The sequence below is a fragment of the Chelmon rostratus genome, chromosome 1, assembly GCF_017976325.1.
Source record: "Chelmon rostratus isolate fCheRos1 chromosome 1, fCheRos1.pri, whole genome shotgun sequence".
Taxonomy (NCBI): Eukaryota; Metazoa; Chordata; class Actinopteri; order Chaetodontiformes; family Chaetodontidae; genus Chelmon; species Chelmon rostratus.
Window position 1 is genome coordinate 16,314,147 of NC_055658.1, and position 144,179 is coordinate 16,458,325.

At 43.2% G+C, this 144,179-nt stretch overlaps 1 protein-coding gene across 2 annotated transcripts; it reads right to left on the reverse strand.

The window, feature by feature from the left end:
- Window positions 1–23,778: 23,778 nt before the first annotated feature.
- Window positions 23,779–117,930, reverse strand: zfhx3 (zinc finger homeobox 3). Of its 2 annotated transcripts, none has more exons than XM_041943289.1 (10): window positions 115,450–117,930; window positions 114,724–115,303; window positions 111,423–111,919; window positions 86,763–86,994; window positions 54,667–54,774; window positions 43,647–43,780; window positions 42,881–43,081; window positions 37,096–37,219; window positions 30,960–36,506; window positions 23,779–30,472 (listed from the first exon to the last, which is right to left on the reverse strand). In XM_041943289.1, the coding sequence occupies exons 1-10, from the start codon at window positions 117,928–117,930 to the stop codon at window positions 28,725–28,727; spliced, it is 11,652 nt and encodes a 3,883-aa protein (XP_041799223.1). In that variant the 3' UTR covers window positions 23,779–28,724. The 2 variants fall into 2 exon arrangements, with proteins under 2 accessions (XP_041799223.1, XP_041799213.1); XM_041943279.1 differs by having other exon boundaries at window positions 43,647–43,783.
- Between the last annotated feature and the right edge of the window lie 26,249 nt (window positions 117,931–144,179).

Genomic DNA, 144,179 nt, shown 5'->3' on the forward strand with positions numbered 1-144,179 from the left:
ATTCAGCATCAGACGTTTGCAATGGAACATCTAAACATGTCTGATGCATTTCGCAAACAAGTCCTGTGGACTGATGACCTTAAAATTGACTTTTTTGGCCACAATGAGCAAAGTTATGTTTGGAGAAAAAAGGGTGCAGAATTTCATGAAAACAACACCTCTCCAACTGTCAAGCATGGGGGTGGATCGATCATGCTTTGGGCTTGTGTTGCAGCCAGTGGCATGAGGAACGTATTAGTGGTAGAGGGAAGAATGAATTCAATTAAATACGAGTAAATTCTGGAAGTAAACATCACACTGTAAAAAAGCTAAAGAGGATGGCCTCTATAACAGGGCAACAATTCTAAAACACACCTTAAAATCCACAATGGACTACCTCAAAAGGCACAAGCTGAAGGTTTTGCAGCAGCCCTCACAGACCTAAACATCATCAAAAATCTGTGGATAGACCTCAAAAGTGCAGTGCATGAAAGACAACCCATACGTCTCACAGAACTAGACGGCTTTTGTAAGGAAAAATGGGGAAAATCCCACAAACAAGAACTGAAATAACCCTTGCTGGCTATAAAAAGCCTTTAGAAGCTCTGATATTTGCCAAACGGTGTGCTACTAAGTACTGTTGATGCAGGATGCCCAAACTTTTGCTTCAGGCCCTTTTCCATTTTTGTTATTTCAAATCTGTAAAAAAGTGAAATAAAAAAAGTAATCTTGCTTGAAATATTAAAGAAATGCTTTTAGAAATCAGGTCATCTTTTACTTTAGCTATTTACAGTAAAAGAAATTTCGGCCCAAACTTTTGCATGCCACTGTAATTGTATTTGGAAGGCCAATGTGGATTAATTCATTTTTCTTGCCACAAACTACACCATGAGGTCAAAGGAACATTAGAAGCAACTATGTGACAAATTTACTGAAAAGCACTAATTGGGGAAACGATAAGCAAAATAAGAAAAGAGGCCACTGTCAATACAACACAAAATCCTACATATGCAGACTAACACAGGCTAGGGACCTGCTCATCCTCGTCATTTGTTATTCTCTGGTGGAGATGATTATGATAAAACATCATATTGTGAAATGTTGAAGAGAAAAAAATGAATTAGTAATAAACTAAAAGAGACTAAGAGCACATGTGGGAAACTGAAATGAGTTTTTATGCCATCATGACCCTTTTTTTTTTTTTTTCAGATAAGCACTTGGTAATAGACATTCTCCTTACAGCTAAAATATTTAACACATTCTCTTTACTGGTAAAAAGCTTTTTGATTTCATGAAACAACACTGATGAAACGGTCATGCTTTCAAGATACACTACCTTTTAGTAACCATGTGCTAGGTTAATAAAGTTTCACATCTGAAAGCAAGCATCTCCTTCCATGCTCATACCCCCATGAAGGTAGTCAGCAATACCTCAGAAACAAAATCAGAGCTGGCCCAGTCACACTGGCAAAAGAACAACTGTTCACATTATCCTCATTGAGATCGGACCTCTGTCCTCCAGAGCTTGAGTAATATGAAGTGGCAGCAAATCAGCCGCAGACTGCCTTAAAAACTCATGAAGTCTTGTGAGTGTGGAACTTTATAAACTTTGTGAAACCCTGTCTATGACAAATTCTTCTCTTATTTGTCACTCTTGTAAATTTAGCAAATGTAAAACACTAAGTTATTTCTTTTTTATGTATAAAAATATTGTCAGTTTGTGCTAGCGTGCATGCTACTCTGCGACTAGATAAATTATACTTCTACTTTTTATCCATTTTCATTTATTTTTCGTTGGTTTTTTAATATAAACCATGGGTGAAGTAATGCAATGTACCTATGTGAGGTTACCTGTGAAACCTGGTGGACCATCCCTGTGGTTACCACATAATGGGCAACATCCTAAAGACCCTCCTGGCAGACCATCTGGAGCTCCTCCAAGATGTTTCACATCTTTTCTGGTCACTGGTGAGTGAGTATCAGGGCATCACTGATTTCCTATCAATGCAAACAAATGTTACCATTAACAACCCACACATCTGAACATGAGGACATGAACAAACACCACAAAAAAATCACATTAATAAAAGATCTTAAAAAAAAAAACATGTATACACATATATTCAAATGTCAACAGATGCAATATTGTGAGATGGCCATGTAATGCTTAAGAATATCTCTGTGGGACTCTTGACTGTCCAGAGAAGCTGAATCCACTACAATAAATGGCTTTAATAACACACCTGAATCCTCCTCAGCCTCTGTTCTATACACATCATTGTTTTTAATTATGTGTTGGGACCTACCAAGAGCTGCTTAACTCATATTATGTCCTCTTTACCAGCAATAATTAATCTTCAGTGTGGCAGTTTCTCTTAAAAGACCATAAACAAATCCCCAAACCTACAAACTGAAATTCAGAGAGTGAATTAAGGTCCGCTTATGGGCATTTCTGACTGTGTGGGTATTAGGCCGTCTACACATGATAAGCAGACTGATCCGCACTGGCCGCTGGGTTGGGCACAGAGTCAGTCCCAAGACCTAATGTAAACCTAAAAATTTGCTTTGTGTATATATATATATATATATATATATATATATATATATATATACCTCACATAGGTACATACACACACACACACGCGCACACACACACACACACAAGCTGTAATTCGGCAGTAATTTGATTAGACATGCTTTTAAAAAGGTCAACAGTGAATTTGGTTAAAGTTCAAATCACAAGAATCAGCATCACAGATCACTTCCTAGGAAAACAGTAGACAACAAAGGTGGGGGTGTTTTATTCCTTCAGTGTCGGTCACTGGTAATAACTCAGGGTGGCGTAAAGGAGAGGCTGGTGTTTGGCTACATCATATCTTCTTGCAGAGTAGCCTTGACCTGCAGGATGATCATGATAGAGGTGCTGTCCTATTCATATGGATACACTAACATCCCCCACTATGCCTTATCTCAGTGAGGGCCAAGTAATATATTTGGGATTGGATTAGAGTGATCCCATTGAGAGAGAGGAGGGATAGTACTGACAGATAGACAGGAAGGCTTGCAGGCCAACAGAATTGGTACTACGAACAGCATCAGTTCATCAGTTTTAAACCTTGAAAAGTCTAGAACCATCATAAAGAAGCCTAAAAGTTTAGCACACTAACTTAATTGAACTCCAATTTTGTGATATGATCAAATCGCTGAATTTTAGAAACAAGGCTGTAATGACAGTGGGTGTAGCAGATGAAGGCATTAATGATGGCTGAATTCCATTCATATGCTTCGGTTTAACTGTCCTGGTCATTGCAGAAAAGGCACAGGTGAAACGGATTTATTTAAGTATAGTGAAGTGTCCCAGTAAATCATGCTAACAAGCATGTACCAAAGCCATGGAACTAGCTCATTATTTATTTTATAAACATGCCAAAAGTGAAGAAGGTCAACTGTGCAAACTGGCTCACTGTCATACTGTCATGGTTTATTGGGACACCTGTATAGAACTGAGCCGTTGTTGTATTTAGTGAACCAACTTACCACAGCAAATTGTGCAAGTTAAATGGATCACAATACAAACATCCCTTAGGTAAATATAAAATGCCAACTTTACATTGCCTACTTTTGTTGAAGGTGAGTAAGTTAATGCAGTGGACAGTGAGAGGGTATATAGTTATATATCCTATCATCATACAGAAGTGTGAGCAGGCTGATGTGAATTATCCCTTGCTACACACTCATCACAAATTATGTCTAAAAGAGATGTTCAATTAGTCCTTACCTTTCATGCTGCCCATACTGTTAGTGATGTGTTCAATGTTACTCATACCGGCCTCCTGTCAGACTGCACTTCTAAAAGCACCTTTGCGCCCGATTCTGATCTGTAAGAGTCCCTACAGAGAGGTTGCTCCTTGGGGGAGCAGCACGGATGTCCAGTGTGGATTTCCTCTCCACAGTCGATCACAGATCCTTCGCAGTCTCCTGCACTTGCATGTAACTGTCTTAACGTTAGCGGTGTGTGACGGCATCGCCTAACTTAGCAAACAGTAACTTGTAAAACAAACAAACAAACAAAAAAAAAACAGTTAGCTCACCACTTGTGGTATTGACCGAGAGCTGGCGGGGGCGCAAGTGAGAGTTAGGCTAGCCCTACTTAGTATTTTTCAGAAGAATAAACATTTTCAAAAACGTTTTTACATTTGAGACTTCTGCATTTCGTTCTGGCGCTACCGTCGAGTCACCGAGAGCTAGCTAGCTATCGCTTGCTAACATGTAGCTTACTGCTAGTTAAACACTGTGAAACTCTAAGCAGACAGTAAAACAAACCTATGTCCTTTGACAATATTTAACGGAAGTAATGCTGGACTTGGGGAACTAACGTTACCGCAAGTAACGCTAAGAGTGCATCTCATTTCTCAAAATATGTTGTGCTGGCCTAACCAGTTGCCCACCGCTTGAGTACCGTTTCTGATTAATCACCCACCGCACAGCTGTTGGAAACGCAGTTACATTGAGGGTGTGTTCGATTTTAGTCACAAGTGACCTTGCAGGGTGGTGCTTAAAATCCGCATTTAATTAAGTTAAGGTAGATGCAACCTTTTTCAAACCTATATTGGAGTATAGTGATGCAAGACCTTACAGTTACACACAATTTAGTCTATAGGCCTACTTTACCTACTTCCTGCACTGTTCACTTACTTCTAAAGGTGGCCCACCCACCCAGTTGGTTCTATGGCATGATCGCCACTGGCATCCCCTAAAATGTAATTTGCTTTCAGATGCTTTCACGTTTACATTGTACTAAAAGTTTTTTTGTGGAGGAAAGATTACATAAACCACCCAATGATGTCATTTTAGGAACTTTTTCTGTTCACCATCAGCACAGACCAAAATGCCCATAAAATATTGATTTTGATAACAATAATCCTTTATTGCTTAGATTTGCTCTGAGCGGCACAATGTGAGAGATATTTATGAGATTTGCTGTTGGGGGGGAAACTAGTTAGCCTGTTATTTAAACCTTTCTGCATGGCTGTGAAATTTATTTTGGTAATTCACAAGGTTACGTCATAATGCATCTTTATAATATGTATATTTACAGTACAAAGACTTGTTCAAGGCTGAATCATTTTTTAGCATTTATTCAAATTTTACTTATAAGCATTAAATACAAATACATATGACAGCTGGTGGAAAAGAGAATGTGGGCGGTAGCAGAGCTCTTCAGGAGGAATTTGTTGAGCTGACAGTTGGTCTGGGTCAGGGTGAGTTGTAATCATTACTCAGAGGACAGTTTTTGGAACAGATGGTTTTCTACATGTGTCCATTTGGTTGCAACCCTTTTCTTTGCCCTGACGTCATACACTGCCTGCCCGAATTTTGGGGACTTTGGCCCATTTCTCAGATCTCACCAATATATGATGAGAGGATTGGCACCAATCTCATATTTCACCCCAACATATATAGTAGATCTGGTTTGTTGGCACGCTAATGAATTAACATACATTATTTTAAATAACAGTAGGTAACTCTGACATCACAGTCTATATCCGAAAGTCTCATAAGAGAATCCATAAAATAACAAAACAGAGCATATTATGAGGAAATTCTTTCATTGGCAATTATATCATTAAATGCTGGGTGAGGTGGCCATGTGGGCTTAGCAGCATGGACAACATCCTATTTATAGTAGACAGAGGAGAGAGCACAAACAAACTAGATGGCACTTTAATGGAGTATCGAACTTCAATACTTTTTTGAGAGTATCAAAAGTGTCAAATACCAAAAGTGGACACCTAACACTTGTGCAGATTCACAGTCTTAGTTGTTTATTTTCTGGTCTGATCATTTCTGGCTTACATAATAGTTTCATGAATTTTATACTTTAGCATGTATGGCTATTTACCTGAACACTTCTTTGGGGAGAAGAAAATGGTTTTTTTTTTGTACGTCTGGAGTGAATGTAATAAGTATTTGGTTTATGATAACACTACTGAATTTATGAAGCTTTACTTTAACAGTGGTCTCTGAAGCACAAGTGTGGAAAGAAGGGATAAATATAGTTGGGGGGGCGCGTTCTAGTATGATATACCAATGATAATGACAGTTTGCTTTTAATTTTTTTAAGTTTCTTGATATTAATTAATACTGATGGGTCAAATGACATCATCGTTTAGTCAGAGGATCTTGTGCAAAGGAGTGCACTCCTTGGGGCCGGTGTGAATTATCTGGCCAGTAAAAGTGGTCATGCAAGCCTCATAATGAGACTATGACTTGGCAACATCTTTGTTACAAACTAAGATTATTAAAAAGATGTCCCTTGGCAACTCATTATAGCATCAGCTTAGGCCATTTTCTCCTTAAGCCTTTAATTAAATTTGAATGATTAGAAAAGTACAGAACAGTCAACAGCTACATGACTGCCAGCTAGAACTGCATTATGCCAGCAGGCAGATGACTTTTTTTTCTACTTGCTCACAACTCCCTGGCATGCTTCACAATGTTGACATTTGTTACTGTCACTATTCACCATATTGTCCCATTTGTCTGTACCTTTGGGATGGGTCTATAAGTGAGATCACCCAAAATGCTTTTTTTTTTGGTGACATTTATGAGGGTGGAAGTCTTTTGAAAAATACAAGAGTAGATCCGGACCATTCTTAGGATATACTAAGACCAGACCTGCTTTCATTTCAGCATATTCATTGCATACAATTATGTTGACTTATTAACACAAAAGTAAGCAAAAAGTAAAGTAAAAAGTCTAATTTGAAGAGTGTGTGTGAACTCCACTACCGAATAGGTCATAAGAAATGTCACAAAGGATCAAGTAAGGGATTGTTCCTCTATGTTCTTGTCTCTGATTTGCTTTCAGTGGATTCTTATGCTGAAACGTGCAGTAATTGTGGTATTGGTTAGGTGGGCAGACATGCTAAAAGCAAACAATGTCAAGGTAACATTTGAATGGTCGTGCTTATCTTTTGTGCATGTGAGCGCTGGTAACTAAATGACCAGGGTACAAACAATGCAATGTGACATACAATACAAACACGTAGCGTCTTCTTAAGAGGCCGCACAGTAAACATCACCCAAAGTAATCAGGTTTTATTAGACATTTTTTGGAGTAATAGTCTTTTGAAAATCATATTGGATTGAAATGCCTTGTCTAGATTTACAGATATGGGCCATACTTGGAATACAACAGAAACAGGCCTGCGTGTCATCCAGTGTTGTTCCTAAGTCAGTATGTCACCTCCACTACCCCAGCAAGGAGTGGAATGCCATAAATCTAGCACAGACATTATTCTGCTTTTCTCACCACCAACTTGCTCTTAATGGACTCTGAAAAATGCGGTAATTGTGGCATTAGTTAAGTGGATAGACATGCTGAAAGCAAGCAATGTCGAGGTAACTTATTTGAATGGTTGTTGTTAATCCTCTTGTGGTTTTGAGAGCTTGAAATTTAAGCATCAGGGCATAAACAGCACACAAGTGCAACATGCAGTGTGAGACACAACACAATCACAGGAAAAATAGCAATACAGAATTGAAATGGGGACCCACGTCTGTAATGGGGACAAAACCCTGTACGAGCGGGCAACCCTATATTCTTTGCCAAAAAAATATATAGTGTAGCCAAGAGAATGTTAACAAAAAGGCGATGGCCCTGCACGTGTGGAAAGGCCTCAAAGACACAACCTGCTACAGGAACCTTCCCACTGCTCTGTGGAGAACTAACAAACCTTAACAGCTGGTTTGAGAAGCCCGGACTTATGCCTCAACCCTGCTCTATATCAAGAATGACCAAGAAAGACCCAGGCCACGCTGGCTTCTCATTGTCCTGTCTGCAACCCTGTGCTGACCAATGTGTTCCTGTCACATACAGATCTGCAACAGAGCGGCAGGTGAGGTTGGGGAAACTTTTATCCAGTACCCATACAGTCAGTAAGGCTCTTGCCCTGGATGTGGGCTCCCTCTCTTCTCCCTCTACAACAACCACTGCACCTCCTACCTGTCTGTCATGGGATGAAATACTGTATATAAACAAGACAGAAACAATTCTAACACACGAACTGGAATTCATAAAAAAACACAACAACATGTGAGTGTGTGCAACTCATGCATACTTGAAATCATTTCATGTTAGCATACATGGCCCTTGGGTTTTGCAAATGATGCAATGTTCATCGACTTCATGTGAGACAGAGAGAAGTGTGCATGACACCATGATGTTGAACACCCCTCTGCTGCAGTAGCAATTACAATAATAACAGTAATAATGAACACACTAAAAGCTGTGGAGATTATGGTGTGCTGGTGAGGAGTGCTGGGACACTTACCATACCCAACACTGCTGGTCAGGGAAATTTTGTGTGCTGTCAATCCCCTGGGAAAATAAATGGGACTGCAACAAAGACTTCATCACAAAATATGCCATGCAGAGGATGTTTCCCCATGCCGGCGGACAAACTTCATCCTACCACGGAGGTGTACTGTAGCAATTACAATCCATGTTCGGATTGCCCACCAAACAGGACAAGGGCAGGTTACAATGGCAAATCAGGACTGCCCATGCAGCCCCCAGGCCTTGCACGCCTTTTGAATTAAGAAATGAGCAGAGAAAATCATCACAGGCTCCCCATATCCTGGCCACAAATTGATTGACCTTCTCCTTCTGGCAGGCACTGCAGACCACCGCACAACAAAGCGAACAGTTTGTTCTCACAGGCCATCAAAATCACGAGCAGTTAACTCAGCAATGTAAAGTCTGAACTCGGACACTGTTTTCAAAAAATCCTGCTATTACTGTGCAATTTCCATCATATTGTGCTTGTGCTATACTTATGGACACTTGTACATAAAATGCATAGTAAAATCACTTTGACATACAGTATAGACTGCATGTCTGTTTATCTCCCTGCAGAGGAACTGACAACTAGAGTTAAATTACTTGCATGTGTGAACATACAGGGCCATTAAAATTGATTGATTCTGATCTTATTTATTAATGAAAGTATGAATGCCCATGTCGTCGACAGTGTTTCAGGAACTGGCAGAAGTCAAAACATCAAGGCTTTGTGTCATTAATGGTGGAAATGAGGAGGCAAATGGTTTTTCTCTGTGGCTGGGGAACAACAAATAAGATGGAAGGATAAGGCAGGTGACTTGGTGAGTCGATTACAAGATGCGTGAAACCAAAGCTCTTGTTTTGTACCTAATTTGTTCACACAACTCCTTACAGCCACAGTCTGTAACTGCCCTCTGTTGGTGCCCTGTGTTGAAACAGTTTTTCCACCTCTTGCTTTGTTTACACTGTGATTTATTGGTTTGAGATTGAAGATTGGTTTGAACATCTCTCTTCAGTCCACAATACTTTTAAAATACAGTTGTCTCCCATCCACCTCCCTGGTCTCAACCCAGTCTTCGGGGAGTTAAATAGTGTCAAGTGAAAAAAAAGAGAAGCACACATTAATATATGGGTGCCAGCATTCTTGAAGTTCAGGTTTAGGATCTGTTTGCCGCATTGCAAGTTTGAATAACTGTATAGTGGCAGCACATGGTTTGAACTATTGTCCCTCGTATACCACGCAGTCACTCTGGCCATTCATAGCAGTCACGGAAAAACGAAAGCTGAGGATCTGAATTTGCATTTTGAAGAAATATCTGCTCCATGCATAGCTGTTGAGGCTGTGTGCTTTGTTGTGTGTTATAGCAGGAGAACAGTGTGAATGTGGTTGCAACTTTGGCAACATTTTGGTATCAATATTGTAGCATAAAAATAGAAAATTATGGACTGAAGCACTGTTAACAGCATCTATAGGTTTCTGAAGCCGCTTGTAGCCTTTAGATTTTTTTTTCTGTCTTCTCAGTTACTGCAGGCATAAAATTAGCTACATTTTGTTAAGGGGGATGGAGCCTGAGTAGAGCTGAGGTGAGATGCGCAGGTACACTACAGCTGATGGATGTAATTGGGAGATAAACTCCTGCAAATCAAGCAAACACACCCCAAAAGTTTTATTTCATCCTTGTTATCTTCCAGAAGGAACTGTGGCTCTCAAATCTGGCACAGACACACGCAACAGAAGTCAAGTTTTGAGAGCTGAACCTCTGGAGGAAAAAATACTGTTTTCTTGTTTAAAGAGAAAAGAGGCTTCCCCCCTCTGCCTGCAACACAGTCACTCTTTTCAGAGACAGCATCTAGCTGCCATTAGAGGAACTGCATGCTCACTAGAAAGCAGCAGCTGTGCTGGATGTGGCTTCAGCTCTTACAAGTATGAATGTGGCTGCAACTGCCATAGTTATAGTGGATCTGAGTGTTCATGACTGTGTGCTTTGTAGACAGTTTGATTTGAGAGAGAGCTGATTTAGCAATGCATACTTCAGTGCATGAATAAATAGATGTTGTGCTGTTCATATTTTATATTTATTTCGATAATAATGCCCCGATCTGTGAGCACCCTTTCTGGACAGCTCTGGCCTCTTCTTCCTAAATTTCCTTATTGGACGTTCACAGTTCTTCTGTTATTTGATACTAGTAATGCTAAATGGAGGCAAAGTCAGATGAGGACAAGGAGAACCTTTCTGCTGACTTTTGTAGGTTATCGTCTACATCTGCTCAGAGTTAGCTGGAATTCATAGATTTTAAGTCTGTGTGTATGTGTGTGAAAGAAGGGTGGATTATCAATCTGCTTTATATTTGAAAGTAATTAGAATTCTTCATTTCTCTTTGAAGCCCCGCAGAAAGACGCAGGGTGGTGGTGGTGGGGGTGACAGGTTAATTGAGGAATAATACCCTTCAGAATGATGGATTTTGGTGACTTGAGATGTCAGAATCCATTATAGGAAATTTAAATTTGCAATTAAAGTGGGAGGTTGGGTGCAGAATTCTTTCATTTTAATTCCCCCTTGCTTCCTCCCCTGTTATTATTAATGTTCTGCATTAAATGGCCAGGCCCTCCGTTCTCTGATTTGGCACTCACCCACCATCCAACACAGTTTGCCAGAATGAGGCTTAATTAATGAACTCATACATACTGCAAATCAAACAGGTTTTTTTTTATTCCAGAATAGGGACAGCAGACTAGAGGGACATTTTGTGAGGTAACTGAATATAAGCAACTCACCATGTTGAGAAAAAGAAATGAAAAAACATTCAAGCTTCAACATATCTGCCCCCACATTTGAGATACAGCTTAATCTTTCTTTTTATTTCCTGTGCTGAGGACTTTTTGAAATGTGATATTTAATCTTAGTCAAGTCAAACCTTGTAATCTTTGGCTTGTGGCCCATGTAAACTCACTTTCACAAGACAGATTCACTGGTGAAGGACAAAGACTCTAATGTGAGGCCGATAAGCAGTTGACTATCGGTGATAACACTTCTGTAACACTTCACCTGTTTACACAGCTCATATCCGAGGAATTTTAAGCATTGTATGTCAACACTTGTGTCAAGGAATTTCTAATGTCAAAACTTTATCACCTGCTACTGACTAAATAGTGAGTATATATCCTGTTGCGCATCTGATTCTACTCCACAAATTACATTTCCAATTCAAATCGTTCAATGTACACTTCAAGGTGTTATTCGTTATGCACAGCTTTATTTTTAGACACTGGTGAGAAGTCACAGCAAGATTTGGTCATTTGTCAGAAGTTAATTCAAGAAATCAAATGTTTGTCAGTGCAGCAGATGAATCTTGTCTCTTTATGTTCACTTTGTGAACATAATGTTTTGTGAAATATCAAACTATACCATATTTGAAGCTGCAACACCAAGTGGCTGAAGAAAATAAAAAATGACATAGAATACAGATGGAGGTTGTTTAACATAAAGACCTTCGCTGTGTGAACAATGAAGACAGTTAACTTTGAGTAAGAATAAATAAACAAAATAAAAACATGGGCTTCACATTCACAGTAAGGCATTAACTGGTGCAGGGAGTATTGTCTTTGTGCTTTAACAGCCCGGAAAGAAAAAGGACTGATGTACAATATTTGGTAAGCATTGTCAAAATTGAGGCGGTGGGTGAATAAATTCAGCATCTCTGTTTCCCTGTGAGGACTATCAGCAGCAGCAGCACATTAACGCCACTATCAGCTACTATATCACCAGTCAAAGTGACAAATGGCGGACAAGCGCCTCTCAAATATTCAGGGAGGGTGGAGTAGTGCAGGGGTGGTAATGGGTGATAGTGTTTTTCTCTATTTGGCAGGAGGACTTGGTGTAAAATTTGGGGAGAGAGACGGTGGGAGTGAAAAAAGAGCAGCTTTTAGAGTCTGTATGTTTGCACGACTACATGACATGCATCTACATGTTTTAGAGCCGAGAACGAATTATTGTCTTATTGTCCTTTCTCTGCACTCCCCTCTCCCTCTCACCCCCCCACACACCCCCTCATCTCCCCCATCATTCGGACAGCTGGAAACAGAATTCATCCGATTCGTTCTGCTGCTTTTCTCTCTCCCAACTGCCCCATTCCCCCCACCATTCCCCAGTCCCCCTCACTGTCGTAATAGGATCTGCAGGAATCATTCAAAGGCTAGATATAATTTACTGCTTGCCGTGCACAATACCCCCTCCCACTCTCACCCCCTTTCACAATCGCACAAGGTGCCCTGCGGATGAACTAATCATACTTGAAATATTATTTCTGCTTCTTATTCCTCCATTTTATGAACAGCTCCCTTTTATGGTGCAATGGATTTAACCCCTGCCTGGTCACACTCACGCCAGTCTGTGCAGGAAGAAAGAGGGTGGGTGGGTGGTGTGGGCGGAGAGAGAAAGACAGAAAAACCTTTTATATTTCTTTGTTTATGTTTCAGCCTTCTTGTTTGTTTTGATAAATTCATATTTTACCCAAACCTTGATTTCCCCAGGTGACGACTCACAAAAAAAAAAAAAAAAAACCACTACACAGCCAGGAGCTTCACCAACAAAACCATAAAAACTATTCCACTGGGCTCTTTTACCCATAATCCCCTTGCTCTCTTTATGCAATCCACATATTTGGACAAGTAACTCCTCTTCATTCATAATATATACACCACTGTAAATTCTCTCATGCAGAACAACTAGTATTAGCATACGGGCTGTGTGGCATATCAGAAATATAAATTTGAAACCACTGAAAAAATGTTCTTCCTCGTGTAAACTGTGACGGACCTTATAGCTTCCCTTTGAAAAATGCCACAGGCTCAGTATGCAAGCGTTCAGTCTAGTAGTTTTTATTTGAGTCATTTAGCAATATGATATGGTTGAATGCCAGACAGAGAGAGACAGATCATGGGCCGGCACAGTTTGGTGAACAGTGGAAAACTGATAGACTTTTCTGAAATTCTATTGATTTGGCACTTCGTCCATTGATCTCTTGTGGGACGAGAGGTCTGGATTAGAATTAATGTCCTCTGAACATGTTGAGGACCTGACACCATGAAATAATTGCCTGAGACTTGTTTTTTTCTTCAAACTTGGTTAATTGAAGAGAACTGATTCATGGCGAACACATAATTATGAACACTAAAAAATCCTCATGCAAATGTATTTTGTCAGTGACTTCAGAATTAGAGCCAGGAGAGCATAGTCGAACCTTTGCTAGTAAAGGGATATGTAGTAAAAAACATGGTTCCCTTAAAAACCCAAACTGTTAAATGCAATCAAAGGAATCAAATTAGTCTAGATGATCCAAAACATATTTTTCCCTTAGCTGACATATTTAACTGCATAGTTTGTCCACCAGGGAGCACTGACAAGTTTTTTTGTTTTTTTTTTTGTAAATTGTAGTGTTCTCCTCAGTAAAAAGTAATTGGATTTAAAAAAAATCTTAAATATCGATATTGATATTGGCTTCAAACACCCAGTATCTGTCGGGCTATGCTACCTTACCTTATTGAAAATCTGAGACCTGTGTAGCTGACATACAGAGCATCATAAGGCTTTTGTGCCTGTTGAATAGCCCAAGTATTTAATCTTCCTTTGAATGGAGTGACACCAGGTTTTTCATTGTAGTTTCAGTGATTCATAAGTAGCAAACAGACCATGTTGATTACAGATTTAATGAGGCAGCTGGACACCTGGCGACTTAATCCATTAGTGACTTTAAGCCAGAAACCATCAGGATGTTGTCATGATACCCTCTGTTCATTTTTTGGTCCTATTTTCTCTCTGCATTAAAGGTATCCTGTGGAGGTAAACAAACACATTTTTTTTTTATCATTCAGCACATTACTGCCACCAACTGCCAACCGTCAAAAGCTCAAATGGTGTTAAAATATTTCCACAGAGTGCTGTTAAGCACAGTTTCCTTTTGCTTCATTCTGTATGTGATCACTGTTGATGAAATCAGCGCTGTGGACTGATTGTAGATCGGTGTCCGTCCATGACTGCGGTCATTTGTCTGTCCATTGTGGATTTGTCTCTGATTCTGAGAATGATGCATCTCACCAATGCATTTCCATGTCTTTATCGACTTTTCAAGTGTCTGTCCATGTGTTCCTATACAAAGAATATGCAGATCTAATACTTTTGATGTCTGACTGTGGCAGATGATGAATTGCTCCATTGTCTTTCAGCATTTTCTGCTGTGTCTAAATGGAAATACTGCAATCACAGGGCAAAATAATAATTGGCTATGAGGTGAGCTGCAGCATTGTTGTCTTTTTCGTTAATAATTTTTTTCTTCACAATTAACCTGCTTGACTAGATGGAGTCCATAAGTAATTAGCCTAACTGCACATTTTCACAAAATGGCTTGCACAACCTTTTCAAGGGGTTGTCAAGAGGAAGAAAAGTGCAACAACCCTTGAAATGTTCTCTTACCACTACTGACTGCATTTTTTACACAGACCTCGCATCTGCTGTAGTAGACAGAAGCAACAGATTGTCTGCACTCCTTCATTTGGATGCACACAGACATGCAATCACAAACATATCAAATCATGTATTCTGTGCTGAGTACTGGCTCAGCAGACAGAGAGATGTAGACAAGGTGATGGTGAGTGAAAGGAGAGACAGAAGGTAAAGGAGTAGAATAAGTACAGGGAAAGAGAGCTAGAAAGGCAAAGAGGGAGAGAGGCAGACAGAAGGCAGCTATCAGCTGTTCACTTGTACTTAGGGAGCACATTTACTTTCCATTGATTTCCAATGCTTTAGTCAATTTCCTGTCACTTTTCATTGCAAGCACATGTGATCTCAGTTTAGCTGCTTGCAGGAAAAAGGACAAAGTCCAAAATGGATATTTTAGAGCGTCTATAACACAACTGCTACAGGCTCTGGGTTTCTTGTCTGCAAAATCTAATATTACTCTTGGCAGGTGAAAAAGAGGTATTTAGCAACAAGTTGTTGTTGTTTAGTAGTCAACCACTTTATAAAACAACCAGTGTAAAACTGTTACTGTGTAACCCGCAAACTGTTCACTGTAGGAAAGTGGATACAGTAAAAGTAAAAACAGTAAAACTCCTTAAAGCATATCGCACCAGATGAAACTCATATATCTCCATACAAAAAGTGACCAGTCAACAGACTGCTCAATAACAGATGTGGTGCCAAGCAGATCCCATGAATCACGAATCTACGGAAGCTTTTTTTTTTTTTTTGGTAAAGTTCACTGCTTTTTTCTTTATCTTCGTCTCTGCATCTTTTTTTTTTTTCTTCTGAGTAGCAGTTTCTTTTGTGACTATTTTCTGTGCATGTAGCGTACAGGTTTGATCTGTATTCCATTAGTTTTTTCAATCTCCCACATCTTTTGCTGTTTTTCTTTAATGCAAATACTCATTCACCTAGTTTTTATTTTGGTCTTCTTTTTTTTTCTTCCTGCCGTCTGCCCTCAGAGAGCATTGCCAACTTAATATTCAGTTTGAAATAGCACAACTCCAAACAAAGGGCATTTTTTCCCCCAGCACATCTGCTTGTGAGGGAGACAGGCCTTAACACCTGGAAGTAATAAAAGACCAACACTGAGAGAGAAAATAAGGTAGGATTATTGTTCTGTGTGAGGAAGAGATTATGTTCAGAGAAAAGACAGTGAGGCATGCGGCTACACTTTCACCTCAAACAACGGGACTAGAAAGCAGCCGCTGATTAAAACTGAAATGAGCGGAGAAAGAACATTTGAAAATGACGCAGACTTTCATGGCGAGACAACAAGTAGAAAGCTTTATCTTTAATGGAAATAAAATAGACTGGAATATTCCAAAGCTCCTGCAGTACTATTACTCAGTTACAATGTCATTATCTTAAACAAAATGATACTAGCTGAGAGAAAACTGCGTAGCATTTTCCCAGTTTTGATGAGACTCATTTGTTGCACTCTTTTTTCTCTGCTCTGCATTGAAGATGTTGTGCATTTGTCAGCTTTCTTTTCCTTCAAACTCAATCAGCCTGTAATTTCATCAGAGTTGTACAGAAAAATGAGAGGCACAGGATGTTATCTTACTTTCCATCAAAACTATCCTAATGAACTTCCTTTCAGACAGATATTTACTATAAACACCTTACTAAAAACGAACCACATTTCTTATTTCGCATTCTAAAGCACAGTCAAATGAATCCAAACGATAGAAAATGCATTTCTAATCATCTGAGAGCCAAGGCATTGGAGAGGACAAAACAAGTAGAAGGAATGCTTTAGACAGGTAATTTCTCTGTGACATCCAGACACCTATTTCCATTTGCAGGCCTACATCAAAGCACTGGGCTGCGAGAAACATACAAAGACAACAGCAAATGTGCCTCTCCCCAGGTATATGACCTAACAATGCCCCTGCACAGAGTATGTTGGCCCATAACATCCAGCACAATCCAAATAATCCACACAAAAACCAATTCAAACTGTGGAAAGGGAGTAAGGGATCCAGCGCAGTCTCTCCCTTTCTCATCGCTCTCCCTCATGTTGACTGGAATGACATTAGATGCCAGTGCTTGTTTGTGCTCTAATGACAAGTAAGAGGGGACTGCTGTCTCCATGGCAACAGTCAAGGCTCAATACATCATACCTCGTTACAGTAGTCATGCGGGGACGTTTGGTCAAAAATTAATATATCCAGTGAGGGGGAGAGGGAAAGAGTGTGTTGTGGGAAGATTGCCCAGCATTTGTTATATGAGTTTGATAACTGTAGCATTTAAATGGTGGCCTTATTAATTTCAAGCTGCCGCAGCAGGCGGCAGTTTGAGCAGTGACCTTGGCTCGATTCGTTGAGAGTGTCATGTCTGCACGAGGAAGATGGTGAGAAGGATAGAGAGGCAGGCCAAAGGATAGTGTGTGTGAGCATTAGTGTGAGTGAGTGTGTGTTGGGGGTAGGGCCGGGCTCAGGGCAATATGCTGCAGGTTAATTGCATATGATTCACAATTGTAGGAACTGTAGCACAGCAGATACAAATTCAAACTGTTCCAGTGTTTGTCTGTCTCCTGCCACAGTGTAGGTCCTGTTATATGAGCTTTGAAGAATGATGAGGAGAGAAGACAAATATGTGTTGGTCAGAATGAGACACAGCGAAGACACAGTTCGGGTCAGATGCACGACTCCAGCCTCCCCTAAAGCAAACCCATGCATTTTAATTCCACAGACCTTTAACATATATTCTGTCCAGACAGGTAAGGTGCAGCGCCGGCTCTGGAGGAACAAACCCAAATGAAACATCGGCAGCTGGCAAATAGAATAGCTGAATTTTCATGCAAAGAACAACCTGTTCACAAAGTAAAAGGTGTCCGTCTCTGAGCTCCCGTTTGGCTGTGTTCAACCTGACAGGAGAGCTTGCATCTGCCAAAAAAAAAGTGTTTTTGTTGTCTTTCACACATTTTCATTGCCTTTTTATTTTGCATTTGAAGTTTTCAATCACTTTGAGCAGGCCTTTGTGCTTCCCCTAAAATTATCTGGTAAACATAATGACTGTTTGATTTACACAATATGAAAAGCTACAATCCAAAATGTGCTCACGAGATAAGGCATGCTGAGTGACAGCCCTTTGAATAGCCAGACAGGGTAAATCAAACAGGGATCTGCCTTCCTGCAATATTCTCTTGTGGACTGACTACCTTTGCATGCTTGTTCATCTGGCAGACACTGTGATTGCCCCTTATTCATGTGGGAATAATTAGTAATGCACTCACTTGACAAAAAGGCCTCAGTAGGGCCCTGTTAGATTTAATTATGCGATAATCTCAGAAAGACAATAGTCGGTGATGATAAGAGAGTCATTCCTATTTGTATGTAATCAATGTTTAATATTTATCATTCAACAAGCTCTTATGGAGAAGGCCTTAATGAGGACTTATCTTCACTTGAGTCCCTCTTCAACATTTTCAGCTCTCTTTCCAATTGACATTTACTGACCTCCTGCAGAAGACAGAAGTGGGGCACTGCTGTTTCTCCCACAGGATCCGCTCGAATCTTTGAAATGTGTTCTTAGAGTGTTCTTGTTAAGGGTTAAATTGTTGATGTTAAATGGAATGTTGGATTCTGCTAGCTGCCTGCTAATTAGATTGTAATTACAGTAGTGCTTTGCGAGCCTGTCTGTTCCAATTAGAAACACTTTTGCGGCCAGTCTGCCTGACCTTTCTTTAAAAACTTCTCTACTTTAAATTAAAGGCAGATAGAAGGGGGTAAATGCTCCAAAAAAAAAAAAAAAAAAAAAAGGTTGTTCTGAATGGTCAAATTATCATGTCATGAATACCACGGAGACGCAGAAACACACATTACTCAAACAAAATATTGATTTTCTGCTCACATTCTCATTTTAGGAATACAAGTCACAATGTAGCATTTATGAGGGGAAAAAGGCAGCAGAGCACCAGTTTAAATGCAGGTGCACCATTTGGTAGGTGTCCAATGCTACCAATTCAAGCATATATGCTGAAATAATTACTATATATATTTTAATATATATATCATACAGCAGATATGTGTGTGCGTGATATGGAGTGAGGAATTGGACTGTGGCCCAGTGCGTTTTCAGCAGTGGTAGTGTGCCCTCCCTCTCACTGAGAGGAGCTCTCAGACTGACTGAGGAGTGTCTCAGGCATCCACAGCACACCTGGTCTCCATTATCTCTCCATTTCACAGGCTTGCACCCCCTAACAGGGCAGCCTGGGAATGGGCCTGGCTCTTTCATCTTCCCATCATTATAGCAGCCAGCCCAGGGTCAGGGCCCAGTCTGACAGGCATTCCAGCAGCAATACACTACAACTGATTTTGGTTAAGGTTTAAAAAAATACAAAACCTAAGTCAGTGAAATATTAATAAGAACAAGTCTCAAAGCAATTATTGTATTAAGAATTCTTCTCAGAGTTGACATTCTCCCCAAAGCTATGTGAAATATGACGCTGCACCTCAAAGCTGTGCCTCCCGCTTCCTCAACAGCATCACCTTCCCTCACCCATGCCTTAAACCCAAGCCTCCTTTGTGTACTCTGTCTCGCTGGAACATACATAGATACACAGTTATTCTACTGTTTCCTGACAAACACACAGGAAAGATTACGAGAAATTTTTATTTCTTATTTTTACAAACCTTCCAATATGAAAGTAGTGTTTACAAGTGTGTGGAGATATCATGCTGAGTGTGAGGTTTATTCTGTTGGTTTATCACTCTTAAATCTTGTCTGCAGAGGGACATTTGAAGACAGATCAAGGAGAGGCAAATTCTTTCCCTTCAGCTTTTTAACCGTTAAAGGGATTTAACAGACCCCTTCAGACAATCTGTGAAACACATTTGCGGAGGAAAGGATACACCACCTGATGGTTCAGGTCTGACATGGTCCACCCATTATCATTTTGCATATGAGAACAAAATGAGGTGTGATAATTGATCTCTCATGTACTTCAGCTCACTCTCTCACGACACTATCTGCGCAGCTTCATTTAAAGGCGAAAACACTCTCAGGCAGAGCTCACCCGAAGCCTTTTTAATGCATCATCACTTTGAGGTTACAGAAATGACACCACGAGAAGCACTTTGAAGTGAAGTAAAATTATCCCTTATTTCTGCCCCCACAAATGATTTATTAAGGGGTAAAAAAAAAAAAAAAGGGGGGGGGGGGGGGGGCAGACGAAGGATAGAGAAGGACAAACACATTCCCAGCACATATTCTCTTCATTACGAGTGAGGGGGGGAGCCGATCATTCAATTACTGACTGCCGTCACAGGCTAATATTCCTGCCTGTCAGGGCCCATTCTGGCTCAGTTTTGGTCAGAGTCCTTCTGATGGACCTCATTTCCTGTTAAACAGAACCAGAAGGTGCTGTGAAAATGGCGACACCTGATCCTGTGTTCGGGAGAAGGGAAATGCTTCGGCAAGGCCCGGAGCCTGCCAAGACACCCTCCGCACCTTCTCCAGCACAAATCCCATGCGGCTGGGAAGCCGGCGAGGTGGAGTTTAGGCAGAGGAGTTTCATAGGCCACTCACTGACGCAACACAGGTGGGGGCTAACTCCAATATGTACGTTGTGGAGTTTTTTTCCTCTCTCTAGGCATGCAGTATGAAGCGATGTGAAGATGGGTCAACCCCTTTTGGATCAGGAAACTTTAGGCTATATTTCAAAAGAAACTCCCTTTTAATTTTTTCATCCCATTCAATTTCTCTTTGATCCCCACTCACCCATCATTTCATCTGACAGATTAGATTGAATTAGCTTGACCTGTCCTCAAGGCTGTAGCGTTATTTGCCTTTGACGTCAATAGGGGGAAGAAGACGATGTAGCGAGGCAAAAAGGAACATGTGGGGGTGACGAGCGGGGAGGCGCAGTATGTATGAGATGTGGAAAGAAGAAGTACGTTGCTTTCAGGCTTGGCGGTGAAATTCCTGTTCTTCACAGCCATCTATGTTATTCCACCAGACTGTCTGTCAGGGGTTAGCCCTTGGCCGTTGCAGTGCGAGCTGCTCATGTGCAAAGCAGCCCAGCTTAGCTAGGTCTTTCATTGGCTTAGTCCCAAACGTAACCAGTCTGTCCACAGGATCTTGTGGTGACACACTCCAATTTGTTACTTCAATGCAGTTTAGGACAGTCTACACACAATTCTACATTGGACATTTTCCTAAAGCATTCAAGAGGTTTGGTGTTAGTGACACCAGTTGGCTTAAAGTCAGCATACTTTTGATGACTTCTCATCAAATTCCTCCTCATATTGTGCGATGCTGCAAGACAATTTGAGGTAGTTTCAGTGCATAACATTTTTGGGTGTTGGTGGACACTGTGGGACAGGCAAGTTGGCGGAGGTGACCCCCCTCTCTTGGCTAAGATGGAGGCGGATGTTCTGACCATAGTGGTGTGGAATTGGATGCTTGGATGTGTGCTGGCGTGGTTTCCCTAACAGCTTCTGCTCCTCATTTCTGCCTGTGTGGTGTCAAGTGTAACACCAACCTCAAGCCAAGCAACCATAAGACAGCCATGTTTTTTACTTAAGACAAGGGCCAAGATGACACAGCAAAGCCATGGCTTTTGTAGTCGTTTTGAATCATCCAACGTGTGTACCATTTGTTCCCTGCAATGGCTGAAAGCTGACACTGAAGAACTTTGGAAACCCCAACAAGCCATTATTCCAACAAAGCAAGGACTCAGACCTCAGCGTGGTAACACCACCCAGCTCGGGTCAGAGTGTACAAACAGAGTCTGTGATATTCTATCCAACAGAGCTGTGCTTGTCTTCTCTGCTACAAAAGAGAATATTCTGTGGTATGTCAGGGGGCTGTTTGGGATATGAAAAAGGTTGACTGGTCTAAAGAGACAGATGACTCTAGGAAGCTGTCAGCTCCACCTCTGACTGAAATGACTGAGTTAGTGGGGTGCATTGAGAATGGTAATTAAATATGGGGCCAAAGATTGGCAAGGTGGGCCCTGTACCTTGAGGCCAGGGGAGAATGGGTTTGGGAGCTCACATTGCCCAGGGCCTATGTTAGACTCAGGCACTAACCCAATTTCACACTATGTGACTGGGCCTGGGCTGTTTCAATGCAGCATCTGAGTGTGGGTGCCATCTGGTCCAGGCCTGTGAAGGAAATGGCCTTGCTTTTCACACTGATCGGATTAGGGTGTTTTTAATTCATTCGGGATGTGCCCTTGCGTGTTAATTGGCTCAACATGGCCAATGAATCTCGCCTGTTGCTTGACACAGGATGGCCTCTTCCTTAAACTCTCTTTAGTGGTTTGGTGCTCCTCAGGCTTTAGCTGTTTTCATATTACCCTTACAGAATGGCATCATTTTGACAAAGTTTATGAGAATGTGTTCAATGTTTAAAGAATATGGAGCAATTCAGCCATATCACATGGCCAATACACCACTTCAAAAGTCACATTAGAATAGTAGCAGGTCACTCCTTCAGGAAACATGTAACAAAAATGAGATGTCAGGTCAGTATATCGAACTAAAACCTGTCTGGACTGACAAAACAGGCTACATTTTAAATTACAAACAAAACTTTTTTAAAAGCTTATATAAAAAAGCTAAATAATGGTATGTAGGTATAAATTAGGCCTGCCTTAAATGAACATAGACCACATCGGTTTAACTGTATTCCCATGCAGTATTTGCTCTAAGAACTCGTAGGTGACAACAATGCACTTCAGCTTGCCAAAATGCTGATTCCAATGCAAAACATCACCAACAGGACTATAACGAGTAGTCATTATAGTCTTTCCCACCTCTGAGATGAGGTAAAACACCTATAAGTGACGCTATTTTAGGATCACAGTTTTCATCAACTTTTAACGGAAGCATTTCTTCTCTTGTTAAATCTTAGTCGGTATAATGCATCTCACTTTGGGTTACATTTCTCCAAGCTTCGCTCTCACTGCTTCTGATTACATTAGTTACACACAGCCACCTCTAATTAAGACGACGTTTACAACTGTTGCTTAAATTAGGCAAGGCCGCCCTAAAAATAGGCCTAACACATGGGCTGAATTTCAGAGGCTGAAGCAATCTGACAAGGTCACTCTGCATATTAATTAAAACAGTGTTATGTCATTGCAGTTTTAACAACACAGAAGATTTGAAGGTACATTTACATGCAGTAATGTCTTCCTGACTCTTGGTACAAATTGACTGTAAGAAATCAACGGGGGCTCACAAGTGTTGCTGAACAATGCCGGCCCCTCTTTTACTGTACCTGAATGTCTGCTGAAAATTCAATCTTGCTTAATAGGCAGAGCTGGACGTACTCTGTTTTCATTGGGAATGGTCCAAACTCCCAGGCCCCCTGAACTACACACTGCTTACTGTGCACTTTGTATCATTTTTCCAGAGTGAGCATTGGTGCATTTGAAAGGCAGAGGAAGGTTCAGACTCTGTAAAATATACTTGCCACTGAATCTGTCAGACAGGTAAACAACCTATGATGTAGCGAATGTTAGCCACCTAGGCTAAATTTGGTTGTTTATGTGACATAGCAACTGTCAGCACACTCACACGTCTCATGTGGTAATGTTTTACAAATATCCAGCAGTATTCTCTTTTGGTCTCGTCTCTTGGCGCAATCAGTGATCTTAAAGTAAACAAAGTTGTAAAGGTTTAGACTGTGTAAGCATTCTGAAAGCAAAAACACGTAGAACAAGCCATTATGGAATTATGTAAAGAGAAAAAAATGTACTTAGGTTAACTGTTAAGTATAAAAATTGAACTCATTTTAAAAAACAGGTTTTTGCAATGTGTGTGAATGTATCTACAATACAATGTCTACAAAATAGGCTTTAAGAATCACAGAAAAACTTTTCAGTTAACAGTAGAAATGCATTTCTTCAATTTTTTGCCAATGTCGACTGTAAGCGATCAAATCCCACAACACTCAAAGAGGAGTCCAAAGCAGTGCAACTTATGCTCATACTTTTTTAATGTATCACAATGAGCAAGAAACATACTTGATGAAATATTTTCAAAGGAGTATATTCAATTACCATCTACAATCAACTTAACTAGGACAACAAGGTTTTGTGACAAAAGTTTCTTTAAAAGTCTGAAGTTCCATGTGGTTGTGTATGTATGTTAGTTTCCATGTAATTTGGTACAGTTTGGAAATCTTCATCATATAATTACAGTAACAAAAAAGCTAACAAGACTACAGTATAGAAAAGACATCAAGAACAACATTTTTGGTTTAACTTGCTCTTTTTTGTACATTGCAAGGCTGTTTTTTTCTACCCTCGGATGGGCTGCCTGGAGCCACAGAGCCATGCTTATGAGGCTCGAAGGAGGAGTAATTCAAGGAAACAAAAAGAAAAAACTAAAAGCATAAAAAAACATTGTGGCACCAGAAGTCACAAAAGGAACAGAGAGCTCCAAGGAACAGTTCATCTTTGAAGTTGGAGCAAATGGTTGTTTGGTTGTTAGTTTGGTTGTTAATTTTGGTTAATACGCTTTTTTAGTGTAACTGCCTCTTTAAAAATGACAGCTTTGAGAACCCGTCCCCTCTCTCTGTTATTAATTTCTCTTTTTAGATTATGTAATGAACAGAGAGAGGGGTGAGCCGCCATTTGACTGGAGAGCTTAACTTGTCAACCAGAGACAAGCACAAGGAAATGAAACGGGTAGCAACATGAACTGGGAGAAATGAAGCAAGCATCTCTGTCCATCCTGTCCTGAAATTTGGAAAATGTCCATCAAAGAGCAGAAGCAGAGGCAGAGCTGGAGAAAGAAAGAGACAGACAGAAAGGAGAAAGAGGCAGCTGGAGCCACTTAAGTTCAGTTTCATCTAAGGACTTTCCTCTCTGTGTCACACATGTCCATTGGTTCCAGAGTCCATTCCCATTACAGAGTTGTCAGTAATCAAATAAGGAGGTGGTTTTAAAGCTGTTTTGAGCCTGCCTTTGGCTCCCATGCCCAGTTTTGGTGTGCCCACAGCCTCTCATGTCCTCCTAACGAGATCTCCAAAGCTCCCCAGAGTCCTTTTTTCTTTTCATTCCTTCTTCATCAAAAACAAACAAAAAAAAGGTTGATGTCTTGTTTTAAATATATCTATTTCTGTATACAGGTACACGTTCGTTTTCACAGTGGGCAAAAGATGACCTCTACAGCAAAACCTTGTCTTTATCGCTCTCTTTGTAAATGTCCATTAAAATCAAGTATCCCAATGTAAGTCAGTGGATCCAATTATCCACGATAGCGTTTTGTGCCACAATAAAATATACACTTATCTGGGACACAACTTGTAATTTCACTTCTTTTTGTTTCAACTGCATAAAGCTTTGGCCACATTCATATATTCAATCAAAGTAAAAACTGCTCAGTGCTTCGGTTTCATTATTCTCATTTCTGATCATTATTTCTAAAATTTGATTTTCTAAGTTTCAGTTACTCATTATCCAGCTTTGTGGTTCAGTTTGTTTTGGTGTGTAACATATAAAAAACACAAGGCAAACAAGAAAAAATTGAATTGATGCTGGCTCTTATGAAACAATCACTCATTCACTCACTCACTCACTTCATGCTGGCTGAATCTGATGTAGAGACCTCAACTTTGTCTTCCACAAAAGAGCCAAAAAGATTACACTTTGGAAATAAGAGAGCAAACAGTATCATTGAGACAATGAGTATAAAGAACATCATCACACCATAAAGTGGCCAGGTCATATTTTTTGTTTTCGTTTCTCAATTTTAGCAATTCAACTTAAAGCTAGTGTTAATTTATGATAAAAAGTAATATACAGAAACTGAAATAAAATACACTTAGAAGAAAATAACAATACATGTCTGACATTGTCTGAAATTAAAATAAAGCAAACATATTTGAGAAAAACTGTACAACTTAAGAATTTTCCAAAATAAGAAAGCACATAACAGTATTTCAGGGAACTGGACTTTAGAGAAATAGTAAGCTTGCAGACCAAATCTCCTGACTTTCAACAGCATGCTGCAGTATCAACACTAAATCACACCGCTCTGTAAGATGAAGCACTTTAAATACACTCTTGAGATTGTGCCGTGTAATCATTGGGGCAAATATGTTGGCTATACAAGAGTGGCCAAAAAGTAGTTCTTCACAAATTTAAATATGTCTTGGTTTTGGTTTAAAAAATAAAAGATTTTGTTCATTGGATCATCAGTGAGAGGGTGGGGGTACCTATGCACATCCATTTCCATTGCAATAAAATTAAGTGGGTGACTTCTTTGGGCATGAAAGCATCCTAGCAATCTGAAATCAAGGGACATCTTCAAAAAACCTCCTACTTTTTCCAGAAATAACGCTTTGGAATGAAGATGTCCCTCAAAAACCTGTAATCTATGTGTGGAAGTGGCACCCTGCAGACACGTGGGACAAGTCATTGGTGGATTTCCCAGGAAGAGGGCAACGACACCTCAGCAAAACAGCCATCATTTCCCTCTGAGACTAGTTGTATGTTGACTGGCATAAATGTTACTAAACCTATGAGACGCATCAGTACCAGATGTATTATATACATTTTTTGGTAACCACTATTACTTGCTTAACAAGTGAGCAACAACCTTGACTGGATGGAGGGATTTTCAGCAATGTTCCATGCCAGCACAAAATGACATATGGAGGTCACTTTGTTCAGTAACCAATGATGCAAAAAATTTACACAACAGTTTACAGTCACTTTAAAAATGAGAAAAAAAATAGATTGTGACAATTAAAAGCAACTAAATGAAATATGATCAGTCCTTGCTTAAGAAAATCCATTGTGATATTTGGAATGCACTGTTCTTTACAAACGTTATAGATCATTGGCTTTAAACATTGGTCTGTTCAAAAAGAAAATCGGCAAAATGTCCTTTGGAACATATATTCACAGTCTTCAAAGTTCCGTTTTTGCAACAAGAAAAAAAAAAGGTGTTGCAGAGGCAAGAAATTGGTTTATTGTTTGTTTTAGTTAAAGCTTAGCCAAAAGCAAAATGAGCATGCATCTAGTTACTCTTTTTTTCTTTCAAAATTCTACATTAGCAGCAAAACGTATGTCCTTGAAGACCAGACCTTATACATTTTCTTAAAAAAATGGACATTTGAATGTGACAAAAGAGTCAAACAAAGATTAATAACCTCTATCTTACAAACTGCAATGGCTCTGTAACGGTGCTACTCCACAATGCAAGGACAAGGGCCCTTTTTGGTTTTTGGTATTTACGTAAAAAAGCCACCTGTTTGCTTGCAAAGAAGCAGAAACGGCAACTCTGATGCGTACTCCTTTATCTTTTAAAACTTTGTTTTCTTTCCTCTAAAAACAGCAACAAATTCTCAAGTATAAAGAAGCCTCTTTTCTCATATTTATGCACCAATGGTGAAAGTGTTTAGTCTTTGGATTTTCTTTTTGTCTTAAAGCGTGAGAATTATTATTAGTATTCTTTTTTCATTTTCATTTATGACAACAAAAATGTCAAAATGAAATAAAGACTGTAGCCACACTACATGAAGAACAAAAGACCTGCTTTGTAGTGTACATATCTACAAACACAGGAGAGCAGAGAAAAATAAGTGCGAAGAGAGGAACAAGTAGAGTGAGAAATAGGAGTCAGACAGTGATAAGTGCACAAAGGTAACACAAAAATTAAATAAAATAAAACTTTCAATATTTCACCCAGGATCTTTTCTGTTTTGGTTGGCGCAATACCAACCAAACCATAAAATTTAAATAATTCTAAGAGGATCCTGCCTTGTCAGGAGGGGCATTTGGGTGAATGTTTCCCAAGAAGTTAAGAATAAGAAATAAAGTTGAGATAAATTACCTGTCCATAATCTAGTCTATCGGAATGACCAAGACAACATCAAATGAAGCGTCTTAAAGTTGGACAATACAAAAGCTAAATGTACACAAAGTTTTTTTCAACCTACCATACTGTTTAAATTCATTTCCAATGCAACAATCTACTTAACACCAAAAATGTTCATATCTATCATAAATACAGAAGGTTGTTTTTTTTTTTTTTAATCAAAACTCTTTATCGCCCGTTATTATGTCTGCAATGCTCTCCTTGTCTGGGTATACTGGGATTATGATCCTCCCCCCGCCCCCCTTTAACAGGATTTCTAATGTTACAATCAGCAAATCATTTACCCTTTTTGAATGCCCAGAATCAATGCCTTATTCAAATTTTATTCAACTTAAAACTATCTGTTATTAAATCAAGTTCTAAAAGAAAAAAAGCTCATCTCCTGTTGGAAACAAAAGGTGTAAAACATGGACTTCTGTAACAGAAAAACATCTGTGAGCTGTTGACCTGAGAATAAAATAGACATTACATTATTCTTTTTCTTTTGCAAGCCATTGGTATCTGAATGCTTAAATAGCAAGAAAACTGATAGACTATTCTCCCATACAGTACATACTGGCTTTTTGTGACTGTGCTATTAAGTAGAAATTATTACAAAACAAAGGGACAGCTTGTTGACGCATATTTCTTCAAAAGGGTTCTTGGGCCATTTGTCAACTTTGAGGCAGTCCATTGCCATACAGTACAGCATTCCTCTACCATTACCCCAAACGTAACTGCAGCGGTCTTTTCTATTCTCATATATTAGTATGCATGTATTTCAGTCGAGTAAAACAAAAACAAACAAAAAAAGAAAGTAAGAAAAAAAAAAAACGAAAACCAGCATGTTGATATGGGAAAACAATCCACTAACATTTAAATTTTTGGTTACAAGCTTTGGAATTGCAGTTAGTCTTTACACATCTTTTTCTGAAATTGGTTTGTATACTTTTAATGTATTTTTAACATTGCTGCTTTTTATGTTTTTTCCATTTGTGATTTTTTTTTTGTCTTTTTTTGGTGTTTTTTAAATATTGTCCATCACTGAAAGCTCTTTTACAATCTGATGGAGTCTGTTCCTACACTAGCAAGATTACTACAACTACTACTGTCTTTGACAAAGCCAGGCTGTTGCGGCTCCTCCGCCGTCCTGCCCAGCCTGTCTGCTGACTTCTGACTGCTGTCAGAGTCAGACTCGTCGGTAAAGACGTCTGTTGGTATCGAGGTCTGAACTCCTGAGGTGCTCAATGAACTTGAGGTAACCGTTGAAGGTGAGGACATTGGAGGAAAAGAGGAGGAAGAAGAGGAGGGACTGGCATTGGGCTTCCCAGCTAAAGCTCTGGAGAAAGGGGCCTGGGGCCATGGTTTGCCGGCAGCTGTGGTGTTGAGTGGGGTAGTAGAGGAGGAGCACAGGGATGAGGAGACAGCAGAGGATGGCATGGTGGCTGATGTTGTTGGCGGGGGAGGGGGGCTGCTGATGGGATGAGTGGCAGACTGCGAGGTAGATGCGGTGTTAGGATTGGGGAAGCAGGCTGAAGAGTGAGGTAATAAACTAGTAGCGTGCTCTTTGGCATTTCTGGCTGATCGTTTGATTGTTCTGTGTTTGTGCAATGCCGATTCCAGGTGTTGACTGAGTGCTTTTTCCCCATCCAACGTAGTGTCACAAGCCAGGCAGTCATAGAGACTTCCAGCCCCTGCACCTACGCCACCGGGGACACGCAGCAACATCTCTTGCAGGTTTGCCACAGACTGACCGAAAAAACAGTTAGATTTAAGGTGGGTAATAGCCGCTTCTTCCTTGGTGAAAACTGCTTGACACTTGCGGCATGCCAGTTTATACTGCACCTTGGGGACGATGTACTGGTCTAGATGGGGGTCCACAGCTTTGCCATCCATCTCATTCTGCTCAGAAGATACTTTATTATGAGAGGAGGAGGAGGAGGAGGAGGAAGAGGAGGAGGAAGTGGGGGGTTCACTATGGGGGTTGCCCTTTTGCTCCTCCGTTTTCACTGAATCTTTGGCAGACTCTTTACGATCCCCCAAGGTTTGTGGGGGAACTGGAGTTTGGCTCGCCTTGGGCTGCTGGATCTGTTGAAGCTGCCGCTGCTGCTGCTGTAGTGCCTCCTGCAAGCTCTGCTGATATTGCTGGTAATGCTGCAGCAGGGACCCTGGAGACAGGCCCATCAGTGCTTGTGACAATGCTGGGTTGTAAGGGAAGAGACTTTCCATACCATACATTGGCTGCAGGTAGCCCCCCTGGAGAGCCCCAGGGATCTGTGGGGTGTAATATGGGGAAAAGCCAGGCATGAAGTAGGGCAAGAACTGGTTTGTGAGGAGAGCTGTGGGGTCTGATGCCAAAGCAGCCTGCAGGGCCTGAAGTTGGGCAGGGTCTACCACGTACTCCATGCCAGGTGTGGGCATAGAGGTGGCAGGTACAGCTGTGTCTGGTTTCTCCTTCTTGGCGCTGGCAGCAGAAGTAGAAGGAGCAGGGGTGCTTCCAGTCGATGATGGGTTTGGGGGTTTCTCCGTCTTTTCCTTGAGCTTCTCCTTCTCTCGTACCCTCTCAGGATCACATTCTTTAGGGGGTTCAGGCCGGGAGCTGGACTGGGTGGTTGAGGATGTGGAGTTGGATGTGGAGGTGGGGCTTGAGTGGGAAGCAGACGTGTTGGTCTGGGCTGGGCTGGATGCGGCAAGAGACGATGAGGAGGGAGGCTTGTTGGGCAATCCGGATGTGGGGAGGCTCGGTGAGGGAACACTGGCACCAGGCATGTTCAGGAGGTTTGAAGGTTTTGGAGGAGTTAAAGCTGGAAATTTGTTAAATACAGACAAAAATGTAAGAATTAGTAGGTATATTTCTTTGGTGGATTTATAATTGTTTATGATTTTTTCAGCTACAACAAAATCAAATTGTTTCATTAGATCATATACACACAGAAAAGCAAAATGAAAGTTGGTATGTGAATGAAAAGCTCATGTGATCTTCACAAAGCCACAGTGAGTAATTTGTTCTCTCTATTGTGGCATTTGTGGGTCTAAAAATTAAGTGTTGGCAGTGTTGGTCATTACATTATGTTACACCTTTTACAATATGTGAGGCAGTGTAAATGATTAGATGACAGACTGATAGCAGAAATATTGTGCTTTTGTGCTGTACTGTTATGATTACTAGGTTTTACACTTCAGTACAATAACTGATTACTGAAGTTATTTACAGTCCAGTTGAAAAACCCATCTGCAGCTCTGCACCTCAGATCTTAACTGTCAGTGAATGAATGCCAAATACTGACGTACCTGAATTAGAAGAGTTAAAGCTGGAAAGAGAGGGGCTGCCAACCCCTGGCAAAAGGACAGGTGGGATGCCTTGCAGATTTGGATAGGCTGACTGGAGATTCAGAGCCTGCATTGCAGGGTTATCAAACATCCCCTGCTGTTGCATGGCCTGCTGCTGCGCCAGTCCTAAAACTTCATTGGCCTTCTTAATGCGGTCCATCTCCTGCTGGGCCATGAGTTGGCGGACAGTGGCTGGGTCAAAGTATTCTTTTTCCTTATCGATCTGGCTGCCAATGGTATCCTTCACCTTAGAGATGTGTTGCTGGGAGAAAATGTGATCACGAACAGAGAGGCGAGCACTGTACTTGACACCACACAAAGTGCATTCAGTCTTCGGCCCCTCATAGGATGTTTGATTTATTCCGAAGTGCTTGGCCATGTTGAGCTTTGCCTTTTTCTCCTTGGCACGGGCATTTTGAAACCACACCTGAACCACTCTCTTGGGAAGTCCGATATCATTGCCAAGTACCTCACATTCCAGCATGGTGGGAGTCCTGTAGTCGTTGAAACAGGATTTCAGCACTTTCAGCTGGAGGTTAGTCATCTGGGTTCGGAAGCGCTTTTGGCCAGGTCGATCTCCGCTGTCAATGCTCCTGTTACCTGAGGCTCCAGGACTTGGTGAGCAGGGGTCAGCAAGGCTGGATGTCTCACTGTGGTCAATCATATGTTCATTTTCATAGTCCTTAGCATAATAGCTTGTTGCAGGGCTTACCAGCCCTGAGGACATCTGCTCATCATTTTCAAGGATGGGGGCTGAGCCCCCAGACTTAGACAGGTAGTCACCACTATTTTGGCTGTGCTTTGCATCAGCACTGTCATTATCAGCAATGGCCTCATCACCTGTGGTTGTGTCTGTGATGGCAGTATTCACAGAAGAACAGTCGTCATTATCCAGTTTGCTCTGATCAAAGCTGAGGTTCACAGAGGACATGCTTGCCATGGCGCTCTCAAAATCTTCCATTCCCTCAACTTTAATGGATGAAGGGCTCAGTAGGGCCCTGGGAGACAAATCCATGCTTTTATTCACTGGTGACATGGAGGAGCTTTGACCATCACTGTTTGAAGGGGCCAGTTGGGAATAATTTGATGTATCTAGAGCATCCATTTTAATTTGCATACCCTCCTGTTCAGGTAACATACCAGCAAGAGATAAATTATATCCAGCACGTTTGGCTTCATGCCAGTGACGAGAGCGAATGTGCGCCTCAAGGGCAGTTTTTGCTTTAAAAAGAGCACGACAAAAAGGGCACCTACGATGAGCTTGAGCTGGCCCTACTGCTCTAAATTGACCTTTTCTCTCTCTAGCTCTGGTATTTTGGAACCAGACCTGGACCACTCTCTTTTTTAATCCCACCTCATGAGCTATGTGATCAAGCATTTTTCGTGTAGGATTTGAATCTAATAAATACTTCTGATAAAGGATCTCTAGCTGCTCAGGTGTGATGGTGGTTCTGAGCCGCTTATCTCTCTGTGGCTCTTCTCCGCTATTTGTGCTGTCGTTCTCACCTGGGCTAGTGCCAGCTTTCTCCTCTAACTTCCTCTTCAGGGAGTTCATGGTGGAGGTGGGGGTGGACGGAGAGGTGGCAGAGCTGCTGGGAATCTGTGGCATTGCCCCAGAGAGTAGCTGACTAGCCAGGAGAGGATTGCTGGGATCAAACAGCATGAAAGGCATGTCAATTGGACGGTCAAGGAACTGAGGGTGGATGAATTGATTTTGCACAGAAAGGAAGTGTAATTGCTGGTGTTCCTGCCAGTGCTCAAAGGAGGGGAAGCCAATCTTGCACTGCTCACACTGGTATGGGATCAACTGTTGTGCCAGTTGTTGTGTGGCAGAAGTCAGGTGTGCATTGAGGCTCATGTGAGAGCCTTGCGATGAGGCCTGGCTTGTCTGAGAGGCTGAGGGACCACACTGCTGTTGTTGCTGAGAGAAAGAAGGAGATGAATGTTTGATGGGCTTGGGAATAGTTTGAATCTTCTCTTCTCTTTGAGGTCTATGGTGTTGTGCCTCAGACTGGGGTTGATGAACAATTTCCTGCTTAATAGAAGTTTGGTTTTCTCTTGAATCTGCAGAAATTTCTGGTAACTGCTTGGGCTTCTCATCATAGAGGTTTGAGGTGGTTGCTGGTGATGCCTCCTCTTTCTCAGTGGATGGGAGGTGTGAGAATGCTGAAGTGGAGGGTGGGAGCGGGCAGAGACTTGAAGAGGAGGGCATTGGGGTGTGACAGGAAGACCCAGAGGGAGTATAACATTCATTGGCAAGATCCAATGAATCCTCATTTTGGCTGTCATATTGTCCATCCTCATCTTCATCTTTGTAACACAGCTTCTTTTGGTGTTTTATTAGATCAAATATACGCTGGAAAACCAGACTGCATTTCTTGCACTGGTAGTTCAGATTTGCAGTGCGAATATAGCGGTCATTTGACAATTCTCGTCTTTCACCATCTTTTCCTCCCTCACCCTGGTTTTCATAATTCTTCCTTGCCTTCTGGCGAGCATTTTGGAACCACACAACAATAACACGTGTGGGGAGGCTCAGAAGGTTGGACAGCTGTTCAAATTCGTCATCTTTAGGATAAGCGTTGGCATCAAAGAAGTCTTGTAGCACTCTTAGCTGGTAATCAGTAAACCTTGTTCTGGATGATCTCTTACTTCCACATAAATCATGTCTCTGAGGCTCAGGGGAAGGAGGTTTAGAGTCAACTTTTGTTTCTTCTAGAGTTGTTGTTGGTGGATTATTGAAATTGTATGGCGAGTCTTTGTTGCGCTGCCGCTCCTTAAAAAGGGTGTTTCTGAACCAGTGCTTTATGACTTTTTGTGGTAGCCCTGATTTGTCTGCCATCTCTTTAATCTGCTCCTCATTTGGTGAATTGTTGATGTCAAAGTACTGTCGCAGGACCCTAAGCTGGTCATCTGTAATGCGTGTCCGTGGCCTCTTGTTCTGCTGCTGCTGGAGCATGGCTGGTGTGAGCTGTTGCTGATAGAGCTGGGCCAGATCTGAGGCCAGGCTTGGCTCAACAGATGGTAACTGGGGAGGCAACTGAGTGGGCAAGGACTGAAGAGACATGGGCTGCATCATGAGCGGTGAGAAGAGGGGCAAATCCATTGGCATGGGAATTTGGGCCATTGGAACTTGCGACTGTGGTGGAGTTACAGTTGGAGGTGTGAGTGAGGCAGCAGAGACAGGAATGTTTGGTGTGGGAGCTCTTTGGGGTGGAGGAGGAGGTGGAGGTGGAGGAGGAGGTGGTGGAGGAGCCGGAGCAGCCTCTGGTGTAGGGGGTCTCAGTGGATAGAGTTTATCATAATGCTCTCTGTATTCCTTGGCAAATCTCTCAAGGGATCGAAATGGAAAGAAAGCCTGGTGGATATGCTCCTGGTGACTCTTTAGAATCAGTATGTTTGAAAACAGCTTCCCACAGGCTTCACATTCCAGTTTCTCTAATCCCTCAATGGGGTCCACCACTCTTGTTATCCCACCTGGACCACTTGATCCTGTAGGTCCAGCTGTCTTTTTCTGAGCTTTCTGTTTATTTTCATTGTACTGAATTACCAACTCAAACCCAAAATTTTCCAGCAGGGCTTTGGTTGCATTTCCTCGAGCATCTGAGGCAATCCTTGGTGGCGGCAAGCCAGTATCGTGGTTCATGTTTATTGAAATATGCTGAATGTCCTTCTTTTCTTTTGACTTGTTATCTGTAGAATCTTTGTTAACATACTCCTCATTTTTCTCAGTTGTGTCCTTCTCTCTTTGTATTTCTCTGTCTTTCTCATTCTGAGAAGAGGAATGTCTCTGCTTTTTTTCAGCATGCTGGAGGAGTGATGCACTCTGCTGCAGTAATGCCATCTGGCCCTGAGCCTGTGAGTGAGACTGTTGCTGCTGTTGTTGCTGCTGTTGTTGTAGTTGTTGCTGCTGTTGTTGTTGTTGTTGTTGATGTTGCTGCTGAAGGTGGTGGTGCATCAACTGCTGCTGTAAGCAACTCTGCTGGGCCGAGTTTTTTAGATCTTCCAGCACAGAGGAGGTGGAGGATCCTGCTAGGCCAAGTGAGTTACTGATGCTAATCTCTGGGTTCAGCTGAAATTCTGCTCCAGGGATGTAGAAAGGGAATAACAACTGTTGCTGTTGCAGGGGGAGAAGTGCATCAGTTGCCATTGGGAAGTGCTGCAGAAGTGCTGGGTTGAATAGCTGTGATTGTAAAAGAGCAGCCTGCTGCTGGAGCTCTTGCTGAAGCTGGGCTTGAGCTTGGGCTTGAGCCTGGGCCAACTGCTGTTGTTGCTGAAGCTGTTGTTGTTGCCCCCTAGCAGACAACATGTCTGCAAATTTAGACTTTTTTACTTCATGATTCTCAGATGGTGAGGAATGGCAGCTCACTAACGAATTTCCAAGGCTCTCAATGCTATGAGTCTGGCTCATATGGTTTCCGCCAAGAATACTCTGGGCTGTTTGAGATCCAGAAGAACTGTGGTTGGTAGAGCTAGTAGTTGAGTTGCTGGCTGGGCTTGGACTAGATGTTGAAGTGCTGACGCTGGACCCTCCGGCACTTAAACCAGTCGCACTTGCAGAGCTAGTGATCCCTCCTGCTGCTTCAAGTTTGGCTGCCCTTGCTTTGGTTTGGTGTAGAACAGAGCGCATGTGGATCTCCAGAGTAGAGCTCTGGCTATATGCCACGTTACAAGTGCTGCACTTGAATGGCTTGTTGTCAGGGCTGCTGGTAGGCTCAGGCTGGCCAGTAGTGGACTCCTGAAGAGCCCTCTTCACCTTGTGCAGGTGGGAAACAGAGTTATAGTGAACCAGAAGAATATTCTTCTGTGTAAAAGACTCCTTGCAGACAGTGCACTTGAAAGGACGAGATGGATCCAAGAACTTCTCCATAGTAAAGTTGGGGCCCTTTCTGAATGGCAAAGCACGTTTAGGTTCAGATCCAGAATCTTCCTGCAGTGAGCCAGTGTCGCTGCCTGTTGGGCTTTGCTTTTCCTCTGGGTCACTTTCATCTCCTTCTTTGTCATCTTCTCCCAGACTTCCAGGATCCTCACCAAGGGATGGGTCAGCCATTACCATAATATCACCATTCATTAATAATCCCCCATAAAGCTGCTGGATATCAGCTTCACTCAGCTCCAGGTGGCTGGTTTCTAAATGTTTCTTCAAAGCCTGTAGTGTTCTGAAGCTTCGCTGGCAGAGGCAGCACATGGTGGCTGCCCTGATCACATGGTACTGTGAATGGAGCTGCAGTTTCTCTACAGTCTTGAAGGCCAGGCTGCATTGGTTACAGCGGTACTTGTAGACATGGCGATCTGAAACAGGCAACTGGGGCCTTTTGTTGTGAACTTCATTGAAGTGCATCTGGAGGGAGTTGGAGGACTTGAACACTTGATTACAGCCTTTCTTCCAGCACAGGAATCCTGTGGCATCATCCCTCTCTGATTGCTGATCTTCCAGAGGTGACTTGCGAGTTTCAGCTATTTCTGTGGGGAGTGACACCCCCTTCTCCGGATCAGCATCTGACGAATCTGTGAATAAATAAGCCAAAATAAGAGAGCAACTTCATTAGGTGGCTAAGTTTAAAGTTTAAAATTTGCAACATTTAAAATTTCCACAGCAATGTAAGTAAACACCAAAGCACTCATTGTGGTAGCACACTTGGAAGGTGGAAAAAAAAAAAGAAAAGACAGTGACAAGGCCTGTGAATAACAACTATCATTCTTATTGTGTTGTTGTGAATGCAGGCCTTAGCATGAAAAAGTGCATTGTGTTTCATTACACAGTCTGTAAAAAGTGTAATGAAACCATTAACCACATAATTCTGTTGTAAAACAATAAAAGACACAAATAATGATACTTTATTTCGAGTCTATATACTGTACTGTACTGTATGTTACTACTGACTTAATATCGCGTAAGTGTGTGCACACAGTTATAAAGCGATACATCTTTGTTCAGTCTCATTTATTGCACACTCAGCAATGATGCCCAGTGTGATCATGTGCTCATTATAGAAAAGGTGACACAAATGATAAGTTTCTAGAAAAAACAGTATCAGGTTTTCATATGTGGAAAAAGGTGACATAATTTAACCTCAAAACAGAGTCAGATACTAACCAGCTTGCTTCTTTGTTTCTTCAGAGTTAGAGTTGGCTGTGGCATGAGTGGTGGCCTGGGACTCTCTGTCTGGACTAGGTACAGGTATGAACATGCTTGCTGGCAGAACTTCACTTGCTGTTACCTGGAAAAACAAAGCACAAAGGAATTCTACCGTGAATAATCTTGCTGAGTGATAATGTAATTTTTTTATTTTAGTTTAAATGATTAAAGGAAAACTGCAGACACAAACAAGGCTGCGCAAAGTATTTACGAAGAAGGAGGTTAGACAGATTAATAATGTATACTGGAACTGTTACGTTTTTATGTAGCACTGAGGGTCATTGACAAACAAAAAACCAAGAGAGTCAGTGCTGAGAAGGGCATATTTTTATGTTATTTTTATATGAATCATTCAACAAGGACATATGAGCATGTGGATACATACAATCATAACTATTTTTGCACAGAACATGACCATTCAGTCCTATGCTTTGGCATGAGCCGAACTAGGATGATGCACGTTTGTCATACAGCAAAACATTTATTAGGGAGACCGGATGACTGTTATGCCCCACCCTTAGGCCTACTTTGGAGCGAATAACACTCCACCACTGACCAAAATCACGACAGATACCTTTAAAAAAAAAAAAACCCAGAACATCGGATTTATTAACATGAAGCCATACAAACAGTAAATAAAGGCTGCTGAAAGACACAAAGTCAAAAACACAACAGCTGTACAAGATCCCAGGCTGAGAGGCAGCAAGACCAGTCGTCTCCACGCCAGAAGCCTCTCTTCTAATGCAACAGGAGCTTTTACGCACTTCATTCTCAGGTCAGGTGCACCTCCTTGAGCAATAAGGTGTAGTGCACCTGAGCGGAGCTACAGGGGACAGGAGAGGAAAAGGGACAAACTGCACAGGAAACACATATGGCCGTAACACCCCCACCCCTAAAACAACAAATAAATAGTTTGTCACACAAGTACAAAAACATTTAAAGTCTAACACTGCCCTAACATAGCACACTAGAGTTTCCCAAGGCCGTACGTTAAAGATAAAACATAGCTAATTCACAGATCAAAAGCATTCAGTCCACAAAACTTCTTACTACCTCTGAGAATGTGAACTTCAATAACAATGTTCCTCAGAGCGCCAAGCCTCAATATGAATCAAACAATATGCAATTAAATCACAGAACAAATGGGCTAATTTTACTGCTGACCAACGGCGTCAACTTGGGTCAAATGTGGAACAAACAAGCTTGTGTCGTTCACACAAAAAGGCCAACTAAAGTGCCACTGAATTTAACAATGAGCAGCAAGCACACAAGAAGCTAAATCAGTAGGTGTCACTCCCACTAAAATGGCTACCAGCATGAGGTGAAAAAAAGAAAACACCATAAAACAAAACATAAGAAAGTTACTATGTACCAACACAAAAACAGTGCCGCAAAAGTGGAGCGCAAATGCCACAAACCTAAGGTTCACAACTTACTGCACACAAAAGTATTTATCACAGCTAAACAAGACAAAGGGACCAAGAGTAGAGTCATCTCACATAAAAAGATCTCAACCAAGTTGCTGTGCGAGGTGCACCGTGATTCCAAAGAAGTTAGGATGCTGTGTGAAACATAAATCAAAACTCAATGCAATCATGCAATTTGCTGATGAACCATTTACTGACAACAGTTTTACAGTGTTCCTGAGCTCATGTATTAACATCCTTTAAACAGTCCTTTGTTCACAAAGTGGTGAAACTCGCTCCATTCTCGAACGACTGAGCCTTTCCAGGATGCTCCTTTCATACCCAATCATGATACTATCACCTGTCACCAATCAACCTGTTTACCTGCGGAATGTTGTAAACAGGTGTTTTTGGAGCGTTCCACAACTTTCCCAGTCTTTTGTTGCTCCTGTCCCAACTTGTTTGAAACATGTTGCTGCATCAAATCCAATTTGCAAATGATTGCATTTGTTTTATTTATGTTTTACATAGTGTCCCAACTTTCAACAGCAACACAAAATCCCAGGCTGAGAGGAAGCAGGACCAGCAGTCCCCACAGCAGAGGCCTCTCTTCTGATGCTGGCACAAAGGCTTTTAAGGACTTTAGTCCCAGCTCAGGTGCACCTCATTGAGCAATTGGATGTGGTACACGTGGGCAGAGCTACAAGGGACGGGAGAGGAAACGGAACAAGCAGCACAGGGAACACATACAGCCATAACACTACTGTAATAAAGGGAGGAAAGTGGGTAAACTGTAACCTCAGATTCGTCAGTCGTACAGTTATAAGTACCAATGAAATTAGAAATGGTTTCATTAAGGAAGAATTGCTAAATCAGGCTTCATGCTCCTTAATAAAACAGTAAAATCAAAGGAAAAACAATTTAATTGCTGACAAAAGGGAAAGCATTTGAAATTTGAAAATAAAGTTCTTTTCTTTTTACTTTTCTAATTGGAACATTTCAAGGACGAATAAGTATTGATTGCAAAAGTACAGAGAGGAACCCAGTTTCCCCTTGCTCTCAAAAGGTTGGAGTCAATCATGTGTGAACGGCAGCAGCCTCTGTTTATTCCTGCTGCTCTGCCCCATCTTTCTTCCCTTTTCTCCCTCTGATCGCCGCTTTTCAACCCTAAAATCCTGATAATTCATCGCTATCACTAATTAACAGTTCCCTATTTAACCACAGTCATTGGCAAACTGGGAGAGGCTGGAAGATGAGGCCCCGTCTTTTTCACCTTTCCTTCAATTAACTTCACAAACAAAGTAATCAGCTTCACTCTACACGTTGCATTTCAATTCCCACCCCTCCGTGTCCCTCCCCTTTATGTGTTTTGCTGCCGAATCTCCAATTTAAGAAACTTTTCACCTTTCAGTCGAAGCCTAAAGACTTATAGGTTGTCCTTTCAAGTAATATCAAAAAACGAAGTCACTTTCACTGTAAATGCGATGTCCCTGGTTTGATTGTGGATGGGGACCTTTATCACCCCAGCCTCTCCTCTCTATACTTCCTTTCAGTCTTCACTTTAAATTGTCTAAGAAAGAAAAAATTCAATCAAAGACAGCAAGTACATAATAGGTACTGTACATACAGTCAGGGGCACGGGAAGATGTTTTAAGTTAGGGGGCTGCCAACTGAATATACCAGTGTGATGACATGTATTGCTAGTGCAGAATAGGGGCTCTGTGGCAATGTCAGTCGTGACAGTAACAGCGACGTGCTCCTATTATAGGCATATTCAATGAAACGCACAATGATAAATGATAAATTTAAGTTAGCCTGCCTGCTTTAATAATGAGCAAAAATGATCAAATTTGACCAATAATTCCTATTTCAGTTATTGAAGTATGGTCGATACTTCGGTTGGTTTACCATATGTACCACATGCTTTCTAATTACTCCTCTAATAGGCACAGTGAGAACACAGCGTACTGTGTCATGTCATATAGCCTACAGGCCAGATCCAAATAGAACAGATTCATCCTCAAGCAACAGGAGTTTCAAGGTTAAGCAGAACAGTTAACACTTTCCGTCACAAAGTACAGCACTATACGGTCGGTTGGTTTAGCAGAAAACATGCAGTCGTTTCCTTTTTTATTCTTGTCACCTCTCTATTTGTTCAAAATGAAAAGCGGAAAATGAATGCAACCAGCATGGAAAGTCGCAAAACAACAACAACAAAAAAAGCAATCATTTAAATTACAAAGTGGACTGTCTCTAGACAACTGCTTCATTAGGCGATTAGGGGAAAGAGCAGAGTATCCCAAGGTCACTTTTAATTTGGACTGCCAAATTGGCAAACATAGTTCAAAATGGCTATCATCCAGTCTGACTCAGAATTAATGAAGCACAGTTATTTTCATTACCCCTATCTTACACAGACAGAAAATCAGACAGAGTGAGGAGTGTGCGTATACTATATGATAGACAGATAGACAGACAGACTGCACTGTATATATATACTGTATATGAAACAGAGAGTCATGAGGTGGCGGTGGAAATGAAAGGAGGGAGTGCAGAGAAGATAGGTAGATGAAGGGATGAAGGGTGGAAAAATGAACACATCATTATGCATGCTTGGCAAGAAATAAAAGTCACCTATTTCAGAATTAATTAGGCTCTTCTCCTTAGACATGTGAAAAGGATAAAGTACCTTTCCATCTGCATTCAGCAGTTATAAAAAGGTGCTAGCTTTAATGTGTGTTATATTACCTCTGTTCTATCACAGCCCTCTTGTAGTGGTTCAGCACATTACTACCTCTATAAAAGAAATAAATATTGCTGTCTACCATACTAATGTGCTTGCCATTTACTTTCTAGATGGAAGATGAAGATGGCGAGGCAGCAGACAGAGCAATGTTTTACTCTGTGATTGTCCAGCAAGCTATTTAGCTTCACAGGATAGAACAGCAACTAAGATTTGCTCAGTGATTTGTAAGAAAACAGGGCAAATAAAATTTTATTTCCCCTTGATGAGCATTAAAGGGAGCAAAGAAAGTATTGTCTCTGGGTAGAAAAGGGTGCATCAGAGCACTGCAGCTGCCATAAATCTAACTTCAGGACTCCAGAGTCAAAGATCGCATGACTCAAGCTACAAACAGTGCAAATTTTGCATCATATTTCCTGTGGAAGTGAACCTGAACAAGTGTTTTGTTTTCTGCACCGTCTATACATATTTGCATTTTTTATATGAGACTTGATTACGGCCTGATTTGCACTGCGTAATAACATTTCCATTGCTTTTACTTGAATTTCATGAAGCGGTAAAACTGTTCATTAAATTTTGATTAATCTGTGTCACAATTATTTTAACATATTCATAATGAAAGGCTTTGTTTTGACTCGCACACAGGTGATCATAGACGTGGCAAGAATGTCAGCGTAGTAATAAATGAACTGGGAGCTAAGAGACCCGCTCGTCTTGAAATCATTAAAAAAAATACAAAAACAGATTATGAGTTCCCCCTCCCCAAATGACTGTGATTAGAGGAGAGCTGTAAAAAGGGCTCTCTGATGATGGGCACATTAAGACAATGAAAAAGAGGAGAAAAATATGCATCTTAAAAAGGCCCAATCATTCCCAATGAGCCAATGGGATTGCCTGCAGCCATTTCACAATTAACAGCATTCTTTGTGTTTGATAAAGGACTGAATGTCGGCAATTTAGAGGAGGGAAGACAGGAATGACAATTGTTCTCACGGCGAGGCAGCCACTCCAGGGTTAGGGATTGATTAAGAGCAAGTGACTCATCTTCTTGGCATGGCTGAATCCTTACACTGGTCCTTGACCTGACCCACAACCTGCAATTTGACTGAACATATTGTGTGTAAATAGCTATATGTTGGGCCTATACAGCACAGCTTCGAATGGCTGTGGTTTCCTTGCCTCTAACACAAAGTATAAATGACTGTGGAGATAATGGCAGACACAACATGTTGCAGAATGGATGGAGAAATTGGAATCAAAAACTCAGATTGGTGCCGTGTACACAATACAGGCAGCAAGGCCATACATTTGTTTATCTATTGTGCCTTTCCTCCGATACAATTCCCTGACTTATATAAACTTTGGATAATGCATTACCTAAAGTACTTATGCATTCCATTTGCTTTAGCGCTGGATGACCAGAATAAAGAATGTGTATTTGCCGTGCCAAGGTAATACATACTGATCTAACAAAAAACAAGCCAACTTCAGGTTACCTTGAAATATGCAGGTTGGTTAAGAAAAGGATTCAAAAGCATTGCTGCTGGAGAAATATAAAAAAAAATGAAACCTAATCACACAACACAGGACTTACTGTGGAAATAAGCTTATCAACACAGTCAGGAGCCACGCTGTGGAGGTGGGTGAGGTGGAACTGCAGGTGGATCTTGTTGTTGAGCATGTCCTGGCATAACGGGCATCGTAACATGGGCTGGACAGAGTGCTGCGTCATCACGTGCATTCTGAGGCGATTCAGGTCCGTGTTGGTGAACTTGCAGTAGGGGCACTGGTACATCTGGTTAAAAGGCAGAGACGGGAGCAGAGGGAGATAGAGGAGGGGGGGGACAGATCCACGGAGGGTTAATAGAGTGAAATGGGTGCTGTGAGCATGGTGGGCCTGCTTGAAGAGGAGCTGCAGATCAGGCGGAAGATTGGGGCCCCCTTCCCTCAAGCAGGCAGATCCCTCTGATCACAGACAACTGTGTAATACAGAGCACCACTGAGTCTTGGCACCCACTTCAAAGTGCTCTCATCTGTCAAATGCTATATCGATTTTCCACCTTATACACAATTAGCAGTCCAACTGCAGCAGAGAGGTTAAAATAATTTTGAGTAAATTTGAAAAAGAAGCCTGCATGATATGAAAAGGGCCGGTGAGATAACTAACTAAATAACTGAAAAAATTATCAGAAGAATATTTTAAATTTCTTCTTTTAATTGATGTGTAAGTTTCAAGCTTTTAATGAGGGCTTGGTAATTGAGGAAGAAATGACCTTTAGCGTGAATCCCCTAATTCAAAGAGTTTTATGAACATCTGAAGACATCGGTGTTATCAGAATCCTGTGGTTTGGAACTCTTACCTGCTCCGCAGCGCTCTTCTCAGCCGTCCTGGGACGTTTTGAGGAGAGTGGGCTCTCGGAGGTCTCCGACCGCGAAGAGGGCCTTTTGGAGGGGACTGGGGAATCCGTCTGGTGCCGCTCCAAGTGGCTGGACACTGCTGAACATCCGCACGTTCACAGAGACGCACACACACACAGGGAGGGATAAAGAGAGGAGAGCAGACATGTCAAGACAAGGTGAGGACTTGGCAGCCTGGGAGCAGGGTCAATCAATAACACTGTGGATAAAGGGCTTTGGAATGTCTTTCTTTAATGTGATATAACTGCACTTAATGGGAATTGGGCAGAGAAAGTGTTGTTATGCAACACATGTCCACTGATAAAAAATACCAGACACTTTTTACTTGTCTTTCCATGCTGCTGCAGAGAAACTCATAGCCAGTGTGCTCTGATTGGCTGCCTCTTTCAACGCTGGATATCACACAACACCACAAACAGCTAATAAAAATATTAATTTGCCACAGGGTGCAACTTTAGGTTTCACACCACCCATATTTGCAGTTCACATGAGTTTCTAAACTTGAGACATGGTAAACAAACATACAGTGAGAATGGTAAAGAGATTCACATCAGTCTTAGGCTTTAAACACAACTCGTTTCTGTAATTGCTTTTCCTCAAATACCTCTTACAGTTGATGGCTGTTCATGTTTCACGTATGTGTGATGCTCAAATGTCAGCTAATGTAGAGTGTTTCACAGTTACAGTCTTGTGTACATTCTACAGTGACAACTTTATGTTTTATTAAGATGATATTGTAATCCAGGCATACTGTATTTGAGAGCAAAGCTTGGCACTGTTACAAAAGGTCTTCAGCCACATCGTGGGTTGTTAACTGCTTTTTGTCCTCGTTGTTACAGAAAGGATCCACAAGGAAGAGCGGAGGAAGATTCTTGATATCTTGACCAATAGTCACAGTTCTGCTTCGCCAAAATTTGTATTAATTCTAAAGGCCATTTTTAAAGGATCAAGAAAGTTTTATTTATTTATTTATTTATTTTTTAAATCAAGCAGTGCCTACAGTTTGACTAAGCTTAGAAAATTCCTCAGCTCTTTGTTTCTGTGAGCAGGGGAATGCCAGTGAAATTCTCTGTTAGACTGGCATTTCTGTAACCAGCTAAGCCTTCTCCAGTGTGTTATAGTTCTGAGGAAGTGGACTGTGACAAAGAGAAAAAAAGGACAGTAAGTAAGAAAACCTCTTTTCAAACCCCTGAGCAAATCTTGATATTTCCTCAAAGCTAGGCTGCATAATACAACAAGCTTTCATTTAACTTGAAGATTTTCAAGACATAAAAATATGCCATTGGGCTCAAAGATGGCATCAGACCGATGATTAGTCATACCGGAGCATATTCACAGGATACAGCCATGCTTTGCTGCTCAGTGTGTGGAAATGTGACAAAAAGGCTTCAGCCATTGTCTGCTGACTGCCAGTTTTTAGAAGGATTTCGATTGTGGTCATCTACAGTGTGTTGTTATCTCAAGTGTTTCACTGGCTCACAAGCTAAAGCTGCATTTCCATCCAGAACGTTTAGCTCCAGGAACTACTTTTCAAGTAACTAAAAGGTTCCTTCAGCCTCCCGCTACCTGCATTTCCACTGTGGTCTACAGACCCCCAAAGGTTAGGTAAATCAGTATAATGTGAAAAGCTGTTGTATGTTGTATTTTTGTTTGTTACTCTACAACAACTACTCAACCAATCAGAAATGTTCAGCACTACAAGTGCCATCCTCAAAGTTCCCGTACTTTTGGAGAGACTTTCTGGGGGAACTTACTTTAGACCACTGCAGTGGAAACATTCCTACAAAGGTTTCTAGTCTCTTGTGAAAGTTCCTGTAGTGGAAATGCAGCTTTTATCACTAATCAGCTCATCCTTTCGATGCAAACAACACAGATATCAACAAAAATATTTTTTCTTTCCATGTCTGCAGAGCAACGCCTCACACTGCAAACCACAATAAAACTACTACAATTCATATAGAAAAAGAGAAACTTAAGGTGGCGCACAGAACACCATCACACTGGAGCATTCAGGTAAGCACGGGCTCACAGAGGAGCTGAATCCACATGGAGCCAGCAGGGGGGAGCTGCAGTAGCACCAGTGGAAAGAGCTCACTGTGAAACTTAAGGAGGTATCTTGCGAACCCCTAACAAACCCATAAAGAGTTAAATTTGGCCTGATTTGTACAGTCCTAGAAGGGCAAATTGAGAACAGAGGGCATTGGTTGGGGAGGGATGGTTTGGCGGGGGGTCAGGTTAAGCAGGGCTGACCACGCTCCTGTTCCAGACATTAAAATGTCAGCTCCAATCAGGACGAGGGCAGCTGAGCTGATTACCCAGTGGGGGACCTGGCTTTGGACAGAGCAGCCTGCAAGATCTCCCAGAGACACCGGGATCAGCCAGGGAGGCCCTATTAGGGTCCAGTCACAGTCAATCCTATTAAACACATCCGCCAATAAACAAAGGGAATGTTAAACAAAAGGAACCTCCCATTCCCTGACATTAACCTCTCAGTCATGGTACTGTCCTCACCAGTTCCTCCTCCTCCTCCTCCTCAACTCCCCTTCACTCTGCTCTGACTTCCCCTGAACTCATCTCTCTAGGAAAACAAGGACGTTAATCCATGATCACCTTCACATTTCGACAACCTGGTTGCTCACACTTAACAGGACAATCATGCCAGTATATATATAAATATTGTCTAAGTTTGGGGATCCTAATTCCATTAAAAGATGATCATATAATTTCCTTCAAAACTTATTTCTCTTTCAGTTGGCATATTGAATTAGTTAGGAAACACTGATCTCTTCATCTTGGCTTTTGTCTCTGCATCAGCAGCTCAGTAATATCATCAGCAATGTTCAACTGTCCACCAGAAGCCTCAAAGATACAAGGCAGGGAAGGAAAACTAACCGTTCTTTAAGTCTTGGGACAAGCAAGGAGGCAAGTAAAGGAGCCAGACAGCAGCCTAAACCCATCAGCAGCTGTTACTATTATATCAGATTGCAACAGTTTTAACCACCTGGTCCTTATTGTTAAAAAAAAAAAAAAAAGGTCAGCTGTGCATGGGACGGAAAGAAACAAGTATAGCATCTCATACAACGTAGTGTCTAATTTCCATTCACTGGAAGCAACTTCAAGTGTAAAAAGAAATTCTAACAGCGGGAAACGCGGGGCTTGTGCCACAGCTATAAAGTGCATACATACAGAACAGAAAGTAAGCATGGATTAAGTAGACACAAGTATCCTCTCAGCCTCATGATTAAGAGGATAAACATAATTGATTATAAGTACAGTCCACTTTCACAATTACTCAATAAGCATGAGAGAGGTGAAACAAGTGGCTGTTTATGATAAGGCACTGGAGAGCTGCCGTAGAAGGGCCCAAACCGGCTCTCTGGCTCAGGGTGTTTTATGTTTATGTGTGTGTGAGAGCGACTGAGAGGGAGAGGGGGACAGTTGGAGGGTTGGGGAAGCTCACTCAGACGCAGTCTCTCTCGTCACGGCCAATTAGGACTCCATAAATCTGATCAATCGTCCTCTCTTAAGAATCCTACACCCTCACACCATCAGCGGCACCGTGACTAACATCCGACTACTGTATCCTGTTTTTCCTTGTCGAGGCTGATGAAAAAAACGACCGAAACATTGAAAAGCTGGGAATGAAATAGAGATAACTTTTTTCTTCCTCCTTTTTTGTCATTACATACAGTCTAAAATGGTCGATTGGACACTGCTGTCCAAGAGATGGGCTCCCGTGAGACGCACACGGGTGTACAACGTGAGTGGGCGATCAGAACCAATGACCACAACATCGGGTCAATGAACAAGGAAGAATGTACTGTTGAGAAACAAGAGAAAAGGACAGCCCCTGGTGAGATATGCTTTGGATGTCAAAAATAGTTGACAACAACTGGAGGTGAGGTCTAGTTTTACTCTCTGATGTTCTACTGGTGGGGCAATTGAGAGAACAGAAAAAAGACACAGTCACATAAAGTAGTGGAAATATGTTAAAGAATAATTTCTGACGTTTTCTCTAAAGTTGCTGTTCTTAAAGAACTTTTGAGAGCTTCCTGAACATAATGCTTTTAAAAGATCTAAAACTAAAGTTTATTTCTGAATTTAAACCTCTGCGGCTGGTTAGATTAACAATTCTTATCGAGCTAGCAAGTAGTACCCCACAGGGACCACTACAGGCTCCCCCTCTGTCAGTGACCTTAATGTCAGTCAGGAGTCTGCCTGTACCCTGACCTCTTATGCCTGGTCATTAGACACAGAGCCCCCATCCACACCAAACCTCCTCTGACAGGTACACAGGGTGGGCTTTTGTTTGAAAGCACAAAAGGCAGAGCAGGAGCGGAGAAAAAAAACCCCTAAGAGTCAATTAGGTGATTATTAATTCATGCCCCTTTTCCGTAAACCAGAGGCTTTTGTGCTGTCGAGTCCCGTAAGTGAATTGGACTTTGGCACCTTGTCTCACCTCCCATAGATGGACTGTATTATTCCAGCAGCAAAGGGGCTGTCAGCATGCTGCCTCTGTGTCTCTGGAGCAATCACAGCCTTGTTGTGCTTTTAAGGGGAAAAGATGTGGCTGCTGGACAGAGTGACTGACACAGCACAGACTGAATTAACCACCACAGGTCATCTGCCATTGAAATCTTCCAGGAGGGCAGTCACCGCTGCCATTAATCTGCTTTGTCCTTGGGAGAGGTCATCCATATTCTAAAGTGCGAGTTACAGTAAACAATATGTGAGGAAGTGGAGGATGGGAAAAAGATGGCTGGTGTTTTGGAGGGGAATTCCCCTCCTACTGACTGACATGGGGTCGTCATCATCTCCGGATCCTCTGCCCCCTCATTACCGCAGTTCCTGTCTCGCCGTGGCAGCTTCAGGCCTCCGGTTGTAAAAATCGCAACCTATCATCCAGTCCGTCCACGCCAGCGAGGCTGCATAACTTCACTGTCACTTCGCCCAGAACAGCCACAGCCTGCCAATCACTTTAAACTTCAGCCCACGATTCCTCTGCGTGGTGAAGCTCAAGGATCCTCAGTGGGACACTTTTTTGAAAAGTGTGTCCTCTGATCCCCCACTCCCCAAAACCTTTCACCTGTACAGCGCTTCTGATGCCCCTCTGCCGCTTGCTGTGTAGAAAATCCTCACCTCTTTTCTCTCTGCAAGTTGGCCATTAATATGGAGATGATTCAACCCTCCCAGTGTTACAACTTTCTCTTTTAGTGCTATGCCAACAATACATGAATGGTGTCTTTTCTTTTTCCTATTTCTTTCCAGGTTTCTAATCTACAGCCTGTGTCAGAGACCAGAGCAATAAAGGGGCAATGTTCCATTTCATCCAATATTTCTCAGGTAATTATTCTGCATTAATTTAAAAAAAAAGAAATCTGAGAAAAATGAATCCTTGAACTAAAAACCTGATACTGAAGCTATGTATGAAACCACTTCTTATTATGTATGAAGGCCAAATCTGCTGAATTGTGACAGTGTTATGCAGCCTAATGACATGGTTGTGAGAAAGGCAAATCCAAGATGAAGAAATTGAGGAGATATTAATTAGCAGAAGTGTTATTAATCTTCAGGCCACTGAACAACAGGATGACACAGCGTTCACCTTTACAGGACACTCGGAGACACCTCACTGGTGCTCGGCCATTAGACACCCCGTGGTAAAACTCATAAACACTGAGCTTTCAGGGAGCTGGCTCACAAACAAGGACAATTTATGGCCTATTATCTTCAAAGACAAAAGGAATTACAATTTGAGGGATGACAAGCACTCAAAGGACGTGATATGAATATGTAAACATTTTCGCAGCTCTGTCTCCTGATTTCTCATACTACTTAGGGTTTAAAAGCAATAACAAATCACCGCTGTACTGAATGTCGGCCAGTTTAGAGTAACAATAACATAAACTTGAATAATTTGATTGTAACTAACCATAAGCATGTAATTTCAACTTCAGCCACAGCTAATATTAAATCTACATATCTGCACTGTTATATGGAGAACAATCCATAACATTTGCTATGTCTGTTCCTGAATGAGCAACACCACAAGACTAACAGCACAATATACTAGAGCACAGTAAAAAGGGAGCAGACTGCAATGCCACAGTGCTGGGTCTAGGGGATGCTAATCATCATGTTCGTTATACAGGCTAAATGCAGCATCTACAGTGTGCGGCACGACGTCTGCTTCTCCGACACACACAGCACACCTGAATGTGCACATGTGCATGCCGAAGCATATTTTACAGACGCACAGGTGGACGTGGATGCCAAAAACCCACACAGGCGCGCACACACACACACACAGGATTGTACAAGCACACCCAGCTGCTCAGTCCTCATCTAAACAGCTTCTCAGTTATAATGTCAACATTTAAGTGAAAACAGTTTGGAGCAGTTTTTTTTTAAAAGCTGGTCTGTGTGGGAAACGTACTGTAGGAGCCTCATGAGAAACACAACACAGGTTTGGAAAAACCTGTTGAGAAAGCTGCAAACTAATCTGTACAGTCAAGTAAGTCTGTTCAAACATCTCATTACATGCTTTAAACCTCATCGCATTCATCAAAACAACACATGTGCTGTAGCTGTTCAGTCTAAAAAGCATAAAGCTTTAATTATGCATAAATATAGATTTCACCTATTTTGATTTTATTCATCAAGCCCAATATGTGAGAGTTAAAAGCAATGTTTTTGGGCATAATGAAGAAGAAAATTCAATAATGAGCACTATTTGTGCACAGGCAGTGTGAAATCAGCGTGCAGCAGCTAATCGAATGCTAAATTGGAACCTGCACATCACCTTTAATTGGTGCTCCACAAAACTACGTCAAAAATACTCCTACACACTTGCACCTTAACAACACTAGCATTCAAGCCCGAGCTAACACAGACAAGCCCAGTATGGCAGGCGATGCTACAAAGGGATTCACTGCATACAAACATGTGCTGTGTGCACAAAATATTTTATTCCACGTGTCTTGATGGCATCTAGAAAACAAAATAATTTACATCCTGATTCTAAATACAATTATTCCCAGTTACTCAAAGCATACAGTAGCTATACCAAAATAATCTCCCTTTTTGCAGTCTTACTTTCTGTTAATTTAACTAGCTTTACATATAGATCCACAACCTAATTGACTTAAATTGGGTTAAATACAGAATTGCTAAATGACAAATAACTTTAAGGACTGTGTACATGGCTAACCAAGGAACTGGGCATGTTAGAGTGAAATATAAAATATTAAAAACCTTAAATAATTATATCATCTAATGTAGATACTGTGGGTTACAGAATATGCAACGTTCACAATATATATCCATATATCATATCATACTGTCTCTGTGTTTTCGGTGTGTCTGATCTCCATAGGTGTTGCTGGGCTCAGAGTGTGCATGGCTCAGGCTGGAAAATCACTTCTCACCCCTCTTGCTTCAGCTCCCATAAATTGAATGTAAGGAAAGAGGTATGAAAAGAATTATTTATCAAGCTCAATTTCAGAGGACTACCATCTCCCCAGCCCAAGAATGGACTACTTCTCTCTCTCTCTCTCTCCTTCCTGCCTCCCATATAGCAACACCCCCAACTGTCAATACAACCTTTCCCATACATTTATGTTAAATATGTCAAATCGCATTGTGTCTGCAGGTGTATTAACAATTCCCCTCCTCCCCCCTCCTTCTGCTCTCTTCACCTTCCAATCTCCCCTACACTCGCAACCTTGCCCTTCTCTTAGCTGCATTCCCATACGTTCAGCTGCTGCATAAATACACCACCTGCTTTAATGAAGGTAAGAAACCCGCTCCTATGCAGAAGCTCCTGCCTTTTCCCTCTTCTTCACCAGGCTGTTTGAGCTTGGTGAAGAAGGTGCGAGGAGAGAGGAAAGAGGCTCATGGCCATCCATTTATACATATTTCATATCTAGCATTAAAAATGACCCTTTGAATTTCTAATCATGCAGGATGATTAAATTGCAGCTACTGCCAACATGAACATCATTGTCCAAATACATTAAGATTTTAGTATTCCACTTATAATTACTTTTACTGTTAATCTGTATTTCTTCTCTCAGGATATATGCATATAAGAACATACCGTATAATCACAAAAAAGTTGCACCACATATTACCTGCATTGTTGGGAGTATATGACATTAACATATGTCTGAAAGCCTAGACATGTATATATGTGTATTATCTTTGAGATAAATAAAAAACAACAGAATAATGAAGGCATCTTTCAAGAGATGACATGCTGAATACATATGCATTTTACAAAGGCTTCTGATGTACCTCTAAATGATTTTAATGAATACTGAGGAGCTGCGCAACAAGAAAGAGAAAATAAGATTGACAGTGGCTTTAAAAAGGAGGAAGCCTTTTTTCTGTGTTCGCTAAGGCTGTCTGTCTGACAGTGACTGTCATTTGTAAAGGAACAATGTTGTGCTCTGTTCCAACAGCTACATGACAACGATAAGAAGAAATACTTCAGTAGTTCTAATGATGGACCTTAGAAACAGCTCAGCTTCCGACAGTGGGAGACTGAGCACCTTTCAGATAAATAACAGGTTGGCCAAGATGCTCATACACCATATTCTAACATACACGCCATCTGTGCGCCGACTGTACAAACATCTTCAGAAAATCACCAGCCAAACAAGTGCTCATCTGTTTACCAAATGCATTGTGAGGTCTTCCTCGCTTTTTTCCCTTACAACATTTTCTGCACTCGCTTTGAATGGGCATTGTGTTCATCAATCTCAAAAAGTTTGAAGTACAAAAAGGGACCCTTCCATTAAACTACAGCTGTCTGCCTTTCGCTGACAACACAGCCTTGAACCCACCACCCCAACCTACCCACCCACCTTTTCACTGACATCAAACAGAACCTCAGACCTGGTTCCCTAATGCACATGCTATTTTTAACTAAGCGTTTCTAATAAGCTGCTGGGAAGCTGTAAATTTTTCATATGCAAGCACATATTTCCTTTGTGAAAACACAGAAACACACTTATTTGGTGATTAGCGACTGACAGAGGGGAGGAAAGGAACTGAATATGCTTGTATCAAATTGCATGCCTTTCAAAAAGGAGGAATCCTAATGCGAGGAGTCGTCTTCCTGTGCACCACAGGTATGAGTGAATTATTAATCGGCCAGCTCATTTTAATGCTTTTTAAAGTGCTTTATTTTGATGTGCTAAAACATACTTTTAGCCATATTCAGTCAGGCATGCATATCATTATTTCTTCCATCAAAGAAGAGTGTCGCCCTTTCAAAGAGCACAAACAACTCAGCCTCATTTAAAATAGAAGTTCGAATATCAAAGACATTTTACAAAGGCTGGGCTTCAAACACAGTGATGAAGTTTTTTTTTGCTACACTTTATAAAAAAAACTAAGGTATGCAAAAGGTCTGAATTGTTTTCCAGCTTTTAACCTGACTAGTGTAAATCAAAACATCCTGCAGTAGCACAAGAAGTTAGACAAGTGAGAAGCATCTATCCAGGCCTGTTACTGTTCAGTGTCATCATTATCAGAAATCGCTTCTATTGAATAAGACATGTCTTAACTGCCAACATTGTTTTTCTAACACAGGCGTACAAAGTAAATTGTGCATAAAAAGGAAAAATGAAACTATATTTCATTTGCACTGACGTCTCAGAAGTCTGAATACAATCAGTAAACAAAAGCTTTATATATAATTAGACGCAGTGATGCACGTACACTGTACTGTATGTGGGATGAAATCTAAAGTTTCAGACTCTTTAAACTTGTCTTTGGGACCGTGTTTCATTCACGTCAGGGAGATAAAGCTGGGTATTTGATAGGTGACCATGCAGTGTCTGTGTTAATACTTCAAGTGTCAACATCTTTTACATGTCTGATGATCTATAGAAAACCCACAGAAAAACAAGTTGTTTTTTTTTCAGCACTTGCTGCACACTGAGCTATTAAATTAGCACGTATACTTTTAACGCTAGGACAAAAACTGTTCTTGCTTAAGTACTTCTAGTAGCTACAGCACCACCAACAACAGAACTACAACTGTTTTATGAACGTCAAGTGATGTGTACATCTACTACTATCAGTGCTCTCACCTTTCACTCTGAACGGTATCTCATACAACAATATAAGGCCTTTCAGACAGACCTCAATAATACCAAAACTCAAACATATGATGGTTAAAACTGTGCATTTCCCATCACGTGTTGTTAAAACTGGCCCAACAAATGAAAAAAGAAAGCCCACACATGCATTGTTCCATGAAAGGTTCAGCTCAGTGCTGCACCATTCAACCTGAAAACATCCCGTCTTAAAAACATTTGTTAGATCAGAACCTAAGATGCTTCCAAAAATGCTCCAAGTGCTTTGTTTAAATTTTTTTTGGGAAATGCAGCCTTCCCTTGACCAGACACTGCAGACGCTACAGCTCCTCCCCTCACGCTAAGCCCAACCCCCTGCTTAGGATTCACCACCTACACCTGTCCAGAGAGACACCCACAGATAAAACCAGTGTGAGCTGCAAAACATGGTTAAGTGTTAGTCTGTGCAGCAAAGTCGAGGAGGGGGCAGTGCTATCACATGTGTGTACACGCATGGCTCAGCTGGAATTACTCGTACAGGCCCCTCTCTTCACATCACCTATTGAGCAAAGACAAAACATGGGTCACATGTCCTCTGAACATATTACCTAAATTGACAGTTTATCCAAAGTGTATCTGATGGGACTGAATGGCTGGAAACCTGCAGCACAAAAGTGCAGCCTTCAAAAATTCAAAGTGGATTTTGGGAGTTTTGAGAGTGAGTGTTTGATGCTTAAGAAAGCTCTCAATATTTTGTTAAAATATGTTTCATTTAATTAGACAAAAGGCCTGTTGTTCAGCACCATTCAGGTGCAGGGCCATGTGTTCCCTCTGAATAGTATTCCCTAAATGTGTGTGGTGTGAATATTGGCCTTACCTGTCCCTTTGGTGAGCTCCTTCTCCCCCCCACTTTCTCTGTCTTTGGTTTGGTCCTCCTGGTCTGTGGTGGTCTCACTAGCAGCCTCCACATCCTCACTCAGCTCTCCTGAAGGGGGAGGGAGGACGGGATATGTAAATTACCACGCCATCAGAATTGGTGGAAGCACTTAAAGGGACGGCAGCGTTTTTTTCTATAGGAGCTTGCAACAATTACATATGCTGACACACAGTTGCAAGGCTAGCAGACAAAGAGGGCAGAATCTGCTTTCTGTCCTATGCTGTCTGATCATCACTGTGATATTTATTTTGACAAGAAGTATAAAATCAGAGTTAAATTAGCGGGGAAGTTGAGAGGCAATTATTATTATTATTATTATTATTAATATTATTATTATTATTATTATTATTAGATTTGCATTGTATTTTGTATTGAGAGCTAATTTATTATATTTCTCCATGTATTCAAGACCATGACACAAATATGGTTTCCTCTGTTTAATGTGGACATAAAACTGCGGAAAAAAAGCACATATGTGGTCTGAAGCTGCAGATGGAAAAAATAATTGTGTGAGCAGAATCCTTCAAGAGAAAGCCCTTATACTAGTCAAGCCCCCTTTCTTTTTCTCCTGCACACACACATACATTACTGTCCCCTGCTGCAATCTGCTAGGTTACTTACCAATACAAGTCACATGCCACTTCTATCCTACTATTGCAAAAAAAAAAAGGGAAAAAAATCATAAATATTTAAAACTTTCAGAGCCACAATTCATTTTATTTTTATGCCAAGTCAAAGGCAGAAATCCCCTGTAACCACCTTAAAAGCCTCAGCTCGATATATCAGGCCATTTAGGAGCATCGAAGTCCAAACAATGGATATCCGATAACGCCATTTGTAAGTAACACACAGAGGAAAAGATAGCAAAAACAGATAATAAAAAGGGCATCAATCTTGTTTATTTCCCTCCAGTGCCCCCTGAACATCCCCTTCGCCTGTTAAGTTTGTTTAAAAGTAGTGGGACTTGCATGCAATAGCATTGATTTGACAACAGTAAACTAGGCCGCAGTCAATAGGCCCTATCAGTTATTACACAAGTCAGCTAATTCTCAGCAAATGTACTTAAATGCTCTTTTGAAAATGCTTTCATGCTCGGGTCTCTACTCTATGAGCTATTGATATATTGACAATGCTACAACAGCCACTGAAATATCCTGTTCAAGTATTCAGCCCCGCAGTCATCACACATCCAATCTTAGCTCACCACATGACTACCCACAGCCAAAACCACTTTTATGATGTTACATTATCCCCAACACTCCCTGTTTATCCTGTCAGTTATGAAACATTGCATACACGGTATACAGAGTTGACATCGTGTTCTCAAGCTCTGGTATGTGTCATTATCACAGACACATCTCTGAACCACGGGGCCATTCCCACAATCCCTTTCCTGATGACAGGTCTTCCTCACAGATCGAATATTTAGAAACATCTAATTTATTCCTCCTGAATAGGTAAACAGAGGTGCCTTATCCAAAAAAGTCATGTTTATGAGTGAAAAATACATTACAGAAAATTTTATTTGACATCCATTCTCTGCTGTGCATGTGATGAAATTCTTGTTCTCTATATGCTTAAAAAAAGTATCTACAACCCAATTTTGCTACTTTAAAAGGTGCACATATAACTGTCTTCCTTGTTAAATTGTTAAATTGTAAATTGTAACAACTACAAAATCATAGGAGCTGATTAACATAATAACTATTATTCTAGACACTACTTCATGCTTGCATACATGCAGGGTTATTCAGTTTATAAAAATCAAAGTCAGTGGAAAACACCTTTGTATTACTGGCAGGACAGAAGCAATATCTTCCATTTCCTGCTTGCTGATATAAACGCTGTAGGAAACAGCTGTCTGAGCAGAGTGATTGGTGTATGGATTGTGTTGTTACACATTATTGCTAAAAGCTGATCCTGTGATCCAATGATCCCGTGTTTAAAGAAAGATCTTTAAAAGGGATGACTGGCTCCTAGTAAAAAGCATATTTAAGTGTTCCCTAGATCCCACACACATGAATACATTTTATTCTTTTATTTTTAACCATGTTTCTATTATGTTTCCAAGGCAACCCATGAATTCCATCCAGTGCGGCCCATCCCGCGCTGGTGAGGCGGATCTTAAACATTCCCAGAAAAACCAAAGAACTCCTGCCGAGTCCCGAAATCCCATCTAACTCCTGCCTGCATAAATCTCCACAACTCTGCGAGAATTAGGAGACTGTACAGTTGCACAGGTGCTCAGATTACAAAATAATCCCCAGGTAAATTTCTTCACCTTTAAAAACGGGGCAAGGTGTCATTTCTTAGCTATGTGACACTTGTAGGGGGACTAATTCCCCACCTACACATGAATACACATTTTGTGCTTAAACATTACTGTGATGGGCAGCAGCCAACATTCTAATGCTATTCAGCTTCCCTGTACGCACCCCCAACTTCCTGCACACACACTGCACGTGCTCACATGTGCACTGATATTTTTTTTCCTCCTCCAGTTTTTAATACTTCTTTATTTAGATGTTTAATCAACGTATATGACACTTTTAGCACACGCAACACATAGCCCTGTCCATAATTTATGCAGAAATGCAGACATTTAATTTCAGGAGCAGCGTTACATCTTGAAGTGGCAAATGGCTTTGCCTATTCCTCGTCTCATCTCCAACGGTATTACAGAATGATTAAAGCCAGGCCGACCATAATTAATGAAAGGTCATGAGTGGCCTAAGAGTAGGATGCAAATGGAAGAGACACTAAAACTGTAGCCATAGATTAACTCTGAAAATAGATGAGGAGAAACACTCAAAGCTATGGCAGCAGGCCATTTCTAACCCAAATCTGAGAGATGTAAAGGACAATAGCCTGAAGGTTGTCTTCTAATTAATTGTCTTCATTAACAATCCTAATACAATGATATGAAACAGTTCCATTAATCTAATCATGCAAGCTGAATAAGCCCATTGCCGACACAGAGATTACACTCATTTGTTCTGAGCATATAAATATCAGCTTTGCTCTGCCAGTCACTCATGGGGACAGTCCATGGGCTCTATGTGCTCAGCGTCTCGCAGACAGAGAAGCACACGCACACACACGCACACACACACACACACACACACACACACACACACACACACACACACACACACACACACTCTATATCTGTGCTCAGCAGCCTTCCCCTCTTGTGTTTTGCCAGTGAGTGCAGAGGCTTAATCAGGCCCATAGGTGTCACTCTATACAAGCTAGGAGAGAGCAACTTGCTCACGCACATTAATGAGGTGCAGGGGGGCGGGAGGGCGAGCAGCAAAAGACAGAAACACACGGGGAAGGGGAAAAGGGAAGAAATATGTGGAGATGACAAAAGCAGATGCTATGCAAGAGGCGTCCGGTGAAGATGAGACACTGAAAATGGCAAGATTACCTTCAGATGAGAGAGAGCAGCCTTCCTTTCCCCTGAAGAGCAGTGATTACACTAATGCTAATCAGACTGACAAGCACAAACGGCCTAATAAATAATTGATGGTAACCACTGCACTTTCCAGTATTCCTTCCCAGACTGTAGAGAAGAGCAGCAGCAAGTAATAATAGTCACTCTAGATATCTTTCACTAGGTCAGGCTCCTCCTCCATCCTCGGCCTCAGCAGAATACACTGCTATGATGATAACTGCCTTCCTTTAAGTACAGAATTACAGTCCTACCTGAGAATGGCTTCAGTGTTCCTCAAACAGCAGTGACAGTCTGCTCTTTTTTGTTCCATATACAGTACCTCGACAACACCGTCTTATCTATCTCTCCTGGTTTTTGTAAGTTCTGGAGAACCAGCGCGGGGGCTGAGCTGAGCTTCTCCCTCTCCCCGGCTCTCAGGCACTGGGAGCGAGGGTTGAGCTCTGCTTCTCTCTGGGCTCTTGTGCGGAGCTGCGTTCTCTAAGCTCTCATTACTCTCATTATGATTATTGAGGCTGTTGTTATCATTTTAACCAGGTGTCACAGGATCGCACTGTATATCAGAGAGGTGTTCTTCACCCGCTTTATCCAGGGCCAGACAGCTTCCTTTTCTTTAACGCTGCACTGTCGGATAAAAAGCAATCTTATTTCACACTTCACAGACTCTATCTTTCTCCCCTACCTTTTCTTTTAAAAATCCCCCTCTTGCTCCCCCTGTCATCCCTCGGACCCCTTCCTTATATCAAAGTTGGCCTGACTCTGGACTAGAGGGTGCAAAATGAAAGTGACAGGAGGGTACCATGGGACAATGAGACACAGGACCCATGCTGAGGGCTTTCATGCATTGTCCGCTCCTCATATCAGCACCTCTGTGCCCCATACGCAAGACCCCCTTTTAAAGCACAACACACAGGAAAACACTCCCACCCCTTGTAACTGCCCCCCCGCCTCCGACGCACACACTCACAGAAGCTCCCTCCTCACGAGCTACCTCTCATAAAACCGCAACAGAGCAAAACATGCCCACAATCTAGTCAGAGACAAGAGGGGCTTTTGCTTATGAACGACCAATAAACCACAACATGGCAACATAACCATTCCGGCCACTGCACTACAAGGCACAGAGCCATGTGTTATGCTGAGCAAAAAAAAGACTTGCAAAGCATTGACACTGATATTAACCTAATCTGTATTCATTTATATGGACTTTAACTTTAAATATGAGATACATTCAAAAATGCAAACAGTAACTTTAAAAAATGAATGAAAATGTAGTAAAATACAAATAATTGCACATCAGAATCAACAAAGTAAAATGTCAGAAAATGCACTAGAAAAACTAGACCTGACACACACACACACACACACATACACACACACAAATGAAAGTGTATCTGTCTCTGTACTCTTCTTTTCTCACTCGTGCTCTCACTCCCTCTCTCCCACACACTTTCACATTTTGAAAGGAAAGAAGAGCAAGCTACCTCAGCGCTGCCGGTCGGAGTTACGTGTTAGATTCCTGACCTGTCTACGGGGGGATTCGCTGGCCTCTCCCTGCTGGCCCTGCTGTGACCTCAGGATCTAAATGTGAATGAATACTTTGTGTCTCCATGGGGCTGAGGGCAGGAGGGGAGTGGATGGGGTAGCAGAGGAGGAGGTGCAGGAGATGGAGGAGGGGTACGGGGTTAGGGCAGCTAATAACTAAAAAAACTTTAAACGGCGAGTTAATCACAAACAGCAGTGATAGCTCACACTGCCTTAGAACAATATCGCGGAAACCCCCCTCCTCCACCGCTCCACTGTTTTCCTGGTGGTGCCTGCTCATCAAACCGGACCCATAGGTCTTCCACACAGCACTTAATTTGATCCCCTTAGCCTTTCAAAGTCACTGGCCATTTTAAAGGGCGCTCAGTGCATTCAGGTCACAAAAAGTCACACACAGAAGTGTTGTTTTTCAGCAGTGTTACATGTAAAAAAATGACATGTAAAAAAAACATGTAAAAACACTAAATGTGGCTAATCTGACTGTGTTTTTGTGCTCTTGGTACTTAGTGAGAACTATTATTGAGCACCATGTAATGTATTAAATATTTTCCCTAAAGTGTTATCTCTTGGGAAATTCTACTAATTAGAAACATTCCTGGTGATAATGGCATGTTTAGATACATTACAAATAAAGTGGATAAAGTGAGTGCCGCTCTAGTTCTTTTCTCTTTGTGTTTTACTTGAGTGATGAAGGAGAGGAGGATCTAGGTTAATGTGGCTACACAGGGAGTGAGCATTCAGGGACTGCTCACTCTTCTGCCCCAGCTGACACACACACACACACACACACACACACACACACACACACACACACACACACACACACACACACCACACTGAGACTTCCCTGAATGTCCAAGATGATGGCCGCTCACTAACACATATTATGCCTACAATGGAAGATGCAGGCTGTACTTTTCCCTGCTAGGATGATGGGCTAAAAGCCTGGATAGGGGGCAAAAACATCACTGGGCAGTGCTCTTCCATCTACTCTGCCTGAGGGACATTGTCCTGCACAAAGAGTCACTGTGCCTCTCTGCCACCCCCACCATGCATTTATGCTTGTCGTCTTCCGCCGCTGCCTCCTCTTAAATCAACCTCTTTTTATTAATGCATCTTTTTCTTTTTCCCCGAGCTCTGCACCACAATGCCTTCACCTATTTGCAGCTATTCAAAAAGGACCAAACAGATTTGGGGTGGGTTGACTGAGTGTGGGGGTGTCTGAAAAAAAAAAAAAAAGCGTCACCGCTGTCATGAAGGGCAATCACATCAACTCTGAAATATTCACCAGTGGGTTGGAAAATGCGATGGTACAGTTATGACAGACGAACAGGCGACTCCCCCCACTCTAGCCCACAGTCCCCCGCCCCTCTCTCCATCAGGGCGGAAGCACGGTGGACACTCTGAATATGTATAACCCGGAAAATGTATTGATTTTTCATTTGGCAAAAAAGGGACACAAAAATCACATAACCTGAAACTGTCACAGCTCTTTTGTTCATAGCTCATCTCTCCTGATGTTTGGCTTTTGCCACAAACTCTCTTTAATTACCAGGTACAGCGAGCTTCAGAGCCTTTCTCCACAGAGACACAGCCACATGCAGCCTGCTGGGCTTAACAAGACAGCCCACATCTATTATATATGACATACACCCAGCAGCTTTTGTTTCATATCTGACTAATAAGCGCAGTGAGTATGACTGTACCCACAGTTTGTTTTGTTATTATACACAAGATACAGTGCAAAAAGCTTTCCTGAGGAAAACCTTGAAAATTAAAAATACAGTATGCCACATTAAAAATAGCACTTTTCATATTAAAAACTAATGCTGGCTAGTCCAAGCTTTTATTTGATGTGCTTTTCTGAAGCGGTTCTGCTTAACATGAAATTCTATTATCGATCTAAGTTTTCCCAGGTAGCAGGCAGGTGCTTGTATGTTTGTCTGAGTGTGCACACTTGTGTATGTGTGTGTCCATTAACAGGTACTTATCTGTTTATCTCTCCTTTTAGGCACTGCAGACCAGTACAGTGGACTGTCTGAAAAAGATCTCTGCCTGTCGATTTATTGAATGCACCATTTGCATATCTTTGTAGTGCATCCATCTGCCTGTGGACTGTTCTGTGGAGGTATTAGCTCAGAAAATCAATGTTGCCATGGTTGGATGTATGTAGCGCCTACTTCGGCGCGTGTTAGGAGTCCGGCTCACCGCTCCCACATGGGTCCTATTTACATGAGTCCTGCCGGCAGAGGCTTTCCTGCCGATCCTTCAATCTTTGTAAACTTAAAGTACACAAACACATTTCTCAGCATGCCCCTCCAGAGCGGGCTGGTTCGCCATCCTCCTCGATGGTCATCCAGCCTCCCTGTCTCCATCTACAGCCCAGGGCTTGACCGGCTGTTTGTTTATGAAAGCGTACGCCTAGATAAAACAGAATCCCACTAGGTTATGAATACCAATTTTGCTAATCAATTTTATTTAAAATATAAAATATAGGGTATCATTGATGTGTGTTTGCTCTCAAAAGTTGAATGGCCTGCTAAGTTCAGATGTTTCAGGATAGTTGGGCCGAGAGGTGGAGGATGGTCGGCTGGTGTTTTATCTTACTTATTTATTACTCTTATTTTTATTTATTATATCTCACAGTGGTACACACACACACACACACACATATATATATGGAGAGAGTGTGTGTGTGCGGGGACCATACTATGGTTATATATTTTTCTAGCAGCCATGCAGTGGATACGCAGGGCAACTTTTCTTCTAACAACCACCCCGGCTGGTTGCTCATAGCTAATTGCTAAAGAAATCCAATGATTACACTGCACAGGCACTTTAAAACATCCATGAGAGTGCTACCACTTATTGAAAAAAAAAAAACTCTTGCTACCTCCATCCATTCAGTTTCTAATACAAATCAAACACAGGGAGCTTTCTTTCACCATTTGTCTTTCTTTCTGTTCCTCTTTGCATAGCCCATCCATTACTTTCACATGAAATATGAAAAGGCAATATCCTCTCTGTGTTTGTACTGAAGCGTAATGCAATTGTGTTGTCATTTATAGGAAATAATCGCAAACCTCTCTTTCATTTTCCAGTTCAAATAACCATGAAAAATTAGCCTTCAATGTCAGGGAGGACAACAAAGGGATGCACACAGACTATTGCTTCACCACCGCGCTTGACATTTCTCCTTAATAGGAAAACGGGTGGTTGTTTCTATCTTTCTTTTTCAATCTTTTTCTTTTTCTAACCTCGTTTTTTCCCTAATTAAAAAGTTCTGCACTCAGATCTTTGCAAATCTTTTGTGTTTCTTTATTCAGTGTGGAGGGTCCAAATGTGAGGAAGGGTTGGAGGGTTGGAAAACCCTTGCACCCTGCTCATTAGCACCCCTACCGCTGTCTGCTGATGGCTACTGTTGGAGCGAGATGTCGCCAGACAACCACTACGGGGCCTAGGTCGCCGTGACTACCATCCAGCAGCCTGATAGATAAATAATTCAAGAGCTATCAGACTCCCTGGCAGCGGAGCAGTCCCAAAAACACACACTTAGGACACAGCTTGTAAAGGCCTTCCTAACTGATCAGCATTTAGCCCTTACAAATGATGTACAACCAGATGTCTGCACAAGACCCCACACAATTAGCCTTAGCCGTAGTCAGAGGATCCTTTTAATTTAGAGACATCTTTATTTTCAGTGTGAGCAGCAAAGTAATGGCAATTGCTTTCTGCATTACTGCCATTAAAGTCTTAATAGGCAGGTTGTTTTCCACTGTAATTATGTACAAAATAATCAACCAACTTTGCAGTGCAATTATTGGAGATGCATTTAACCAAGTTTATTAAGTATAGAGAAAGCGAACAAAACTGAACATCAACCCTGCAAAGTGTATTGTAAGTATGTAAAGAAATCCTAAATATTAGTTTATTTTGTGAGCAAAAATAGCACAGATCACCTTTATCTATTGGTTTAAAACCTGTGATGTACCCATGTGTGATGATAAAGGAAGATGTGCCAATATTTGGGTGAAGTTGTGCCTCAAATCAAAAACTGATCTCTCAAAGCACATTTACTCAGAGATTCATATATTTTTTATACCTTCCAATAAGGCTGACACTACACGCCACTGAAGAGTTACAAACCCTCAAAGACACAGAGACTAGCAGCACATGTCAGCAACCTTTTCATGATGCTATGAGGGTAAGTGTTGTCACTCTTTGGAGCAAAGATAGGTTAAATGAAAACTGTATCAAAACTAGATTACAACATCACAACTACATGTCTATTCAAATGCAGTTTAATGACTCTCACGGTTTTCCTAACATAATACTTTATTCTTATTTGCATACTTTTTAAACTGGATGTCATCTGGCAGTATGGCTTGTGATGCATATAATGAAATTTCCTCTCAAAAGGCTAATGAAAAAGACTCATCTCATGCAATTAGCTGCTCCTTTCTTCATTTCTTGTAATGTATTAATTCATTAACACATAATTCTGGCAGCATTATTTATTTATTTGATTATGCACACACCTTACAGCCTTAATTACAAAATAGACTCAGAGGCAGATGATGGGATGCAACGGACCAACTCAACCATCATTTAAACTAGTTATCCTTCTAATCTCAGTGGTATACCCAGCCTGTATTTATTTTGTCCTAATCAGTACGTCAAATTGCTTTAGGCTCTCAATATTACCTGAGATGCAAAAATGCCTGAGAATGACGCTTGACAGAGCAGGCCTACATGGTTCACCTTGCGTGAGGGCTCTTTTTTTTTTTTTTTTTTTTTTTTTTTTTGCTGTAAAGTCTATTCAAATGACTTGTTCAATTGAGCCTACCCTCTCAGAGTGGCTCAATTTTTACTCTCTCTAACCACAGTTTGAGTATTGATTATTAGAAGATAGATCTGTCCAAACTACAAGGCTGTGCAGTTTTAAGGCGTGTGCTTGTGCATTATACGTATGTAAGCAAACTTGGCTTTGTCTTGATTCTTCATGAACATGTCATAATACTGTGAAAGTGGGCTGAAAGCTCCTAGAGGGGTGGAACTGCGCTGCCCGCTGTGCTGCTCTCCAGAGAAAGAGACTTGGAGTGATTACAGTCAAACACTGCTACTCAGTTATCTTTGGCTCAGCCACAGGAGAGGGAGAAGGAAGAGACAGGCAAGGGAAAAAAATGGAACTGATGATGTGGCTAAAACATGGGCCAGCTGTTCTAAAATGACCAAAATGACTGGTATGTCTGATACTGTTCTTTTAACATTTGCCCCTTGCTGAAAAAACAGATAAAGAAAAAAGAAAAGGCACAACACCTCAGCACAATCACTGAGGGCAGAAGATCTTTAGGACGAGCACCAAGACTGTCTGATGTCCATTGGCTCCAAGACAACCGTTCACAAAAAAAGAACATTCTTCCCAACACTGTCATGAACAGCTCTGTGGAGCAAGAAATATTATTAAAGAGACATCCCAAATGCCCTTGGATTCTGAAGCAGAGGCCAATTAAATGGCTTTGCAGCATCCATTTTGTGCCAAGCGAACAGGTATGAGCGGGAAGGGGAGGGGAAAGATTTGATGGCAGCAGAGATGGAGAGGAGAGAGCATGCGGGCAGAACCTGATCGGCCCATCGGCAGACTCCGCTACAATAGATTTTTAATTTCTGCACATTTTGTGGAACATTATGATGACACAACATCACATCATTTAAGGTGACTTTCATTTTTTCAGGGAACTGTTACGTTAATGGTCTGAGGATCGCATTTGCAGCCTTCGTGAAATGTAGGTTCCTCCTACCCTCCTCCTCCACGGTTTAGTGCTGACTGTGCACACACGCATGGAAATGAGCAGGTCGTGAGAGCTGTGGAGTCCCTAGCCTGTCTATGATATGGTCAAGGGATTAAAAACCCCTGCCCCATGGAGACCAAGCCTGCCACTAAATTGGTCCTGTGCTATATCACATCTCGCTTTTCTATTGTATGCATGGCTGTGGTTGTTAGCGTTGCTGTTGTTTTTATAATGGGTGCCTTTATCGTCCTTGCTGCAGAAGACTCTTCTCACTCATTAGCCAGAGGTTGGCGTGTTAGGGGTGAGAGCCCAATAAGGTACAAAATTAATTATTCATCTCAGTGGTTGGTGTTCGGGTGATGCTATGGGGCCTAAAGCAGCGACTCTAACTAGCAGAAGTCTGCCTCTGGAGGGCTGCTGGAATAAACAATTGAAAAAAATGGTATGCCGAGGGTGTCAGTTACCAGGAAAAAGCAAACACTAATCACCAAACTAATCATTAAAACAAGCTGCCAACAATAATATGGCTCTCTGCGGATTCATGGTTCCTCCCCTGTGTACCGATCCAGCATCCTAAAACTGCATCATGTTCTCCATCTAGATCCTGCTTCTGGCTCATGAATGGGCCCAGATGCAGCCCCCTCCTCTCCATTCAGCCACGGCCTCTGCTGGCTCCAGCCAGGACCAGTGGCCTCCTGAGAAGGCTGTGATAAGAATTCATTTCTTCCTATTATGTGCTCTTGTCCACTGCCTCAGTTCATCAGTTCAGTGCAACCAAGTCAATGAAAGGGCCTGTAATGAAGCAATCAGATGCAGCCTGGTTCTCTGGGCCCGGCACTCCATTCTCAGCTCCCAGACCCCGGCTCCCAGTGCAGGGTGATGCGTTGGGGTGGGGCTGATGGTGAGGGGGAGAATGGACACAGTCTACACAGAGGCATTAATTCAAGACCTTGCCTTTCATAGACTGGAGGATAAGCTGCTCTCACATGTGCTTCACACCAGGTCTGCTGTCTCCTGTGGGTTCAGAGAATCATCCAGTTTTAGAGAGTCCCATTAGTTTAAACAGGCTTCAACGTTGCCACTAAACCAGCCAGTCAGGCTTCTGTGGGATTCTGTGCTCAGGTCACCAGTTGCAGTGGTTGGATGGAGCTCTCTTTTCTTCATCTCCCTCTATCTGGATCTAACCTTTTCACTCCACTGCCATCCCTTCTCTCCTGCCTCCACCTCTTACATCTCGTCAACATGTGGAAACTATTATGGGGAGTTTGGGAGAGGAATGTATGTGTTGAATCTTAATCAGTGCTGTAAAGTCGAGGATTCTTGTTCGCCTTTGTCTTGTAATGCTGTGAAAGTTTCATTTCAAATTAAAAGGGGTCTTTTTGATCTACCTAATATTGTTTTCCTCTCCCTTCAGGGGCTGGAAATGGTTGGCCTTATCTTTGATCAGCCTTCACTTCCTTATCCTCTCTTATACACACACATATACAATACAAACACACATGCTTGTAGTCTTTTATGGACTGTGTTATGGAGTGGTCAGGGTTCAATGCTGGGGGGCCAAGGCCCAAACACACAAATAGCAGAGTATAAAAAGGAACTCAGGTCGACGAAGAGCAACCACGATGCTTACCAGTTGCTAGCACACCTACAGTAATGCAGAGATAAACTCTATGTCACTTAAAACGCAAGGGCTTGCCCGAATCCCATATTTTCCCTTCATCAGCTCATCTGTACCTCCTTTTACACCCTCCACAGTTCACCTGCTGCCAGCTTTGGCAGAAAGACCCTGCGGCTGGATTCTACCTGACAAGCGCTCCTTAACAAGCAGCAGTCATTAACCTCAGGAGCAGGCAGCTGCCATGTGATGTAGTGCACTCGGCCTGCTGCAGAAGGGCCCTATTGATCCAAGACATACTTGGTGCCTTCCTGGATGTTTATAATCAATATGCAAATGGCCCGCGGCATTGATTCAATATTAATTTTCAATTAGGGAATTCTCGGGGGGTCCTGAGGGGTCAATACAGAACTATTCAGAGCAAAGGCTTGAGCAAGTTGCAAGCATTGACGTTCCCTTACCCAAGACAACTTACTTACTGTTTATTTAGCCTGCCCTGCTGTAAGTCCCGATTAAGGCTTCGGATAATAGGCAGAGAGACAGATGGGCCTTTCTGCACTTCTGCAACACCAATTACATAAACTGGATTTTGTTCTAGAGGGCTTGTCCTAACTAATAAGTCATTATCTCACACTTAGTTCTGTTTCTTATATTGTTAAGTCTGCTTAGGTAGGTATACTTAAAGTATGAAAATTAACTTTTCCGTTATCTTGTTCATTACAGTTCTCCCCTGTAAGGTCAAAAATAAGTGATGAGTATATTAATGGATATATTATACATTCCACTCACGGCATTGTTCCCACATTTAGGTAAACATATTAAATAAACCTATTAAATATACAACAAAACAAACATTTTGGTGATGCTTGTGCCTCACAGGGCTAAACAAACACATTTTCAGACAAGCTTCCATAATTAATTGAAGACAACTGCAGCTGCCATGTAATGTTCAATGAGTGAAAAGCATTTGGTGCAAATAGGTAGAGGAAGGCATGGAGGGCAGTGCCCGACAAGCATGACTGTCATTGACTTAACACTCCATTGTTTCGCCAAGTAAGTCTTACAGTAAAGCACCAACTGTCACACCACACAGTGCTTTCTCTGTTGTTCCTGAACAATAACCATGCTAAAATGCAGAAAAGCCTGTTTTGTTTACATCATATGAAAATGAGATGAAAATGTTAAGCAATGAATGAATTCCAGGTAAGACGAGTCTGACTTTAACACATAAAAACAATAGTATTGATTTATAAGCCTGCTATTATTCGTGTACAGACAGTGTGTCTGTCAGAGAGAGCTGTGGTTTGTTACTTGGCTCTCACTTTCTGGCTTGCTCTTTGTTGCAACTGTCAAGACAATCAGGCTTTTGTGGCTATGGACAGACGCTACAGACATATTCTTCACCACATAAACTACTCGGCACGTAACTTGTATAATTAGAGGTCTAATAATTACATGGTGCTGGAGTTACTTGCCAACAAACCTGTTATATTACCTTCATCTGCACTGTTGGTTAATTCTTTTGTTTTAGAGGAGAAGAGGAAGGAGGACACAGAGATTTAGAAGACTGAGAGAAAGAAGAAGGATCCTTAGGAAAACAATAAAGTTTCATCTCTACCAGCCTGAATCCCCATATAAAGGAACAAGATGAATTGGATTAGGTTAGAATATGAAGCTAGGACTGCTTTCGCTGGTTCTATAACTTCAAGGCCAAACAATGTGGTGTCGTTTAAGTACTATATTAAATATGACTCTTTTCAAAATTTATTTTCAATTCGTTTGATAACCTGTACAATCACTTGACAATATTTTTTTTTCTATGGGCTGTGACTAGACTGGGCCAGAGTGCTGCTATACAACCATGTTAACTCCCAGAGCAGCAAAGAGGCAGCATGAGAAAATTGCTAAGAGTATAAAAGAGATAACCTGGTTGGACAATTTGCTGCGCTTTCCTGTAGATGCACTGCCTGAGGTAATTGGTTTAGGGATAACATTAATTACCACATTGCTCATTAATGGATGAAGCCTTTATTGGTTCCATTGATCAGCAGGACCTGTTAGCCATCATCCTAAGCAATGGTGGATGTAACAAGCTTACATATTGGCATATCAATTAATGCAATCAATTCCTGTCTAGCAGTTGCCATTCCCCCCGTGTACCCCGCCCTCTTCCAATCGCCCCTTCGTTCTTCTTTATCGTGGATCTGGATGGCCGGGACAAAAGGCCCATGTCAAACCAAAGTTTATTAAGGGATTTCCTAAGTGTTCCTCAAGTTGAGGCTGTTGCACAGTAGACTGATTAAGATGATGTTAGGGTGCCAAAGCAAAACATTGGCCACGAGTAAGAGCGGTCCAAGGGATTATAGGGCCTGAAAGTACACACAGGAAGTGCAAGTAGAGGAGGAAAAAGTTCAACTGATCTGATGCACATGCTTTAACAGCTGTAACTTGATATGCTGCACCTTGTGCCTTTCAGACATTCAGTAGTTTTTTTAACCAAAGAACTGTCAGTTATATCAAAATATAAATACATAATTAACGAATTCTCTAGTGATTATGATTTAAAATCAAAAACATTATAGATTTAGATGTAGTTGTTTTGTAGTGTGAGGCGGGCGTTATATCAAAAGACAGTTTTAAAGTTGTATCACAAATTGTGGCTTTAACTTTATTCTACTCAGGAGGAACAGCCTCCTTTTCAGATCAGCACGCCTTTTAAGGATTCATTGATTACAACTTGGAATCCTCCTTGTGTCACGCGTGCTCCAAGGGGGCGACTGACTTCAAATACAAGGCTGGTGTGCCCTGGTATAACATGGTGAAATGGGTAGAACATCAGGAATGAATGAGGGAGCAGGGTGCGATAACTGAGAGCACACCATGACAAAGTGGAGGGATTTACCGTTGGGCCCGCAGCACTTCATTTGCTTAATAACAGATCATTCTATAAGAAAGTGGCTGCTCTGAGGGGGATATCACCCAACGAGGATGTCTCACTTGCAGAAATCCTATTTGAAGACAACACCTTTTGAGCGCTCATCCTCCTCCACGCCTAAGACGATCAACGCGCATGACAAGCCCCATTAATATGATGCCCCGTGTAACCTTGCTCTTTCTCCCTTTCTTCCAACAGGAACAAAATTGATAGCCAAAGAGGAGGGGCATTATGTTCTGACGGAGCATGTTGCGGGAGGGGTGGTGTTTTGAAAAGATGTTTGACATATCTTCCTCTGAGCCACCTGGAGCCACTTCTTAGTAGATGAGACAAGTACATGGGACAGGGGTGGGAGGTGCATCTGTTTGTGTGGAATCACGTTGGAGCCAATATACTGTCCTCTGTGATGAGCATCATCAGGACAAAGAGGTGGCCTCATGCCGAGTGAGTCTATGACAAAAAAAAATGCATGTTTTTTGCATGGGGTTTGGGTTCACTCGCTTCTGACTCCTATCTCACACAATGTATATTACATCTGTGGCTCCCTGACCATCACACATCACATCTCGGTGAAAACCTGACACAGAAAGAAGAAAACACACCTGAATCCAATTTTGGTCTCTACATTGTGTTTACATGCAATCTTTGGAAAGAAATGCGAGATGATCATGACTGCACACACAGAACCATTAGTTCACATATTAAAGCCTAAATTCTTGTCTTAGCTTTAATCAAACATTGTTGTGACAGTGAAAGGTGAATCTACAGTATGCCCACTCCACTGTGAACAAGAAATTTGTGTAACAAGCACACACTCTCTTGCAGCTACAATTAATTCTTAAATGCACAATGTGGAACATGCCTCTGGTGATTCCTACTGCAATTCTGTGAAGGTCACAGAGAGTGCGAGGAGGCAACATGTTTGTTGGATGGTGTTATGTGTCGTGTTCGAGACCAGACGTGCAGGCAGTTAGTCGGACACCCCTTACTCGCTCGATGCGGGACCTCCTGAAGGCCCCTGTCCCCTGAGCAACGCACAAGTGGGCTGAGCAATTAACAATTTCATGCTGATTGCCTGAAGCATGTTTTGCTATGCCATAAAGATAATAGCATGAAGGGTGCAGCGGCAGCAGCCCCCACTCCCCCCTCCTCTGGTGTTCCTCTATTGCTTCCATCTCTCAATTCTCTCCTGTGCAATTCACATGTTGAAATGGCGCTCTGCCTGCTTGCTTTATTAAAGACACTCTCCCTGCTTAGAGGGCGCATTTAAGAAAAAAATATATAAAGATGACTCCCCGAAGAGTAAACAGGGATGATTATTAAAGGGAAGGAGAAAACTAGAGTCTTGGTCTCCCACTGGCTTCTTGATTTGAAAGTCTAATTTGGCAACTGCACACAACAGGCGTGCAGGTAGACAAAACAAACAGGTTCCATTTCCCTAGACAAAGGGAGCATGCTCAGAGTGGCTGCCGGTGACAGCCGTCATCTTCCTCATTCTCTTCCCCACCATGGCATGACAGCAATCCACTCTGACCATGGAGCTCACCGCTGTGCAACAGGAAAATCTGTGCGCCACTAAACCTGCTATTCATCTACAGGGCAGAGCGCATAAAGAGTGCAAAACACTGCAAGAGCATGAGACAGAACATCAGACTTTTCCCCTCAATTCATTAGTAATCGCATGTGTGAAGCTGAAATGGTGATGTTGTCTGTGAACATAAATTAAGATTTGAATTATGTTTAGAAAATAACAATAACAAGGTCGTTGTAAAAGCATGACAAACATTGACTGCAGCACACAGTCCTCAGCCTGGTGAGTTCACTTTACCCGGATAGTACAAAGAAGGCATGAATTGCCTCATTTTTGATCTGAAGTGCTGCCTTGATACCGCTAATGATGTTCCTAGGTTAATGAATGCAGATTTTATTAATGCACTGTCTTAGTGGATCATTTTGGCAACGTGAAAATGTATTATTTTTTTACTCTTTAATGGTTTGAACAGCACAGACTAGTTCATATACTCCATACTCTCTATTACCCACAATTCTGTTCACTCTGTCACTAGTTTCATAGAGGAAAATGCCCCCCGGACACAATGTGCACTTTCTTTTCTGAATACTGCAGGAAAAGTTAAGAGGAGAAATAATTTTTTGATAGAAATACACTCATAGATTACATACAGCAATAAGTCTCAAACAGTCTCAGTGCTCAGACGTCAGCATTATTAACTATCAACCCCCATTGTCATTGTTTTTACTATGTGAAAACAAACCCTAAAGACATAAGGAGGAGCTGTGGACAAAGGGTTGCGGCACCAGCCCCCTCTGCCCCTCTGTCCCGCCCTCTCTGACCCCCCCACCACCTCCCAGGCTTCTGGCTGCCCTTCCACCCCCCGGCTGTGTGTGAAAGTCCAGCTGGCGCACTGACAGCCTCAACACCTCAACTGAACATGACTGCATTACAGGCCCCATATTGTTTATGATATGGAGCCTGTCATTAATTTGCATTCTTAAGTGGCACACACACACACACACACACGCATACATACACTTACCATGTGATAAGGAGAAACATGTTTTTGCGTTAATTTATACGATACAATGTCACACCCCCAACCCCAAACACACCAACAACACACACGCGCACACACTTATAAATTGCAGTCACATCCCCCTGCTAGAAGGGGATGATAATTGCAGACGGCCAATAAATTACTGCTGCCTCCACATCAATTATAAGCATCACGTCTGGCAATGAGGAAAATGAGATCTTGTGACAAATTTCATGAGGCTTGGCTGCCCAGCAGCCTTTCTTAACATGCTACAGATAGCAATCCCTTATCTAGCCTCTGTAATGGGGAGCTACGGATAGAGAGATGGAGCTGCAGCCATTTAATTAAAAAGCTGGGGGTTGGGGGTGGAGAGGTGTAATTCATTGAAAAGGCACAGGAAGGAGACAAAGCCTTTGTCTCCAATACATATTTTGCTCAATATTGTCACTCATCAGAGGCCAAGCTTGTATCTCCTCTGACAGCAATTCTGGAGATTTTTTCCTGTCTTTGTGCTCACACCCATCCACTATTTTCTTCTCTGTTTCTCTCCCTCGTCTTTCCTTGCTTTTTTATATTTCCCAGGAGTCCACTGTTTTCTCCACTGGGACAGCTCCAGCGTTTTTTACGAATGACTGCGGTGGACAGACAGTGGCACTGAATGAAATGGCCCCTGCACCTAATTGTATTCCCACCTGGGGAAGGCAGGCAAGGGCGGAGGCTTCAAGAGCACAGCAATGAGGATTTATGGCAGATGGGGAGACGGCAAAATAAAACACCAAAAGGGATGGCTCTTAAATCTCATTCCCAGTGCAATATTCATTGTAGTTGCAATCGGGTGTGCTGATAGAGCTTTGAAAAAACGACCGCTGTGTTCAAATTATGGCTGTACTCTCTACTAATATTTAACATCATTAGAAAATCATTAGAAAACCATCATAAAACCTGGGATTATGACCAGAGCATTAAACACAATGATTATTCAGTGTGTTCCTTCTCCGCTTTGCCTTGGAAATGAGATTTGCTCTGCTGCGGGTATGTAGGGGAAAAGTAAGAATATTTTTCATAATTACTGTAACATTTGAAAAACATTGGCTTGCATGAATTACTATACCATTATGCAGTTGTGTTTGTCTGCCCAAAAGCAAAGTTTTCAATGAGGCTTTGCATGGGATAGCATTAATGCATTTTCATGGGGGCATCAGCAGGGAGTCTGCCAAGATTTTACTAAACCTTAATCCTACAAAACTTTACCAGTCGTGTGGCTGGCAGAGGCGCGCTGACTGATAGCGTGCATAAAAAATCGCCAACGCCATGATGAGATTGCGGTGTCAAAGGTGGTGGAGCATGAGAGGGACAGCAACAGCTGTGTTAAACTTCAGCAAGGGATATCAACTTCTTGAGGAAAATGTAAAAAAAAAAAAAGAAAAAAAAAGAGAGAGAAATCTATCAAATCTGATAGTAAGACTGAAAATAAGATGTCTACATATCCTATACTGTACTCTACTTGAAGAAAGGGAGGGCCAGCAGTGTCAGAGTTCAGTCTTTACTTTTTGGGATTTCTCGGCAGCCCCATTATCAAGAGCAGCCATCAGCACAAAGATAAAAGATCCTAATGGAGCTGGCCCTGGTGGAGATGAAAGGTGCAGAGATGGCACACTGTTATGAATCTCTAATGAAGTCCATGTTTCTAAGGTAATGACTAACTCTCAGGCCCCTTTCACAGGCTTCCCTGCTCAGGGCCCAGGCGATAAAGGTCTCCTATTCCTTGTCACTAAGTGGTAAGGCAGTAACCCCGTGGGCCATGTTCTCATTGGTTCTGGAAACCATCGTAAGAAGGTGCACAAAGTTTAGGGAAAAAAACAGAATATCTGCGTCTACTCTGATTTAGTCAATGGCTTGATGAAATCAACTCAAAACAGTGGCACGGTTGAGAATAATACTCCTTGTCATCACTGAATTTGACTTGCGGCCCATTGCTACTCCTCAAATGAATGCTAGTCACTGTGATAGCAATGAGAAGTGGCAGATGGCATCGTTTTGGTGAAGCTCCTGTACGTTCAAAATAAACATCTCGCTTTCTTTGTATTACACAGAAGACAGTGAATCTTTTTTCATGCTTTCAGATGCTGCAGTATGCTTGTTCTACAGTGGGTGAAGACTATGCACAACATATTCTTTTGGGGTCAGAGTGAGCAGAAGGCTAATGTAAGAGCAATTCCTTGTCAAGCTTTTCAGAGTAATTGAACTGACACTCATGAGGACCAATGTTCTTTTGAATGCATTAGTTGGCAGATATTCAGGCTTTTGTCCCTTAAACTTTGCCAACAAAAACTGATGTCCTATGAACAACAGGGAGAGGTGAAAATACATAGTGAGAGAAAGAGCAAGTCTTCTCTCCCGTCCCTTTCACGGAACCTAATGGATTGTGAGCACTTAATGCATTAATCAATCAATATCTCCCACTGTACATCAACAGCGCGACCAAGTTATGAATGACCTTTGTAACAAAAAAGGGACACTTTAATGCACACAAGATTGCTCCTAGGTTAGTAACTTGGGCCCATTTTTATCACGCATGATTACACCTTCACAAGGCACGGGGCCATTAACAGTGGCCATCCTCAGTAAATATACCGAGGATGGTTGTTATACAATTTGCACATGGATTTGCTGGAGGTGAAAGACTGTAACGTAGGTCGGACCACACAGAGGCCTCATTTATTCACCTGCTGCCTGCTGGTCATTATAGCATATTCTTCGAGACACTTGAATGCAGAAATATTTAATAGGGGTTTTCATCCACTTCCGACATCATACAAGGCTGAAAATGCATTTTTACCTCTTGTACATTATAATCCACTATAAGTAGCAGGCTTGGTCACCAAGCAACATAAGAACTGCTTGGAGAAGAAATCATTAAAGGTAAGTGCTCTTCTCTGTAGTATGGTTCAAGCATTCATTTAAAGACGGTCCCTAACTTTAGATAAAAGAATATGGAAAAAAAGAGAGGAATCGTTTTAAGTACCGGGGCATAGTCCAACGGTTATACAATGAAAATAATTCTCAGTGTTACACCACTGTCAAGTCGAGTCAGTCAGATTTGCAGCTGTTTAGTATTGACAACAAAAATAACTAAAAACACAATAGCTCCATTATCTTTTTATGATGCTAGAAGAAAAAGTTTGTTTTCACAACCTCACCGTCTGTGAACTCAATCAATTTGAATAATTTCTCATGAAGTTATTGGATACGTTAAAACTGATAACACAGAAAATAAGAATATAACAGTTCTCTTCTCGGGGCAAAAGTGAAGCACAGACAAAGCAGAAAACAGGTTCCTTTCCCTCTCTATCTTTATCTTTTTAATAGCGTGGATAAGAAAGCAGGACAGGAAGGACTGAGGATGGTGATGGTGGGATAATGCACGACATGAAGAGAGCAAGGTTGAAGCAATCGTGATGGGGGGCATGTTTCTGAGTCCCTTCCAGAGCACTGGTGGAGCGTGGAAGTGAAGCTTGGAGGCAGAGTGGAACGGACAGGAGCTGACTGCAGAGAGCCAGAGAAAAGAAGAGCCCAGAACAAGAGCACAAACTAATGCTATTGTGGTCAATGTACAATGGCTCCTGCAAAGTGACTGCAGAAGGCCCTTAAACAAAGAGGGTATTGCCATTCGCTCTCCCCCACCCAATTAGATTCTTTTGGACGGTTTAACATGACAAAAACACAGCCCATTTTTCCTAATTCTGGCTGCCATGCTGGCCCCTGTGCCACCTTAAATCGAGTAAGCCTCACAGTGCTGGCCTGTCTGTTCGACTGACAACGACTTGTGACATTGATTTAAACACATCCACTGTGTTCTCCATTCTACGTCTCTCACACAAATATGTGCCCCATCTCTGCTTTCCCAAGTGCTTGAAATATTCACCATATACATGAGAGGAACTCATTTCCAGAGAACCCCCCTGTCATCAGGCACTTCTAAGAGTAATAGTATTCCGTTTTTTACTGTTTTTTTTTTTTTTAAAGAAACAGGTTTTCAAGCAGATTTTATGTCTCCCTGCAACCAAAATTTGATGCTGCACCGAGACATTGTTCATTGCACATTACAATCACGACTGAGAATATGCTTCTGGTGATGGACAGTGAAGAGAAAAATGGGGTAAAAACACAAATGATCTGATGACCATGTGCCAGAGTGCCTCAAAGTAAACTAAGTGCAATACAGTGTTTGCACTGCAAATTGTACTTTTGTAATTCTATTTCATCTGAGCATTTATATTCCTTATTTTTAAATCAAATTTATCATGTTTTATGAATACACTGATTAATTACCAAAGACATAAAGACCAAAAATATTGAGTCCTTGGCATAGCATACTTACCTTTTAAAGGTATAATATGCAACCTTTCTGCATTAAGATTTATAAAACGACTAGACCTATGTTATAGATTTTGTTGTGTCGTTAACCTACGTCATTTTAAATATTTCCAACAATGTTCAAACCCAGAGAAATCGAGAGTAGCTTCATTCAAGGCAACAGTGCATTTTAATTTGTTCGCCCGTAGTGATGTAATGCCGACACAAGAAACACCAGATGATATGTCTGACAGCGAGGAGTAAAACTTCCATTAGCAGTGGTGGCTGTTAAACAAAGGAGACAACAACTCCCACGCTCCCACGGGACTTCACAACGTGATCAAACTCCATCATTACAAATAACAGATGCCATACCATTATTGATCTACATATTTATCAATCCATCCAACACCATCAATGCCTAAATCTGGCTACATTATAAATAGAGGTGGCTGATGTTTAAAAAGGTACAGGAACATCTAATTAGGGAACAAATTTATGTTCCATGAAATTAATACTTAACTGCTTAACATTTTACACTTCTCTCCTCTCAGACATGGGTAAGGACTTTAGTTACTGCTTATAAGATCGACGATTGATCAACCATCACTAATTACCACAAGCGGCTAACAGCGCAGTGAAGCTCACGTTCTTTTGAAATGCTGTTGCTTTATCTCATTCAGATTACACACTCGAGTATTTCTGGACAAACACCAGTATACTCCTTTCAAACTGGCTATTCCAGTGCACATATATCATGACAGCATCGCAATTTAAAAGAAAAGCTAAACCATCTACCTCCTGAGTGGAAACTGGAAAGTCTTTTCATAGCAACACTTGGTCTTACAACACAAAAAAAGGACCCGAAAAAATGGCATGCCCCCTCTTGACTGTGCAGCGCAGTTGAATTGAGTCGATATGCTCTCCTGTATGCTTACCGAGCAAGTAGCATGAAAATTGACCTTTGCTTGCTTTCTAAACAGTGGATTATTCACCTTAATGCTTCAAATTGGTCAGGGTTGGTTTTTCTGCTATTTCCAACTGACTTGCCTTCTCTTTCTTATTAATACATACAGTATGTTTGCAAATGTGGTTTTATAGGAAAATAAATCTTTAAAAGAATATCAAGAGGTCCACAAATGCAAGTTAAAAGTATAAAACACTGAAGGCAATCCTTGAAAATTGCAACAGGGTTTAGAAATCTTCATAAAATGACTAAATATGCAGCAACCATTCAGAAAACAGACGTGCTTTTCTTAAAACAGTTACCCACTGCTTACTATGTAGACAAAAAGAAACTTGTTTTGCCCTGACTGCAAGTGAAGAGCTTGCTTTGTTTTTCAGTGTTAAGTAAAAAAGAAAAGCTGGGTCAAGTCTGTCAGGCAGGGACACACACGTGCAAACTTTTATTTGTTGACTATCGATGTCTGTGTCAGAGGATGCATGTCTTGCCAAACACAGGCACTTCTACAGGGAGTAAGTAATTAAAGGACATTGTTAGTACATAAAAACATCCTGTCAGTATTTGAAAAGGATCGATTATGATCCCAACCTCAGACACTGCTAACAAAAAAGAAAAAAAATGTTTGCTTGGTAATTGGTTGAAATCATATTGTTGCACTAAAACTCCTTCTCCATGGGCACAGTGGAACTTTATCTCTTCAGTGTGCATTTACAGTGTAAATGTCTGGCTCCCCGTTCATCTGCCCTTACTTAAATACCATCCATCACTAAGCTCATCCAAGCTCCTTTGCTTCAAATAGACAGTGGGATGAACATATCCACAGCCAACTATTAAAACAGCGGTGACAGAGCAGCGTTTCCAGCCAGACAAAGAGACAGGCCATCGGTTGGACCATGAGGGACACCATAAATCTGTCAAACAGAAAGTATGTGCAAGATTGTCGCGAATCAAATATTATTTTGTCTCAGATTGTCACTGTGCAGACGATCACATCTGGTTCACCGCTGACTCCCTCAAAATCCAGACTTCCTGTCTTCACAGTATCACTGCTGGTCAGTCAGCAGCCACCAAGATACACTAGTGCGCTCTGCTCATCAATCACAGTGTTCTTCACAACACACAAGACAACCACTGTCCAATTGTGGATCAGGTTTATGGGATAATTCTCTGGAAGTAGACGAACACAGGCCCCAGACCTGCAGGTGCTCTGTAATCAATGGCAGCGTACTGTGGCCCACACGAGTGCTATCACACTCGAAGTGGTGTGAGAATTTCTGTCTGCCACTGATACCCAGCTGCAAGGGGACAAGGGTGGGGGGGACAATAGTTGTGGATGCTAGACGAATCCAGAATAATTCCCATGTGTGGAAAGTTCCCCTCTCATGTCACACACTCCCATCACCAACATACAGTAGAGCCTCCCTCCCACTCATACCATCCTTTGGTGTTTTTCACCAAACTCATCCATTTCTCTTCATCCACCCTCCTCTCACCCTCCTCAGGTGGTGTGTAGTGTACTGTCAAGCACAGCGTGAATCAATGACTGGTGCTCACGCCCACAGGTAAAGGTCAGAAAGGTTCACTATTGAATTATTTCTGCACTTCTCTCATTGCTGCCATCTGCCTGGCTGCTTTTAGTTGATGTGGTTGAGGCACTGGAGGGGACTCTTTTTGCTAATGCACTCAAATCATGGACGCATGTGTGTGCTTTTTGTGCATCATCTCTGTGTGTCTGCACGTTTTTTTCTTTGTCTGTAAGGATGTTTTCATCAAATGAAACTAACCTAGCATGAATTTGCGCATTGAAGCAACATGCACACATTTGTACTTACACACACACACACACACCTACACTTCCTCACACTCTGCTCACTACTCATGCCTATCTATCAGAGAGCGGATAATGAATCAAAACATCTGTGCTTTCAGCCAGTCTTTGTTTCATCTGCCTTTATTCTAATGGAGCCTTCGGAGTGTGAGGGCAACATGCTGCTGGATAGGGCATCCTTCACTCTCTGGTTTTGTTTTGCTGTCAGCGAGGCCGATCGTCTCTGCTGGACCCAGGGTGAACTCATCCATAGCACAGATCATGCCCTTTGATCCACCAGCTCTCTCTGGGGGGCACAAACAGCCTTATTAAAAATGGCTAAATAAAACTTTCCTAGCCTCGACTCGATAGTTCCCAAACTTTACCCCTGCTTCTTCTCTGATGCTGCCTATGGTCAAATTGAGCTGCCTAATTCTGACAGCGAGCAGCACCGTTCACCCAATACCAAAACACAGTAACAAATGAAGCAATCTAAGTGTTTAACAATTTATTGGTTCTAGTTCCAAGACCACCTGGCATACACTTGCACTACAATCAATATCATAGATGAGACCATGCTGGATGTAAGATGATAATGTGCGCCTGAGGGGGGGAAGTTCAAGTAAAGAGTGTGCAGAAAACTTATGAAAAAACAAAATATTACAACTACTACATATTACCAGTAAAGAAAAGCCAAACGAGAGAAAAATGTATCTGCCTTGTAGTGAAATGTACATGTTATGCATTCTTTGACAAAGACAATCAACCAAAGTGAGTTTGATAATGAAGGACGCTGTTGCTGTTGTAATCACATTAAAGGAGTCAGCAGAGTCGTGTCAGGAACACTTGAGAAGTCTTCTTGCAGAAGTCAATGTTGACAAAACCCGGTATCGTATTCTCTAAGTCACATGAAACATATGCCTCTCACTGCACTGAAAATATTGCTGACATGAAAACCAAACTATACATTAGTCCCATGCTCTGTCAGACACATTTCATACAAGTCAGTCATTAAAGAGCAGAAGCTATCTTCAGCCCCTCCGTCTTAAATTGACTTGTTTCTCCTTCATCTCATGCACCTGCATGGCAGCGACATGACTGCTGCTATAATTAAACCCATCACAACCATTATGTCTTTGTCACCTAATCTATTCTCTCCTCCGCTGTCCGTGTCTGTCTGTGACCGCAGACTTCCCGCCCTCAGCCCTGATTGACAGGCCCCGTGGAGGCTGTGGTCACTCCGTGTGAGTGACACGAGGGGCAGCGGGGCTACTGCATTACCTCCTCCCCCAGCCTCCGAGCTCCTCCTGATCCAGCACCTCACGCCACCGATCGCCACCTCTGCTCCAATATCCAGCAGCAAAGCCTCTGGGCCTTAAAATAGAACTCATTAACACGTTTAGTAAGTACAAATGAGATGACTGTCTCCTGATGGACTGTCTATCTTTTGGATCAGCTTTCAAGGAGAGTGTCTGGTAATGACAGGAGAGAGGGAAACCAATATTATAATGTGCTGCCAGTCTCCTCTGAAAATGGGCTTGATGACAGGCAGAGCCTCTCGCACCCACACACGGCTGATCCTCGGCACGGGCACCTATGTGTGCGCTCATTTATGGGTGTGCGAGTTTGCAAAATAAAATCTGCTGCATATTTACACCCACGTGACATAACTGACAGCGAAATTGCACACAGGGCGTAAAACATACAGGGCGCACAGCGCGAGCAAGTCTCCCAAAAAGCTGCACTAAAAAGGTCCCGTTGCTTGTGTTGTTTTAGCACGACTCAACATGGTCTCACTTAATTTATCACTTTTCTTATTGTGTCTTTTGTCCTGTACGTAAAGACTCATGTGTGACATTTATGTTGCCTCTGTTCTCCTCTAAGCCAGGTCTATTGGACAGGCTGGCACACCAGGACCCAGACTTTACCCACCTTCCAGCCTAGGGGCAAAGCTAGCTAGTATTTATAGAATGAGGCTTCAGTCAGGAGAGGTAGCGAAAATCTAGACACAAGACATTTTTATTCACAGCCCATCCCAGAATAGAGTGGTGGCTTTCTGGTCAATTTGCTATTACAGGATGAGCCAGCAGAGGAATTCATAGGGAGTTAGTCCTTAAAGCAGGGGGCACAGGGAAAGAAAAGACTTGCTTGTGTTCGTTAGAGCAGCAGGGTCATATGAATGCTGATACACAAGTGGAAAATCCATAAAGCCATCATTTTGGCTTTTTAATAAACGTCTAGTCTTTTGTAATATTTTCAAAATGAAAAGTAATGTATTTATGAATTTCCTGGCACGTTCTGCGGACAGCAAACAATTTCCTATGCTGCCTCGATGCCCTTCGGACAGGGATTAGAAGGCAGGCGACTGACGGAGGCCTGACTGAGCTGCGGGCCCTCTGGGGCCCTACTCATCCAGGCCTGCGCAGTCCTCATCCTCATATCCACTCTGCATCACCGGGGCAATAACCGCCTTTATTAAAAGCGCATTGCAGCAGTGTCTGTCTATACAACTTACTTTCAGATTGGCCATAATGTGGCATGTAGAAAGGGTCTGGTGGTTAGGGGCTACAATATCCTGTTTCTAGCAAGGTTTACTTTGCATTTTAACAAGCATGAATAAAGGAGGACATTCCAGAAGTGGCTACCGTCTGTTTTGCTCTTGCCTGTGGGGAGCAAAAGCTCAGACTACGGCCCTTGCATGCCAGCAGAGCGTGGCCTGGCTCACCTCTGATTTTACCTGGCTTTAACAGCTTTAGCTTAGCCACTGGACGTGCAGATAGCTTGAGTGTGACAGCAGGGGAGGGTAAAGCTCTGTTATAATGTTGCAAGAAAGTGGATAGAAGCAGAGCACGAGACAAAAAGACGAGGGCATGGTTAAACATAATGCCAGACATTTGGTGTAGTAATGTTGGCAGACTGGATGTCGACACATCCTGTCTGCCATCACTGAATCTCAATGTGAGCGGAAAGGTGTTGTGCAAAGCCTAAAATATGAGTGACTTTTCTATATTTGCTTTATTAGTGCCTTTTTCCATGTCACAGCCCATTTTCCAGCTTTTTCAGCGCGTCTCAAGAATTATGCATGAGGCACAGAGGGAGAGGGAGGCATGTGGGGAGGGAAGAGAAATGCCTCTGTTGTCAGGACAGGCCTCACTATTAGGTGTGTGACCCTGAAAGCGCACCCCTTTTAGCGAAACAAGCAATGGATCTCATATTGGATACCACTATTATGCAGTAATTTGTATGCATCCCTTCGTCTCATTTCCATTTAATAATGCACACAGCTTCCCTGCCCAGTTTCTCAAACTGGTCATTAAAAGTAACGCTGATCTTAACTGGAGGCTTAAGTTCCACTTACAAGCTCTCATGGTGGGGTGCACGAAACAACTGCAGAGTCAAAGTAAGACAACCCCCTCCCCGAGCCAGTCTTCGCTCTTGAATACCCAGGCCTCTATGTCTACACAGACGGGAGACAATGACTTGTGGCTGCCCAGGCAGCCCCAGCCTTCTCCTTCCCAGCCTCCTAGACTCACAGACAGGGATTTCCTCCTGCGATGAGAGCCAAGCCGTCACAGCCCAGTGATCAAGGGCCTGCCATCTGTGACTGAGGCAGATTTACAGCAGGAGCTAATCCACACTGTCAGCCACGTTTGTTCTCCATCTCTGCCTCCTCCATACACATACATATAAACACACACACGTACGCCAGCACTGAAAAATACTAACATTTTACCCTTATAAAATGTTCTCTCCTGCCTCTTTCTCTCTCGCACACAACAAAGCAAACAATTCTTGCAGAAGGGCATCCACCCTTCAGTGCAATTTAACTTTGCCCTTTTAAAGGCATGATCTCATTCTGTTCTACGCTCAAAAAATAACTTTAGTCGATTAAATGTTAAGAAATGAGAAACCTCAATGTGTCATTGAGTTATATGCCCTGGTGAACATCATTCATAGGAAATAGGGTCATCATACGCTCAAGTGTCACACTAGCTCTCACACGCAAGCTCCCCAAACTCATTTCCCCCACTTCTTTTGCATCCATTCCTCCCTATTTTCTCTTATTCTCCATATATCGTTGTCTCTTATGCACACACAGCCCGACGCATCACACTGTCAGCAGTCACCATTAACCCCTACGCTTGACATTAACACGACACTTGGTTTTACCTTTTCTCCATAAGCACTAAACCTAAAATATATTTTGTCCCCATGCTGTCAAATCAACTGAGTGAATACTTTAGGGGAGTTTTAGCACCTTCCTCTCACCTCCTCTGTCACATGCATGTCTCTCTTTTCTATTTTTTGTGTCTACCTGCCACCTGGTAATGAGCTGTTATCCCTATAACTAGAGGCTAGCTATGGTGCAGACAGTGTATTGGTTCAAGGCAGCGCAGAGTTTTATTCAGTGATCCCTGCACACAGGGCAGCTGTGTGGGGCTGCGGTCCCTCTGAGGCCCCCTTTGTTTCTCAGATAAAGGGTTAAAGAAGACAAATGGAGGCGGGGCCACAGAGCAACATGCCTAAGCAGCACATTTTCAGTATGAGCAAGAATTAAAACAATGCAAGCCTTTTATCCCTATGTTACTCTAATTGGAAAGAAATCTCATTTCTGCTGCTCTAACTCTCCTTTGACATCCAGCCCAGAGGAGACATGTGGCCCTGAATCCCTACAGTCTGTGTTTGCTGCAACCTCATAAGAGCACTAATATGCAAAGTTGTTAAGTGTAAAACACACCAGACAATGCATGAACTAGCCTTCATTCCATTGCTGTTACTGTCATTATTGTGTAAAATGTTGTCATGTGTTGTGAGCTCTGTCAGGAAAAAGCAGGCTTCATATGTTTTGGGAAAAAATCCCAGGCAGGCTACAAGCCCAGCACCAAACGCCAGCGGAGAACCACTCGCAGGATCACAGAACAGCAGCAGGCGGGGGAATTACTGTCTAGGTGACCCAGAAATCCAGGGGCAACTTTGTTTTAACAAGCCAGCGAACGTTCCACCACTTTAGCAACTATGCCTAAACCACAAAAAGGAGCCCTGTGCCACAGAAGAGCTAGCGAAGAGGAAATTAAATATTACACTGGGAGGGAATGGTTCAGCCCTAGTGGAGGGGTGGGGCTATGAGGTGGACTGGCGCATCTGACCAAGGCATTGTGGGCGTGAAATGGTCGATGAGAGGTGTTGAATCAGCAGTTTTAGAGTTAATGGTTACAGACAAAGACTTCTGATCATTATTGAGGTATGAACATTTCTTTTTTTCCCCTTAATGTCATTTAACACACTGTAAAAGACACAAATGGAGATAGTGTTGGATTGAATACAGTGACTAAGATCTGAGTAATAATGGTCATAAAAATGATCTTGTGTTTATATCGTTTTCTCTCTGCAGCTCATTGTGAAGGAGAGAATGATTTTACCCCATGAAGGTTTAGAATTAGTGAAAAAATACTTAATAAAATCAGACTTTAAAGACATCAAAACTAAAGTGCATTGACAACCTGAGTTAAAATTTAATTCTTTTTACATTTTGTTAGAATCTAGTAGTCTGTTCAAGCAAGTCAGGGTTATTGTAATTTGAGGAAGGCCTCCAGGAGAGTAACTGCTGTCTGTGTGTGTGTGTCTGTGTGTCTGTGTGTGCTGCACACAGCACCACTGCAGGGGCCCATTACCCCCTCAGTCCTTCAGTCTGGCACAAACATGGGCATCTAGCACATCAAGCGTTAAAAGAGAAAAAAAAAAGAGATTGATAAACACAACATCTAGTAAAAATAAAAAGGAGAAAAAAAAAAGCACAGCATACCAACTCCTCCTGTCTGAACTCAAAAAGTAAATTCCCATCCCCCAACCCTTTTAACCTAAATGGCCCTTCCTCTTGCCTTTGCATGTTCGCCTGTCCACTGTACTGTAGTCATTAACATATTTGGAGTGCAGTGAGCAGAAAGCTTAATTGTCCCTAATTGCTCAGCTAAATATGTTCTCTAATGATTTGCTTCAGATCTGTGACTGCCTTTTGCGCAATTTCCCGGCCGCTGGCTTCATTATCCCTGCCTCCTTGGAACAAAGCGTCTTCACAGGCTGGCCTTTTTTCCCCTGCATAACACAGACAGCGAGTATGTGTGCGAGGGAAGTAATGGCTCCCTCTTGGAGGGACACACAATAGAGCCCCTTTGTCAGGGCACAGGAGTTAAAGTGATTGGAAAACCAAATCTCTGCTGAGAAAGAGTGTTAATTGACCACAGCTCACTCTTCCTAATCAGTCCATAATAAATGAGCAGTCGAGGCACGTTTCAGTCATGCTACTGTTGTTGTAGCTGTCTCTGTTTTTTGGTGTTCTTGTTGTTGTTGCAGCTGCTGCTGTTGTTCAGCTCCTCCTTCTCTGGCCTTTCAAGCTCTGTCTCAATATGTCTTGAATGGCTGAAAGGGACAGCTCCCATTAACAGGGACCTCTGCTTTTAGGCTTTGCAGGAGCATTTTGCGTAAATGATATGGACCTAAAATCATATCAATATCAAATATACATTTGAAAAATAAAGTTACATTGTTGGAATCAAATTAAGAGGCATAACTCCCAGTCATGTTGTTTTTAATTCCATCTCTGAAATGGAACCACTCTCCTCTTATTTAGTTAGAATTTCACTCAGCTCTGTCAATGTAAAAAATTATATGTTCTTCCCATATAAAAATAGTAACATGTGAAGTTCAGTACTTCAGTTTCAACTATGGCTGTACCACCGCAATCAACCTTTATAAAATGAAACCAACAAAGCCAGTCAGATGTTATGCATAAATGCTAACACCAATTCTATGGGAGGTAGAAGCGAAAGTACAAAAGTGACAAACTGTGAGCGCAAATCTGGACGACTCAGGCATAGAAAGTGTCTCACTGGACTGGATGAATGTGTGTTTCTGCGTACAAGAAATGGGATGGCATAGGTAGAGAGATCAAGAGAGCGAAACAAAGACGGACACATATAAAGAGATACTAAAACATGGCCCCAGGGGCAGGTTCTGACCTGTGTCTGAAGAAGGGCATTTGCGAATGGTGAAGATGGAGCTGAGGTCCTCCTCTTCCTCCGGCAGACCCTTCTGCAAGCGCTGAAGCTTCCTGAGGCTTTCACTGCGCTGGTGCTTCATGGAGCGCACATGCTGGATCAGGTTGAGCTTGGCCTTGGTCGAGTAGTTACACAGCACACAATGGTAGTAGCAGGCATCACCCTCCACCGCGTTTTCGTGCTGCTGCAGGTGCTGTGGGAGGAGATGGAGAGAGGGAGAGAAAGGAACAGAGAGAGAGAGGGAAAGAGAGGGAAAGAGAGAGAAAGAGGTTATTGTAGATGGCAGATAGCTGGCTAGGCACCACCGACTCACTTTCGCTCAAACAGTTGGCAAATGAACAAATCAATTCCCAATCACAGCCCTGTTGTTTAACATCCAGACCTCTTCCACTTCAGGACAACTGTTTGGACTGCGCACTTTGTCTGTGTGAGTGTCTGTATCAGTGGGCTAACAGGACAGGAGAGGCCTGGGAGGCACGCAAATCTCAGGGGCCCAAGGGCGGGCAGGAATCGCATCAGCCACCCTTCAGAAGCCGTGGGTCTACAGCCTCACAGACGGAAGGGAGCATTGATCCCCTTCACTCAACAGAAGCCTCCCGTCTCTGAAAAGGAAACTCCAAACATCTGCTTGTTTCACGCATGGGATACTAAATATTGATCATGGTGTGTTAAATCCTCGCTCTCTCATAGAGAAAGAGAGGTAAAGTCAGCCGGTGGTGAGGCAGGAGGGGGATTTAGTACATTCTGAGAGAAACAGGAACATTCCACAACAGGAGGACCAACCTTCAGAGGACAGGAAATCAGCACTGGTATTGACCTGTCAACCCCAGAACTTCCTCCAAGACTCAACGGCAGTCCAGCCTTCAGCCCACCCTCCGCAGCATCACAACATGCCTAACACCCCGTAGTGACACCATACCACCACAACCTCTTGTCACACCACAGAGCTCCAGTCTAATTACCTCCTGCATGGCTCAATCAATGATGCAAGGCCAACACAATATGGCTGGGCCTGGCGTGAGCAACAGAGTTATTGACCACTATCCTAAAGCATCACACTGATTGTTTCTGCATGTTTACAATAAAATCCCCCAGACTCGGTATGACCACTTGTGTCACGCCTGTCATGTGCTGCTCCTAATATCAAACTCTGGAGTCTCACTGTGGATTTCTGTGGCTGCAATCAATGTCAATCACCAAAAGTTTTCCTCTTTCTACTCTAATCATCTTTGCCCCCATGTCCCCTGTGAGGAATGCTGAGAGAACAAGAAATGCATTGTATATTGTAATTGCTAGGCATACAAAATATCTAGGAATACGTTTTCTAAGTATTATTATTTTTAAATATTATTATATATCACCAAACCAGGTAAAAAGCACAGATGAATGTTAAACTGCAGGAAGGCAAAGTTTATTATTCGAGTCATAAACAGTGCCGAAAAGTTGTGATTGCAACTAAAGTTTGGTCTACTCAGTACTTTTTTTATTTCGACCTGGTTTTTATGACCAGTTCGGCATTTAAAGAGGACAAACCTCCCTTTATTCATTTTCCTTATATATCAGATTTGCACTGAGCTAAAGGTTCAGAAACTGAACTGTCCTGCACTGGATGCCCTCTTGGGCTAGAACGGAAAATGTAAAAGCAATGGAAACATTAGACATTTAACCGCATTACGTCTAAATCAGGTGTTGACAGGCTGGTGAAAAAAAAAGTCATAACAATATTATGCCTCCCTAAAATGCTCTTGTCCCTTTCTCCTAATGTTTAATTTTCTGGCAATATTGTAATATTGCTATGGGGTTTTCTAAACTATTGTGTTTCATTCTCTTTGGTTTCATATTTCTCATTTCTACACCTAAAATGTGCATTAAGACACCGCTTCCAGGAAAAGGAATAGGAGTTTTTTTTCCCCTCCTTTTTGTGAGCCCCACAGCTCGGTGTAATAGAGTTATTAGGTGATTGTAAAAGGCTCTGTGTCTCTGTGTGCTCTCCTTTCTCGCCTCGTTTTAAGCCATCCATGATGTCATGAATAGGTGTTGCTGGATATTGTGGGAGCCCTCCTCCTTTTCCTCTGTGCACAAATATTGCATCAGAACTAAGGTAGAGAGAAACCTGAGAGACAGATTCAGTTATAGATAACACCAAATCCATCATGCAAACTGCTTTTAGTCAGAGCAGATGTCTTGAATTAAAAAAAAAAGGAGAGTTCTTGCCGCAAATGACTCAAGGCTCCAAAAATCTACAAGAAGACAAGTTAAAAAAAAAATGACAGCACCTGACCAAAACTTCAAAGCTAGTCTCAGGAGGTAGGAAAAAAAATCCTGGGAGTTTTATAGTTTCCCATAAAAAGCACAGGGTTTATATAGGAGTGAACCTGAGACCGCCTGCCCCAGAATCGACCATAATTCACTATAAACCTGACTGGCCAGGAAGATAGCCTCAACAGGGCCAAAACTGGCCTGCCCCAGTGCTTGTAGCTCTGTCTACAATGTCAAATGGTTACACCTGTAAACCCCCACTTTCACCATCTTTGCACTGGCCATGACCCAAGGCAGTCTGGGGCATTTTAGAGTCAGCGAACGAGGTAAGAGATCAAACCAATGAGTGATCGGTGAGGTGGCCCCTGCTCATTCAGTATACCAGAGAGCACCGAGGCAAAATGATACCATAGTGCCTCAGAGAACACCACAGCTTGGCCCACGAGAACAAAAACCCTCTGATCATCACACGTGGTAACTTTTGCAAACATGGACCCTCTCTGTATTCCATGGCAGTTATCCATGTGAGAGGCTCCTAGGATCATATCTAAGAGCCCAAACACAGCATGGACACAGTGCACTCGCAGTCCATCACCCTCTCTGGTTCACACACATGCATGCATAGACACTTTGAATGTGAAACATAATAATGCATGAGACAGGGCCTATGTCTGTTTCCTATGAACCTGCAATGAAGCCCTGAGTTGATAAATCACCTCCAACTGGAGTGCAGGAATCTGGCGGCTTAATGAAAAAGTCATGTCGAGCTGGGAGGAGTTGATCGGCATGGCTGTGGGGTTTCTAAACGCCCTATCGAGGCCCCAACAGGAGGGGAGCTGTGGAGCATAATGGGGGGAAGCTGGCTGGGTCAGTGGCATGGATTCAATACCACTAAACTGTCTGGGAATTTACAGCAGTCATATAGGAGATTCAGCTGAGCAAGTACAAATGTGTGACCGCCTAGAACGCAGCAATGTTCTCAATAGGGCATGGGAGACATGCTGTGTGCATGTGAAAGCACTGTGCATGTGGTCTGCTTCAAGAGATAAGATCACAAAGATACACGTGTCTGTAGGTGCCTCAAAGGTGTCTTAAAATACCTCAGTCATTTTGTAGTTATATTGCAGTGTTTTAGAGGAAAGTCCTTTGCAGTCCATTACTGTAAAATCTGAGGCTGATTAAATGACCTTGAATAATATTTAACTACATTTGTTGTTTTATACATTTTTAAAGATTAAATTTACCATTTTTAATATAATAGATCACATTCAGTTTGGTTTTTCCACTGAAAGGTCCAGCTAAGCTTTTTGATACTGTGGTGGTTTTCATAGTTTAAAAATGCAATCATGGTTTTTCAAGCCTCTCTCTTCCATGGAGCACCTTATCTTTTTCTGTGGAGGCTGAAGCAGTGCTCTGTGCTTTTTCAGGTAAAGAGGGACAGGGGCGGTGTGGGCACCACCCCATCCTCTCTCTCACAACTCTACAGTGCACCTTGCCCTCTGAGTGGGCAATGCATGCCTGTATCAGTTTCACCACCCACCCAGAGCACTGCATACATCTGCATTTCCATCCACTTAAATGCAAAGTAAAAGTGCACCTTTAACACAAAACAGTGTGGCTGCTGAGAGAGCCCAACTAACACAAGATAGAGGTGGGTATTACTGGAAGGGTGGAAGAGAGACAGAGAGCCGGTAATTCCAAAGAATGGCTCCCAATGGAGCCGTATAATACAGCATGTACACGCAACAAACACAGACATAAGTATAGACAAAAAGAACATCAGAAATGTACACACACAAGCATGCACACATGCACATACAGAGTCTCCCCCTCTCTCTCTCTCTCTCTCTCACACACACCATTATGATCATACCCTAATTTCCACCATTAAATTTGGCAGTGCTGTTAATACAAAATTAATGCATTAAAACAGATGACTATCTGTGAGCTAAATAGCTATCAATTCTAAGAGAGCTGCCAAATTCCCTCTGTGAGAGAGCCAGTGAGTATCTGCCTGGATATTGCTTTGTAACTGTCTCCCTGATTCTCGGCACTAAAAGCTGGTTTCTGCGTGTGTGAATGTGTGTGTGTGTGTGCACGGCACGCGTGGACTTCATGGGAGGCTTACACAGGTTGATGACTGCAATTCACACCTGACGCCATGCAATGCACTGCAACAGAGCAGAGCTGTCACTGTTTTTGAATGAGATTTTATCCTCTATAATTACAGAGGCTGGAGTTTTTCTCTATCACCTGAGAACAAAATGTACAAAATAGTTCCTGGCTTGAGACGTGTTAGAATAAGTCAACCAGCACCTTTGTTTTTCAAACACAGTGATGTCATGGCAGCAACTATAACCAATGAGGTAATTGTATTTCAGTGTGAAGGGAGACAATGTAATGTGCCTGTTGGGCTGAAAAACACACCATGGCCAAAGGGAGAAGGAAACACCCTTGTGTGGCTTAAATCTCACTGTGTGTCAACTGTGGCCATTGTATGCATGTATTGTAGAGTATATGGTACTATCCTGTTGCGTCCAGATTGCATCCAAAACGGAACATCTAAAATGGTAGTTTCAGCCTAATTGCTGCATAATTGTGAAGATAATAAATCAGCATGAAGTTACGTTTAAAAACAGGTTGTTATAATGATAAGGATTAAGTTTGGGGTCTCAAGAATGAAAATAATTCCATGTAATGACCCCTTTCTTCCCAGCCCAGCAGCACTGGATTTGTGAATGTGCAGAGATTTGTTGGGGACTTGATTCTCATAAATCTGCACTCTGGGATTCCCCTGGAACGTAAGCAGGTTATTTAGGAAAGCAAAGCAGAGTGACTAGAGTCAGTGAGTGCTTGCAGTTTGGCCTGTGATTCCCTGCCTGCCAGCGGCACGAACAACAGCTCCAACCACAGAGGCCCCACTGGGTGCCAAATGCGGTGGCTGCTTTGAATTAGCCACTGCAAGCTGCAACATGCCTAAAAGTTAGGTTGTGGCTTAAGGGGACTGTGTATTCCAGGCCCAAACTGCCTACCTACTGCTTCCTGAACCTCATCCCTACCCTTGTCCTTTATTCTCCTTTACTTTTCCTAATCCCTGCCACCCCTCCACTGCATCCTGTCCCTCTGTCTCAAAGCCCATAATGTGCTAAGTTGCTTCCTCTACTGCTGTGCCGTAGAAATGATCCATCACTACCGGTGAATAAAAACAGGCTGCATATTTGTCTCTGGGAGAGAAGAGAGAAACAAAACGGACCTCTGTGTGGTAAGGGAGGGCAGCGAGGTAAAGATGGATCGCTGTAGGTGTCCTTGGAGAGGATGACTTAACATAGGCCTATGAAACAAAGTAGCCTGGGAGGGGTCATGGAGACACTTAAAGACAATGTAGCTACTGGTGCTCCACACCCACCACTCTTACTTACTTTAACATTAAATAAAGCAATAATTATTGAATTCCGTTTGAATGAGTAAGATGCTAGAAAGTAAACAATGGGAACATAATTGCAGAGGGAAGGCAATCAATGCAGGCAGTCATTTGGGCCGCGTTGATTGTGTAGGCTGCTGTATGTGCTCCGTGCGCGTGTGCACATTTGTGTAGCCGTTGCAAATCTAAGGTGAGCTGAGGGGAGTATGTGCTGTGACAAGGAGCTGAGTAATACACTCTGCAATACGCACGCACAAAACAAGGGTTGGGTAATCCCTCCTTCAATAATGACCTAGGGCTCTAAACAATAGCTCTCAATCAGCTGATCAATGTGTCCACATAATTCATGTGCGAGTCACTGTCTTTGAGAGGGGAGGAGGAGGAAGATAAGCAAGCGGGCGGTAGAGAGATCAATGCCCTGTGCGGTGATAACGAGCCTGGGTCTATGCCCACAGGAGCCCCACACTGGCATCCAGGGTCTCTCTCATTAAGAACATTTGGATAAGCATGGCCATACATACATAATCTGCACTTCTAATCGTAGCCAAATAAACACATTTCCCCCCTTCATAATGAGCTCGGTCCTGCTTTTGTGACACACAGCGATGACTACAAAACAGGCAGGAAATGATGTCAATCCCCAAATAAGAAAAAAAAACAGTAAAGCAAATTAACAGCAAGCTGTTGGCCTCCTCTTTCAGTAGCTAATTAACAGCTTAACCTCCTGGTGCTTTTATGAAAGCCATGCTGGGAGGAGGTTGGCAAAATTGCAGTACAATAAGTCTGCCTGCAGGAGGCGAGAGCAGGGTGGAGCCATGGGGGTACCCAAACAACTGTTACAGCCACTTAATGACATATGTACTGGCAAGGTACCATCTGGAAGCTGAATGGGGCAAATCAGGACCTGCCCTGGCCCTTCTCTCCATTACCCACAGCACTGTGTCAACATCACAACCCTCCATTTTGGACAGCAGTGACAATAATTACTTGTACAGAGCCGGGGAAGAACATTTTTTGATTTTCATTTTAGCAAAACAGGAGGCACGCAGCAGGCTGGCATGTTCAGATTTTGAGTTTGAATAATAGTTCATCACATCAGTGTTTTGCTACCACTCTTACTGCAACAATAACTAGTGACATTAGAGAGGAAAAGAACAGGTTTTGTGTCGTAACAAGTCTTTTGGCTGTGCGCTGGCAAAAAAAAAACAGATAATACAAAACGGGGATATCAATAAGATATAATAAGATTTCATAAGAGAGAAAACAAGCAGGCCTTTGGAAAGAAAAACACTTGCTTTAAACTTCTTAACACTCCAGTAACTGAGTATTCCTCCACAGACACAGATGACATCCAGAGGCTACTAATATTACCCTAAAAACCCTGTCTTCCGACATCCACATCCAGCATGACCAGTCTTGTACTGAGTGTGCGTTCAGGTATACAGCTTTTCAAACGCTTCCTGTGAGGGGTCAGTGTTTGCAATGCAAACATGATGTGAGGCTACGCTCTTGTGCGTATGTGACTTCAATGTGATTAAGAGGAAAATCTCAGGAATGTTACTGGTTGTCTGAAGAGAGCTATTTAGGGCTGTTAATGGAAGCGTGTGTGCATACTAGATAAGAACAAGATGACTGACTAGCTAGATCTGAACGTGGCTGTACTGTAGGTCACTGATGTGTTAGTAGGGTAAAAGGCAGAGGCAGCCCTGCACCAACACAGCTGGTAAGAGCCTCCAACACCTCGCTGCCTCTCATTTGTCAGTTGCCAGCCAGACAATGGCAGCGTGGCCTTGTGGAGCCACTTTGAATGTGGGCAGCAAAAAAGCTTGTTGGATGGAGACGAAGGATGAAAAAGACTTTGGAGAGGGTGGAGGTGAGCGAGCCCTCTAAGACTGAGGGAGACGGTGAGTCGGGGGACAGGGGGCTGTTGGATTAAGATACAGGCAAACACCACTCGTGATGATTAATGCAGTCAGTGAGAATTAAATTCAGAGCAGGAACATTACCCAAACACAATTAGTCCTCGAGAACAAACATCACAATGCCGTGAATGCAGATTCATTGCCATATTATTGTGAGAGAGTAGCCATCAGGAGTCAAAACAACTCCGGAGGTAAAACTTGTCTGACGTGGCCTTCTAAAGAGTCAGTGTTGCGATTATTGTGTGTCCTCTTCCCAACCTGTTGGCTACTATGACCTAGAAAAAAAAAAACTTAAATGTGCCCACAGCAGTAGGGGTGACCAAAAGCCATGCTTACTGAACTGCAGGCCTGCCCACGCTCTTGCTTCTAAGCCTATTGTCATTAGCTGATCTCCTGTTCCACCTTTTCGCTGACGTAACGGCAGAGAGGAGACACAGAATACACTCTCCTCAGGCTTGTATTATCTAGCTTTCACCTCTGGCGTTCTCAGTTTGGTAGTGTAAATATTTCATTACCACATAATTGGTTGCTGCTTCAGGCTACGCAATAAGGCTGTGATAGCTGTAACACTGTATGTTTTCTGACTATCCTGTATCCTTTTTTTTATGTAAAATTCATAGAAATTTGTTTTGGGGAGAGGGTGTTTGAGATCCCGTAAGGGGAAATGTTTAGTTGTTCATGCACTGCCCTCGCACAAGCCCGCTAGAGACACCAGCTAATTAAAAACAGTGATGATGTGCTCAGCCTGTGTTAATATTTAACCCAGTCTGACGGAGCTATCTTTATTAGCAGCACTGCGCTGACAAAAGGAGCAACATGGCCTTTGAGAGGTCCTCTTCTTAAAATGAAAATTAATGGGGTGGAGTGGGGTTGAGTGGAGGTGAATATACAGAGTGGGTCTATATGTGGGCTTATTTCCATGGAACATGAAGTACTTTGTTGGAGTGAAACTGCTGTTGAGGGTTCTTCAAGCAATTCATACACCAAACACCCACCAGTTTCACCCGTCAACTCTTCCATACCGAGCAGCTAAAAAGCTACTTTAACGAGTAAAAGAATGACATTGCACTTTTGGCGTTCACTATAAACTAGAGATTTTAAAAAAAGCTCAGCAGTTTAAGTAGCACAAAAAATACCAATGCTTATTTAATTTACATCATTTAGAACGTCAGGGTCTTTATAGAATAAAATCCTCTGACCCTTCCTGTTCATTCATCAGTGAGAAGTCTTTGAGCGCTTGCCTCTTTGAATTAGAACTCCATAATTAAAATGCAGGAAAAACACAGCTGTTGTCCACCCTCATAAGGTCCAAATTTAATTTTTTTTTTTTTAAAAGACCAATCGCAGCCTTTGACCTATGCCCACAGGGAGTTAGTGTTGAAAAATGGTGCTCTGGGCTGCTTCCCATGAGTATAGCCAACTCTATCACTAATACATATGGGCCTTGCTAGCACAGATTTCTTTACAGGGTCATTCTGTTGGGCCTGCTCATTAGCAAAAGAAAAAAAAAACATAACTGCACTTTCCATAAAAAAGAAACAAAAGTGCTCATTGATCAGGATGATCAATTGAGGATCAATAACCTAAACCCTCATCATTCTCAGTGCAGCATAATTGCTGCTGAGATATAGTTGTCATCACTAAAAATCAAACACAGACCAGACTAATTGGAAGAGGCCTATTGCTTTGGTTATGCTGGCAAAAGCTTTGCAAAGCTCCAGAAAGACTTGTGATGGCCAGTCACTGGAGCTTCCCAAAATAACTGCTCATGCCATTAGCAAGTGTCATCATGGAGGTCATTGTGCTGGCTGCCCGTTTGGGTACATCTAATACAGGGCATAGCAAGCTACCACACAAGAGTGCTTTGTATCCCCTTTCATGTAACTTGCGCACGTAAGTTATAAGATCGCATTAAGTCCCAATTTTATAGGACAACTTGTGATTTTAATCACAATGTTTTGGAGGAATGTCCTTATTAGACTATTCGTTGCTGACCTCTGTGTTAAGCAATGGTCAGAAAAAAAGATGTCATTTTCCGCTCCAGTAGTCGAGCACTGTAAAGAGGCTTAGAGAGCTGGTAAAGCAAAGAGGCGTGCCTGATATAATAGATATTTCACAGACTGGCATCGCAGCCAAGCTGCCCTTACTGGCTACACCATATACACTGCTCAATCGTGCAAAAAATCTCAAAATATACTTCAAAGCCTACCACTTTTCCCCTTCCTGTTTATTGATTACATAGAGCTCTTGTTCAGTAATTGTGCGGTAAATCAAGCATGGTGAGCACTAATCTCAACCCCGGGAGGAAAGTGTTAAAGGTAAAACCTGCTGAAAAGTGCATAATTACAGAGCTGTGTTCAGCCAGGAGAGAGGATACACTCCTCCCTCTCACATTTCTCACACACTGCCTGCCTGCACAACCAGGGGCAGCAGGGAGAGGGGTTGGCAGAAGAGCAACGGGAAGTGTATACAGTTTCTCCCTCCCTTACTCTCCCAATCCCTCTCCCTCTCAATGCATTCCCAACCAAAGCGCCGGGGGCGCCATGCTTGTAAAGAAACCACAGCCTTTTGAGTGCCTCTTGTATTTACAAACGGAGGCATGTTGGAATCAAAGGCATTACCACATGACATAACACATTAAACAGTTGGCAGATTGAGAATTTGTAGGCTGAATAGGTAAGGAGTGGGGTAAACAGGAAAAGTGCCATTGTTGGATCAGTTTAGCTAGCAATGCTTGGTATGAGAGCCAGACTTACCTAAACCAGAGTACAGGATAGGAGTCAACTGCAGCAGCTCCCTCCTTTCCCGTGCTTTGCCTTCCCTCTTAACTCACAGCTCAGGCTCCAGGTGGAGACAGCTATCACTTTCCCATCAACTTCCTGTTCCTCTTGTCTCTCCACCCCCCTTTTCTCTCTGCTCTCTCACTCCCAGCTGCACAACTTGATTTTCTGTGCCATGTTTGAAGAAATACAAAGCTGTACCACCCCCCCCCCCCATCTTCTGAAGTACTAAAATCCGCAGTTAAGAGATTTTTTTTCTCTCATCATCCCTCCTTCTCTTATCCTCCTCCCCCAACACTTTCCCCATGTTGCTGTTCTGCCTAATCTCACCTCAGTTTTTATTTCACCCTCATCAGCAGGGACCTAAAAATAAATGATAAATGGAATATGATATTTTAAAGCCTTATCTCTTATCTGTTCTTACAGGGGAATAATAGGGTAGTTAATCCTGCAGATCCTGCTCAAATTGATTAATCAGCACATGCGGACAATCAAATAAATGATTAATATTCCCCAGTCCTGTGGTCGGACAGTTACCCCTGAAACCATCAGTAATAATTCAGTAACCCTTCCCAGACCACAGGCTGCAGCCAGTCAGCCTCACTCAGCATCAGCCCTCTGATGTTCAGCAGGACTTTGAACTCCCCGCACAGAAACTCAGACACACCAGGGGTAAGACAATCTGCAGTCGACTCTCTCTCCAACCCTCCTGCAATACCTGCCTTTCTGAGCAAACTCACAAGCCATATACAATATATACACAACAGAATTTAGCAACATATAAGTCAAGGGGTGCTTTACACAACTGCGGGAGGCGATAGAAACAGATCTGGAGTCTCTTTCCCAATGACTGCACAGATGAGGCCATACATACAGGAAGTGCACATTCTCAGATCAATGCTTTATAATCCAGAGGCCAAATAGAAATCTTTACCGCACAAAAACCTGCACTCGTGTGTTACGTAAGCGCTAGGTGACGTGCCTAAAAAAATAATGCCACCGTGTTCCCGCAGCCAGTGAACCAGATGTCTCCAGGCACTCACACACAAACAGCCTGCCAGAGAGATAGGCTGTTTAGCAGCAGCTCTCCCAGGCCTCACCACACTGAGCACACCCTGTCCTGCTCGTGGACAAAGAGGGGGCGTTCTCCATTGAAAAAGGCCTTCTTTTCTCTCCCACTACCCGTGCTACCCTCCCTCCCACGGAGGTCAGCGGACAGCCATCTTCATGACGCTCCTCTGCATCTGCTGGCTATAACTGTCCTTAATCAGGGAGGACCAGAGGCAGAGGAGAGCACCTCTCGCTCCCCCACATTTGCAGGCAGGGAACGGTGGAGGTGGGGGATATGTGTGTATGATTGGCGGGGGGGCATGAAGTAAACACAACTTGCAGGTGTGGAATGTCTGCTCCGCTCGGGGTAGGCCTGGTAGTGCTGGAGCTGTGGATGTGTGTGTCTTTCTTTGCCAGTGCTTAGGCACATGAAGTTATGCAAAGCCAGCACTCTACTCCAGCAAACACACACATTTATACAGTATACACACACGGTCTCACCCCAGCCTAATCCCTCCTCTCTGCCGTACAGGAGGCTTGGCCTTTGTGTTGCCTGAATCAGCATGTGCAGCTGTCTACTGTGACGAACACGGCTCTACCGCTAACGGGACAGAGTGACTCTTCACTGCATTGCTATGTTTTAATATGGCTGGCTGGCATTACTACGGCCATTTAAAATCCACCTAGGAAGCCAGTGACCTCGGGGGGAGTTTACACAGGCTGAGAGCAGGTTGAGTTTAGCTATAACACTTATTGATGGCCTTTAACTGGTGTTTGAGAACCTTGGAGGGTAGTGCTATAAGAACTAGACGCACAACTGGGGGAAGGCCGAGCTCTAATGTGTGAGTGGCCATTCAGTACTCTTGCCAATATGCCTTGTGATATACAGCTTTGTCTTTAATAGGTATGAGCATGGTGTGTAGGGCAGTGTCGTGAAAAAGCCCCAGTTTTATATAAGCGTTACAGTTCACTTTGATCTCTTCTCTTGCTCCACTGTTTATAAATCAGCCACACAAATATTTATGAGCGGAACGGGGAAAATGGCTGGTCTGGTTTGTATCTCTGCCCTCCTTCCCTCCCTCCCTACTGTGTTCCCTCCCTCTCCCTGTGGCTGATGTGTGGATGAGGCCACCGCAGACGCAGAGCGAGTGCACAGGCCCCAGGCCACATCCATCATATCTGCTCTGTCTCTGGCTATTGTGTGGCCCCAGAGAAGGCTGACCTAACCCAACCAAGCAACAGAAAAGACAGCACACTTAGTGCAAATAAAATAGAGAACCATAAAGGAAAAAAAATATCAATGGTACAGGCAAGCATGGATTAGTGGTCACTGGTTTGACTTGCATGAAATGATGCGTAACAGTTGAACTAGTGTGATGTGAGCGCACTGCATGCACACAATCAAGGACAAAACCATGCACGTCAATGCAAGTGTGAGCCTGTGCTTGGTGTGTGTACACACACACACACACACGCATTCATGCCCCTGACTAACGCATCACTAGTTCATCAGTAACGAAGATCAATTAATTAATACAGCCATGTTCAATACATATTGCCTCTGTCTCCCGTTTAGCTCACCTATCTGTTCCTGCCAACAGCACACACAGTGGGACAGGTCCAGGGCTTCTGGATCCATACGCTTTAATTGCTCCCCCCAGCCCTGACCTCTGATCCAGATCATTCTGATATACAGCATCTCTATTAAATTGGGAAGTAGGTAAATATTCTCCTAATGACCCTCAGTTCTAGCGACACCACTGAAAATGGAGGAAAAAAAATCAATCTTGTTTTTTTCCTTTTTGCCCTTCACTGACTCTATTAGTTTCCTTTTTATCTGAGGGTTGACTCAAAAAATGTGGAGGGAGGCCGAGCAGAATGGAGTGTCTGCTCTCATTTTGACAGGGCAATGGACTTTACTGAGATGCATTTCGGTAACGAGGAGATTACAAATCTATGCTCAGAGGGAAATATCTTTTGAGCAGCATCTTGACTGTCCTTCAAGTTACACATTGGGTTTAACGAGGCAATGTAAAAAAGAAAAAAAAATAGTCAGACAACCTTTATCTAAACTGAACAGAATGTTGATCCTGCAATCTAGACTCAAGATAATTTAAAAGATAAGGCAGCTCAAGCGGGAAAGGGACAAACTCCACCAAATGTTACTCATCACGTAGCGTGAGTGCACAAAAAGGTGGTGGCTTATGCAAGGCTATGTGCATGTGTCTGTGCATGTGTGTGCACGGTACAGTAAAAGCTGATGAACTGTATGTGTGTGTCTGTGGGCAGGGGTGGGTGGGGGTAGAGAGGGGGTGGTAGTGGTGGACTGGCTTGTCGATCGATGCAGTGATTGGCAGTTAATGGCTTTTCCTGTTCTGCCTTGGTAACCCTGGCCTGATGGCTGTTGCTTCTGATCAGAGATGGCAGATGGTGTTTGATTTTCGTATATAAACCTCCGACTTTGTGGAGATGGCTTCATCATGTTTAATGATTTAAAAGTTAAGCTGAATACTGGGAATACTGCAACGCTGGATCTCTCATCTAAAAAGCCCTAACCTCCCTTCCAGATGTAAGGACTGATCTCTCCTAACTACATGCACATAACATGGTTAGTATTCTGGCATAACATAAGCCACTCAATCCTTCAATGATAAATGATTAGAATGAAATTCACGACACGTTTTTTTCTCGACTCAATACCATCCAGACATTTTAATCTCAGACCTCATTTTAAAGGCTATTCTGTCACAAACAAGCTGCTGATCTAATATGACCACTCAAAGAATCAAAAATCCCCTGAGATCAAAGATAATCCTCAACGACAAAAGACCTATCACCAAATTGTTCCATCCTTTTCACCCAACCAGTTGGTAATGAAAGCGCAGACTAGAAACTGCACCTGGGAAAAAGGAGAAAAAGTTGTAAATTGAGGAAAATTGAATGATAAGCTCCATTTGATGTGCAAGAGAAGATGGTAGGAAATCAAAGTACAAACAGCAGGTCCTGAAATCTCAGATTTTTCAGAGTAATTTCATGTCCTGAGGGGTTTGCCTTTATTCGGCTCCTCACTCAACCAGTTTCAACTGCTTAAGGCTTAAGTCTAATATGCCGTAACTCCAGACATTTTGAAATGTAATCTCTCCAGAAGTTCAAAAAGTGACCCCCCCCCCAAAAAAAAAAAAAAATATATATATATATATATATATATATATTAGGAAGAATTAAAAAGGCTTTGTATTGCTGACAAATACAGTAAACAGTAAATATACCGGAAAGAGAATAACTGAAACAGAGGCCATCCCCTCCTTTAAATAAAATAAACATTGATTTGGCAGTACGGATCTCCAAAGCTGTTGTAATCTTCATGTTGTCAACAAGTCATCTGTGAAATGATGCTTGCTGAGACACATTGTCTGAACATTGTTGAGCTCGAAAGCAAAGGTTTTTGTGTGTGTGTGTGTGTGATGATGATGATGATGACGATGATGTGTGTATGACAGATAGGTGTATGTGAGAGAGAGAGAGAGAGAGATTTAGGTCGCACTGGGACTCACAACCGCAAAATTAATACGCCCTCACTCCTGGAACATCAACAAATAATATAATACTTTGTTTTACAGAACTTATTAAGATGCTCACTCTCTCTCTCATGCCTCACAGCATGCAAATTAATACATTGATCATTTGAATAATAATTTGCATTCCAGATCTCACAATTTCATGTTCAAACTTTAACGGCTCCCAGAGTTCTCGTTTAAACAGTAGCTGCACAGACAGTCCTTATGGTTCAAATTAGTTCAACATGGCTATTCCAACCTAACAAGCATAAATTAAGGAAATTCCTATCTAGTGACAGAGATGGGCCATCTGATGGAAGGATCCAAGTTTGAATTATTCAGCAGTCCTTAATTCTAGGGCTAGTGTTGATTGAATGTGGTGACATTATAAAAAAAAAAAAAAAAGAGTTTGTGGGGCTGGCGAGAAAGGCAGTGAGGGATGACAGCGTATGATCTGGGAGTGGGCCGAGGAGTTCAGTGGCTGCGGAGGCTTCCTCTGCTGTCTGCGTCTCTGAAGAGATCTCAGAGGAAAGAGGCCTCAGTAAATCAACATGAGATTGAAAAGGACTTTATAAAACACAAATGGGTAAAAACTGCTGATACCGAACAAAAGCCTGCACCCCAGTCCCTTGCGTTTGGCCAGTAAAAAGAAAAGCGTCAGACAGTGTGACCCCGAGGTTTACACATAAACGGAGCAGTGCGAGGTGAAGGTGAGCATGGTGCAGAGATGATATGCTGGGGTGGGGCTTAAAGGCACGGTAGTTAAACTTCTTTTTTTTTTTTTCCAACGCCACTCTTTCTATTCTGGGCATCAGTTTGTCACGAAGGAATGTGAAAGCCATAAAGTATCGGTGCCCTTGAGAAGCTGAAGAGCATTCTTGTCCCCAACTCTTAAAGCTGTCTCTCTCTCTTTCACTCACTATCACTTTCCAGAGCTCGCTCCCCCGCTCTCCCTCACTCCAGCAGCATGCTTAAAGTAGAACACAGGTGTAGAAGACGGCACCCGTGGGAAAGATAACATTTGGGAACATTCCCCGGGTTAAAAAAAGACGTCGTTTTTCTGATACTCTTCATCTGGAGAACTATGTAATTGCCTTGGTTCCATGACTATGCCTTTGTCCCCCTTTGTGCCTCCACCCCGTGCTCCCCATCGCTACCTCTTACATCACTACCTCGTAATTTCCATATTACAATTTAAACAAGAGATTCTATTCTCTGCTCCTTTTTCATTTTCATCTTTCCATTTTATCCATCTTTTGTAGGGAAGAATAAAAGGCATGATGAGAAAACAAGGTGCAAAATGATCTTTTCCAGGGCCCCCAATAAAAACCGCGTGACACCCTGGGCTGCACCGCTTAATTACAAAAGGATGAAATCTTTTCTTCTACATCTGGAGAAAACATTGTCTGCATAACACTGATAGATTTACAGCTCCCAGTTCTAACCCTGAACTCAAGCACACAGCAATTAGGCAAAACATGGATGGACAACCAGCACCATGAAGTTCAGGAAGAGAAGGCTAGTCTCTCTTGGCACAATAGAAGAGACCTCTAAGGCACCACGCTTTCAAATAAAAATTCTACCCAGAAAACGGTCCTCAGGAAACTGGTGGACGGTTAATTTTTACTCAAGCCTTGATGGTGGTCACAGAGAGGTGAGGTGGACTTTTCACAGCACAGAGTACTTTTTTGCGCTACATAACCCATCCAAAATAGACTGCTTTGAGGAGAGCATGCTCGCAGGCATCAGCATCTCTCTGACCCATCACTAACAACAAACAGCCAATGAAATCCAGGCGAGAAATTGCTGAAGTTCTGCAATCCAACAGTAATCGATGCACCACAAAATGGAAAGACCTTAGGGGCAGATTTGTTAAAACATAGAAAAACCTGGGTAAAACAAAGGCAGTACATGCTCTGCACACTTAGGAGCGATTTAAATGGCTGCAGTACTGTAAATCAGGCATGGGTTTGAATCCAGCTGCTGACAACAAAGCCAACTGGCTGAGCAATTACACAAAGAGCTGCCAAATGCACTATATGTTGTGCTTAAAAGCTAAATTATGAATACATGTATATGAAATAACGTAATACTTCTTATAACATTGTGTTTAGCTACTCAAACATCCTTTTGGACTTACAAGTGGAAGATTACAAGGCAAGGGGAATGAAACAACAGCCAGGACCACATATCCATCATTCTGTAAAATTTATCCCTCCCATGACTCTACTCTGTAGGCCAAACCCAAACAAAATAGTGGTCCCTGTGTGCTCATCCTGGTACCTAAGACCTCCTCCCCTCTCCTCATCTGTCTCTTCGCCCTACCTCGCTTTCATGTACAGCTCCACTGAACACAGACCTCAGAGCTGAGTAGTTTTGTGGCCCTGACCACTCGGATGCCATTAATCTGGTGGCTTAGCCACTGATGTATTGATGGCACAGAGCCGGTAAGCCTGCCTGCCTCACTTTCTCCATCCCTTCAGCTTAGCAGCTACATAGATTCATAGGAGCCTACATCTGGCATCATCAAAGCAGTGTTTACCTGTCAATTGCCACTGTTAAGTCCTTCAGGTGCAGCGGGTAAAGGTCGCCAGATGTACTGACCAGTTTGGCAAAAAGACCCTTGAGATGCCTCATTTAGCCATGATAGCCACACAGCGTGTTTGCACGCACTCAAAATACATCCATTAAATCCAAGTATATGAGCACCTGGTCTGGTTTCTTTCAGTGCTCCAAACCACATGCGGCAGCTTTCATCTTACAACAAATACCACAAGAAATAGAGCTTACATTAAGGTGCCCTGTAGACCGGTGAAATCACAAAATTAGCAGTTTTAGCATTAGTGGCACTATGTTCATATTCATTGTGAACTTGTTGGCTACCACACAGATCTTTCTAGATATTAAACCTGAACATCAAACAACACATGTAAACTTGGTTACTGGGGAAGTTTGGTGATATGAATTATGAAAAGACCTTCATCAATCACTTCAATATGAGTATTCATAGTAATTGAGTTATTTGTGTACATGTAAATGTAGTGATATTCAGCCTCCATGGTGACTCATTTTACTGAAGTTTGACTACCAAATACATCATATGTTCATAGCAAATTGTAGAGGGTGATTGCATGAAATCCTAAACAGGTCGTTCTGAAGATAAGGTAGAAGGCATCTGATGTGTCCTTGGTATCATCTCAACCATATAGAGGCACCCCATCTCCTACGTCACTTCAAAGGGAAGAACTTTAGTTTACTGTTTGTCATAATTACAAAAATGAAAGACAAATCTAAGCCTGGAAAGCTTTATGCATCTTATTGTTTTATGGAAGCTAGATCTGTTGATTGAATAACAGAATCTGTTTGTTGACAGTAGCGTTAACAGTGCTTTGTGTGGAGTGAGCTGGTGGAAGTGCACAGAGGATTTAGCTGAGGAGAATGTTTACTTTTTCAGCATGATTGGATTAAAGATATTTAACCTTAAGCTGATCCCCATTCTGGACCACCCACTGGTCCACTATCCATACTGGTTTGTTTTGTAGGTGAAGAGTATTTGTTATGTTTACCAAATCTGAGGAGAAAACAAAGAGGGGTGAAGGGTCAGGAGAAGGGAGACAAAATGTTTAAGAAACTGCTTCCTGTCTGTGAAAAGGGAGAATCTGGTAGGAGGTACAAACTGTATATCTACACCATACATCACTGACTATATTGACAAAACCACCTGCTGTATGCAAAATGGAACTTATCTTAGCCTTGAACTGTGATGAACCTCATCTTTTATTACCTTGCCGATTCCTTTCCTTCCTCAAAGACCCATCTGCCTTTCCTGTTGATCAGGCAACAGATAACAGAATCAGCAGCTTCCCTGCACATTAGCAGGAGCGTGCTCTGCTGCTCTTGTCCAAAAACAAAAAATCTAATCAAAACAAACAATCATGACCAATGACCAAGGATCTCAAACTCCCAGCTGACAATGTAACACACCATCCCCTCTCTGATCCTCCTCCTGTACTGGCTCTGTGTGATGGAACATAGAGAATGCATCTCTGCTGTATCCCCACCACAGACCCAGGACTGACAACCTGGTCTGTAATGCACTGGGCCCTTTTTACTCTAACAATTGTGGTGAGCAGCCACTGAAAAAAAAAAGCTGGGAGAAGTAAGCAGCTTTCTGCTCCCCCTCTTTTGCTTTCTTTCACTGTCACTTTGTAAATCCCACAGTAGTGCAGTTGCACATATGATCAGCAGCAGCAGCAGCAGCAGCAGCAGCAGCAGCTGTGCCACGGGTCAAAGCCCGACCCTTTTCCTGGCCTTCTCGAGGGGTGGGAGCTAGAAGAGTTGTGAAATTCTTGCACACTGCCAAACACTAGAAAGCTCTACTAGCCCCCCTTACTTGTCTAACAGCCCGTCTCTCCAGTCCACCCTTACTTTCTGTTGTATGCCACTCCTGCCTTGTTCCACCCACCACTCAGAGTAACTGAGATGTGTTTGAGGTACGACGCTAGAGTTCAACACCCTGCAGGCAACTACCGGCACAAAGAGGATAACCGAGCTTCAGGATCATGACTGTGTTGACTGAGGAGGTGCTGCAGGGACCCTTGCAGAATTTAAATACTTCCTTTGTGTGATGTTATGCCACTGATCACATGTACATCACTTGTACTGAATCACATTATGAGAACTTCTCTATGAGCAATTAAAATGATACATTTCATGAGCCCTATGTTGTCATCTGCTGGCACTTTAGATTACTAGATTGCTCTGTGTGTGTATGTGTGTGTGTGTGTGTGTGTGTGTGTGTGTGTGTGTGTGTCTGTTTGTGTGTGCATTCACACGCTTGTGCACGTGAAAGGAGAGAATGGGCTGTCTCCCAGGATGTGCAGCGAGCGCTTTATTAGAGCGGTAGTACCAGTAAATCAGAGCTCAGCTCTTCCTGGAACTGCTGCAACCTTTCCCACTGAGCACTATTACTGAACAATCATAGGCTAGCCATGATAATTAGCAGAGTATCTATCCTTCCAACCCTCCTGTCGCCCCCCCATCCCCTCTCTCCTGTCTGTTTCTCCATCCTCCTCCCACCCCTCCTCTTCTTCGAAATGTCTGGTGGGTGAGTGGGTAAGGCCAGACGCCCGCTAGACATCATTTTGCCAGAGGACATCTCACAATACCTGGCGCAATTTCTGTCTTGATGTTGGACAGAGTGTCAATTTGGGTACATTCATTTGCCCACGCTATGAGACCACCAAAAAACATAAAGCACGATTGGGAAATCTTAGAAAAGTTTAAGAGCTTGGGAGAGGAATTAGACATGAAGTGCCGACCCTGTCCCAGTGGTGACGCGCAGCAAGATTCCATAACATTGCTGTTGATGTGCAAAAATCTGAAAACTCATCTGGGAAGCCTGAATCAGCCGTCCTGACATCTAGTGGGCACTTGGCCTAAGTCTAAGTCAGCAAGACTGACTCCTGCATGAGTCCAAAATACACTTAAAAGCTTTATTTGATTGCAAAACTGCCATATTTTTCTTGAGCTGGAATACAAGTAGAACCTATTTGTGGTTGTACCCTAACTACAAACTATTGTACAGTCCAAGAGGATTGGAGTCAATCCTAGAAGCTATAATAATTAATGGGGGGAGGTCATCACAACTTGCATTCCTGAGTCTCAGAAGCCAGTGCCTCTGCTGAGCAGGATCATCAGTGAAACACCTTAATGCCTTTTCATGTAACCACTAATCTCTTCATTTAGATTACTGCCTCTTTTCTCTGTTTTATTGTGGTTATTTGCTCTCTGCAGATTGTAGACATTTCCTTGCCTCAGTGTTCACTGATTCTTTTCGATTGCACTGAAGGGTAAAATAAGAGTCACTCCATCGATGATACAGACGTATTGTTTTTGTTAATGGGCCAACCGCTGGGCTCTACTAAACACTATGTTAGTGCAGTTAAAAGTGCAGAACATATGATCAAAAGGCCTGTTTCGCATTGTTAAGGACCGGACAGTGGACGTGACTGTGCAAGTAAGGCCGAACGAGAGAGAGACAGAGAGACAGACAGAGAGAGAGAGAGAGAGAGAGAGATAGGTGAAATGTTTGTACAGTTATGTGTGTGTTCAATAGAGCGGGACAAGGACAGAGGGAGGGGTGTCAGGACTTGGTTAAAGATTCCCCATCTGATAGTGACGGCACTTTCTCCCTTTCTTTCCATGGCCAAGCGGCATCTGGAGTGGATTTTGTGCTAGCAGACACCGAGGAACATGATTACATTCGGCTAACTGCGCTCTAAACTGATTATGCATGTGCCAAGCTAATGGACTACATTTGCAAGAGGAAAAATAACATCCAATCAATCTCAATTACCGCCGATTGCACCGGCCCCCGAGACAAGGAAGGTAGCCAGCTAACCCCCCATGCTCCTCCCCTTTCCCCCAACCCTTGACTGGAAGCTGAGGCCTGTGGCTGGGCCTGGTTAGGCCCCACCCATTCTGTCTGGCCAGGGCAGCCAGGGCCTGGGAGCTGGATTAGTTCCACTCATCTCACCTCCACACTAACACATAGCCAAGCCCTGAGGCCTACTGCTGCTGGTGGCATAAAGGCTCTCATAGCCACGTATTATGTACGAGGCTAACTGTTAAATGGAAACTGGGTTTTCAGGATGAAGAGAGAGTCTCAGGGGAATCTATATATTCTAAAAACATACTGTACACAAACAAACGTTTCGGTTATCCGGACAGCAAACCCATCTGTTTGTGTTTAGCAGTGACCATTCTAGGAGCAGATGGGTGACCATGATGCTATCATATGAGTGACTGAAAACGCTATGGTCCATGGGAGAAAGAGAAGGGGAAAGTTAGCTCCGGAGCTCAGGAGTGTGTTGGCAGAACACACAGCGCTCAGAATGGGTTTCTTTCAACAGAGAACACAGTACACAGTACACAGGAGAAGACAGCATCACCCCCCACTGTACGGTGGTCCATGTGGTCAGGATGACTTGCTGGATCTTTCTGTGGTCTTTTGGAACATTCCAATACATGGGGTGGTGGGGGTGATATTTTTAGAAAGCCCTAATATGGGCCGCATACCACAGACTCTCAAATTATCCCATCCAGCTTAGCCCTCAGTTTAAACCTTCCTTTTTAATTCCAGTAATTACAGGCTCCAATTTATATGGAGCTGTGCACACAAAGGGCCTGTTTAATGCAAACCAGTTTGATTTGGGTGAAGTGTCCCAAGCATCTCCCACATCTTACAGTCTGTTTATGCTGACTTGATGATTTATTTTCTCCCCAAAAAGGTTAAAAATGGTGCTATTTGCATCAGATTTCTTTGGGGAGGAATAAATGAATGGTGATTTTCCTTTTTTCGTCTTTGCATAATATCCCAAGTTGGGTTTACGGGCTTGTGGGCCACTGTTGGTTTCTGCCCGTCTGTATCTTTACCAGGACAGTAAATCAAATGCAGTGCAAAGACTGTGACGTTGTCAAGTGGGGAGCCAGTGCTGCCAAAAGGCCTCACAACCACGTACTTGTTGTCTGCTAATCACATTCGTGAGTCATAAAAAAATCACAGTAATTCATGTCAACTCATGAACATCTCTGTTTTTGGGTAGTGTCTGAGATGAGGAGAGCTTACGAGGACCGCAGTGGTCTTGGGTTGAGAGAGTAGGTAATTTCTGGACAAATGCACACACTCTTACTCAGAAGATCAATTGGTTTTAAGAAATATGGAGCCATCTTAAGAGGCTTAAGTCATAAAAAATGATCATGCCTGGATGTGTTGTACATATTTAATCCCCCACAGCATGAGCAGCAGTATGACATATGTCTCTTCTCTCTTAAAAATCTTGCGCAGAGAAAAAGACAGAGGAGAAAAAAATCTGTTTCTCTTTTGCCTTTTGGGCTCACAGCAAAGTGGAAAGCACAACGATAATGTAATATAAACTGTATCCTCTCCTGCACGACAAAACAAAAGTCAAAAGTCTCTGTCTCTCCAAAGGTGTGAGGAAGAGACAGAGACTGTGCATTTTGGTCTAATATGAAACTGTCATTGGAATGTGGGGACAGTAAAGTCCACCAGCTAAGGCTGGGAGAGGATGACCATGGGCACAAGGACATTTTGCTTTGCTTTTCTGCTGTCTTGCAACTGACTCAACACATTCGCAGATTATGTTGCATATTTGCATTTGTATGTATCTATAAATATCCTGCGAATCTGAAAATGCTCCTGTGGTCCCCTTGCTTACATATTCTCTTCCTCAATACCTCCTGCGTCCCCTGGCCCCTTTAACAGCTGCATCACACCATCCCTGTTCACAAAACACTGAAAATTGATTAATCTCTTTATTTCAGCACAAAGACTTTGTGGACAGGAAGTGTGTCTGCCATGCCAGTGGTTCTGAGGAACCATTCATAATGCTGGATGATTTTCAAATAGACAGCCTTTTTGAGGGGGTTTAAATGGACTAGTCTGCCTTAGTTTCTAATGTGATTAGAAACAGCATGCTTGAAGCAGCACATTTTTCACATGCCTTTCCTAAAGAGGTCATACTTTAATATACTAAGATACCAACACACGAAGTGTCAAACAATAGAATTGTTTACATAGTTTTTTCCTGTTTACTTTTATACAGTCAAACACTTGACAACAGAGTGGACTTATTACAAATAAAGGCCACATCTAATAGGAGACAGTGCTCATTATAGTGTTGTATGTAAGATTTTGTTGGTGTGTGTGCAGTGTAGGCTTTCGGGGAGTATGTGGTGTCAGTGTTTGTATGCGTTTTGTTGTCTGTGTTGCATGTGTGTGTATGTGGGTGTGTGGGTGTGTGTGTGCAGCTATGCCAGTTTGGGTTAAGCGCACAGTGGCCGACACCGCAGACACACAGGATAGGTACCTAAGTGGAATCAGGCCTGTTAGATTTATGGCCATTTGTTCGGAGAGTGTTCATCCATTGGCTATTATGGAATGATTAGAGGAGAAGGTGAAGCTCCAAGTCCAGCAAAAATCAATACGGCTGTCGAGAACGATTCAGCCTTTCCCGCTCCGAGGAGTATTAGCACCAAACCTCTGTCTCCTCACACTTCTTCATTCGTCTCCAAGTGATTCACCCCTGAGCCTCCAAACTGGCTTCGTCTGCCATGTTCCTCTCATGGCAGCAGTGTGGCCCTGCTTGTATGCGACTACTGGGAAGGCAAGAGTTACACAGCAAAGCTATCATTCATGCCTTGGGAGAGCAGCTAGTTCAGTGGTGTGGGCAGCACTAGAACATTTACTGTGCCTCGTGGAGGAGTATCAAGTTAGTGGGGAGAGGATTAAGGACACTTTTTGCCATTTGTGTAAAACTCAAAGTTCAACTGGATTATAAGTATTCCCAAATATGACACAAACACACTACTTCTGCTGGTCTTATTATAACACCTAAATGGTGCAATAGTACAGATAGCATTAGTGTATTGCAAGTTGGCTATTGTGCTGCATGACAAGGTCTGATTTTTGGTTATAAATGCCTCTGCTACTGACATCCTACCTGTGTACATACTCTTTCCCCTTATGTACTGTACACATTAAGCAATGATAATGCTGCCATGACAAGGTTGGGTGGTAGGTCTGATGAAGTAGCTTGTGAACCACTAACCTTGTAGAGCTTGAGGCTAGCTTCATGGCGAGAATTGACAGTGTGCATCCTCAGCTTCTCCAGGCTGTTAGTGTAGTAGTCACAGGCGTTGCACTTCAGGTGCACCGGATTGCCTATGGCCACACATTTCAGGCGCCATTCATTGCCTTTGCCCCCTTCTTTGATATGGGCTACAAGCTGGTACTTCTGCACATGCTTGTCTGTCTTGCAGTGCAGCTGGAAATTGGCCTTGAGCTGAGTGGTGTAGTGGCACAACTTGCACTGGTGAGAGTCGCCCACCACAGCACGCCACTCCTCCTCCGGTAGGCTGCGCTCAGCTCCCATATGCATGCCGAGCACATCCAGGTTGTCAGTGGTGAAGCGGTTGCACACGGCGCACTGAAAGAGCTTGAGGGAAGGATCGCTGGTTTGTGATAGACTTTCTCCCAGGGTCATCAGCTCTTCGGACACCAGCTGTCCACCGCCCAGCCGCACGTCCATAGGGATCTCCCCACCTACTAGAAGGTGCGGGAAACACAAAGACAGACAAAAAGAACAAGGAAAAAAAGTATTGAGATGGTTGCACAGATTTATCTTTTCGTTACAAATATTCAAAGCGTACAGTCTAAATCATAGTTAAGTTTTCAAATCTCACTTAATCTCTCAGTACTTTACGTCAGGACATATACATCATGGTTTTATTATTTCAAGTTAGTGAGCATAGTGTTTTCCAAAGGAAAAAATAGTTTGTTCCACTGTCATCATGAATCTAAGGTAAAATGAAGCTGTTCAACTTTAAAAAACCATGGTCTGTCAGTCGGTATGATATTGCATGGGGGATAATGTGCACGTAAGTATTTATGGTCCTACAGCTATCCTTGCTTTGAGCTGAGAGAGAAGAAAGCCCAGACTTTCCATGGAGACCATGTTGCCAGAGGATGAACGTACACATCGCCTTGTTTGGGTTGGTGCACTTTCATGGCTAGTCTGTAAATAAAATCCGGAGGCCATGAGCTCCACAGACACAGCAAGTTATTTTATCATTACTGAAGAACTAAGGAGTTCCCAAGCAGACATTAGTGTAAATCAAATCCATCGCCCTTGTTGACTGAATAATGATATAAAAAAATCCACTTCTCTGCTTGGATTCTTCTGCGTCTTTCTCTCCAGATTGCCTCTAAATCAATATGGACACCTAACAGATTAATTCTGCTTGGTACTGACTCCAAACGATGGAGAGGGGGGAAAAAAACACAGCAAGCACATATCCTATGACACCAAGCTCAGAACTGATGTCTATACAGTCTGGGAAGGCTGGCTTTAAAAATGAATACTAAAAAAATGAGGTAAGAGCAGCCGGGGTTTTTGCCGTTGCTCGCTGATCTTTAATCTTTCACTGCCCAGACTGAGCATGCAGGCTTGACCCTGCCTGGCTTTACACTAAATTAATTCCAGCAGCTCCTTTTTATTTATTGCTGCAGTATGCAGCCTGCTCCTGGACTTTTCTCCATTACCTGAGTTTTTATAGCCAGGAGAGGGAGACCTTTGAGAAGCCCTCTGAAATCACTCACAGACCCAGCTCCCCTGTCGTGGCTCCTTACTCTCTCTCTCGCTCTAGCAAACTCACAGATGCACATGCATGCCCAATCGCCATCCCAGTCCTGTACTTTCCTGCACCTGACGTCTCTCATTTCTACCTGGTTCTCAGCTCCACGCAGATTCAGGGATTTACCACAGGCCAGGATCCTGTTCCTCACTAGATTCCGGTTGTGCACATTTAGATCAAGACTGATTTTTACAGTAGCTTTGCATCTGTTTTGGTATATATGTAAACCCATATCCATAAGAAATAAAGTGCTAATACTACCCTTAAATGTGAATAGCTGTCTGACTCTTTAGTGCTATTTCATAGTGTATAATAGACAAATTCCAGCACAAATAGCTAAAAGCCATCTCATGTCATCCTTTCGCTGTAGCAGCTGAGTCTTGGGAAACAAGGATTACCAGGAGACTGAGATCATGTGAGGTCAACATTTGTTATCTATCTCTTTGGCGAAGACTCAAAAGTCAAAAATCCACAGTGAGAGCGTGAAAGAGTACCTCTCACTTTAGCTGCTTGGTCTGAGATCTCCTTGTGAAGTCAGAAGCCAGGAAATTTACTCTGGCCTGTCTATCATATTGTAGAATTAATATCAAAAGTGTTTGTGTATGATGGCTTTAAGAGTTCCTTAAAGTGTGACCGAGGATGACACCACTGTACTTTACGGGCCCACACTGTGTCATCACTGACTCCCTTGTAACATGCTTATTACAACTCACCTCACAGGAAAATGAACCAGATGGCAGAAGAGGGAAAAAAAGAATTAGTCACAGCAATCAATTCTTGTTTGTGTCTTTGAACTGGCGACAGTTGGAGACAAGTCTGTACAAACTGCGGGGTTGTAACTGGCACACCAAACACCCGGCTATGCTGCTGAATTACCCATGCTGAGCCCTCTAACCTCCCTTCTTTGACCAAGATAAAATTTATAGCTGCAATTACAAAGTTGGAAAAAAATGGAGAACTCCAGTGGTGAAGTTCAGCAGCAGTTGGGGAATAATGACATAAAAAGGCCGAGGCTGGCTGCCTGAGGGGGAGGGCGGGGAGAAGGGAACATATACGTTTGGCCCACTAACTCACCTTTTGTGAGCTAAATTGGGAATCACAAAGCGACCGTCAGAATTCAGCCAAAGTTACATCAATGCATTGTCACTTAGATGACTGTATGAGAGGGTTGTAGGAGAGGAAAACAAATTACCTCTGGGTGTCTGCATGCTACTTGGCACATTTATAGCTATACATTTGTTGATTAAACAACTTGGCAGACTGGTCTTGTGCACCAGAAGGTTTTACTATGAATGTGACATTAAGGTACTGAGCATAGGCCTACTGTCATGAAGACTACTATGATGAACACAATCAGTGAGGAAATCAGGAGAGGGTCTGCGGTAAGTCCCCCTATAAACCTGTCTCAGATCATCATCTTTCTTTAACCTCTCCCTCTTTACATTTCAGTGACACGCTGCTTGTAAAATGAGAGAATCATATTAAGTTCACTAGGGCAGGCATACCTTAGGGCATGAGAAAGAAAGGCAGCCACCAAAATTTAAAAGCAGTGATACACTGAGTGTACAGAGCAGTGCAGAAGGGCGGCATGGATATTCCTGCTCACTAATTTGTCTGTTGTCTCAAACAAAAGTGAATGAAAGTGAATGTAAAGTGGTGATTTTGTGGCAACTGAGGGGCATTTTTTCAGTGTAAGAGAGGCAAAATGGAGCTCACCAATTGTGGGGGTGAGGGCAGCCATGTTGGGATCCAGGTGAAAGTTCCCCATCAGGAACTGGGCCTCAGCTCCAGCTGGGTCTATCTTGAGGCCCGGTGGAAGGCTCATGTTCTGGGTCAGGTAATATTGGTAGAGCTCGGCCTCAGAGGGTGAAGGCATGGCTCCCAAGCCAAGTCGTCCATGCTGCATCTGAGTCACGTTCTGCTGGAGTAGCATCATGTTGTGCATGTGCTTCTCGCTGGTCATGTGGATACGCAGGTTCCGTGCCACGTTGGTCTCGTAGTCACACACCTCACACCGCCAAGTGGGTTTACTCTTCGGCTTGGTCGGGGAGGGGGCCCCACACGGTCCAGCCATATGGGTGGAGGACTGTGCAGGATGGTGATGGGGAGGATGATGGCTACTGGCCTGGGTCACTGAGGGGACAGCAACCACTCCTCCTGGGGTATGTCCAAACACCTGCTCCTGCGCAGAGGCAATAGAGCCTCCATTCTGCAGCGTCTGCATGTTGTTCAGGTGCTTGTCTGACTGCATGTGGATGCTTAGGTTGCCCTTTGTGGTGGTCGAGTAGTTACACACCTACAAAATATAGGACATTTTCTTTTGAACTGACATATAATGATATATACATACACTACTTTAAAAAATTGGTTTACATCCTACATAATCCTAACACAAAAAAGCAAGGCAAAAGATGAGCATCGCCACATTTCTTTGCTACATACCTCACACCGGAAGGGCTTGTATCCACAGGTATAGCTTTCTCCACGTGCCAGACGAGGATGGCTCTGACCACTGCTGCAGTACATACAGGAACCTCCAGATTCTGGGTGCTTCTCTTTCATGTGAGCCTCCAACGTCTGCTGGTACTTGTAATGCCAGTTGCATTTAGGACACTTGAGTGTCTTGCATGAGTTGCGTGAATGCATCATGGTCATGTGACCACCCAAGGAGCGCGAGGAACCCAGAACGGTGTCACACTTAGGGCATTCTACCCCACTTCCTCCACTGCCACCAGGCCCATGGTTCTGTGAACACTCGCCCATCCCAGTTATGTCACAGGAGCCCCCTGGGAGTGGGTGGGAGTGGCCATGAGATGAAGGGTGGAGGTGATGATGATGGTGGTGCAGGTGGTGATGGTGCAGAAGGGCACCATTTTCCTCCTCTCCCTCTGCCGGGCAATCATTTGGTTCTGGAGCTGTGGCACTATCTCGATTGGCACTTTCATCAGCAGCAGCATTGGAGGACAGTGGTGAGGAGGAAGTGCCAGCAGTGTCGTCCTCGCTCCTTCTGACGGCAGCTGCCGCCATTGCCATGGGAACAGTGGGGCCCTGGCAGTTAAAGCTCAGAGGGAGCTCTGAGGTCCTCCCCCCACCATCTGAAGCTGAACCCTCTTTCTTGACAGAGGAGGAAGTGGAAGCAGGGGCTTTGCTGTTGAGTGTGGTACTGACTGCAGAGGTGCAGGCAGAAGGCTGGAGAGCGCTACTAGGCATTAATAAAGGAGATTTGGAAATGCTTTGGTTTGAGACAGCTGGTTCCCCCGCTTCACCCCCGCCGCTGCTACTGTTACCACCACAGGCCACTGCAGTGCTTTCTGCCTCCACCTCATCTTCCTCCTCCCCTAATAACAGTTCCTCTTCTTCTTCCGAGCCCCCAGTCTGGCTCGATAGGTGCGCTTTGCTTTTATGTCCATCAGTGTCCCCATCCTCCCCTTTACAATCCAACTCTTTCCCAGCAGGCTCCTCTGTTCTCCCTCCCTGTTTGGGCAGGGCATTGGAGTCTTTGGCAGAGCCTGGGGATGAGGTAAGAGTGGATGCTTTGGGAATGCTCAGCCCTCCAAGAGAGAGGACTGAGCTTAGTGGGGTTTGTTGCTGCTGCTGCTGTTGCTGGAGGCCAGAGTCAGAGTCTTTGTTCACGAGGGTCTCGCTGCCCCCGCTGCTGTTTCCAGGCTCCAGATGGACACCACTAAATGTGCCATAGAAGCTCTGGCCAGAGTTAATGGGGAGCAGGGTAGGTGGCAGAGGAGTGCTCTTAGTTTTTGGTTCCAGGAAACTGATGAGGGGCTCTTTGTCCTTCCCAATGCCCTGGATGATGGCAGATGCATGCTTGTCCCCTAGCAGCTGCCGCTCGTCCTCAGACAGTGTCATGCGGTGATCATGGACGGCATGAGTGGCAAAGGAACGCGCATAGCCAAAGGACAGCTTGCAGAGAAAACACATGAGAATGGGCTTACCCTTGCCATACAGGGCTAGCCCATCAAATTTGGAGAAATCCACGTTGTTGGGAACATCTTTGGATACACAGGACTTCTTGGCAGACCCATCGCTGTTCAGGTAATCCTTGTTGCTTTTGTGCCGCACATCGAAGACACGGAAACTGTGCAGGACAGGGCTGAGGCCTGCCATGGTTGAGGTATTGGGGAAACCTTGGTCTGAATTGCCAAACCACTTCCCGAAGGAGGAGGCTATGTGGAACGTGTTGATGATCTGAGGGTAGACCGAGGATGAAGTCCCAGCAGGTTCCCCCGGTTTTCCCCCACTGGTGAGAGAGTTTGTGGGAAGCAGGCCGGGTACCATGCCCCCACCACTTTGGATCAACTGACTGAGGCTCTCTACGATGTAGGCTGAGCCATCTGGCTGGTAGACTATCTCTCCAGCCAGGTTCTCCACATCACTGCTCTCCTCTTCCTCTTCCTCCTCTCCTTCCTCACTCCCACTCTCAGGTGCTCCCTGCTGTCGTGTGGGCTGATGTCGCAGAAGAGTGGGCATGCCCCCTCCTCCTGAAGCCATCGGCACCCCAGGAAAGGGTTGAAGACTTGGGAAACAGCTGTCAATCTCCATTTCATCTAAGTCTTCAGATTCTTCCTCTTCTCCACAGCTCACTCCCTCTTGCTCTTCTTCCTCAAGACCCTCTCTTCTAGGATGCAGCTGGCCTGTGGCAGAGCTGTCACGGTGAGCCTGGGGTGATGTCTGTTTTGGCTGCTGCTGGGACTGTAGTTCTCTCACCCCGTCATGAGGTGCACTGGGGGTTTGGGGTTGAGAAGGGTAGGGAGCAGAGAGAGACAGGGGGTCCAGGGAAGGGGCCTGGTTGGTGCAAGGGACCTGTGAGCTAGAGTGATCGTTCCAGGGCTGTGGTGGTTGCTGCTGCTGGGAGGAGCCGAGCCCATCGTCTGTCCCAGAAACCACAGGAGACTCACAGCTGTCCATGCTGATGCCTACATGAGGCGTTCATCGCATCCAGGCCTGCAGAGACACAAATTGGAGGACAAGAGTTATTGTTGTACTTACATATACACAAGTACACACAAATCATCGTTTACATACAACATAATAATCTATATGTTCCAAAATATTACTATGCCTATTAAGAAAAGACCAGACACAGACAATACGAGAGACACTATATATAGGAACCTTAAAAAAAAAAAAGAAAAAGAAAAAAAAAGAAAATCAAATGTGTGGCGCATTGAGTGAGAGACAAGTCTGAGATATAATTGGAAAAATTACACCATGCTCATTACGCTAGATTAGGTACTTAAACACAATACCTGAGACAAGCACTAATAAGCCGTCCATGATTCATCTTCCTGCCATATCAGGAAGGTACCATCTTTTATCTTCACCTTCCAAACAACACCCCTAATCTTATATTCTGCAAATCCTACATCCGTTTTTAATTAACTTGCAGTCAGAAAAAAGGAGAAACAGGCTAACTTAATGGATCAAATAGATTCCTTGTGAGATAATTAGACACTGAGAAGCCACCCATCAGCACATTGTACATTTACATAACAGGAAGAAAAAGGGAAAACTGCATCTAAAAAAACCCGATTCCTAGCAGTATCTTTATCATTATCACTTCATCCTCAAGTTGTGTGCATATAAGAAGAATAGAATATGTGTGTATTATGATGTGTATGAACTCTAACAAGAGCAATAAAAGGCAGTCTTTTCTATGAGCCCAAAATACATAAGCTGGGTTGGGACTTCACTGCAGCTGTGTTTAGATCTTGCATCCAATAACCTCTACGCTCAGCCTGGTTTCAAACACTCCAGCCATCCTCCGCCTCTGAAATAATAAATGGGAGCTGAGCTTTCGGGAGCTGGCCATGCCCCGAGCATCTGAGAGGCCCAACACAGGCTGCAATTTAGAGCGCAGAAGAGATAAAATGATAGCGCAAGATACTGCTGAGCTAATAATTTTATTAAAGGGATGCAGCCAACATTGATTAAAGGGGGCAATCGGGCTGAAACCAATAACTCTGGGCTGCCCTTTAACCCAGCAGTACTGAATATTACATGAGCAAAGTTTCCCGGCACCAAGCTCACTGCCATGTCCCAGTTGATTAGCACATTCACTGCTTGCACTTGATTTATTTACTTATTTACTTAGGGATGCAAATTTCAGCTGTGATCAGAATGGAGTCTACCCCACACCCTAACATATTAACCACTGAGGGAGAGGAGAGATTGATAATGTCTGTCTGCCTCTTCATGAATGTCTGATGAAGCTCGCCTCTCACACAACATACCTGAGACCTCTCAAGCCTAAATGCACTCAAACTAGGAAAAATAATGGACTCACATTTTACAGATGTGCTTTTGTATTTGGACTTTAGAATGAGCAATAGCAGGCCAGGGGGGCATGCCGTGGGCAAAGCAACAATAAGAAAGAAGGACTAAAATGATAAAGCAATGACTTCAAGTTTAGAATATGACCACAAAGATAATGTAGATGTTATCGTCATAAATATCTGGGGGCAGACATTTTCTGTCAATATGGTATCTGTTTTGTGTACACACAACAGAAGCTAACCCCGATGACCCTTTCCTTGCTTTGCATATAAAATGAAAGATATTAGACTGGCTAGCTTATTAACAAGATTGCTTTATACAGCCAGACATGATTTAGAGATGGCTGCCATATTGAGTGAGGGGATACTAGCCATACTGGTCTGTATTTATTATCTGCTCCATTAATAAGAGGCTATGAGCTCAACAGCCATTTCACACAAATGGACTGAGGGCAGCGAGAGTAATGCGAGAAAAAAAATGCCACATGTCAAACAGACAGTGATTCTTCAAACTAAAAGCACGTGGACAAACTGCACAAAATAAAATGAAGGGGAAAAAAAAACAGGACTTCTCTAAAAGGACTGCCTCATAGGAAAAAAGTCTCCATGTGTCCTGTCTGAGCATGGAGCGTTTCACACCTTGTTCCTGTAATCTATTCCATCAGCCCCTCCTCCAGATTCCACTGCCTGTCTCGACCAAGCCTGGGAACAGAGGGCCCACATGCACAACTAGTAGTTAAAGTTGTTGGTTAAAATGACCTCTAAAGTTCTCTACTCTCATCTTTGCATAGTCGAGCCTGAACAGAGTGGCCACAGTGTACTGTAGTGAGGATATGTTCCCATCCATTCCCATTACTGTAAGATACCTGAAGCAATTAGCAGTAGACAGGATAACACGATGACTCTTGATCAGTGCTGGAGCTCTGAGCCAGCTTGGTGTGTCCACTGCTTACAGAAAACAGGATTGTCCTTTAAAATCAAGATGGTGTAATTCAATAACCTGCAGTGGTTACTGATGAGCAATGGGATTGTCTGGAGTCGGCAAGTCGCAGATGGGCCAACTGATATAACGCTGTTTGTCTCTCGGAGGTCTGCCTGGCTCAGTGACACCTGTTTAAAGCAGGAAAAGCTTTAATCTCTGGGAGGCACTAAACAAGTCCAGGAGACAGACAAAGAGACGCGGTCGAAGAAGAGGGGAAGTGGAGGAGGCCGGTGTCTCTGTGTGCTGACTGTGTTAATAACCACAAATCAAAATGATGGAGCATCCCACTAAAGGTGACTACTGCTGAGTGGCATCATGTAAGACTATGTACTGTAATATGTGGAAAAGTTGTCATTTTCTTTTGCATACAGGCACTAAAACAAGTAACCCAGCCATGGCCTCTGGCCCATGTATCGTGATTCTGAATGTGGGCCCACTGAGTTGACAATAAGCAGAGTGCATGCAGCCAAAACAAGCTGTAGCTGACAATAAGAGATAATCAGAGTGAAGAAAAGGCCGGATTCCTGAGCTGATCTGAGGGAGAGCATGCCGATGCACAGATCCTGACGGTGGAACTCACACTCCTGCTGCCACCTGCCTTCAAATGCTTTATGGCTATGCTCTCTCTTCTCTCCCTCCTCGGACAAAAAAATAAAGTCAGACTCCACCTCCTCCCACCACCCGAACAAAGCAGATAAGGTTTAACCTTGTGAAAAGGCCTCAGTCCTAATAAACACTGTCAGAGAGTGGGTCTGGATGTCATTTGGTAGGGGTGGAAAATGAAATAAGTTTTAAGTTATGGGTCCTTTCATTAGGTGGGATTTACCAGCCAACTGAGGGAGGAATTAAAGGCTAAGGAACCATCTGATTATAAGCATGCCTGATCACCTGCCTGAAGGCCTGGCCTTGCCTCCAGAGGACCCTGTTCTCCAGGGTTTCCTGAGGGAATTAGCACTGACTCAGCCCTGACTGTGAATCCTGTCGGGTTATGGGCGTGATGCAGCCCTGACCCTCAATCCTCTCTGTATACAGGTCAGCAGAGAGGGATCACCTCCTTAAAATGGAAAGCACTGTTTCTTAATGCGCCTAGAGGACCCCTAACAATACACCAGATCTGATTTTCAATTGTCCCTCAGTGATGTTGCCTGTCTGTGTCTGGTCTCTGAGCCATCACAGAGCCTGGCCAGCCACCGCAGGGTAAGGGGCGCTTATTGGAAAATCAATGGCGTGAACGCTAAGCAAGTTACAGGAAGATGTGGGAAGGAAGGGTTCTTATTGATAAAGCAGGGGAAGGCCTTTGATGTTGCACTGGGGACATGCTCATTGATGGGGGAACCATTGTAGTCCTCAGGCAGAGTGAGGCATGGGTTTATCTCCTAGGTTTGTTCCAATTAATCACCAATAAAGGCGTGCATTCATTGCGCTCTTAAACATAAGTCCATTTTAATGCCTGACATGGCTAAGTAAATTCTGGTTTCAACACTGTGTTCTTACAGTAAGGGAATTTACATTTCTAACACTGCACGGCAAGTGTCTCTTTCAGCCTTTCTTTATTGTCTGTTCTTCCTATTAGAACAACCTGACACTCAACCAAGGAATAACCATGCTGCAGGTGAGTGTGCAAGTACGGTCCCAAACCGGCAGACTGGTGTCACACAGTGATTTACTGCCCAGAATCCCAAATAAATAAATGCATGGAATTATAAATAATATACTCTTATTGTCATTAAAAATGTTATACGCAGCAACTTCTTTGTCAATACTTTTTATGAAATAATAAACAGTGTCAATGATTCAAGCAGTCTGAAAGGGAAAAAGGCACATCGTCTGTCCAAGACTGCGCTTATAGTTTTGTCATGGAGTTGCGAGCCAAAAAAGTTTGTCAACGACTGCTACAGACAATACCCCACAATAATTATATCAAGCACATGGAGTTCTTGTTGTCTTTGATCTCCAACACTGTAAATCAGACAATTAACCACGTAGCGCATTCTTGTTTATTGTGTGCTGCAAATATTCTGTCTGCTATTCTGCTAATGCAGACATAAGGGTGCTCCAGTATTGCTCCAACTGCAGGAGGCAAAAAGTCACCTCAGGTCGATGGCACTCAGCCTGTAAACAGGGCTTCCCGTAAAATCAATGATCTTCAGTAGGAGCTATCAGTCTGTGGAACAGAAATAGCCGTGGCTGTGTTGAGTCTGAGGCAGGGAGGAACAGTACTGTGTGTTTACATGAGTGTGTGTGCGTAGAGGGGGCCGGTCACTGGCATGCCTGGGAGTATTTCTCAGAGACAGCACAACTGAGGCATTCTGCTTCCGTCATGTACAGCCAGCAGACACCTAGAGGCATTAGGTGCTGTAGACACAAGACCTGTTTTGTAGGTGTACTTCATGCTTCAAACCAGTGCCAGACCAGATATATCACTTACAGCTAAAATAATCCTCGCTGATTACAAAGTGTGCAAACTCAAATACCCAGGAGGCAACGTGCAGATTGCTTTAGTTTCACAGCACTCGATTTTAGTAACCATTTTGTACCAGTAATACTGGCCAGAAAAGGCTACATTGATTTGTTTATAGTATCAATTGCCTCCTTCGTTAATAGACTTGAAACCGAACCTTGACAATGATTTTACCCTTTACGCAACACCGTCAAATCCTGCTAATCCATTCCATGTTGCAGAACAGAAGAAAAGTGATTTAAGGCAAAGCAGCAGTGATATTACAGCACAGAGCTGCATGTTACTCATACACAGGGCAGCCTGATTAAATGATCTGATCGGAGCTCAGCTAACTTCCAAAAACCTCCAGAGGGGATTTACACATGGCACTAGAGCATTTCCTCAGTTTTGGAGGGTGTGATAGAAACAGCGTGCTGGTGTAATTAGAAGTAGTTAATTAGCTGTGGGTTAATTACTGGGTTCTGCAGAGTGTTGGTGAAAGACCTGGTGGGGTGGCAAAGCAAAGGGAAGCAGCGAACACACAGCAGGAAGCTCCCAGTCTCCCGCCAATTAGCAAACAGCATGGGGGGGCTTCTGTGGTACACTAGGAGTACGAATGTGAGAAGGCTCATATCATTTCACTCAAACCTCAGTACAGGGAAAGAGATAAAGGGAGAGCAGACAAAATACATTCTATTTAAATTTGCATGCTGTTGGAGACTGTTTTTATGACTTTCTGTAAAGACAAAAAAAAACTTAGTGACATTTTAAAGAGTAACACTAAAAAGAAAATGACACCCAGATTTCTGAAGAATGTCACATTAAGAAAAAAAACAAACACTATTTTAATTACGACAAAACAACTTCTCATTGCAGCAGCCACAAGCTGTCTTTCTTCATTTGCGAACCATAGTGAAAGACTGCACTGTATTATTTTCCTGTTACGTCCCGTGTGGTTTGTTCAGAAAGCTTTGTAATTTATAAGAGCATTAATTATCCTTGGAATTAAGGTATTGATGTATAATCAGAGGAGGGCTATCGGGCACGAGCTAACGTTCGCCCCCAGGCAACCCAGCGCTCAGAGCTCACATGGTATACACTGTACACTGTGGGGTGTCTGTAAAATTGCAAGACAGACATACAGAGAGACAGAGACAGAGACAGACAGAGAGAGAGAACTTCAAGCTGTGTCTTTCAAATACTTATCAGATTAGTTAGATACACATCCCACATCTCTACTCAATTTTGGACCAACAGACATGGATATTGAATGATTTGCAACAGTCTGACAAGGAACCTCACATCCTTGAGCATGCAGTGCCGACTTTCCCATCGCGTGGAATGCAGAAAGGCTGAGAGAACACAGATACTTTGTACCCTGGTCTGTCTGGCACTAATCAATCAGAAAACAACACACTGATGGCAATCCTCGGGAAGATTTCTAATGTAGATCATTTAGAAATCCCATAAACATATCTGTAGATGTACAGTATGTATAAGTGAGCTTCTGTAGTGTTTAGCGGGAACGAGAGAGGGAAGATAGAGGGAGAGAGAGCTTAAGACACATGTCCAATGAAAGGTCAGGGATAAGGGGGAAATGTGCTGATCAAAGTCTTTGAGCCCCAGGACCTTCATTTCTACTAATTATCAAATCTGCCCCTATTTATATCTGCGGGAAGCAGACGTTCTCTCAAGAGAGGATGGAAGTGAAAACTGCTAACTACAGTGCTTTCAGAGCTTCTGTTTGCATTCACTCCATTTCATTTGCTCTGTAGTAACAGGATGACGGTGGCAGAGGGGGGTTAACCGAACAGATGATCCTAAATTACTTGAGAATGTTGTTGTCATGATGGTGAAGCATAACGGCATAATGTACACCAAGTTCAGAGGACCAAATGTGAAATATGGAACCACTCTATTTTTTGGAGGAGGGAAACTCAACATGGTGCCACACACACATATACATACTGCACACATGCACACATACACACCTTCCCCGCAGTGCTGCAGTTAAGGCAAGTCGACCACAAACACAGCTGTTAAAATGATCAATATCATTGAAATATTAAACCTTAAGAAGCCGCATTATTGATTGGGAGCCCATGATAAAATGGTTTATTATCACCATTGTGGGGCTTTATGTAAATGTTTCGGAGAGACCATCAGCTGTCCATAGCTAAATTTGACCCCCCCTCCTGCCAACCACATACACAGAAACACACACGTACACACACATGCACATACCCCACAACCCAAACACCAGTCAGCTCTGCTCTCTTACCATTGCCATCCAAAACCTGAGGAGTTGCAGGGTTTGGGGCAAACAGGGAGATGTCATTACCACTACTTCTACTTCCATTAAGGATAGCTGACACTGATCAGCATGCCAAGTCCCTGTTGACAGAGAGATGGGAGAAGGGGGATCTGGCCTCTTATAACAACATAGTAGCTCTGGGATGTGGTCTACGGGATCTCCAGCAGGCATGACAGCAAACAGGAGCATACTGTGGAGCAGGATTCAGGCGTCATGCAGGGATCATGCCCTGACAGACAGATAGGGGACATGGATAACATGTCTATAATCCTAGGCCTTTCTGTGTAATCTGGAAAACAAATACCTTAGTAATGACCCAGTCCTGCACCTGGTAAAACACAGGGTTCACTGGCACCTGGAATTAGACAAGTATCCACTGCAGAGCATTCTTAAAGGGACACACTCCTTTAGCAAAACACTGTAGGGAGTTTGACAAGACACCAACATATGAATCAATGCAAAAAAAAAAAGAAAAAAAAGACTGTAGAACAAACAGAAAACAGCAAATCTATAATGTGGTTAAGTGGTTAAGCTGGGACACCCTTTGAGATGCATGCAGTGGTGTACGGGGATGAGTTAAGTCACACAGAGGCTCAGCAGTGCTACAGTGTGGCAGTGCCACAAGCCCGGGGTTAGGCCCAGTGTTCGGTTAAGTGTCTAAACCTGAGTAGGGCTATAAGATCCCTTTTAGAAGGCATGTGAAGGCCAAATGACCAGGAAACCTGAGCAATGTGGGTGAAAGCTGTCTCGGCTGAGAGCAGGGATGTGGAAAGTCATGTAGTGTTATGTGTGGAAAATAGAAACTTTGTTACGCACCTCAGACTGAGGATAGGTGCAGTCCCATAAACATATGCTTGTGCGTGCACACACCCCACCGTGTGTGAGCACATATGCGAACAGGCACACACAGCATGCACATATGCACGGAGAGCAGGGATTAGAGGGTGTCCCTGTAGAACCATTCAGTGGAAATTATTTCTTCACAGAAAAAAAGCATGAAAGCCAATGGCAACCTGGCCTCTAATTCTAGAGTAGGATATCCTGGATAAATAATTAGAGGGTTCCTTTGAAGACCCTGCACAGCCGAACCATTCACTCCCCACTTCACATTTGCTAAAGTCATTAATGACAAAGATTTAGAAAGGCAAAGCGAAAATCTTTCTGGTACACAAATACTTTTTTTTTTTTTTTATGAGGCCTGGCCCAAATTCCTCTCTGCTTAGCTGAAGTCCTTACCCTGGGAAAGAACTGCACCCGTTTTAAACAATAAACCTCAGGGGAAAAGTGTTTTCTATTGCCCCCTTCCCCCGCCGAATTATGAGAGTTAATAAAGTTAAAAGAATAATGTGCCCTGCGTTTTAAAAGAGGAAGTGAACAAGAAATGTTGAGACACTGGCTGTCAAAAGGAAATACAGGAAAAACAAAGCAAAGAGAGACAATGGTTGCAAACTCTCCGACCAAAAGACTGTTTCATATCCGAGAATGACAAAGAAGTGTGATAGCAAGCCTGCTATGAATGCTAAATGGATCCCCACCTTAGTGGACATGACGGACTTCTTATACAAGGCTATTCTTGTGCCATAGCGGCATACAGTACATCTCCTATAAGTGTTCACACATAGTCGCAACATGTGCCACTTCTACAATGAGCTGTGTGGCTGACTGGGATCATGCACTGGAAATAACCCTGAGGGAATCTGACAGGTGGAATTACACTTATCACATTCAGATTACTCTCGTTCCCAAAGGAAAATAGAATCGCCGACATGTATTTTAGATTCCAGTGCACACTGCTGGAACATCTTAGCGTGTTTCATTGAGACAAAAAAAGAAACGTTTATGTGTCTTCAAGAGGACAAGCCCACTGAGCACTAGTTTACATGCCAATGGGATGCATAATCTTTAAACTGGCAGTTTATAAACAGAACACTCATAAATCAGATGTTGATGCAATCGTCATCTTAAAAGGAGGGCGGAGCTTGCCCTGCAGTTTACAAGGACAGATTCCAAGGCAAACCTTGGAAGGTGATGTGCATTCCTTCTGAGTAGAGCAGTGATGAGGAACTGTCAACAGAGGAAAAGGGAAGGAAAACAAAAAGAAAACAACTTGTTAAGTGTATAACAAGGTGGCCTGGAGGGCAATGCTGAAAGACACCTCAGCACTTGACTCTGAAGTGTGCAAGGAACATCAAACAGCATCTCTGTAGCTACGCTGAGCACTGACAGAGCCGACCACGGTGTTCAGAGACCCTTGTGTGAGGAAAAACACAACAGTTTGGCAGTAAATAAAGAGGTAAAATGTGACTAACAGACAACAATTCCTCCTGCCGTAGTGATCATAAGTGTTCATATGCACTGAATCTGAGATCTGTTCTGAGCCACAGACCTCCAGGGAGGCCTGTCTAACATGAGGGAAAGCTGCTGCCACCAAACTATAAAACAGAAACAGAATAAGCCCATTCTAAAATGCAATTGCAAACAATGAGTCAGGTCCTACTGGATAACGCCTACCGCTGTATTGCACAGCTGGAAGGACCCTTGCTTGGTTGACAAGCGTGGCTCACGGAAGGACAGAAAGGGGCAGAGTCAAATCATGTTTACTGCACAGCAGCTGAAAGGAAATCAACAAATGGTATGACCATTAAAGCTGTTGGCAACTCAGTGCCTGCACAAAAACTTGGCACGGTGGCGTCTACACGCGTCCAGGCGCTTTGATCTGGGGAGGGGGCAGATGCCCATGAGCTTGAAACGCATTCAAAAATCCTGTCTCTATGAGCAGGGGGGGAAAGACAGAGGAAACAGACACATGAGAGGCGAGGAGAAGCAAAAACTGGTGTGATATTTTAAGAAACGCAGAGCGTGCTAATAAGTTCCCCTTCTTCCACTCCTCTCCTGGCCGGGTCTGAGTGTTGTGACAGCTACAGTGCTGTGGAGCTATATTTGAGAAAGACCAGCCTCCTGCCCCTCATCTCACACACACACTGCAGCCCTTGTTCATCTGCCTTAATGAAATGGCCACATGCCTCCTCTCATCCTAGAGCTGCCTACACACTGTAGCACCTGGTAGATATAAATCAGCCCTACTGAGCTGTATTTGGGAAGTGAGGCATTAAGCATGACATGGGCTGTCAAAGTTCAGATCGCACCGACCGCAACATCTAGTTGAACCGCTGCGAAACAGACCCAAGACCAAGGAGCAGGCCTACCATCGGCCTCTTATCTTCTGTCTCCCAGCTCCGCATGACATGGCTGCCACATCTGGGCCCCAGCTGGGCAGCCCGCTGAGCACAGCGTAGCACAACTGAGGCTAGGTGGGGGAACACTGGTGCACCCACGCTACATGATTTCATGGCAAGACTCCATTTTACAGGGACCCACAGCCTCAAAACAGTCCAGTTTTAAATGGGTGTTTTTTGTTGCCATTTATCTTTGGGCTTTCTTATCTGTGAGCTGTGGGGCCTTGGGGGTATTATTACAGTTTTTAAGTGGTGTAGGTTCTATTTCTGAGCAAGGAGATAAAAGTAGCCGAGTGCATGTGTGTTGTGTGAGCATACTGCATGTATGTGTGTGTTATGTGTGAGTGGAATTTCAGTCACGTGAGCCCGGGGTCTGAAGGTCAAACAGTGCAAGAGAGCCCACACATTCCTCAGAGGACAGGCACACATCTTTAGCGCATGAACATGTGTAAGCATGTGCATTGACTTGATGCATGCATGTGTAAGCATATTAAACCAGCCCAAGCTCCAGTTTTCCACCACTCCACCAGACTACTCCAGAGCTTTATACTTGAATATTAAATATATTCTCACTCTGAGCTTTTGGTGTATGGGATGAGCCCTCTGACAGATACACAAGACATAAAAGCAGGAAGACAGGGCACTCGAAGAGAAAGCGCAATGAAAAACAGAGCAAAAAGGGACAACGGGAGCTACAGGGTATCACCTGCAAGGGATTTGGTCATGGGCGTTCACAGATGGGGATGGTATGAGGTCTCTAGTGAGAGGCTACAGTGGGGAGTTGAGGTGGCGTGGAGGTTTCAGTACAAGACAGTGAGGAGAATGAAGGAAAAGGGAGATGGAGGGACAGTGAAAGAAGCCAAGGTTCAACTCAGGCACACATTGCTGGGTAATAAGCTTAAGGATCAGGGGCTCAAGCCAATGACAGATGCATCTTGCAGGGGAAAAGCAAACATGCGAAGTGGACTGCAGCATTACTTTTATGACACATAACATTCATTGATTCAGTCTGTCAGAGGGAGCATGTGTCAAGGGCATAAAAACTGCTATGTGTACTATACAGAATACAGACGAAAATCAATTCATGGATTTAAGGTTAACGTTGGCAGAGGTGAGTAAAGTAACAGAAAACCTGATTCTAAATGGTGGAAAGAGGATGAGACCCCAGAACTGACATCTGCTGGGCAGTTGTGTTCAATGAATAACATTGCTTGGATTTGGATAACATTGTCTACATCGTTTACATTTCCTCTGTGCACCCATGCACACACGTGCATATGCATACACACACACGCACACACGCACACACTAAAAACCATACTATTACATCACAATTTAGGACTACAGAGGCAGATGGCAGGAATGACCATAGGAAGAAAAATAAGAAAGCAGAAGAAAATGTGACCACATACAAATACTGGTAACATTTACATAATATTTGCATAATATTAATGCACTAAAAAAATAAAACCCATGAGATGATTTCTTTTCCACAGGGAAATAAACTTCACACAGCGGCAAAAGATTCAGCAATGCCTAGTGGTCCTTGAGAACTGCACACTTAATACACGTTTAATTAATGATGTCATTGTTTTGACATTGAAAAAGCATGCCAGCAAGTAAGATAAACAAGATCTAGCTTGCGGAAGAGTGCTATCAGAATACTAAAGGAAACAGAAAGCTGGGAGATCACAGCCAAAGCACTTTGAGTCTTAACCCTGGGCCCTTAGGCAGCTCCATTCAATCCCCCATACGATGAGGGAATATTTTACACACAGCAACAAGCTGCTAACTCGGCACCATGCTGCATGTGTGGTCATACAGTCATATGTGTGCACGTGAGACTAAATAGCAGCCAGATACGGTGCCATATTGTGAATGAATTCTTGATATGGAGCCGCGAGTTTCCACTCAGGCTGCTACGCCAGTGTGCTGGGCATAGCTAAGAGTCTTTACACATGCCAACTAGAACTGGGAATGAAGCCATAAGGCTGGGAGGACAGACATATACACTGCAACACACACACACACACACACACACACATACACATAAAGCCAATAAACCACATAACACAGATAGAAACAAAGAATAACAAAACATAACAAATAAAAAAATACCCACTCATTCATGTGAGCATGCTCGAACTTGCTGATCCACATTTGTGCTCACCTCCTTGCACATACACACAGAAAAAACATGCTAGCAGGGAGGTGAGAATTAGAGCAGGGCCAACTGGCTCACCCTGAAAGTTCAAGTTGAGTGCCACTACAAATTACAAGCTGACAGCTTAAATGATCCCCAGTATGTGTTTCTTACAACGTATGTGCTTGTTGGAGTTTGCTAAGGCAACTGCCTCCAGACAGCTGTTCTGGATGAGGTATGTACATGTCAACCATTATCTCTTCTTTAAAAAAAACAAAAACAAAAATGAACATATAATCTCCCTCGAGATACACTGACCAGCAAATGCCCCAGCCAGACCAGCACCCTCCCTCATGTTGTCAATGATAAGACCCTCTGCCCCATCTGTAACAGATGCCCCCAAATTTGAGCTGTGAGGAGGGAGAGTGATAGGGGCAGTGTAAAATGAGAGGGCGACTAATTGGTTCATAACCTGTAATTGGCGAGATGTAATTGGAGTGGACTCGCAGATACCAGGTGCACCTTCAGGAGGTGGGGCGGCGGTTTGCCCTTTGACTGGCAATAAGGGGAGTGTGCGTGTGTTTGTTTGTGTGTACGCGTGCAAGGGGCTTGGCATGATTAGACGTGGGGGGTGGGGAAGGCAACACTAGTATAGCGAGGGCCCCCAAAAAATATAGTTAGGGTAGGGTGTGGCGTGTGCCTATAAGGGCCTTAAAACCACATGAAAGCCCATGTACTGAAACCTGTCCCAACACAGCACTGCCCCACCCAGTGCCAACAGGCACCTATATGTAAATGCACACACACTCAACAATTAATACTCACACGGCATACAACAGCTTCATGTCCACTGGCAATTTTTTCAATCCGCTTTTGGGAATAAAAAAATCTGCAGCTCAACATTTTCTCATGGTTCACATGGTGGGTCAATTTGATCAATGTGCTCATGGACCACCAAGCCAATACTACACCTCTCCCAATCAATGTAATGGGGGCTGAGTGTTAATTGGGACAGAGTAAGAGGAGGGTGGGTGATGGAGTGCACTGCCTTTTTGCAGAAGCATCAGAAATGCTGTACAGGGTCTTAATGAAAGCTGCTTAACGTTGACAGCATGCTTGTTTAATCGCTTGGTTAAGAAATGTTTTTGTACAACAGAAAGGCGCGGATGGTGTGTGAGGTGCGAGCACAGAGAGGAGGGTACTTGCAGGAACATCTGTTTGTCCTGCCTATCAACATATGATTATCGGTAATTAGCCGCAACGCCTGCAGTTGCATGGGTGCGGTCATGCATTCCCCTCTTTGGGCAGGTATGCAGGGAGCACCCATAAAACACACTTCCTACCTCTTGTCTCCTGCTGCCAGCCCCCTACCTTCCTCATGAGTCACACACTAGTCTGTAAGCAGGCCTCTCTAACGTGCACCAACTGAGAAACTCACACTACCAAAGAATCACTACACTTTCATCAGGCTGCAATTTAAGCTGCATTATTTTGAATAGGTGAGAATGACAGAAGACAGCATTGAGTGTGGACTGGGTATGGGAAGGAAATCAGTAAAGGCTGACTATGGCTAGTGTTGACTGTTCACTTGTATGACTGTTTCTTTTGCAAAAAGTAATGCAAGTAATGCAACAAGAGGGTTTCGTAGACACTGAGCTCAGTCGTGAGGAGCTACTTGCTCTTTAGAAACGTGGCCTTCACAACTTGCTTTGAACAGGACTACAGTATCCACTTCAAACAGAAAGCAACTCCTCTCCACTCAACAGCCATGCCTCCCATTTACTGGGGGAAACAAGTGGTAAAGATGGCGATGAAAAGAAATCTGCATTGTAAAGTGGGCAGATGTTTTTCTTGCTCATATGCAGAGTAGCGCAAATGTGATGCATCATACATTGTTAAAAACATTTACAAAACATTTGGGAAACTTTAGCTGAGGAAATGAGCAAATTAAACAAAGACAATGAATGAGAGGCAGCGTGAGGGGTAGAAAGAGAGGCATTTACGGAATCGACTGTTTACCCAGCGTGTTCAGTGCATGGTTGTTGTTTTTCTTTTTTTGTGATGAGAAGCTGCAGCTGACAACTAAAAACCAATGTAGAGCACAGGAAAAACCTGCCTGACAGATATTCTGTCTGTCAGCTAAGTGGAAGTAGAAGTGATGGTAGAGGAAACAGCCTCTACCAGAGTAAAGGCTGTTTCCCTTGTGTTGCCTGTTGTCTCGCCCTGTTTATACAGGGCACAAGGTTAGTCCACGTGGCACCCAGCCCAGAATACTGCTGCACCACACACAGCACCGTGAGGTTCCACTTGCTCTGCGAACGTCCTACATGCAGACAATAAAAACATTATGCAATTTTCTTTTAACTTTTTTAAATTATAAGTAATAATTAAAAAAAATACATATATAGCGGTGCATTGTTATATAAAACGTATCAATCCCCTTCACCATGAGCCATCTATCTGAACCATTAGCTAGAAGTGGGGACATCTGATAGAGGTGTATTGATTTCCCACCATTCTGAAGTAATTTGGTGAAGATTAATTAACATTTTCCCTGGATCTGCCTATCTTGCTGACACAATGAACACCGATGGGTCAGAGGAAGGTCTACAGTCTGGCCAAAAACAAGGTGGCCCCCACAAGACCCTGGCCTACCCCCCGCCTCTAAATTACCTAGGCTGACACTAGAGAGGGAGAGGCACAGGCCCACTTTAGCTATGCACTCAGGCCAGTGGCTGAGCAGGTCAGGACCTCCTCATTAGGGAGCAGGTCAAAGCCACATAACTCTTTAGCTAAGGTGAGGGTCACTGCGATGCTCTGTCCGGCCAGGGTCAACCAGATGTCTCTGGCCACTGAGGTTCATGGCAATACAATAAAGTAATCAATCTGGCCGCTGGACCCTGGTCAATAATATACTCCCAGGCTGCATAGGGTCACCACCTGTTCCCTGCCTCTCCTTGGACTGTCCTGGCCTCCTGATATGCTAAGGTCTTAGATTTCACTGTCATGAAGGGAAACTGGAAGACCATGGGGGACCGTAATCAAACCCTGGGTCTAGTCAGGCACTACGGCAGTAAATCATGACGAATATTATGTACAGGTTGTAATGAGACAGCAGTGGCAAGAGCTGGACTGGTATAGCTGTATTGTGGCCGAATACAGTTAACTTTGCTGCCAATTAATATCTGTTTTCCTCTGTAGACAACACCTCAGTTTACACCGTCCACTACATAATGTTTTCGTTGCTATTGTTCCGACTTCTCAAAGTGGATAAAATATCGATTATCAGAGAAAAGTCTAAACAAAGTCATAGCTGGGCCATGAAATCGACGCTACTCACCAATATGAGCTGTATTCGTTTTGACGAAGCGCAGACGTGCATGTTTCTATCGTACTTCTATTGTTCAGACAAAATCTCCTCATGTGCTGAACAGAGCCCAAGCAGGATACATTATTCTTGATACGGCTAGTTCCTCTTCCTTCCTAATTTCTTTCAGGTTTTTGTGACACACATTGCCAGGACTGTTTCTTTCCCTTCCCTTTTCTGTTCTTTCCTCCTTGCCCTCTCACGTTCGCCATGAATGGAGGCAGACAGCATCCTTGGCGGCTGCCAGGATGAGGCAGCAGTTAATTCTTGGCTGCCCTCCCTCTCTGCTTAAAGGCAGGTATAGAGTTTCCAACAGCTCCAGCTGGCTGGATACAATGGAGATCTCAGTGCAGGGGCAGAGTTCCAAGCAGGTGAACTAACCTCTACTGCTTTCCCTTATAGCCTTTATCAGCAGTGCCACTAACACCACAACAGCTCAGACTCCACCAGAGTTTACACTATCTTGCTCAAATTCCAGCTGACCCAACCCTCGAGTCTCACACCATTTCCTGGCTGACAGTCACTGCACCCTGCCTCGCAGAGAAACATAAAACTACAATGATAAGATCTGAAACAGAATCTAACAAGCTAATGAAACAGTGCAGGTTCAAAGCTCAAAACAATGCACGGCTACAAAACGCAGCAAAATAATTTATGGTTATGACGGAACACATGCACGTTTAAACGTGAGACATGAGTATTTTGACTCGTTTTTGTATCTCCATCTCCTTCCTTCCTTCTTTCCCTCAGCTCGCTCCTGCCAACAACGTGACATGTCATTAGGCAGTATAATCAGCATGCTATTTGCATACATCTGCTTTTTTTATTGATTGCTGCTCATTCGTTAAGATTCAGGGTATATAATTAATGACCAACCCCCTGGTGCCACACCCTGGGGACAGCTAATTCCACTGCATACTAAGGGGATTTCAGCAGAGGGCACAAGTGGGCTTGTCACAACGGGCACTGGGCCAGTATCAGTCCCGGTCCCCTCCCTGCCTCCGGCTGTCCTTGGTCCCAGCCAGCTCCTCTAACAAGGAGAGCCCTTCCCAGGCCGCGTTAACTAAAAGGACAATTATCTTGAGAACAATGATGCTTTTCACAGGGGCTGTGTTGTCATTAATGCAGTGGATCTGGTTACAGCAGCCAGCTTAAGCTAATTAAGGAATGCTATCTGCGGACTCTCATTGCTTCTTAATTAAGTAAGATTCATTTCAAAACGGGGACAAACAGTCACTTTTTTTGGAAGGGGAGGGAGGTTGTTTTACCTTTGAATTGTGTTTGAATTTGCTAATTTGGAGAGTTTTTTTCTACGACCAAAAAGAAGAACGAGAACTTAGCTGCACTGCATTAACATTTGCTTCAGAGTCACATAAAACAGACTGTGTTTCATGCCCTTTGTCTGTCAGACAGCCAATCAAACAGAGGAACCTATGATAATTAACATATGTTTAAACCTGCCAGGAACACTGTTGCGAAACAGTACACCGTGCCTTTTTCTGTCTGGCTGTGTTCATAAAAACAGTTCATTCTGTGAAGCCTCAGTCACAATAAGCCTTGGGTTTTCTCCTGTCACAAACACGATATGGACCCCAACGTCTCACCATCGTTCCCCTCAGTTAACAGCGTATTGTGATTAGAAATGGCTGACTGACTGACTGACTGACCGACCGACAGACAAACTGAAGGCTCTGAGAACAGTTGCTTTCCAAAAAGACAGCTGACTCCTTCTTTCCAAGGAGCCTGCTGACCTTTTACACAGGAGAGGGCTCTTAGTCACCAGTCACTCAGCACTGACTGACAACATGGGGAAAACTGAATGAGAGAGGGAATGTATGCGTGCCTGTGTGTGTGTGTGTGTGTGTGTGTGTGTGTGTGTGTGTGCCAAAGAGAGAGAGAGAGAGAGAGAGACATAGAGAGAGAGAGACTTAGTAAGATACTGCAGAATTCTTCTCATCCTCGGCTGCTCTCTAAAGACGGACTGACACATGTGCAGAGGTTAAGATGACACATAAGCCCATTCAAAGCCAATGCATATCCGATCTAATGACACATACTTAACTGCTGTCTCTGAACTCCGAGACAATAGCTCTGGTTCACAGCTGACAGGCAGCTCGTCAACCAATCATATGCAACCCAGTATTATAAAACACTGGCTTCTAAGGGGCATGTTCGGTATATAAGGGTTGTGTGGTAGCTCATGCGGGAGAGAACAAATGTGCTAGCACACGCACACATGAGCGCACGGATCTGGTTTGGCAAGTATATATGTCCTTACTTGCTGGGTATTGTGAAGGAGGTTACAGCTGTTGATTGTGATTAAAATGTAAACAAAAGCCGAGTTCAGAGAAAGGTCGAGTATGTGAGTTTGAGTCCTCCACACCCACTGGGAAACTCGCTCCTCACACAGCCTGCATGGCTGGACAACATCAGAGACACATACTTTGATGTATACTGGGAAATAAAATTGCTTCATCATCTACCAGACTACACTGTAATTTTTGTCTGCTGTCAAGTTTTTGAAAGCAAAATGCGCCATGTTCAGGAAATGCAAAATTGTAACTTAGCTTCTACCAAACCTAGCAGAAACAACTGCACAAAGCTCCCCCAACTAAAAATGAGGATTTATCTCCTCCCTGCAGTGCCCATATCCGGGGTCATCACGACCCCATCGTGACTGCTCTTCGCATCAACAGCCGCGCTACTTCTTCCATTTACCCTGCTTTTAGCCTCTCAACAAGAAAAATGTACTGTTTTAAGTAATCCTTGTTTGCACTGACCGTAATTGATTGGGTAATCCTGGTTTAACATGCACTAAAACCAGTGCTTAAGAATCTATTAGGAGGGCTAGCAGCTTAAAGAGGCAGGATCTATCTAACGCTGATTTCTAGATCTTTGTTTCTCTGCCTAGAGGTTGGAGGCGTTTGATGACCCCTTCTACATCGAGCCACTTTAAGCCCCATCTCCGACTCACATGCTCATTTCAGTTTCTTCTTGTCTTTCACCATGTTTCTGTATTCCCCCGCATGGAGCACAATAATACACTCACGTGCCAATGTACTGCCAAGGTTTTATCCTCTGAACTCCACCTGTAAATCTCTTGGCATCTTTCCATCAACCTGGTGACACAGTTCTGCTGGTGTTTAGGCGAGCTTCACCTAGAGCCACAACCCACCTCCACAGACGCCATGCCAAAAGTCCCTGCCAACTCGACTTGACACACGCCATGCCGCACACTCATCGCTGTGACAACCCTGTCATAATCAACACAAATCTCTCAGCGTCAGCACGAGGAGCAAAGGTATTATGGAGCCGGAGAGAGGGGGGAGGGAAAAGGAAAGGCAGACACACAAAGTACTGGTCGTGGTACCGTCATCTCTGGCTCTGAGATCAGGCAGCAAGTGTGAATGTGACTGTGCTCGCAGGACAGTCAGACAAGAGCAGGGCTAATTCCTGCTCCTCCTTCTGCCCTGACTTCTGTGGTTTCTACATGACGCAGGAGGAGGTGGGGAGGCCTCACACACACATGCATAGAGGAAAGAAGAGAAGGAGAATAATCCCCACCAAGACCTCTGCCCTAATGGGGCCCACTACTGTAATTACAAGGCACAGATTTCAGATCAGGCACTTAAGTAGCCAGCTAAGAGTGGCCAGAAAACAAAAAGCTCTGTAATTATCGTCTGCCTCTTCTCTCCCCAGTGTAACTTCAGTTACCTGTCATGCTGCTGTTTTGTCAGGAGTCCGTTGTTTCCTGGATTCTCCCTAATCCATGGCTGGAAGCAGCCCTGGCAGTGCGCCTGCCTGTGCAAGATGCACATTTCAGCTCGCGGGGGCGAGTGACGACATGGCACACAAAGATAGCAGAAACCTGAGTCCTCACAGCCCCACAAGCACATGAATGCATTTTTTTTACAAGAGAAGGGAGGAAAAGAAGGAGGGGGAGCATTCAGTTTGCTCTAGACAAAAGATCCATTGTGCAGTGAAACTTTATATACATATTAGAAACTCGAAACCCATAGCCTCTGCAAGCAGGATTCTTGTAACTGTGAACAAGATAACATTACCTACCATTCTTTCCTTCTGTCCACAGAAAAAGAGAAAAGCCTTCAATCCTACTTTTCTGCAAGGGTCTTATTCTTCATGATGGATTCCTGTTTTTTTGCAGGGTCATCTAATATCAGCGATAAGAGAGCTGTGGTCTCCAGGCAGTTTTGTGGCCCATTAGGTAACACATTCCCCAGGTAGCGCAGAGCAGGAGGCACAGCTTGTCGACAGAGATTTGCACTCAGCATTCTCTTAGCTCGCAGTCACCATCCGCCTAACCTCTCAGGTGTTTCAGAAGGAATGTTATGTCCATTCCTAGACTTGCTCATTCACCCACTTCAGCCTGGAATGCATTCTACGTGTACTTGTGCTTCAATAATACTACTCCCTTCTACTTTGGAGACCCTGCCCTGTGTTACCTGTAACCATTCAAAAAAGGTCAAGTGGGATATTTTGAGAATAATATGAGTCACACAACAGCAACACATGAACATTTTTTTTTTGGCATATCTTTTTTGGCACAAGTCCATTCTTGTGAGAGTTGTAGAGCTCCTTATCTATTTTTCAGCAGGCAAGTTAAATAACCACGAGCACAGTACTAATAAATTAAATCTGAGGCACACACTAAACATCAGGAGGAAGAGGGCTATAAGAAGAGATGATTCTCTGGGGAAGATGACTCGGACAGTCCTGAAATAATGGCCTCTCTTTGAAACAAGTTTTTAAAATAAAAAATGACACACAGAAAAAAAAAAACCCAAAGTAGCGATCACAACTGAGAGATCCTCAAGACCCAGTTCAGGTCAGCTTAAGTAAGTCTGTGTCCACAAGCTTGGGAAAAGTTGCCAACACGGTGACATCATCAACATCAGACGTGTAATTAACCTATTGCAGCCATGCAGTCAGGGGGAAGGCCGGACAGCCAGGCTCATAATGACAACCCGTACAACTTGTAATTATTTTTCTCAGGGGAAAAACACAAGCACAGAAACAGGCACACGTATGCACAAAACGTACACACAAAAAGGAGGACGTGCAGAAAATAACGCCTATGAACACAAGTATCAGCATACAAGAAAAGATGTGCAGTAACTAATATGCAACCAGGATGACATACAAATGTCATAACAACTAGCTTATAACATCTAATTTGTGTTTAAAGGCAATGAGTGTGGTTTAGTACAGCGAAACATTAGAGCATAATTAAATCAAGAGCTGGACAGTATTTTGGTATACTGAAGATTAAGGCTTACAACAAAAAGTACTACATGGTCATTTCATTATTGAATTAAATTAACACACGGTTTTAAACCAACTGTATTACTGTATTTTACACATATTCATTTAACAGCCATGTGATGTTTTATTGGCTATTCTTATACGCTGCTTGTGTACTATGTAAATAAGGGGCTTTGGCAGCAAGAGCATCCACTGGAAATGGGTTAACCCAGTAAAGGCACAGCCAGCCCTATAGGGCAACTCAGCTCTCTGAAACAACAGGACAAAGACTGTCTTAATTAAAAGTTACTTAAGGTAGGGGGATAGGTCAAGGTGTGAAAACCATCTGTAGAGGACACTTCCCTTAATAACAAGAGGCAACAAACACAGAAGTGGAGTGACTAACCCTGATGCTTTCCTTTTTGGTGCTGGCTCAGTCTTTATATCTCAAAGACGTTCTGTCGGTGTTTGATAAAAGACAGCTTCCATTTTTACAAGTTCTATTAATACGGGCTCGAGGTGGATGATTCAGACCTGGGTTTTGTCAGCCTAACTTGTTCCATGAATACAGACGTGAACTTTTTCCACTGATCTAGATCTAACTAATAACATGACCAGCGCATTCATTTGTTTAAAAAATTTACTGTGCCCCTGTGAACTTACTGTTCTTTATGCCTTTTGCATTTACCTGCAGTATGTGCCAGGAAAAAGAAATATAAAACCACGGTGTTGAATAGAGAACTAACCACTAGTGTATGATTTGGGGGCCTCAGTGGTTTTGCATGAGGCTACATTAGGTGACGTCCAGTCAAATGATGTAACCGGCGCCTAATGTGAGGAAGTGTAGGTGACCCTTTGTCTTCAACGTGGAAAGATCATATCAAAGAGTGGAAATCACACAGATACTGTGGACTCAAAGTGAACAGTGTCTTTGTCTTTATCTCACACTGGGCTGGGGTTAGGGCTGGCTGCACAGTGATTGTCTCGACTGAGCTGAAGTAAGTTTCAAGCCTGGTTTGGTGTGGTCAACTTAGACCCAGGGAGCCTTGAGAGTAAAGAGGGCTCTAAGTTAGTTTTAATAGGCACATTATTTCTACCCCTAACACTCGCACAGGCTCCACTCTGAGCCTTGGCTGTTTGAAGTTGGTAACAGCTGTAGTGTTCCAGCCTTTATTTAGAGGTCAGCACACTGACTTCACTTAAAAGGAGAGTGGGACTAAAGGAGAGAGAGGGAAAGAAAGAAGAGAAGGCAGTGGGAGGAGAAATAAAGAACAGAGAGAGAGTGAGAGGTGAAAGAATGAGTTAAAAAAAGAAAGAGTTACTAGTGTGGCGAGGGATTAGCTGAGGGAGAGGTTAAAAGTTTGCGGAGTTGCATCTGGCCTCCTGCCTGCTCTGTTGTTTATTGCCGCGGGCCTGAAGATCTGGTGCCAACATTAACCGCACCTGAACCACTCTACAGCGCGCACACACACACACACACACACACACACACACTAACACGCACACAAACACAAACGCACACACACAGGGACAAAACAGGAAGAGGCACACGCACAGCTTGCACTCCTCTCCAATGCTTCAGCAAGATGTTTCAGCGTGCCAGCCTCTTCTCCTTGCTATACCAAAGTGTGTGTGCGTGCGTTTGTGTGTGCCTGTGTGTGAACTACACTCGCAGATGCCAAGTCATGACTTCTCATTTGTTAATACCCCGTTGCTCCTATTACCCTCAGTTTTCCCTTTCCATCTTTGTGCTCTGTCACTCTGGATGACTGCCTGGCTGCAAAGCCCTAGCCCGCCTCAGCCAAATCTCTCTAAGTTAGTCTCCCGAAGCCCAGCTTGACAACAGCTCCGAGTCTTCATAGACTTCCACAATAAGTTCAGTGAACCCAAGGCAGATGGGAGTTCTCATGCTCCATATAGGAGTCCAATGTGCTAGTAATATAACACTGACAGGACCAGAGAAATACACAGGGTCACTGTGGGCAGAAATCAGACAAAGAAGAATGCTGGGATGCCACCCACTGCAGATCCAGGGGACAGACCCTTCTCTGTTCAACTTCTCTCTTTCATTGGAATTCCCCTTAATAATGTGCCAGCTTACACAGTATAGCACGTACATGCACGTGCGCACACAAGCACACACACAGACACGCTAAATTGTGGGGACGCAGGAGGGCCTGGAGCAGAAAAAAGGAGTTTGGAAGGGGACAGTTGGGACGACATTGAGGGTGGTGGGTTGAGGGCAGGGTATTCCTTTTGCCCCAGGCAGTATAGACAAGCCTGGCAGCCAATTAGTGTAAGATGAAGCCCCCCCCCCCCCCCCCACCTCCTAACACCCTCCCCTCTGCTCAGTCTTGCTCTGGTCTTCTGAACTTGGTATGGTCAGGGCTGGAATGTTGAAGCAGGTCATGTTCACATGCACATCAAAAGCGATTAAGTGCAAGCCTCCTGGATTAAGATGAGTCTGTAGACCTTCACATCTCAGGCTAACCTCTCCAAAGCACTTGGCTTCCTCCTGCCACAACAGTATCCAAGTTCACTTTGGCCTGACACAGGCCCCTCCTTTGCTTGTGGAAGTAATACCAGATTACAGAGCAACTGTTGTTAAATGTTGATATAATGTGTTTTTCTTGTTCTTTTCCCCCTCTCTTTGTTTGTACAGCTGTTCTTTAGCAGCGGGACATCTCGCTGTGCTGCTCTTGTATGGCTCACTTTGTGCAATACTGACGTCTCATTTCAGCTTAATATACATGATATACATATACAGTTTGGCTAAGAGATGGAAGGTCTTGAGGTGATAAAGCCCGCTGAATTGAACTGATGGGTATATGTGGTACAGGGGCTAACTTTTCTCCTTACTTTTCCTTCTGCCTCTTCCATGTCTTTGCTAAGCCCCAGCTGTGCAAGGTTTGGCAGACTCTTCCCCGTGAGGGTTAACTGATCCGTCGGTGACTCAGGTATATGGGACAAGCCCTGACAGGCGACCCACAACTCCAACACACAGTGCAGGGATCTGCACAGCCCACAAAAAAAGGGGGATTTTCACCAGAGCAAGAAGGTCTGAGAAAACAAAAGGAGAAGAGGAAAGATGAACACCTCCTTGACAACATTCTTTTCTTTGTTGACTCAAAGTAGGCTAGGATAAAAGAAACACCCATCAAAATACTCATTCATAAAACATACCACCTTGGGATGCTTGCGGTGAAAGGAGGAGGGCAATAGACTGAGAGATAGGTCCATAGGCAGGTCAATAGACACAGGAAAAGCCACAGCGGCTGTACAGAGATGGTATACAGTGTATTAACTGAAAGCTGTGCTCTACCTCTCGTACTCTACCCCCTCCATCCCTCCCTCCGTGTGTGTACATGTGAGGACCCAGCAGGCTGGAAGCTCTCCCAGGGCCCAGATGCTCTCTGTCAACACCGAGATTCCAGAGAGGAAGCAGGGCTTTACAGCAGCAAGCTGCACACACAGCCAGTACCGGCAAAGACCAGGAGCCAGGAGAGGACAACCTGCTCCACATAAACACAGACCTCCCTGTCTCCTGTCTGAGCCACTGGTTCTGCTTCCTGGCTCAGGATGGGCTTGATTCAGAGCAAGCTAGTAGCAGTGAAGCCCTGGAACTGAGAAATGAGCCACAGAGTTACTCTTGCCGGGCTGGGCCCCCTCTCGGCCTGCCACCGTCAAGAGGTAAATAGCTATTGGCTGCTCAATAAGTGGCTTCAGTGCGTTGGAGTGAGGGGCCTTTTTCCCCCCACACTCTCCCAGCCTTGACAAGCATGTATTGACAGAGCAGTTACACACTAACCCATTGGGGGAAATCCTCCACATTGTGCCCCAGGCAGCTGATAAATGGAACTCATACAGTACCTGTAAGCATGATCTCCTACGCATAGACACGCAAAAGTGCATTTGCGCGTGCACACAGCTCAATACCACCATACTAATGCAGACATAAGTGAGGAGAATAGGGGCTTTATCATATACAATGCATTAGACCAGTAAAGCTGTGGAAAGGTAAAGAGAAGATACCAAGGGGGTTACAGATAAGTGTACAGTGGTAGAAGCTGCCTTGTGTTTCTGTGCTGACATTGTGTGTGTGAACTACTAAAATCCATAGGCCTGCTGTGTCTCAAGTAGCTGCAGGATGCAGGGTGAAAATTAAAGAGAAAAGAGCAAGTTCCAATTATCTAACGATGATAAAAAGTTGTCAAATAAAAAAGGCTGAATTCAATTGATCATCAAGGACCTCCGAAGTACTTTTGCAAACCAAAATATGCATAAATAACTAGGAGAACACAAGAGAGAAAAGTCTTGTGTTGTTGCTGAAATATCAGAGAAAGTTGCCACTGTCAATCTTGCTGACTCCAGCCTCATTCAGTCTGAGCGGTCCTCTGCCTCTATATTTCCACCCAGCCTCCCTGCTACGGCCATATGGGAGCCACCGCAGTCCGTGGGAGGAGTCACGGACAGGGTAGGAGAGGTGGAGTCAGGGCTCGAGCCCCCAACATGGGGGAAAAGTGCTGTCCTGTCTTGTCCCCCCCCACCCCTTTCATGTCCGATCCACTGCTGATAAATAGCTAGGGGTGCAGCACTCGCTTTCACTTTGTGATATGATGTCAGTAACCTTCATTGATCTGCGGGCGGGCAGGCAGGCCTTATCGCTCTCTCTCCCTTGTGATATACTGTGATCCAGGGCCCTGACTGCTTTTTAATACACTGCACTTTAGGTAACGGTGTCGCAGGCTAACCACCCTGCCTACTAACACCTGAGGCTGTATTTTACAGCAGTGCTGTGATGGCCAGAGAGATTACACAGAAACTAACTCTGGGAGAGCCTGCCAGCAAAACGATAACACTGGCTAAAGTGGGACAGTTGAGTTGCGATACGGGGGGGTGGGATTCTGTATTCTTTACCATGCCTGATCAGGCGTTCTGGCACAACTTCTCCTCGTAGCGGGGTGCACAGAGAAGAGAGGCAATCTTGGAGATGAAAAGTGTAAAAACTGTTTTGGCATGAAGCCCTCATCAGGGTCATCAAACTCACGCACCTCAAATCTTAAATCTATGAGGGACCTCTTTTGTCTCTTGTCAGGACCTTTTAATCCCGCGGCTGTGTCAGAGGCACTACCTGTGCT

Bases quoted from the DNA above. Each gene is read 5' to 3' on its own strand.
- zfhx3 (XM_041943279.1), bottom strand. From the start codon at position 117,930: ATGGACAGCTGTGAGTCTCCTGTGGTTTCTGGGACAGACGATGGGCTC. The intron at 115,304-115,449 runs GTATGTAGCAAA...TATATTTTGTAG, and splicing joins ACAAGCCCTTCCGGTGTGAG to GTGTGTAACTACTCGACCAC. The intron at 111,920-114,723 runs GTGAGCTCCATT...CGCACCTTCTAG, and splicing joins TGCCCTCACCCCCACAATTG to TAGGTGGGGAGATCCCTATG.